Source organism: Pteropus medius, unplaced genomic scaffold, assembly GCF_902729225.1.
Source record: "Pteropus medius unplaced genomic scaffold, Ma_sr-lr_union100, whole genome shotgun sequence".
NCBI lineage: Eukaryota > Metazoa > Chordata > Mammalia > Chiroptera > Pteropodidae > Pteropus > Pteropus medius.
Window position 1 is genome coordinate 19,372,651 of NW_024350319.1, and position 144,179 is coordinate 19,516,829.

At 37.2% G+C, this 144,179-nt stretch overlaps 2 protein-coding genes and 1 pseudogene across 12 annotated transcripts; 1 reads left to right on the forward strand and 2 right to left on the reverse strand.

Annotated features, from left to right (window-relative positions):
- Nucleotides 1-10,897: 10,897 nt before the first annotated feature.
- Nucleotides 10,898-60,979, reverse strand: GBP5 (guanylate binding protein 5). Of its 11 annotated transcripts, none has more exons than XR_005647764.1 (13): nt 60,210-60,979; nt 37,187-37,395; nt 36,715-36,842; nt 35,432-35,541; nt 34,973-35,169; nt 34,363-34,605; nt 33,039-33,319; nt 32,052-32,264; nt 31,191-31,293; nt 30,738-30,919; nt 23,945-24,073; nt 21,569-21,733; nt 10,898-13,177 (listed from the first exon to the last, which is right to left on the reverse strand). XR_005647764.1 is itself a non-coding variant. In XM_039838755.1 (11 exons), exons 2-11 carry the CDS (start codon nt 37,374-37,376, stop codon nt 24,050-24,052), a joined length of 1,671 nt encoding a protein of 556 aa, XP_039694689.1. In that variant the 5' UTR covers nt 37,377-37,395; nt 60,210-60,979; the 3' UTR covers nt 23,607-24,049. The 11 variants fall into 11 exon arrangements, 7 of the variants coding, with proteins under 7 accessions (XP_039694689.1, XP_039694687.1, XP_039694688.1 ...); XR_005647766.1 differs by lacking the exon at nt 10,898-13,177 and adding an exon at nt 15,955-16,522; XR_005647765.1 differs by lacking the exon at nt 10,898-13,177 and adding an exon at nt 19,827-20,062.
- Nucleotides 60,980-71,149: 10,170 nt separating this feature from the next.
- LOC120583316 (guanylate-binding protein 6-like) lies at nt 71,150-86,331 on the reverse strand. Its single transcript, XM_039838776.1, has 11 exons — nt 85,986-86,331; nt 81,056-81,269; nt 80,127-80,254; nt 78,259-78,368; nt 77,866-78,062; nt 76,190-76,435; nt 75,292-75,572; nt 74,396-74,608; nt 73,289-73,391; nt 72,763-72,956; nt 71,150-71,814 (listed from the first exon to the last, which is right to left on the reverse strand). Exons 2-11 carry the CDS (start codon nt 81,252-81,254, stop codon nt 71,590-71,592), a joined length of 1,896 nt encoding a protein of 631 aa, XP_039694710.1. The 5' UTR covers nt 81,255-81,269; nt 85,986-86,331; the 3' UTR covers nt 71,150-71,589.
- Nucleotides 86,332-121,012: 34,681 nt separating this feature from the next.
- On the forward strand, nt 121,013-121,131 carry LOC120583535 (uncharacterized; annotated as a pseudogene).
- Nucleotides 121,132-144,179: the final 23,048 nt, after the last annotated feature.

Consider the following 144,179-nt stretch of genomic DNA (forward strand, 5'->3'; position numbering starts at 1 on the left):
TGCAAATGGTGGGATCTCCTTTTTTAAGGCTGAATAATATTTCAGAATATATAAATAAAATATATAAATTATATAAACTATTTAAATGTGTTTTTAATATTTTATATAAAATATATTTCCTTATGCTTTTTGCTAGGAATTTTACGGTTTCGGGTCTTACACTTAAGTCTTTAATTTATCTTGAGTTGACTTTTGTGAGTACTATAAGACAGCAGTTCCCAACCTTTTTGGCACCAGGGACCGCTTTCATGGAAGACAGTTTTTCCATAGACTGGGATAGGGAAGGGGATAGTTTCAGGATGATTTAAGAGCATTACATTTATTGTGCACTTTATTTCTATTATAATTACATTGTAACATATAATGAAATAATTATACAACTCACCATAATGCAAAATCGGATGCCACCAGATGCAGCTGTACAATTGAAGTACATCAACTCACTTGCCACTATAAAGCCTGCCACTAGATGCAGCTTAATTGTCTTTTGCCACTCACTGATAGAGTTTTGATATGAGTCTGTAAGCAATTGATTTATTATGGTCTCTGTGCAGTCACACCTGTCTGTTAATGTTAGTCTGTATTTGGAGCCACTCTCCAGTGCTAGCATCACCACCTCAGCTACACCTCAGATGGTCAGGCATTAGATTCACGTAAGGAGCGTGGCAACCTAAATCCCTGGCATACGTAGTTCGCAATAGAGTTCGCACTCCTGTGAGAATCTAATGCCTAGTGATCTGAGGTGATTATGAAGTGTCAATGTAGGTTCATCGATGGCGACAGTGCTTGTTCCCACTGGTGAGATTAGAAAACTTCATGTCATGTGGCCTTGGGAAGAGGACACAGAAGGATCTTGCCTCAGAATTAGAGAATAATTAACCCTAAACTGAGCACTATTCAGATCCTGCCTATAATTCTAAAAATCAACCCGAAAGGATCAAACTGTAAGTATTCTCAAGAATAGTTCATAAAAATGCAGCACCCAATAAGGTAAATTAAAAATGTAAGGATTTCAGTGACAGAAATAAACCTATGTTTACATGGTTAGTTAATTTATGACAAAGGAGGCAAGAATATACGATGAGGCAAAGACAGTCCTTCAATAAATGGTGTTAGGAATACTGGACAGATACATGCAAAAAATGAAACCAGACTACTTATACAAAAATAAACTCAAAATGAATTAAAGACAAATGAAACCATCAAACTCCTAGAAGAAAACAAAGATGTAAACTCTTGGACATTTCTCTTAGCAATAATTTTTTGGATATGTCTCCTAGGGCAAAGACAAGAAAAGCAAAAATAAACAAATAGTACTACATCAAACTAAAAAGCTTTTGCACAGTTAAGGAAAACATCAATAAAACAAAGGTAAACCTACTGAATGGTAGAAGATATTTGCAAATGATGCATTCAATAAACGGTTAATATCTAAAATATATAAAGAACTCATACAGCTCAACATCGAAAACACAAACAATCCAATTAAAAAATGGGCAGAAGACCTGAATAGACATTTCTTTTAGAGGACATACAGATGGCCAACACACACATGAAAAGATGTTCAACATCACTAATCATAAAGGAAATGCAAATCAGAACTATAATGAGATATCACTTCACACCTGTCAGAATGACTACTATCAAAAAGTCAATAAACAACAAGTGTTGGCAAGGATGTAGAGGATAGAAAACTCTCATACACAGTTGGAGGATTGTACAGTGATATAGCCACGATGACAAACAGTGTGAAGGTTTCTCAAAATTTAAAAATGGAACTACCATATGAGCCAGCAATTCCACTTCTCTGGGGGGACGTGGAGTCAGAACGAACCTCAAAGACTGGCCTCGAAACTATACCATCCTAAAATAGTCGTATGAGACTGTGGATCAATTTATACCCCAGGGACTATTTGAAAACAAAAGAGTAATCAACTGGACTCTAAGAATTGAGTGTGAAATCAACACAAGAAAACAACTTAGAAAGACAATCAAAGAGAGCCCTACTGAAACCAGTCATCCCTGGGTGACTGCGTGCATGCCTAAGACTGCACACTTTGAGGAGTGAGAAAGATTCTCTCACTGACCAAACGTTACTCAGGCTCTCCTGAGCTATCTTTTGATTAGGCATCCTAACCAATTTTATGTTATGTGAAATTTATCACAGTAATTTTTTAACCTCTTTGATTAATGTATTGAGAATGCACGAAAGAGGAGCAAACCCAATGACTTTCTGTAACAGAGTGAAATGCTCCCTCTCTGATTTCACTTTGTTCAAGCCTGTGTTGTTCCCATGACCTTCAGGACAATAGCTCTGCTTAGTCTGGCATAAGGACATGCTAACCATTAAAGTAATTCTGTTTGAGGCTTGAGTTTTACAAAAACAGCCTTTCTCATTTCCCTTTCCCTTGACATAAAAGATGCCTGAACTCTTAACTCCTTCAGGAGGAATTTGAGGAACTACTAGGGCTCCCATCTCCTTAGCTGGAGCCTTCTCAATCAATAAACATTTCCTTACTCCAAACTCCTTTTGAGTTTTGGCCTTTTGAAATGTCAGGTACATGGACTTTCTACCAGTAACATTTGACCTTGAGATCAGCTTTGGCAAAGGGCTACCGGTAATATTTGACCATGAGATCATCTTTGGCAAAGGACTACCTGAAGCTTTCTAAAATGTCCAGCCTGCTTGTAGAAAATTTAAAAGAACTGACTGCCTTGTGCTTTCTCCTAAAAACACAAAAAGAAAGTGCTGATACTCTCAAACATATCCCCTGCTCCCACTTGTTTCCTCTAAATTGCACACACTTCCAGTTATTATGTTTGAAAAGGGCTTTGTATATAAGTTTTCCAGCCAGGAAAACAATCTTTTACATCAAGGCTATTTGAATTTTTCCTTTTATTGTAATTCTGAGTGAAACTAAAAGCAATAAAGAGTTACTTTTATAATAGAATAATTTCCAGGAAATCTTTCTTTTCTGCTATAGAAAAATGACAATGTCTTTTAAAAAAATCTAAATCCATAGTAGACTGCATGAAAAACATTTGATAACTAAATAAACCACTTTTCCTGAAGGTGACTCCAGATCCGACATTCTTCCACTAATGCTAAAGCCATATCATGGACCAGAATAATTTCATGTCATGTGCGGCTGCTGCTTGGCTAGAATTTCACCTAAACTGTAGATCCCTCAAAATTGCCTAATTTAATTTAAACTACATTCCTCTGTCTCCTCGTGTCATATTTGGCACAGGATTTCCAAAGCCATGATGTCTGTGCATTATTTGCAACTCTAACAGTTTTCACATACTCCTTTTCACTTGTAGCAACTGAAATAATGTACAAAAAAGTCAAATAAAGTTGATTATTTTAATATCTGGCCCCCAAATTTTCGACAGTGAGAGAAATGTATATGTATATAAAAAGACTTTGAAATGCCTATTGGAGTACAGAGGTGACTCTCAGAATCTAAGTATTGTTGAAACCTAAGTCATAAAGAACAACTTAAATTTCTTTGTTAGAGAAATTTTGTTTGATTTTAAAAGCAAAGTAGTCAGTAGAAGAAAGAAAGCAGAATACTGGAGAAGAGACAAGAGAGCCAACAAGGTAGAAAAAGACTGGGCTGGGTCACTGTGGAGTTAATGGTTTGTGGTTCCCCTTAGAGTTATGCTGAAAAAAAAAAAAAAGCTTAAGAAGAAAGGTATCTTTCCCCACCTACATCTTCAGGAAAATCTACTATACTCACAAGTGTTTTTTGGGTAGTCTCCCGTTTGAGCATGTGGATTATGGGAGGCTTTATATCCAGCTTCCCATTGTATTACCATCCCCAAATTGAGAAGTCACCTTGCCATAACTTCACAAGTCATGCTGGAAGGAATCCATCAATGACACAGTGTGGTCTTAACTAGTCCTCAAACACCACTCAACTATAATAAGAAAATCATAGAAACTATTTCTTCATCTACTTTCCCTTGGGGGAGGACATACAATTCATATGTCATGTTTCAGTCAGAGCAATGTTTTTATTTGAATAGGTGGTCCTAGCAAAGTAAGTCCCGCAAGAACTAGCGCATGAAAGAGAGCTCCAAATGTAAATTACCAGGTAAAGGAATGGAAGGCCATGATAATATACATAGAAAACCCTAAAGACTCAACAAAAAAAACTATTAGAGCTAATAAATGAAATCAATAAATTTGCAGGACACAAAATCAGCATACAAAAATCAGTTGCATTTCTATACACTAAGAATGAATTATCAGAAAGAGAAATTAAGAAAATGATCCCATTTATAATAGTAACAAAAAGAATAAACTATTTAGGAATAAATTTAACCAAGAAAGTGAGACTTACACACGGAAAGCTATAAGATGTTGATAAAAGAAATTGAAGACACGAAGAAATGGAAAGATGTTCTATGTTCATGGATCGAAAGAATTAATATTGTTAAAATGCCCCTACTATCCAAAGGGATCTATAGATTCAGTGAATTCCTCTCAAAATTCCAATGCCATTTTTTACATAGAACAAACAATAGAACAAATCAATAGAACAAATCAATAGAACAAACAATCCAAAAATTTGTATTTAACCATAAAATACCACGAAGGTAAAAAGAATCTTGAGAAAGAAGAACAAAGCAGGATGTATCACTCTTCCTGATTTCAAAATATGCTACAAAGCTATGGTAATCAAAACAGTATGGTGCTGCCATAAAAATAGACATATAGTCCAACAGAGCAGAATAGAGAGCCAAGAAATAAACCCCTACATATATGGTCAACTGATCTTTGAAAGTGTGCTAAAAATAGACAATGGGGAAAGAATAGCCTTTTCAGCAAATGGTGCTGGGAAAACACGATATCCACAAGTAAAAGAATAAAATTGGACTTTTATCTTATGCCACACAAAAAAATCAACCAAAAATGGATTAAATACTTAAATGTATGACTTGAATACTAAAACTGCTGGGAGAAAACAGGGGAAAAACTTCTTGACGTTGGCCTTGGCAATGGTTTTTTGGATCTGATACCAAAAACACAGGCAACAAAAGCAAAGTAGACAATTAGAGTTAAATCAAAATAGAAAGCTTTTCATGCCAAAGGATGCAATCAGTAAAGGAAGACGCAACTAACCAGGTATTGAAACAGAATTTTGATCTGTGGTTGGGCATCTGTGGATGTGGAGGGCCGACTTAAGTTATACATGGATTTTCTACTGAGCTGGTGTTTCTAATCCCATGTTGTTCAAGGGTTAATTGTAATGTCATTTATTTCATGATTATGGGCAAGCATGATGACGAGGAAACGTCATATAACATTTTTCCAGGTCCAACTGCCTGGAATATCAGACTCATTCACAATGGACCTGGTTACTCATGTTCAGCCAGTATTATAAGCTCCCTGAGGGGGTAACCACGTATACAGGCTGGACTTCTTAGTGCCTAATCCAGGTTTTGGCACTTTTAGCAACTAATAAATACTAATAAAGTCAAATTTCCATTTTTTTGCACATATGATCCAGAACCAGCTACAACTTCTTTACATAGATTATCCTTTTTATCCTTATTACGAATACTTTTACCATAGTGTTACAGAGAGATTTAACAATTTATTTTTTCTATTTTTTATTTTTTAATTAGAGTTGACATTCAATATTATATTATATTAGTTTCAAGTATACAGCACAATGGTTACACATTTATATAATTTGTGAAGTGATCCCCTGATTAGTCTAGTACCCACCTGGCACTATACATGGTTATTAGAATATTATTGACTATATTTTCTATACTGTACTTCACATCCCTGTGACTATTTTGCAACTACCAATTTGTACTTCTTAATCTCTTCACTTTTTCATACAGCCCCCCCTTCCCATTTGGTATTCACCAGTTTGTTCTCTATATTGATGAGGCTGTTTTCAGTTTGTTTGTTTATTTTATTCTTCAGATTCCACATATAAGAAAAATAATATGGTATTTGTTTTTCTCTGACTTATTTTGCTTAGCGTAATCCCCTCTAGGTCCATCCATGTTGCTGCAAATGGTAAGATTTAATTTTTTTATGGCTGAGTAATATTCCATTGTACATATGTACCACAACTTCTTTATCCAATAATCTATTGATGGGCACTAAGGTTGCTTTCATAATGACTTGTTAAAATCAAAGAGCTACTAAGTAAGATTTAAACTGAAAAAGTCCTGCTCCAGAACCCATGCTATCGACCATTTCTCTTAATACTTCTGCGTTTGCTAAGTAAACAACAATAACAATGTTTCTTATTTATAGATTACTTTCTAGTTAAACTCTTTCCATGTCTAATTTAAGACTCATAATATTGCTTTATGACATAGAGTAATTATTATTTCCATTGTCCAAGGAGGAAAAAGAGAGAGAAGGTAAGAAATACATCCATGTAAAGCCATTGAGTTACACAAAGCTAGCAAATCATTAAGTGGTATTCAAACTTTAAAATCTGTTTGATTAAAACCACATATTTCTCTGTTCTTCACTGTCTCCAAAGGAAGAGAGAGAGAGAGAGACAGAGACAGAGAGACAGAGACAGAGAGACAGAGAGACAGAGAGAGCGAGCTACTTATATTAATTTTTTATCTTCTTTTCTAATATGTGTGTTTATCCCTCTACACTTTCCTATAAATATTGCTTTAATTGCATCCTGCACAGTTCAAATGTAATATTTTCATTTCATTTAGTTCAGAAACTTTTCTATTTCTATTGTAATTTCTTACTTGAACTATGGGTTACTTAGAAATATATTTCTTAACTTAGGGTAGGTTTTCTAATTATCTTGATTTCTAACATTATTTCATCTGGTCAGAGAACGTACTGTCTGACTTCCATATTTTGAATAAGACTTATATTACTTATTTTATTATGCAGTCAGAGGTTAAGAATACTCCTTGTGTGCTTTAAAGTATTAATACCTTGCACATGTTGGAAGTAGTGTTCTATGGATATTCATTAGTTCAGTTTTGTTAATCATGTTGTTCACAATTCTTTAAAACTTTTTTTGGTTTGCTTATTCTAGAAGTTACTGAGATAATTGTGGTCAAATCGCCAACTATGATTGTGGATTTCTCTTCTATTTTCTCAGCTTTTGTTTTATATATGCATTTAAATTTAACTCAAGTTTAAATGTTTTATGTATTTTAAGCAAATTGAAGCATTTATCATTATGAAATTACTATCTTTATCTCTAGTAATCCTTTTGGCCTTAAAGTTCATTTTATCTAATATTAATAAAGCAACTCCAGCTTTATTTTAGGTAGTATTTATATGATACATCTTTTTTTATTCTTTTATTTTTCTACACTGTAGAATTTGGTTTTATCTTTTTATCCAAAGAATATAGGTATTTTCTGGAGCATTTAGATCAGCACTGTCTAGTAGAAATATAATATAAGACACACATATAATTTTTAAATTTCAAGTAGTTATTTTAAGAGAATTAAAAAGACAGGTGAAACAGATTTAAATAATATAATTTATTTAACCCAATATGTTCCAGTATATTATTTCAACATCTAATCAATATAAACAGCTATTAATGAAATATCTTACACTTTTTTGTTTTACTAAGCCTGCAAAATCTGAAGCATATTCCACACTTACAGTACATCTCAATTTGACTATTCTCATTTCAAGTCTTCAACAGGCAAATATGGCTAGTGGCCGCCAGATCGGATAGTGCAGATTTAGAATATTTATGTTGGATCTAATTTTGTATTTAAATATATTATGTTCTTATGTGCTTTGTATTCGTTCTCCCTATTCTGATTCTTCTTTTCTCCTTTGATTTCTCTTTTAGACTTATGATTTTTAATCATTCTACCCACTTCATCCATTATCTGGAAGTTATTCACTATAATTCAATTAATCTAGTGGTTACTGGGGGAATTACATTGTTCATATTTTGGATTTATCAAAATTAATCTGTACATTTATCCTCCTCCGAGAGAATGCAGGGATCTTAGATACTTTGCTCCATTTAACTCTCTCTCAACTTATATATTCTTGTCGTTCTGCTCTTTAATTCTGTAGATATTTTAAACTCTGTGAACAATATTATTTTAAACATTGAATGTTCCTTTAGTTTTTTTTTTCAAATTTATGTTTTCACACATATTTATTCCTTTTTTCTTTTCATTGCATTCTGCATCTCAGAGTTTCCATCTGGGAAAATAGATACAAATAAACATCAATATGATATAAATAATAATAAAAATGATCTTTATCTTAAATGGAACCTAGTCTTTAGTTGAAGAGAGTTACAGATAAACTACTATATGGGAGGACTGAAATCAGTGGGAACAAAAACGGCAAGGGTAAACTAAACAAATTGTAATGCTAGAGCTATGTTGGATGCTCATTTAAAATATTATCCATTATTCCCAAATCTAGGAGCATGAGGGCCAATCAGGGATCATTTAAAACTGTTGTAGGAAGAAATGATAATCTTTTAAATAAATGGTCCTTGGTCAATCAGATATGCATAAGAAAAACAAGAAAATGACTCCTACTCTATACCATACACAAAAAGCAATTTCAGAAGGATTGTAGAATTAAATAGAAAAGGTAAAACAAATCACCTCTAGAAAATAATATGGAAGAATATTTTCAGGTGTTTGAAGACAGGGAAAGATTTTTTTAGGGCACAAAATATACTTAACACAATTGTAAAGATTAACAAATTTGACTATACTAAAATTAAAATATTTTGTTTTTCAAAAGATATCATTGAGGGAAAAAGCAAGCTACATGTGTGAACAGACACATATAAACAATAAATGATCCATATACAGAATATATAAATAACTTCTATAAAGACAGAGTGCTCAATAGAAGAATGAGTAAGGACTTAGGCACTTCAAAAAAAAAAAAAAAAAGTCCAAATAACCATAAACATTAGAAAAGGGTCTAATATAAATCATAAAAGAAATGCAAGTTAACATCACTATGATATTGTAGTACACACCTACCAAAATGGCTTAAATTAACAATACTGATAACTCCAAATGTTCATATTTTACCTATTCAGGATTGTGTGCATTTTTTGATATTTCATCTACTGTATATGTTTGATCAAAGCAATTTTTCTGTTTCTCTATTACATATATATTTAAATTTTAAAAAATCTTCTGGGAGAAGTCTTTACATTAATAAAAAGACCAGTTGAGGGCTATAATTATAAATATGTTCTCCCCAAAACAAAGAAAAAAAATGAACATGTCCTTTGCTGCTACTTCTTCAATGCCATGGTCATCTGATAATATTTTAATTTTTTTCTGAAATAGTTTAAAAACTTAAAGCCTAATCTAAAATTAAGATTCTTACCTACATTTTTAGGAAAATAGACTCAGATCCTAAAATAGCTAGTCAGTGTGTCAGTAGAATTTATGGTTATTTTAAACTCTAATCTGAAGGAAATTGGGCAAGAATGTACCAATTCTGCCTGTTTCTCTTCTTGCCTTCCCCAACTCAGTCTGTCTGATTAATATTTTATCAACAATAAATTCTAGAGTTCATCCCCATCTTTTTCATGAATGTCAAATTCTATCATCAGTTTCAGGACAAACTTTGAAACTTCATTTTCTATTAATATAAGTGAGACTGAAAGTGAAAGTAAAGCAAGGCTACTTTGAAATCAGATTAATACTGAGAAATCAGCCACTTCTTCTGACCAAAAAAGCCTATTGTTTATTTCAAGCAATCAAAAAATAATTCCAGAGATAATTGCATCTTCTTGTGAATTGTGTATAATGTAAGGGTAAATAAAGCTTTTTTCTCTTTATAAGCTGAAAAATACTCCTTTCTCTATCCCCATTTAGAGTATTTCTTTGGAAATGATGAGCCAATGTCTTTTCCCTAAACTGAATGAATATAAATAAAACTCTCCAGAAAGTAAATAAAACCATTACCAGCTTTACAATCCAGGGATACCTTCAAGTGTCTGGGCTCCATCCCTTTTGTAATATAAACACCCAGAAAGCTGGAACTCCGGGCTCCCTGACACCTTAAGAACTTAACCAATGTGCCTGTCTTAGCTGTAACTATTTCTTCTCAAGAAGACAAGAAAACTTTCACTATGCTTTCAGATAAGGACAATTAATTAAACAATATTTACCTCAATTTTTAACTGAGCATAGGGTGAACTTTATGAAGGAAGGTATGGAAAGTTTTGAATGTAACAGCAAATTGTGCTTTCCAGTCCTTTTATGAAAAAACAGAACATCAATGATCTAAGGGAACATATTACATACTGGCTATAAACAGTGCAAAAGAATTTTATCTACTTGGTTACATAAATAGTGCAAAATTTCATCCTGACTTTCTAATCACTTTTAGTCTACCTGTATGCATGTACTTGGTTCTGCTACTCAATAATAAAATAGTTTTCTTTCTTTTCTACATTGTTATAAAGAGAGTGTTTTTTGTTGGGAAAACTTTGAATTCACCAACAATATGAAACAATTGAATTTGCTGCCTTCTCTCCAAACTCCTTTCCAGATGAACTAAAGTTATTAACCATAGATAAATTTGGTTGAGAATGATTCAATTTATAGTATGTATAAAATTACTCTTTTTATAGAAAATTTATAAATCAAGAATTAGTATATAAAAGCCTAGAAACATATACTCCGAAATAAAAATTATTTTTCTCTAACTGATGAGATTAGAGATTATTTTTATTTTTATACTTTTCTGAGTATTGTGAATTTTTTCAATGACTATGAATTATTTTATAATCATAGAAAAACATACACAACAAGAAAGTAATTTTCCTTTTGAAAAAAATCGTTTATTCAAGAAATATTTCTAATGGTTATTTGTTAAACAAGTATTTAATAAGCAATGACTATATACAAAGTCTGTTATAATTATCGTTCAGCTATACATGGATGAATTATTCTGTTAAGGTGGGAAATATAGGAAGGCAATGTGGAAGTAGGGGTTGGACTGTTTCTTTGGACAGAAACCAGAGACATTTACTATAGTTGTAGCATCTAATGTGTTATCCTGGTGAACAAATAAGGAGATAAATTGTTATGTTTTTTCCAGCTGGTAATTTACATTATTTATTTCAGAATAAATAACGTGCTATCTGTGTTTCCAAGCTGCCTCCAGTTTAAACCCATAAGGTCATTAATGAGCATGTGAATTCTAATCTGGAATCATCCCCTTAACTTGGTGATTTAGTCTAGGAAGGATTCAAAGAGTTTGTTTATTGACATAAGGGTTTACAAAAATAATGAAGTTAGTGGCGTTTAAAGTATGTTATTGATCAGGAGACGTGAACAAGACCAGATTCTCATGTATAAACAGGACATAAAGCATGACAGTTCCCAGTAGCTCCCGCCAGCTATGCATGTTCTAGGGCTAGAACCTGTGGTTCTGCTTCTCGCCACTCCAGAGAGGAGCCTGTCTCTGCCACAAAATTTCACTGTGTCCACCTTGGAATGAATCTTCGCTTCACAGAGAGGGATCTCCTCAGGCTGCACAGATTGTTTAAATATTCTTACTTTCTTGTTCTATTAAATGTATGCCTATGGAGCAGAATTTAATCTGAGACAGAGAAGCCTGCAGGAGTCCACCTGATCTGTCTTTTCAGCTCCCCTGAGCTTCTTAGAGCTATCTCCTGTATTCTTGGAGAGGAGATCTCCTTTATTTTCCTTCACATTTCTAATAATTTTCTGCCCCAACCTCTACTCTATCACTGAAGTGTTGCCTTAAAAAATACTTTCTGCGAGACCTACTGAAGACCAGGTTAACAGGTGAGAAGACAGCATCAGTGAAGCAGGTATAGATAAAGTCTGAGAAAACAGAGAAAGAATTTTAGAACTGGCCATGCTGCGGACTTCTCAGTGTACCAAAATAATATGTGCAAGAGTGGTTGTGAACCAGCCTTCTGAAAAAATTGTTGAAAAGGTACTTGAAATAGATCTTTTATTCCTTCAATAATTCAACAATTATTTATTAATTTTCAATTATGTGAGAGGCCTTTCGTCTGGAGCCTGATCTTGGGGGTGCATATAGACTATTATGACAGATGACAATGTATGCCTACACTTAAAAGTGGGTGAAGATGAGGGAGCAGGAAAAAGTTCTCTATACCCATTAAATATCCCCAACACACATGGCCAGCAAACAGATTAAACACTCAACCAAGAATGTTGACATGAAATTATAGCTGTTTATAGATCAAGAAGGGATCAGACATGAGATAAGGAGAAAAAAAGCCTTCTCTGGAGAATAAAAATCTTCTCTGGAGAACCCTAATACAAATTTCTCCAGTCATCTTACTCCATCCAGCACAAAAGTTTTGCAAGTGAATATCAAATACCAATTGCCACTCAACTGTCACCACCATTAGCATGGATCTTAGTCAATGCTCAAACAAAAGTTGAACTCAAGTACTGAATGAGGTTACTCGGTTGATCCACTAACCCAGGCCATCCTCTGGTACCTGGAATCAGACTTAAGACATCTTCCAGGTACTCATCTTCAATGACGGTGTGTCTGTCCATCTATCTTCATCTCCAGGGTGAAATCCAGACAGTTCAAGCAAATTCTGGAAAGAAACTTAAAACTCGATGGAGTCTTCTACTTCATCAGGTGTTGAGGAGGATTTTTGCCCTGATTAGTTGAGTAACAAAGCTGGGAACTTAGCTAAGGAAGAAGTGCGCCCCAATTTCCAGATCTCACACACACAAATAAATTTATAAACATGAACTTTTGCCTTGTGTCCCTTTCTCAACTGTGACAACTGAGTCGTAGGAAAGAAAAAACAGTCTCAGTTGCAATAGCTGTAAACTCAATAAGGATTTATTAATTTGTGTCATGAACCCCGGTGTTAAGATGAAAATCTTGCCCTAAAGTACCCAAATGTTTGTACTCTCCAGAAACAATTTCAAGCAAGAGAATTAACTTCATCCACAACTTGGATTCACCGTTTGCAGGAATATGTCACAGAAGTTTTATTAAGATGATGAATTAAATGGCAAGGGCAAACAAGATTTGTTGACTCTCTGCCTTACCTTTTTCACACGTCCAGGTCCTTGGTGTCCAGAAGGACCTGTATGGTTTGGCTTGGAGGGGTGAGGAACACAACACATACAGATACCAAGGGGTTTCAGACCTTACTAGAACCCAGATGGAAACCTGTAAGGGAAAAGTAAATAACACACAGTGACAATGGATAGTCCAGACTGCCCAGAAGCTACACTGTTAAACTTGTAAGATTGTAGGGCCCAGTAGAGAGAAAAGTTGCTTCCATTTCAGCAAGGTCAGTCAAACCAACCCTTACACATATTAAGGACTTTCTCAAGAAACGCTTGTGTCTCCTGTTTACCTTATATCTTCATAAACTCAAATAGACCACATTATAGATAATGTAAACTCTGTTAACCTGTGTATTTTTATCTGACCCTCAAAAGAATATAAAAAGCATGCATTCATAAGTATAATTAGAGAGGGGACTGAGACACGAACCCTATGATTCTGGTTCATCTTCATGTAGCGCCTCCTTTTCTTTATTTGGGTCATTGTTAAGAGAAGGCCACCTAAACAGAGAAGACACTGCCATGGAAAGGACAGCACTGAGCTGTCAGTCTAGGCCAGTTCTGCTGAAACAGTCTTTTAGTAGGACACCAGTGAGGACTAAATCTTGAAATGTAGTTACGTAATCCATAACGTGAGTCTCTGAATGCCTGGTTAAGTAGATAGGATTTGTTAGATAACAAAATCAGTTAAGTTTTTGACAGGGACAGTAACAAAATAAAAAATAGAGTTAGAAAAATTAGTTTGGTATTGGAAAAGGAAATTAATTAGGAACTGAGAACCTTGAGTAGTTAGAAAGCTTCCGAAATTTTAGAGCTGGGATGGACTCTAGTGACCATTTAGTCCACTGGGAAATCATCTTGTTACTTGATGTCATCTTCAGTAGAAAATAAAAAGGATATTGTTGAAATTCCCTAATATTTATTTCTCATTTTCTGAATCCCTTGAATTAAACCTATGAAATAATTTGGGTCAGGCCAAAAGAATGTCCTTCCCTGAATGATGGGCAAGAATTCGCTTCAAAAAAAGATAATGACTAAATATTTTGCTTAGAAGCTAATTAATGGATTGGAAAGCAAAAGGGGAGAAAGAGGGGAAGAGGAAATACAGATGAAGAGAAACAGAGCTGGATGTGTAGGATCTTGAGCCTTTAATGGATTGCAGTTCAACACGTAGTGGTGCTGAGCCAGAGAAGAATTAATACATTTGAAAAAAAATGGCGGCATTTTCTAAATAGACAGAAGGTCCTAAAAAACTACAGGGAGATTCTCCTAAAAAAAAAAAAATCAATAAGAACCATAAGAAACAACCAAATTTTTTTAAAAAAAAACCACTCTACATCGGGAAGCAATAAAACATTCATTTTGTTTCTGCTACATCGACCCTGAACTATTCTGTTTGTTTTCATAAAGATAACATTGAAGAGAAAATTTAATGCTTGTTAGTAATTTGCACAGTCTTGAAAGTTGTACAAGACCTAGAAGCCACTTTTAGACTTTTTGTGGCTCTTGGGACATTTATCTGTGATGATTCAAATACTATATAATTAGCCAAGTCTTCAGGTATTGATTCTCAAAAAAAACCAAAAAACAAAAAATATATATGTATATGTATGTATATATATGTATATATATACATATATATACACACACATATTTATGTATATATATAAATATGTGTGTGTGTGTGTATATATATATATATATATATGCCTCAGTATCAGAACTAGTAAGTTAATGTAGTTTTATCCTAAATTTACTGTAACAATGGGGATAGGGGCTAGTTATTGACTAGTTATTTTTCTCACATTTTACATGGCTAATTACAAATGATGATTAAGCAAAATTTTAGATCTTGTAAACTCAGGGAAGAGGAAACAAAAGAGAAGTGCAATTTTTGTTTTAAAAAATAGGAAAAACAAACAGCAAATAAATATGTGAAAAATACTCTTGAACTCATTTATAGTGAAGCATATGATATACAACTATACAGTTAGCAGATTAGCAAAAGCGAAAATGTCTGACATTACTAAATGGTGGAAAGGATGTAGAAAAATCTCAATTGCTGTTAATAGTCATGTGAGTTTCACACAACATTTGAAAAGTTGTTTTTCAACTTTTATCTGAAAAGCTGAAGACGCACATGCCCTATGACCTTGCAATTCCATTTCTGGGTATAATACACAAGGAAAGTTTGAGTACAAGTATACCAGGATATAAGAACAAAAGCATTTATAATAGTTGAGTTCATCAAAAAGAAAACCTGGAAATACTATCAGCATTCATCAATAATAAATGGAGAAACAAATTGTGGTATCGTCACACAATGGCACACTATCAAGTAATAAAAATAAATTACATATATGTACAAGAAAGTGAATGATTGTTACAAATCCTTGATATGAAAAACAACACAAAAGAATGCATACAATAATTCCATTTATACAAACTTCAAAAGCAGGCCAAATCAAACTGTTCTTTAGGAATACATAGACTGTAAAATTATTTTTAAAAAGCAAAGAGGAAGAAGTGTTATGAAAATCAAAAGTACTGGTGAACACTGGTGGGGTGTGAGAGGTGTGATTTGGACTTTCGGGTATATATAATGTACTTCTTGAGCTGAGCAGTGATTACACAAATGATCACTTTACACTTATTCACTTTATTGTATATGTATGTTTCATACAGCTTTCCATGTGTGTTATAATTCACATATTAGAAAACACCAAATACATAAAGAGAAGAGAGTATAATTTATCAAACTTTTGTCATGAAATGGAGCAAAAAAATAGAATCTTAGCTCTCTTGAGATTTGAGAATAACATCTTCCTCCCTCCCTCTCTCCCTCCTTCCTTCCCTCCCTCCCTCTCTTCCTTCCTTCCTTCTTCCATTTTTTTTTTTAAAAAGGACAATAAACTAAAAATTTATGCTGCTGGGAATGACACTGTAGTTTGGGCAAAATGATGCAGGAAAAAGAAAGAGAATAATGGCCGAGCTGAGCTCCTGAGCAGGTGAGAGTGGATGGGATCCAGAGGACAAGTGTGTGTGTGTGTTTTGCTTTTAAGAAGAATAAACTTTTGTGGACAGATAAGGTTAAGGTTGTAAATTTAGTGGAGAGAATCAGAAATTTTCTTCAGTCAGAGGAGTTAGGCTCTTCCTTAAGACAACCGTGAAGGAGGTGTGAACAGCTTCTGTTATCACTGCTTCCTAGCAAATGGCTCCTGTCTCAAGACAACAGTTAACCATTTTTCTCTCCTGTAAGGCAGTTCATTAGGTAGGATTTTTCTGTTTGATACCGCTCTGCGATGGCCATTACAATCATCTTGAGACCTTTTCAAGAATCTGTAATGCTTTGGGATTCACCATCAGTTGCTCCTCCTGGTTTTTCACCATGCAAATGGCGACTGTCATGGGTCCGGATGCTGTGATATTCTGTAACCTGGAAGAGCTATTCAGTATAATAAAAGATCCCGGTCATCTCTAATTGTCATACAAATTACTCACATATCAGCTTTCTGCTTGTGGAATGTATATATATCAACTTCTTATATTCGTATATCTCAGGGAAATACATGTAGCCTAGTATACAGATACCTATGTCTATTATCTCACTGATCTTTAAGTGAACCCTATTTTAGGGTTATTTTAACCTTGCCCAGGAAATGAATAAACTGAATAGAATGAGAAAAGCAAAGCACTGGTGATGGGGTCCTGAGAAAACTAACATTTTGGGGGTAAGTAGAGGCAGAATGGGACATGAAGTTGATGAGAAGAGTGATCAGAAGAGTTTCTAAGATTTTCAGGACACTATGGTGTCTCATTAATTCTACAAATACTTGTTGAGTACCTACCACATGCTGCACTGTTTTAGGTGCTCAATATCCAGAAGTGAACAAAAAGGGTACAAATTCCTGTCTCAGGGAACTCTAATCTAGTAGGGCCTGGCAGGTAATTAATATAACCAATAAGTAAAGATTTATATGCATGTTAGATGATGGTAAATGATCTCAAGAAAAATAAGCAAGGAATGCACTATGCGGGGAATGAGATAGTGATTGTTGGGGGTTGAATTATATGTAGAGCATTCTGAGAAAGACAAAATGAAGGTGATCAGTGACCATGATAAGAACAGATTTAGTGAAACGGTCAAAACAGGAGGCGGACTGGATGGAGGAGTGACCATGAAAGAAGGGAGAAGAGAGAAAGAATGTGGCTCGTCTCAACATGCAAAAAAAGACCTTTAGAGTGCTTAAAAATGTTTGGGTCCAGGATTTAACTGGACAAAAGAAGACATTTCTTGTTTATAATGTTTGACGATTTTCCCATATCTGAAAGAATCCCACATCTGGGTGAGGCTCTACTTTCATTGTTTTCATCTCAATGAATGGAAAATTTCATAGCACTGAGTGATAGAGACCAAAGAGGCCGTGCCTTTATTCTCTCTAAGATGATGCCAAGCAACATCCATATGTCGCCACATTGCTGCCAGCCCTCTGCCTACGGTATGGTTACTGTGAATAGTCATTCAGGCAGTCCTGGACCCCAAGTGGTAAGAGCTCTCATATACGAGCGTGCCCCAAAGTTATTGTCCATAGAGTCATCTGGAGTGATGATTTAAAAGACCCCCAAACCCATATTTTTAATAAGTACTGCAGGTTGTTATCTGTGCATGAACCACACATTTGGAAACAGTGCTTGCGGGACAAAGCATATTTAGACCACATATTTTAAACAGTTGATTAACAACAGAGTAGGAAGAGTATATTTGGAATATTGGATGTGATTAAAACAAAAATAATCAATTGTCTACATTTTAGATTTAAATTGTCCCTAAGTTAAGATCATTTGTCTCTCTTTTTCCAATGCCTAGCAGGGTGCCTTTTCGGAACTTCTAAAGAGGAGTGAAGGAAGAGACTTCACACTGCACCTCTCAAGGGGGCTGGGTTTGGTCCCTCAGTCCAAAAAAACAAAAAGACTACCCACAGATGAGGGTAGGGTGCACACCTGCTTCTCCCGTGCAGCTCTTTGTGCAGCCCTGGGTGGGTGCCTGCGGAGCAACACCGCATCCCGGGAACACAGTGTGCGCACTGTCGCCTCACAACTGCCTAGGCTCCAAACCCAGACGCTGAGAGATACCCGGACGCAAAGTACCCCGCGGGCCACACACCATCTGGCCTCTCGCTGCCTTGGCCACCTGCCAGTATAGAGTCTGCCTCTGAGTACTGTTGTCGTTGTCGTTAGTTAAGGGACACATGCATGGAATACCATATTTAGGAGAGACTTTACGTGGGGAGGGAGCTGCAGTCAGGGGACAAGTTCTTAGCTGTCCCTACTTGTTTCTCCCACGCTCCTACATTTGGCTCCTCCTGATACAGACTATTCTCTTTAGAAGCTGAAAATCGAGTTGGAAATTATAGCCAGCAGTTATGGGTGGGATGAGGAGATCTGAAATCGAAATATCACTTTCTTTCTTCCTTTCTCTCTCTTTCTTTCTTTCTTTCTTTTTCTCTTTCTTTCTTTTTCTCTTTCTTTCTTTTTCTCTTTCTTTCTTTCTTTCTTTCTTTCTTTCTCTTTCTTTCTTTCTTTCTTTCTTTCTTTCTCTTTCTTTTCTTTTCTTTTTTTCTTTCTTTTCTGCTCTTTCTTTTCTTTCCTTTCTTTCTTTCTTTCTTTCTTTCTTTTCATGCTCTCTCTCATATATATATATATATATATCTTTGGCTTTGGCCTGGCTGTGTACATTATTTCCATTATTCTTCATTGCATTTCCTTCATTATTATTTGACTGGCTCTCTTCTCTTCTCTTTCTCTCTCTCTCTCTCATATAACAACAACAACAACAACAACAACAACAACAACAACCAACCAGCTGTTTATTTATTTTACCTTCCTTTCTTATTTTATTTATTTTCCTTCTTTATTTTCCTTTATTTCCTTCCTTCCTTCCTTCCATTTCTTCCTTCCTTCCTTCCCATTATTTCCTTCCTATTTTATTCTTCCTTTCTCTCTCTCCTCTCTCTCTCTCTCTCTCTCTCCTGCACCTCTCTCTCTCTCTCTACTATATTTCTTCTCTTCATATACTCCTCCTCTCTCTCTCTCTCTCTCTCTCTCTCTTCTTTTCTTTTCTCTGTTCTGTTCTGTTCTTTCGTGGCTTTAATGGTTGGGGTTTTCAACTGTTTTTACAGAGGTTGGAGAAATGAGCTGAGAGAAATGGGATGAGGTGGATGGCAAGGTTCGCGGTACCCAACCCCAGCTTTGAAAACCCAGGGCCATCCCTCTCACAGGTGGTTTGGGTTTCCTTGGCCCCACAAGGAATACAGAACAGCAGGCATGAATATTAGTAAAGTAACGGTAGACTGAAATATTTCAACAGCCTGTCAGAGGTGCTTTGCAAGGAAAGAAATTTGAGGTTTTTGTTTGTTTGAGTTGGTTTGTGGGTTTGGGGGGAATTTTTACTTACTCATTTCTTATTTTTTTCTTTCTTCTCTCCACATTTTTCTTAAAAAGTACTCTTGTAGTTAACATAAGTACTCTTTTCACAACAATATGAACACATATATGTATGTGCATATAAAAAACTCCTAAATTATAGTCCAGGGATCTCGCATCTTGTTTTAGAAATAGTGGGACTTTTTATACCCAGTGTACTCAGCTTTGGAGCCTAGTGAAAAATAGACCTGAAGAGTTTCATTAAAAAAAAAAAATTTATATTAGTTTTAAGTATACAGTACATGGGTTAGACATTGATATAGTTTATGAAGTGATCCCCCCAATTACTCTGGCACCCATCAGGCTCTACACAGAGCCGTTACAATACTATTAACTATATTCCCTATGCTGTCCTCTACATTCCTGTAACTATTTTGTACTACTAATTTGTACTTCTTCAGCCCTTCACCTTTGTTAAGGTACAGAACAAAGGACATGAGGGACTCTCCTTGGTAGGGTAGGCAGGCTGGGTGTTCCATGGTTCACGGTTGAATAGCAGTACCTGGAGAACAGAAATAACCCTTGCCTTCACCAGAAGCCTTGAACTGAGTTACAAGTAATAGCAGCCTATCGTTGAGATAGGAACAAAAGCTTAAAGAAGGACAGAACCCACGTGACCCAGTGTGCAGGGTCCACTAAAACTAGGAGTGTAACAGCAATATTTAGACTAACCGCTGGTGTTCTAGGTCTCACATAAAGAACAGCGTAAAGCTAAAACTGCACTGGAGAAGTTGGAAGCTGGTGGTGCCCTGAAGAGAGCTAAAGAAAAAACAAAACCCAAACCCAACTGAACTACAATTACATTGAATCAATGTTCACCTCAGACATCTTAACATAAGAGAGGTATGCTCATTTCCAAGCATAAACATTATTATCTCAATCTCAACTTTTTAAAGCAATGCCCAGCATTCAGTAGCAAAAATTATAAGACTCACAGAAAAATGAAGTTAAAACTATTCATTGTAAAGAGATAAAACAAGGAACAGAAATAGAGATAGACCAAGTGTTGGAACAATCAGACAGTATGTTCAATCACTATGATTATTATGTTAAGAGATATAGTGGCAAAGTGAACAACATACACAATCACGTGTGGATTTCCAGCAGAGAAATGGAAACTATTAATAGAGTCAATTAGAAATGCTATAAATAAAAAGCACAGTATCAGTGATGAAGATATCCTCTAAGGAGCTTAGGAGAAGACTGAACGAGTACACAGCAGTAGAAAAAAATCAGAGAATTTTAGACAGGTATTTAGAAATCGACCAAACTGAAACTCGAGATTCAAAGAGTGAAAGAAATAACTGAACATCCATAAACTCAGGACATCTTCCTTTAAAAGGTTTAGTATGTGGAATATCAAAAAAATAAAATGAAAAAAGACATGGAAAGGAAAGAGAACATGGCTGAGAACTTTCCAAAACTATTGAAAGAACAAACCACAGAACTGGAAGTTCAAAAAACCTCAAGCAGGACAAACACAAAGCACACCAAAGCATACTATAGTTAAAGTAATGAAATCTAAATATAAAGAAAGAAAATTGAAGGCTACTAGAGAAAAACAAACATTATATCTAAAGAAACAAAAGTAAGAATGTTAGTGACTTCTTTGTGGAAACTGCAAGTTAGAAAGTGGAAAAACATCTCTAAAGTGCTGGCTAAAAAATGTCAACCCGAAATGCTCTACCCAGCAAAAAAATTTCAAAATGAAGATAAAGACAGAGATTTTAAAATAAAGTTGGTAGAAATATTTTTTAATGCATTCAATGTAGTCCCAATAAAAATTTAAACCACTGTTGGGAGTATAAGCTGATTCTAAATTTTATATAGAAATGCAAAATATTCAAGTAAGGTCAAGAACCTTTAAAAAAATATTCTAGAAGGATTGGTTGTAGCAGCAACAAAAACTTATTAATATATTAGTAAGTAGTATGTTGTAATATTTGCACCTGGATAAACAAATAAGCCAAAAGAACAATGGAGAGAACCCCAAAACAGATATACTTACTATTTATTGACATTTAACTTATGACAGAGTTCTCCATTCATAAGAGTTGGGAAAAGACTATCTTCTATTAAACTGATGGGGAAATGAGTTCTCCTTCTCCAGAAAAATACTTTGTGCTTGTACTTCACACCATATAGGAAAATCAGTTCTCGGTGGATTAATGACCTAAACATGAAAGGTAAAATGATAAATATTTTTATATGAAAGAAAGAATTCTTACAGAACACACGCACACACACACACACCTGCACACACACTGCTCTTCATAAAGTGTTTAACTGCATTAAAATTAAAAACTTCTTTTCATAAAAACACCATAAAAGGAGTTAACAAAGCAAATCACAGAATGGGAAATGACATTTATAAACCATCTACCCAATAAAAAAGCCTATTAAGAAAAAAAATATATATATATGTATATATATCTTAGAGTTCAAGACACAGACAATAAATAAAAAGACATCAACAGGCCCTGAACAAAAAAAGGAGATAATAAACCTAACAAAGAAGCACATGAAAAGGTGTTCCACCTGATTCATATGAGAACAAGGCAAATTAATGTCTCAATGAGATACCATTACACAGCCACTATATTAACGAAAGTTAAAAGTTCTGATGTGCAGAACACTCATATTCTTGTTTAGTAGGCAAATTGCTGCAGAGACTTCGAAATTATGTTAAACCGGATCTAGAAAGACTGAAGATACATCCTCTATGACCTATAAATTCCACTTCTGGGTTTATTACTCAAGGGAATTGTATGCATATGTGTATAGGTATTTATGTACAGAAATAGCCTTAATAACATTTCATATAAGATAAACTGAAAATCCAAAGATATATATCAATAATAAAAGAAATAAATTGTTTTTATCATCATATTATATATACAGCTTACACCTACACACAAGAAATAAAATGAATTTTATAAATATCTTATTGAACAAATGAAGCAAGATATCAAAGAATATATATAATGTCTTTATCTTTGTGTAAAGTTTGAAAGCGGGTCAAACTAAATTATATTATTTAGGTCCTCGTATGTATATGATAAAATCCTAGAAAAGAATTGTGAAAATTATGATATTGATTGGCTCTAGCAATATTGTCAGAGGTTGTAATATGGACCATTAGGGATACTCAGAGTTAGGAATGCTCAATTTTTGTACCTTGTGGTTATTTAGGTATTTATTTTATAATGACAATTTTATGTTTATATTTTTCTTTTTGTATTTTACATCTTATGCACTCTTCTGTATGTATCATATTTCATAATTTTGACAAACAAGGAGAAGAGGATGTAATTATCAAAATATTACTTTGAAAAGAAGCAAAAGTTTGTATTCCAACTGATCTACATACGAGGTCAAGAGAGGTTTTCTTTTTCCCTGTCCCTTTCCCTTTTTTCTTCGTTTCTATTTTTCCTTAAATTGGAAATATTCAATGTTGAAGAGAGGATTTCTGCTTCTGGAAAGATGAAGTAGAAGCACTTTTCCCTATTCCTCCCACCAAGTACCACTAAAAGCCCTGAATATTGTATGTATAACAAACATTGGAAGACTTAAAGATGAAGAGAAGAAGGCAGAACGGACATGTCCCAGTTTTAATGCTGGAAAAGCTGACAATCGAGAAATATCAATAGGTTCTGAAATAAAAAGCCCAATAAAAGCGCATCTTCTCTAGCCAAAAGACCAGGAAAGAGGCAACCTAGCAAAACGAAGAAAGTTCTGGACAACAAAACCACTTCATTCCATCCAAACAGCACAGTAAAATCAGCACGCCAAACCCCAGCTTCCCACATAGCAAGGAATGGCCTAGACTTCTGTCCTCTCCATGTTGTAAAGAGGCTCTCCTACCCCCTGCCTGGATGGCATCAGAGAAGATTTACTAGGAAGCTAGACTCTTATTCCCATTGCATGATCATAAGGCACCCTTCTCTCTTCTCACTGGGGTGATGTCAGAGGAGGCCTAGTGGAGAAGAGGTAGGACTTTCAAGGGTAAGGAGCCAGCAAACACTGGGTGTCAGTGGAAGCCATGTGAAAAAAATAATAAGGGACTCCTGTCCTCCTCATCCTGCGCGGTATCAACAGCAACCCCGTGGGGAATGCAGACCACTAAAATGAAAATTTAGGAGGACTTCCAATTTGTAGGGTGGATACTTAAAAAACAAATATAACCTCCGGCTAAATACGGTATCACATATTTATAAATATGAAAAAGACAAAAGGATCTCTTATGTCATTCCCTAAGCAGTGCTGATGTTTGTTCTGTTCCTTGTAAGCATAGATTCAGCTGACTGTGCCTTTTCTTCTCTTCTACCAGTTGTTGAGTATATCCATTTAAAGCCACATCACTGATGATGACCACAGGCCCTACCTGCAGGTATTGCCCAGATTCTTGCTATTTCCTTAGCTTGCTCTGACCCATTCCTTCAGAACAGATTTACTGTCATGAAAGTGAGGCTAATTGGAAAGAGTATCTTCACTCTTGGTCCCAAGATCCAATCTGTGAAATATAAACAATAGTGAGATAATTCGATTTCTTCTGTTGTCTGTGACATCTGTTTCCAGATGGTGAAAATTGCATGTGAGTAGATTGTTGTAAAGTTGAAAGTGCCATTATACATTTCCAAAACTTTTCAGGACTAGTTCATTTTAGGTTAAGGAATTTTTAGATTTTGACTTTGGCATCATGTCCGTCAAAGACTGCTGTCAAAAGCAATTAGTTTGTATTTAGCCTATTTGTCATTATTATAGTTCTAAGGCCCTCAAAACCAGCATTTGTGTTGATAAAATGGAATTAACAAATATAGCATAATCTAAGGGAAAAACCTCATTGGGAAATATACAAGGCTCTGAAATCCCTGGTTCAAGTTCCCCCAAGTGTTCTCGACAAGATTCAAGGTCCTGACATCTTTGGAAAAGTCACGTAAAATTCAGAGCACAGCAGCCAGAGCCATTAGCAAGTTATGGTCCCTGCAGCAGGAGATATGACTAAAGCATCTGCAGAGCCACCGGGGTAATATATCCACATTTGCAAATCAAAATGGTAAGAAGATAACATCAAAATCAGAAGCTCCTATGAGAATCTAATGCCTAATGATCTGAGAGGGATCTGAGGCCATGATGTGTAATGGCCTGCTGAAATGTGAAAGGGTTAAAGAATAATTAAAACCTGAAACTGGAAAAAGGAAGTCTATACCTTAGGCCTAGTTTCTGGAACCCCTAACCACATTCTGTTAATCATGAAACTTGTAACAATGAGCTCATACGCTAACTGCCAATTTTAGCCTGTGTAACCCTGCTTGCTTGCGTGGCATGAAAAATAATCAATTGTATATAAGCTGAAAATTACTGTTTGGCCATCACCCATGGGAACACTGGCTATAGCCCATGGGAACATAGGCAATCACCCATAGGAACATAACATTCTAACAACAAGCTTTCTGCTTCTGTACTCCCCGCTTGCACACCTGACTAGTGGATTGACAGGTAGTGAATAGAAGAAAGATGGACCTTTGTGTTTAAGACAGAATGAGGAATGGGATTTGGGGCTTAAAAACCTTGTATCTTGGCAATTCGGGCCTGCTCCTTTGCAAGGACAGCGGCCGGCTAATAAACCGTCTCCTGGTTAAGAGGACTCAAGTTGGGTCTGGTTATTCTGGTCACAACAGATGCTAGTGCTGGGGAGCAGCTGCAAATACAGATGAAGCTTTGTTCACTAGCCCGCTGTTCACCTCTGGCCGTGCATCCCGGTTCCTAACAGGGATTGGGGACTCTTGGTCTAACTGCTGTCCATGCTCACTCTATAGGTCATCATCTTAATTAGATTTGTTTACCTTTCTAGTGTTTTTTTTTAATACTAATGCAAACAATAAAAAAGTGTTTATATACAGACATTTTTAGGCACAAATATAAAATATTTCTAACATAAAGGTAGAAAACCACTCACTGTATACACTGCAACTTGCTTTTTTTAATGTAGCAATAAATCCTGGAGCTCTTTCCACATTATACAGAAGAGCTTCCTTATTCTTTATTCAAATGTTTATTATTCGATGGTTTATCCAGTTACTTATAGACAGATCTGTTGGTTGTTTCTCATTTCAATTCTGAATATTGACTCCAGTGAATGACTTTGTATATATTTCACTTCATTTAAGTGTGGAATTATTGGTAGAATAGACATGCAGAAGAATCCGTAATGTGGGTAGAAATAATCAGATTCTCCACTTTCGATGTTGAAACACTTTAGATTTCCCTTAACAACACAAAACTGTGTTCATTCCCTAACTTTGCCAGTAGAATGTACTCTCAAACTTGTGAACTTTTGCCAAAGCTGAAAGACTAGAAATGATTTCTCAGTGTACTTTCAATTGCATTTTTCTTATGATTAAAGCAGAGTAACTTTTCATATGTTTAAACATTATTTTATTTCTTTTCTGTGACTTGCTTGTTTATATTCTTTGTCATCATCCCCTTAAGGTCTCCTTATATATTGGAGAGATTCCTATTTGTGACATTAGCTACAAGTATTTTTCTCAGTTTGGCGTTTTCAAAGAATTTTGGTCTTAGTATTTTTTTGGCCGAAAATAAAGAGTTTAAATTTTTTTTTTTTATGTAGTCACATTTAACATTATTTTTATTGATTTATGTCATCTGGTTTGAGTCACGTTTAGAAAGGCCCTCCTCTTTATCAGTTTATGAAGAACATACACTTGGTGCCCTCAAATGAATTTTAATAGTTTTTACATTTTGATTTTTTTAATCAATTTGAGTTTTTTCTACTGTATTACATGAAATCTGGGTTCATCTTGACTTTTTCCAAATGATCATTCATTTGTCTCAACCTAGAAGAAGTTTATTTTTAACCTATATAATTCTCTGCAATCTATTTCTTTGGACTTTCTATTCCATTGATGATCAATTTATTCAAGAATCAATACCGTACTTTCTTCACTTATTTTCTGGAATTTTTCTTTGTCTACTTTTTTGTGTGAATTCTTTTAGACTGTTTTTAAACTATGCTCTCTATTTTAATTGCTGTAGCCTTCAACCTTAAATTTTGGCATATTTTTCACTATGTCCGTTTTCCTAAGTACAACTAGAAAGAGAATATCACAAGATGATTATGAATGTGGGGGGGTCTAGTGTCAAAATATCTTCTATGGCATTGTCCTTAAACAATTTATTTAATTCCAAGTCTTAATTTTCTTAACTTCACAATGACGAGAACAACAATAACTTTAGTAATAATAATAATAAATTATATTAATAATATTGTTAATAATTCATAATTTTTATAAGCAGTGAATTTATTATTAAAGTCCTCATAACTGGCACATAATAGACCCTGAATAACTATTAGCTAGTATTAATAACTTGATAATGTTAATTAATATAGAAGTTATATTAGCTATCTATTGCCGCTATAACAAATTAGGACAAACAGTAGCTTAAAACAACTTAAAGTTATTTTACAGTTCTGAAAGTCAGAAATCTCACAGGATTAAAATCAAGGTGTTAGCAGGGCTGCCATCCTTGTGGAAGCTCTAGAGGAGGATCTGTTTCTTTGCCTTTTCATTGCATTTAAAACTTAATTAGTTGACCTCACAAAGGAACACTGTAAAGGTCAAGAACTGTAGTCTAGCTCCTGGTAGCTTCAAGAAACTGTCAATGTTCACCTTAAAGTTTTTTTTGCTTTTTTTTTTTGTCATTTTGTACCCAATGACCACCTCATATGAGATTCATATGAGATCAAAATATTTGGGGATGAGTGTGAGCCAGGAATGCTGGTAGGGAAGAATGTGAGCATTGGTTGAAAGATGCACCTCTGTCCATTCTAACAGGAAGGAGAAAGCCCCACTCCCCACCTTTTTTTTCCCTGAAAATAGAAGTATTGGACTAGAAATCAAATGCTTTGTAATAAAGTCCAAGCTTGGAAACTTAGATAAAGTGACTTAATTTTGCTTAGTTTCAAGGGTTTTTTTTTTTTAAAATCTCTGTAAAAGAGGTAGTAATTAATATTTAATTTGAAGATAGTGTTATTGTTTTCAACTATGACATTTCCTTGGATGTTAAAATGCATTTTATTTTATCTTTTATTATATGGCTTGCAAAGGCAATTATAGACTATTGTTAGGCAAATACTCAGCCATATGTGCTGTGGTATTTGGTACCTTCTGAAGTTCAGTCCAAATCTAGAAATAGAACTGAGTAGCACCAGGCCCTAACTGATATGGGAAGTTTGGCATAATTAAAGTCTATGAAGAACAGAAAAAAGGACATAAGTTAAAATGTATTTGCTTTTCTTCTGTAAATAAGTAAATCACATTTTGAGCAACTTGAAAAGTTTAAACTACTATAGTATAACCAAACTGAGAAATTCCTTATATAAATAAACAATTTAAGGGAAGAAAATAGAGCTTTGTGTAATGTTTCTATAATTTTCGAAACTTATTCTACTGGAGATAAAAAAAGAAATGAAACACAAATAAAAATATGTAATAAAATTTATTTTATTTTCAGGCTTAAAATAATTCATAATCTCCTTAGGGAAATTCAGAAGGCTTCCCTAAAGACTTTTAACTATTGGAGAAAATAAAGAGTTATTTTAAAATTTTTAATGGTTATTTATGGTTAAAAATATTTACAAACATATATTCACACAATTCATAGTTTTAAAGAAAAATTAATAGGCTTTCATAAATAATTGCAAAGAATTAAAATTGTTTAACTTTTTAGCACTATAAGTAAGCATAAAATTAAATGAGCCACATTAGATTTTCTGACACATTATCTAGTATTTCTTTTACTATTTATTTATAGACTCTAAAGAATTATAAAGATAAAACACACAGTTATTAAATTCCATATAAATTGCTTAATGATATTAAAATGTCTTATTTAAGTTATGCCCTTGGTAAGGGTAGCAAAAAAGAAAATGTTTTTTTATCCCTTCGGCCTAAGACACACTTTCCATGGTGGTAGTTCCTTCCATCTTCTGGAACACCTCTCTTTCATACATTATTATTCATTTCCAGTTTGGGATCTCTCTAAGCAAACTGTCTGCTGACCATGACCAGGAGTCACAGCCTCCACCCAGGTGGGAACCGTACATTGTCTCCTCTAAGAAGCTAGATTAGTCGTCTTTCCCATTGGTGAACCCCTCTGATGGCATCCAGCACATGACCACTTGTCAGGAGTGATGCCCACCTGAGTTCAAGACTTTGGTCTCACTTGACTTAGCCCATTGTGAATCACACCCCCTATGTCACTTCTAATCCCCTTCTGAGACAAATATGGAAAACTAGAGGGGTACAAGAGAAAGTTTCCCCTGAGAGAGCCAGCCCAATATCTGTACCAAATAAAAGCAGTGATCAAATGTCCCTTATTACACAACCCACAATCTTTTCAAGGAAGTAATCATCATTTAAACTATTAAAATGTACATTTTACCAATTATAAGCATCATAATTTTATAACAAAAGTTTGATATAATTATTATGCAGTTTATTCAAATGGTAATTGTCCTGAGTTCTCTAGTTTCTTGTTTCATTCTGTCTTCGGTGAAAGTGAACACAAAAAAGAAATTCTGGTGTTTAGCTTTAGAGTAAGATGCATATATTATCTGGTGGGTCTACCCACTGGAGCTGCTGAAGCTCATTCTGAAGCCTTCTTATTTCAGCCCGTATCCTCTTCTGCTGTGCAGCTTCTTCCTAAAGAGTGATAAATAGAACTATAGAGCTTAGCACAAAGTGATGTCCAGATCATTGAGAGGGGCGGGGATAAGCTGAAATCACTGACTTTCCTTACTTATTTTAAGCCATCAGTAACCAAAGACAGTTCCTGAATTGTCTTTTCTATTCACATCCATTTTACTTCTCATTCTTGGTTTCCTACTTGAGTGATTCTTTTCCTATATCTCTTTCTATAGGCATAGAAACATCACCATTTCTCAGTCCCTGAAATATTTGCATCTTAAGAATTACATTCTGAGTTTTCTTCCTCTTTCCTCTTCGAGTGATCTGAGTCACATCTTGACTTCAATTTTTCATTTATACGCAGAATAATGTCAGATCTAGTTCTACGAGGAGAGGTCAATAAGACAACTGATGTCTAGGTGACATCCAAAATCAGGCAAGGAGTCTGAGCCTTAGATCAGGGAATTTGTTTTAGGTCTCCACAGTTACGAGGCAGAAGTAGAAAGAGCAAGATCAAAAACCCCAGGCTGACCCTATTTCCCTTCAGTGTAGGGCTGTAATCCCAAAAATGTCTTGGAACATTGCCTGCAAAATTAGGACTTACAGGTAGGCTGGTCACCCTGGGGGAAGGGGAGGGTGCACTTTGTCTCATAAGGGTGCTCACATAAGAACTTAATACTAGGTTAGCAGAAATAAAAGCATTGCAAAGCCCACTCACTGCAAAGGCTATTTTGTTAACTTATTAGGTTGTGTGATATTGGCATATAGTTATCTCTTTGGAACCTAACTTTTAAAATTGGAAAAAGGGAGACATAATGGTTCTACCACACAGCGAACAGATCAGATGAGAGAATGATGTAAAGTACTTTATATAGTGCTTGGCAAATAGAAACTACTGCTTATTGAGTGATAATAAAGGACTGGGTGAGATGAACTCTGCAAGTTAAAGGCTTTCTGAACCAGTGACAATTAAGGCAAGGATAAGGAATAGTCACAGTAATATGAAATTAATGTAACAAGGTAATCTATGACTAAAGATAAAGACTGTTTATAGCAACTAACAAAATAATAAAAAAGACTAATTACTGTGGGTTAGAAATGTCCTTGGATTTTCTTTAACAAATTATAGTGCTAATTCTGCGCTAAGCACCTAAACACGAATATTCTAAACACATTCTAAACACAAATATTGCCTCATTTAATTATTAAAATAACCCCAAAATAGTATTATTACCATCTCCATTTTCCACAAGTGGAAACTAAGACACAAAGGGATGAGTTAACTTGCCTAAACCTTATATTTAGTAATATGTAGAGCTGTGATTCTTACCCAGGCTCTCTGACTCCAGAGTCCTAGCCCTGAGACAGAATATGCTGCCTCTCCCTATTTGTTATTGCTTCATGCTCTTATCAATACAGAGAGGGGAGGTGTGATTAAAATCCTGAGATGAAATAATAGATGAATACCTGGAGTCGACGTTCCAAGTCCCTTTGTTGCTGTGCCAAAAAGTTGGCTCTGTTAATCTCCATTTGTCTCACTTGTTCTTGATGGAGTCTCTCCCTCTGCTGCATCATTTGCTCGTTCTGCCTTTGAATCTCCTTCAACCTTTGTGCTTCAGCCTTTGCAGCCTCTGCTTTTATACGTGCTTCTGAGAAGAAAATGACAAACCTCTCTAGAATTAAAGTGCCCCTTCCTTCTGCCTCTTCCTCTTATTTGTTTTTGCTACTTCATCGAGAAAATTCCCTGTGGCCATTTTCCCCTTTCCGCTGACTGTACATGCCCTACTCAGTTAAAGCCTGAGGAGCTAGGAATCATCCTTGCCATTCTTGCTCCAGTCTAATGATCCCAGGTGAACCAAGCCAAATCAATTTAAAATGTGTAGAAATTTCTATCTTGTACCTATTCTATTTTCTTCTCACCTTCCATCTCCTTTTCCCTCGCTGTGAGAGCCAGGTCTGTCTGTAGAATGGTATTACTCACAGACTCCTTGGACTGTAAATATTTCTGCAGAGTTTCTTCAGCCTAGGAACCCCAAAAACATACAATTATAAGTGGGAAATGGTGATTAGGAATGTTGTAAACCTCTTTACTTCTTTTTCTTCCCAGCATCTTTTTCTCCCTGGAAGTGCTCAGCCAGCACTTAATGGAATGGTCAATCAAGCCTCTTCTGTAACAGGGGTGGGCACAGTCTCTGGGATGGCCAATCAGAGCACCCAAGGCCACTAGATACAAAGGATTTTGGTATAGGTGAGAAAATACTCAACTTGGGTGTTTTAAAGAATGATGCTGATGCTGGGGAAAACGTGTTCTCTCCCTTGAGATTGAGGACAAATGATCTAGTTAAGCTTGGGGGTGTCGGTGTCATCTTTGTTGCTATGTGGGGTGAGCTTGCCTGAGAATGAAGGCAATAGTGAGGAAAACGGAACAGAAAATTAAGTGGAGGCTGGAAAGAAAGAAGGGTGGAGGAAATTGATGACATTGTTTAAACTGAACTTAGCTGTAGTTGCAACTAAATTTAAATGTTTCATGTAAGCCAATGAATTATTGTTTGTCCTTAGTGTTAGTTTCTATTATTGGAATGCTGTCCTATGTAACCAAAAAAAGTCCCTTTGTTGCAATGAATATTGATGGTTGCAATAAAAGTTTGGTGATTATGGTGATAGTTCAATTTACTTTCACAGTTATCATTAGAGTATAAATACTTTCTTCCTATCTTTACTAGATTTTGAAAGAAGGCCTCCCAACAATTTCTTGCAATAAATACATAAAACTAGGGATACCTGTATTCCTTTCCTGGGCTCCTGATAGTACTTTGCCTTCAGCTCTTCTGTTTTTTGAATGAAGAGACGGTGCTCTCCTGGCTTTGAATAAATTCCCCTCTTGACATCTTCTTCTAGAGGACCAAAAATATTCTGAAGTAAAGCGGAGCAATAATCTGATGATATCTCCAAATTCTGTTTACAAAGATCATCCTGTTTTGCTTTTAGTAGGGTCTTCAAAGGAACCAAGAGCGATAGAAAAGGTGTTAGCAACACTCTAGTATTTCTAAAAATTATTCTCAAAAAGAATCTCTGTATTTTTTCTAGAAATTAGAAGACTACAAACAAGACTATATCCTCCCTACCAAACCTAGAAAAGTTCCAAGGATGATACACTGTAGAAAAGTAACTTTAGTTTTATATTTGAAATCTATCAAAATCTTTTTCTCTTGCTATTTCTGTTTTAGATGTGATCTTCAGACTACTGACCTCTGGTCTCATGCCCTAATTTAAAATGCAACCTTCTCTTTTATAACCATTCCTGGTTTCAGTATTATTCTGGATCTGGGGTTCCCAATAAGGAGATGAAATAGCATAATTGGCTAGAATGATATGAGTGTATGCTATTAAACCCAGAGACATAATCTTTTAGTAGATCTATTTGGCTATTCTGTATACTTGATTAATATAAAAGAAAAGTTAATAAATACTTTATGAATAAACTTTTTAAGGAATAAAATTTAATTTAAAAAATTAGTCCATGGGTGTAGCATGGTTGTGCATGTGTGAAAGTTTCAGAATCTATAGGACCCAGAGTAGTTACATGTTTTTTACTTGTTTGGTTGATTGTTTGTTTTCAGAATAACGGTGATATCTCAGTCACATAAGTGATAGTCATTATTGTCCAGTCTAGTAAGAATTGCTCCTCTTAAGTCCCCATTTTGCCTTTCTTTGCCTTTTAATGCCCATTAGCCTCATGAACTAGAGTAAAAACAAACAATTAATTACCTTCAATTCCTTCTGGAACCTTTGGTCCACATCCTTAAAAGAATTCTTTGTGAACACTTCAAAGGCCTCTATCTCACTGGCACTGTGCAGATCCAGAAGCTCCAGGAGGGTTTCTACAGGCAGCTGCACCTTCTGGCCCATCTGCTGGTCATAGTGGGCAATGGCTTTTTTGACTGCTGTTAAGTTCTTGGTCTGGGCCAAAGCCAAGACTGAATTCTCCATGCAGGGCAGATCTCCACTGCTGATGACATTGACATAAGTCAGCACCAGGCTCTCTAGATCTTCACAGGGGAAAAAGATGCTTATATTATTTGCAGAGAAAGAAGACATGCCCTAAACTGGGTAATTCTGAGAATGTTAATTTAACAATGCATTGCCTGAGCTTTTTCAGGATTCTGCATAGTGTTCAAGTAATCTAAATAAGTTTCTTCGGGAAATTGCATGACCAAGAAGCCAGATCTTTCTTTCTTTTGGGGCGAGGGGGAAGTGTTCATGAGGGAAAACTCAAGATCTATGTGATCATCCACATTTCATTTTTTTTCTATTAAGAAATGAGGAAATGGTTATATAAAGTTATGTATATTCATTTGATTAGAATGCTATAGGCCTTTTGCCTCTTTACTCTTTCCCTTCTTTCTCTCTTCCTCATGTTTCAATTCCCTTTAGAATTCCCCTTTCTCTTCCATTTCAGTATGCAAACCTGATATGAGTGTTAGTTGAAAAAACATAAAGTGAGAAACTTAGACCAGGTTGCTTAACTCTTTGTTGGAACTTTTCTATTTGTCTTCTTTGTCTTTTGCATACTTTTGTTTGTTCTCAGCTTCCCTCTAGAGTACGACAATAATTTATAGAGTTCTGAGACATAGTCTTTGGGAAAAACTGGACCAAGATATCTGCTTAGATTTCCTTTAGGGTTCTAGACAACTTGGGGCTCTACTTAATGTTTGTATCGAGTAAGTTCTATTTTTATGGAGAATGTATATGTCTTCCTCATCTTGTGCCTATCAAAGGCTGTGACACATAATAAATATCCACTATATTGGTGGGACAAATGTTGCCGACTCATGTGGGTTAGTCTAGTCTGACAGTGGACCACTCTAAGTTTAACTTGACTTTTTCTTCAGATTATATTTCTATTTTATCCTATGTTAGAAGCATTACTGAAAAATCACTAGAAATGTTTTTGGTACCCATTAGAAGTTAAAAAATGTGATTCATGTAATTTTCTATGCAGTTTCAACATTGACAGTGGATGAAAAACTTAAAACAGTGCCCCCATTCTTTACGTTGAATTGCAGGAAAATCCCTAAAAAAACATACTCACAAGGTCCATTGACCTCGATGCCTCCTGAAAGAGTTTTAGTCTTAGAATAGTGAAAGATGTAGTAACAGAAATCTGTTACTTGTCGCACAAAATCAGGATACAGTTCATCATTATTCAGTGTCTCAAGCTGGGTAAGCTTCTTCTGGTGAGTGGGTAAGTCAAAGACAAAGCATTTCTTTATTGGAAAGAATTTCTGAATGCAAAGACGAGGCAAGTTGAAGTTTTGAAGATTTTGATCAGTGTCTGGGGGAGGAAAAATAAGATTTATTTAGTATACAATTAGCATTCATTTTATTGTACTTCCCATGAATAAATTTGTCTTCCATCTGACGTTATTTATTTCAATACATCTCCACCAACTCTAAACAAAAAGTTAAAAGGTAACCAATTAGAGAAAGGAAAAAAGAAAACTAATTTGCTCCAAGAACAGGGAGTAATACAATTTAATATTGAATCTACCAGTTCACTTTAAATTAATAGTATTAATTATTTATTTGGTAGTTTAGCCATGTGAGTAAATATAGGAAACTAAAAATGTAATCACTTACGCACAAGAGATAATTTCTTGTGTTACTTTTCTCTTTCTTTCCAAAACTGGATCCTCTGTTACCTTGCTTCGGCCTCAGTGAGTTCTCCAGGTAGTCATCTGCTGTGATGAGCTGCCCATCTGCTTGTAAGGATAGGTAGAAATCTCTCAAAGTCCACACTAAGTCTGGATAGAAGCTCACAAAGTCAGCTGCATCTTCAACCTCATCAAGATCAGATGAAGATAATGTCCTGAGCAGATCTGACAGTTCTGTTACATAACTGAGATACAATTAAGGAAAATTGGTGGAAATAGAAATGCATATAAACCCGAAATGAATTTCATGCCTCCTGATACCTTTATGTTCTTTGAGTTGTAACCAATTCCTCATTTCATCCGTAAATATGAGGACTCTTTTTCCTGTACATTAAATGTTTATCATGTTTTTATTTTTGTGTTTGTTTCACAAGGACTCATAAACACAGCTAGGGAACAGAGGCGTTCTCTCTGGCTTTGGTGCCATCCTGGACCGTAAAAGGATACTACAACAGGTCAATAGCCCTCTGGTCAATTTTGTTGATGGTATTGTACACAAAGGTACTACTCAATAGTATTGCCAGTGCAAAGATCTGGGTATCGTTGTTCTTGTCACCCTAGAAGTCAAAACAAATTTAAGTCATGTCTCATGGCATTCCTAGATAAGCAATCATTAAAAATAAGCCCCTGACCCACAACGTTAAATGAGACAAACAAAACTGATTATGAGAAACATATAAATTTGAATAGTTTTGTCATTAGTGTTGATAATTTTATATGGAACCATATACTGTTAACTCATCAGTCCCTCTTACAACTAGTTAGGCATTTGCAAAGTTAGTGGGGTAACCAGAGTGCTGAAAACCAAAATTTTTAATTGTGTAAAACGAAGTTGGCCTATATACATAACACATATATCTATTTTATTGAATAGTTATTGTATACAGGGCAGTTTATATTACTGATCTTATCTAATACTCAAAACAACACTGTTGAGATAAATTTATAATTACCTCCGTGTTAGAAATGAGGAAGCTAAAAGCACAAATTGAGGTTGACTATTTGAATTTGTGGTAAATCAAAAGCAAAACAAAATCTGAAAAACAAGGGATGTTCAAGGGAAAGATCCAGCTGTGTACTAGAGTTAGTTCACACCAGCCCACAGGAGCTGATCGTGTACATCTATCCCAAACCCGGAGTTTAGTGACTTCACTTTGGGAGCTTGGAATCAGCTAAGACGGGAGCATTTAGAAAATTGGCAAGAGCTACAAATCAAGGCTTTTTCCCCCTAGTGGGCTGGTTGCTAAACACCAGCATAGAGGTTGTAAAAACTCATGTATCTATTATTTAAATGATAAGATTATCTATGATAGGACTAAAGGGGAAATAAAAGATTTGAAGAGACTTACTCTTGTTTTTCAAAATCAGAGAGCTACGAGTGCCAAAGCCCTGATTTGAACTAAAGTTCCTTTGCTTTGACTCATACCCCAGTGTTAACCATCATTCTCTGCAGGATCAGACTTGCAACAGTGATTTTATCTGCACAATCTTTCTACATTTCTGTTAACCACCTAGTTCCACATTAGTATAATCTCCCCATCATGATTTGGGCTTAGAAATATATGTATATTTTCACTTCAGGTTTCCAAACTTGGACTATTAAAAATAGAAAGGGGGGAAAATGATGTACTTTGGTCAAGTGGAAGTACAAAAAAAAGAAAAGAAAAATCCTCTGTGTAAAGAATGTTCAGAGATGGGAGGTTACTCAAAAAGAAATTCTTGTTCCTTACCTTCTCTACATCTCCGAGTCCCTCAGTGTCAAGCAGAACCAGGGTGTGGTCTGGCTTCTTGGGATGAGGCACACACCACATCCAGATTCCCTTGGTGTGAGATTGCACTGTGGATCCAACAGAGAAGCCTACAAGGGGTTGGGGAGAGGAGCAGTGGAGAGGATGTAATAGAGCAGGGGATTTGGAAACTGGAGACTTTCTTGGCAATTGAGCTACGATTTAAGGAAAGCAAGATGAGGAGATGGAAGAAAGTATAACCAGTATTGATCTAAATTACAAAAGAGAAATGGGAAAATAAGAATATCAAGTACCATAGGTTAGATGATATTTTTTCACAAGAATATTATGCTATTAACATTTTAATAGTTTATAATTACGTATACAGAAGTTATTTCAGTGATGCCTTAACCATCATGATTGTGAATGTGGTTGAACAGAAAGGACTCAGCAGAGTTTTGCTACTACCACTCACCCTTGTTCTTCCCAGCCAATTGGTTCATCAGGTAGGATTTGCCTGTGTGGCAGAGACCCACAATAGCCACCACGACAAGAGGCTGCATAATGGCAGACAGGATCTTCAGAGCTTCCGGATTAACCACCAGTTGCCCGTTAGTGTTCTCAATGAGACACACTGGGCCTGGCATCTGGGTCTCTGGCTCCATGTCCAGGGGGTGGTCTTGTCTGTAAGGGAGGAGATGGGATGAATTAGAATTTCCAGTCTTTAAGCAAAGAAAGTCATTTTGCTTCCTGAATCTATGGACACACTACTCCTCGGCATGGCCTAAGTTTCTGAAGAAGTTATTGGGGGGGCAGGGCGGAATGACAGCAAAGCAGGTCATAGTAAAATAAGTCTTAAGCCCTTCAGAAGTCTGCTATAAGCTACTACACTGGTTTTTTAAATATTTGATGGGCATATGGAAAATCATTTCTTGAGTTTAATCTACTGAGAGTTTAAATCTGACTCTTCTCTCTTGGTTTTTGGTTTGTTATGTTTCTTAGTTTTTATCGCTCTGAATTCCCAGATGGAATCTTTATGACTACTATTTGTTATATTACAGTTCTTGCTTTTTCCTAATACCAACTTGCTCTTATCTAATTTAGGACCATGTCCAGTCAAAATGTATTATACTAAATCCCGGCAGGTCATAATATAACATTATTGAATAATCATAGTTGTTTACTTTAAAATAATTTCTTATATAGCTATTGGTTGCCTTTTTAAAATCAAAACTTTAATGCATGATCATTTTATAAATGAGACAGTGAGTGAAAATACTTTCTTAAATAATATTTAACCATTTATTTTCTAACTTCTGGGTACCCATTTATGTACCTGAAAGAGTCTCTGATAAAACACTTTAAAGCTATCTGAGATTTAAGCAAATGTTTGCTTTTCTGTCTTGCCTTATCATAAAGAAGAATTTTCTTTCATTTTAGAAGTGATTATTTACTACAGAAACTAAAAATCCACCATCTGCTTGACTTTTTCTTTCACTGAAATCTTAAAGTGTAAAGGTCTGGATTTCCTTACTAGTTGTCTGCGAAAGCTGCTTTTTAAAAATTATAAAAACCCACTCTTTCCCCTTCCGCAGAGCCAGTGCCCTGGAGATCATCCAGGTGACAGATGAATAAAAACAGAAACTGCTTGGGAGCAGGTAATAGGATATCCATTGCAAATGGCATAGCACTAGGGCATGGGAATTGGAAAATGTCCAGTCCAAACTAGATCCAGAAAGAGTAGATTCCAAATGATTTTAGAGATTCAAATGTCAAGTTTTTTATTTATTTTTATTTTTTTATTCCAAGTCACTTCCAATGCAACACTGGCATCTTATATTTGTAGAGTTCTGATTATCCAATTTATATGTAGCAGAGGTCATACGTGTTTTTAGATTAGAAAGATACGTGGACCTTGTAGTGATGATCTACAACAATTAGCGAGAAAAACAGAAGATACACAATTTAAGTCTATTTACAGATATTGAGGGCTTGTAAGCCCTGGTGCTTTGGAATGTTGTGACCAGTGGGAAAGAGAACTAATTTATCTGCATTCTCAGATCTCCCAATGAATAACATGAGAGTTGTGTATCTATATTAATAAAAGCATTGTACATTTTGTCCCCAAATGTCATCTGGGCAACATCTTTAATGCTTTTAGGAGAGCCCAGTCTCCAGAATCTTGGCAGATTAAATGTGTTTTAGCCCCATACTTAACTGTTGCTTTGCTATTCATAACTCATCCTGCAATGTGTGCTCTGAGATGCATTCTCTCAAACACTGTTAGAGCCCCATACCTTTTGCAAATAAAAACAAAGCAAAAATACATCAAAACACAGACACACATAAATACACATTTTGGCTTTAAAATGAGGAACACCTGATTTCCAATCCTAGCCTTACAACTAGCTAGCTGTGTGACATTGGCATTTCACTCAACACTCTAAGCATGTTTTCAAATAATGGAAGAAAATAAATTAATGTTTATATCAGTAGAACTGCTAGCTTGAAAGATAGAGAAACTAGCTACAGTAATAGAAAAAAATATATAAAGAAGGAAAAAGCTAAGAAATATAAAAGGCTCAGAAATGCTAGTAATGGAGTTTCTAGAAGAAAATATCTCTATTTCTGCCATACAATTCCAGTTGGATGTTGTGTTATTTTTGTTATTGTTGTTTGCTTTTGCTTTGATTTATGTTGTTCTTGGTTTGAGTTTGGAGGAAGAGGAAAAGACTCTTATTAAGGAGAAAAAGGGGAATTGAAAAAGAAGGGAGTATATGAAGCTTGTGTTGTGATAAAACATTCAAAGGGAGAGAAAACTTTTAAGAGTAAACAAAATTTCCAGACAGTATTGAGGGATCAAGTTGGGTAATCATCGAATTAAGTGATAGTAATAGTAGAGGCAATAAGAGTTGTAGAAGCAGAATCTGACATAAAAGTCCTTTAAAAGTGGGTGCCAAGAAATCAAAAATCAAAAAATTCATGCTATTTCTAAAGGAAGAAATCCATCTTCAAAGGCCACAACTAAAAATATATAGCTGTTTTCATGAAAGCTCTTCATTATTCACTTTAGGTTTCAATTTTTTTTTTTTTTATCCTTAACAATGCAAACAAGCTATTTACACTGCAACTCATTCATTGTTCTTTCTCATGAAAATAATAGTTAATCGTTTTTTCAAATTGTCAGGCCTAAGTTAGAACTAACTTAATCAAGTTTTATCAAAGATAAAAGTAATTTAAGTGGCAATTATGATCCTCATAGATCATAAATTGGCAAAGGAAGAAAAACAGTATTAAGACATTTCAGACTCTCAGTCTCTACACATGCTTTAAAACATCCTGAAACTTACAAACTTTTCCCCACCCTGGCCTCATTTTTACCTTAACTACAAAATCAATTGCAGATAACTTTTTAGAACTGGTAAGAAAGCTGCTTCGATGAGTGTCATCAGAGTTCTAATTGTGTCCCTTAGTGTAGCTATATTGGTTTCTGATATACTTCTTGCCCATCTAATCCTGGGGATTTATTTTTTCTCTATCCCCTACCCCTACCTTCACCCCCACCCCACATACAGAAGGCAGAAAGATGGGAATATAAAATACAACCCAGAAGTTGAAAGAGTTTAGAAACTTTATTACTGAAAACTAAAACTGAAACGAAACTCACCAGCTAAGCGTTCTAAAAATAATTTTCTGAGTGTTGCCCGGTGGATGGGCTGGATATACTTGGTCTGATTTCTCAGAAACTACACATTGTTAGTAAAAGAGAACTTTGAGATAGTTTTTATTTTTTTCTATTTCAAACTGTCATCAGTAATTATGTCAGAAGCCATAATAACTCCACAGTTACAGTGAATATAACCCCGAAGCATGTCTGAATTATGTACTTTTGCCATTTTTGTTTGTCTTTAAGGAAGCAACCATCCATCTGTTTAGCATTAGAGCATTTGATATAAGTTTCTCGGGTAAAATTTGAATTTGACATACACAGAATACATTGCTGTATAACATCACTCAAAAAATTAACTTCCTAGATAGATAAAGCAAATGCTGAACAATTTTAAAGAACTTAAAGACAGTCTCTTCAATAAATGGTATTAAGAAAACTGGACACATACGTGCAAAAAAGTAAAACTAGACCACTTTCTTATACCATATACAAAAATAAATTCAAAATGGATCAAACACTTAAATGTATCACCTAAAACATAAAACGCCTAGGAGAAAATTCATAGGCAGTACACTCTTCGACATGGGTCTTAGCAATGTTTTTTTTGGATATGTCTCCTCAGGTAACGGCAACAAAAGCAAAAATAAACAAATGGAACTATATCAAACTAAAAAGCTTTTGCACAGTGAAGAAACCATCAAAAAAGTGAAAGGCAACCTATTGAATGAGAAAAGACATTTGCAATTTATATATCTAATTAGGGGTTAATATTCAAAATAAACAAAAAACTCATAGAACTCAACATCAAAACAAAAACCAAAAAAAAAAACATGATTAAAAATGAGCAGAAGATCTGAATAAACATTTCTCCAAAGAAGACATAGCGACAGCCAACAGACACATAAAAAGACACTCGGCATCATTAATCATCAGGAAAATACAAATCAAAACCACAATGAGACATCACCTCACACCTGCCAGAATGGCTATTCTAAAAAAGACAACGAATAACAAGTGTTGTAAGGATTTGGATAAAAGGAAACCTTTCTGCACTATTGGTGGGAATGTAAATTGGTTCAGCCACTATGGAAAACGGTATGAAGCTTTCTCAAAAAGTTTAAAATAGAACTACTATATGATTCAGTAATTCTACTTCTGGTTATATAACTGAAAAAAATAAAATTACTATCTCAAAAAGATACATGCACTACCATGTTCATTGCAGCATTATTTACAATATTTACATTATTTCCAAGATATGGAAGCAACCTAGGTGCGCATCAATAGATGAATGGATAAAGAAGATGTGGATATATATACACACACATTTTATATGTATATATATGTATATAATGAAATATTACTCAGCCAAAAAAGAATGAAATTTGACATTTGCGACAGCATAAATGGACCTAGAAGTGAAATAAGTGAAATAAACTGTGGAAAAAGACAAATACCATATGATTCCACTTACATACAGAATATAAAAAACAAAACAAATGAACAAACAAAACAAAACAAAATAGAAATAGACTTATAGATACAGAGAACAAACTGATGGTTGCCAGAGGGAAGGGGGCAGAGGCATGGGCAAAGAGATGAAGGGGAATAAAAGGTACAAACTTCCAGTTATAAAATGAGTCACAGAGATGTGCTGTATATAGCATGGGAAGTATAATTAATAATATTGTAATAACTTTATATGGAGACACATGAGTTGATTATTGTAAACAATGCTACAAAGGACATGCAGGTGCAAGTATCTTTTTGAGATAGTAATTTTGTTTTCTTTGGCTACATACCCAGAAGTAGAATTGCTGAATCTTATGGTAGTTCTATTTAAAATTTTTTGAGGAATCTCCATACTGTTTTCCATCATGGCTGCACCGATTTACATTCCCACCAATAGTGCAGAAGGGTTTCCTTTTATCTAAATCTTTAAGACAGTTGGTATTTTTTGTCTTTTTGACAATAGCCATTCTGGCAGGTGTGAGGTGATGTCTCATTGTGGTTTTGATTTGCATTTTCCTGATGATTCTTGATGTTGAACACCTTTTCATGTACCTGTTGGACCCTTTGTATGTCTTCCTTGGAAAAATGTTTGTTCACATCCTCTGCCAGTTTTTAAATCAGATATTTTTTCCTAAGATTTTTTGCCCATCACAACCTGAAAGGAAACAAGCCTTCCTCTCCCACGAAGATCATCCTCTACCTCAATGACTCCACTCTCCTCTTTCTTATTCTATTCTGCTTCTCTTTACCCACTACCTTGCTTTTTTTGGTGGAAACAAAATTAATCTAACAAAGTAATATAGAAGTCATTTTTTATTACTTAGGTTTCTGCTAGACTTATATCCTTGTATTAGCCTTCTGTCCTTCAATAGACAAACCAATTAATTTTTACAAACATGCACATTTCCCTCTATGAAAGAAAAACATCAAAACAGAGTCATTATTGTCAAGGGCACAATGTAAAAAGAGCCAGGAGACCTCTGGGAAGCTGAGCTAATATATCCCTTCTATGTGAAACTGAACTTTTGAACTGGGCTAAACCAGGCTATTGCATCCTGATACAGTTCTTGGAACTGGCTCTGCATCACTGAGATCTCTATTAAAAAATAAAATTTTCACTTAGCAATAGACATAATAGTCATGTACAGCATAATATAAATCTGCTTGTCTATACCAATCACAGTTCTTTTAAAAACTTGTAAAAACTGTCTTCATAAACTCTATTCCTTTCTTTCTCTCTTGGATTTCTACCTAAATCTTTGTTTCCTAGATTGTAATTCCTTAAAAATAAAAATAAAATAAAATAAGGTTTTGTTTCCCTTGCAGTTCTTGGTCAAAATTAGTTGACACTACTCTATCAAGAATTTTGGAGTAGGGTGTTAGAATAATAAGCATTTTGTTTTACCTTTTTATAATATATTATCCCAGTAGCTCTACCACTGCAAGAGAGAAGGAGGTTGTATTAAAAATGGTGAGAATTGTGAACTGTGCACAGACACCTTTGCTTTGGAAATTGTGGGAAAATGTACTATTGGAGGACAAAGGCATGCAGCTTAAATTGAATTATGTATTTTGAGGGCACCTGAAGGTAATATTCCCTTGAAGTTTGAATCAGGAAATCCTTTTGGTGGTGCCACTATGGCCTGAATCACAAACCATCTCTGAATATCAGATGGAAAAAAGAAAAAGAATAGTTGGGTATACCGAGATAGAGATTTTGCAGGTGTAGGCTAATCAGGCAAATAATGGGTCTTCCACCCCCTTCAAGTTCAGTATTTCCCAACATTAAACACTGTAGTGCTGTGTTTAATGTCCAAATGGTTTTTATTAAGCAAGGGTACCACCTAGTAGCTTATCCTTCCTAACGGCCTTTGCATAGTTGTTGGAACTGCTCATTTTACCACCTCATTTGCCTGAAGATGTAAAGTCCATCCAATGCCAGGCAATACGTCCATTGCTGGGCAGCTTGCACAGGGAATGCAGGACCTTGATCAAACTGGAATCTGCTGGATATTTAAACACATAGTAGAGGTGTTTTTTTTCTAAAAACAAAATAATGACCCCCATATCTACATAACACACTGGAATGGCAGTCCCATATCCAGCATATGTGTTCATTGAAGTAAAGCACCCACGGGATCTGTGATTGGGAACTAGGGTGGTCAACTTGCCAAATTTATAAGGGGCTTAGGCCTGGTTAATATGACTTAGTTTGCCACATTGTATGACCTGGGCTCACTGGCAGCAGTCAGAGAACTATGCTGCATCTTTGGCTTCTGATTCTTTTGGGGCGAGTACTTGCTATCTGGCCATTCCCGAATCTGAGGTGGGTTGCTGTGTCCAATTCTGTTGTAGACCCAAAGAGCGATCATGGCAATTTGCTGAGCACATGCTAGGTAGTTTATGAGTTCCATCTGTGCTCCCTTTTAAATGATCCTTTTCATGGCTATCAACATGAATGATGGATAGATCTCTTTTTCAGTCCTCAAGGTGCTGCATAGTCCCTGTCCACACACAGGGGAACCCCTAATGTTCCAATCATTAATCTGCCAGTTGCTGCCCCATATTTGCAATGGCCCATGGTCTGTAAATGTATAGCAGGGAATCGTTTTTGGAGTAACCTATACAGCCATCACTACTTTACGAAGTTCGGTCTATTGGGGAAAAGCATCCTTGTCTGGTCAGAGTCAAAAGATGGCCATCTATGGAGTTGATTGCTGTGGTTCAGGACTCCATCAGCTTTGAGTTTCATGGATACATCCATAAATCAAGCCATACCATCTGCTAGAATATCTTTGAACCCTAATTTGAGCTCTACTTAGCTAAGGGACGGGCAGAAGCATCCCCTATATGTTGTTCAGCCCCCTCTAGCAAAACAGCTATTTATTTTTCATTCCAGTTCTTATACTCTTCCACTATTTCTATTCTATTTTGTTATTTTTGATAACTTCTATCCTGTTATTAATATTTCTATATTATGAGCCTTTTTCATCATGTGTTGATTCTTTAAACATAGTTACCTTTTAGTTCTTTAAATATACTCATAATAACTGCCTTCATGTGTTTCTCTGCTCAGTTCAAAACCTGGTCCCTGCAAGAGATAGTTTCTATTAACTTCTTTTCTTGGGATTTGGTCAATTTTCTAGTTTCTTTGCATGCCTTATGATTTGTATAGAAAAACAGAACATTACAAATATACAATGCTATAACTTTGGATCCTGATGCCCCATTCCAGGGATCGTCATTGTTTTTGCAGTTTGTTTGTTTGTTTGTCTAATGACTTGCCTATACTAGTTCTCTACAGTCTGATGAACTTTCTATGTGTGTCTGCTGATGTCTCTTCTCAGTTATACTTTAGAATTTTTATTCTTTTAGTTTTTAAGATTGGCTTCCTAGAGGTCACTTAATCAGCCAAAGATAGGTAAAAGTTTATGCTTAAACACCCTGAGCCAGTAAACGTCCTTTGTCGATAAATCTGAGTGGGGTTTCAGAAGGCATTCAAATTCATGTGTTTTACAACTCTGGCAGGGATTTATTTCTATATAGACATTCAACCAAGAGAATATGTAGCTAAGAGTGAAAAAGTATTGGCATAAACAAATTCAAGGGCATGTTATTGAGTCACTCTGAACATCTGGGGCTCAATCTTCCTGGGAGTACTATGAGTGAAATTCAACTGGTGTCAAAGAATGCCTGATTACACCATAGATCTGAGTTTAATGAGAGTCATTCAGTATAACGGAGCTTGGTGATATGGAAGTTGGGCCACTTGCTAACAAACCTTTGTTTTGTCCTGTAGACCACCTGCTGCTGTACCCAAACAAACTGGAGATTTAAAAGGTCTGACAGTAGTCATCTCATGATGGAAAGCTCTGCTCCCATAGTGGCTTGATATACAGGAGTCAGGAGCTCAGTCTCTCCTCAGGCCCAACAGCAGCTCAAGAGTAGCTTTTCAAATAGCAAGTAACTTTCTGATGCATAAGCTTTGACCTTGTCCTGAAATACTAAGAGTTCTGCTAAAACTCATGTTAGGGTTGCCAGATACATTTCTTTCCTAAAGCTTCTTTCCTTCACTACCATCTCTCTTCTGCCTCAATCAAGGTAACCACTACCTTCTTTGGCACTTGATACAGCTGGTTTCAGAAAGTTGGATGATACTCGATACAACTGTAATATCTGATGTCTTTTACTCAACATTATGCTTGTGATATCAGCCTATATTTTGTATGTATCTGTAGATCTTTTGTCCTCTATTTTATATAGCATTCCATAGTAAGAATATTCTATAATTTATTTATCTAGTCATCTATTGACAGACATTTGAGTAGTTTCTAGTATTTTTTTAACTACTATGGAAAGGGCTGTTATGAACATCTTTTAGTTGACATATCTGCACATTTTTCTTATGTATACATCTAGGAATGAATTGCTATAAATGCATATGTTCAACATCATTAGATTTGACAGGCAATATTAGTTTTATAGTTTTACCAATTTATATTTGCACCGGAAGCGTAGAGCAGTCTAGGTGCTGCACAAGCTCATCAAACTTCCTTATAGTCTGCCTTTTTTTCGTTTGGCAGATGTGTTGTGGTAACACATTGTAGTTTTAATGACAAAAAATTAGGCATCTTTTTTTAGCTGTTTTTGGCTATTTGATATCCACTCTGTTGTATATATTGTGAAAATTAATGTAATTTGTGTATGTATCTGTTTACCTTTTTTCACTGGTTCATTCTTCTGTTTGGAGGTGTGTGCATGTGTGTGTGTGTGTATTCTTGACTAACAACTTAGAGTGAATATAACATTTATATTTCCCAATTGAAACACTTTAGGCAGTTTACAATTTTTCATTTTTTTCTGAGACTGTTTCTAGTTTTGGTAGCATATCATCTCTAGCTCATAATCCAGGGAACATCTTAGCTTCAAATTCATGCAAAGACCTACTGTGCAGGACACTCTGTCTTGATACATGAGATACAATAAAGAATAGAAATCAGCCCAGAATATCTGTATGGTACCTCCATTCCTTTTCCTGGGAATCCACTTTCAGAGTTCATTCTGCATACTAGGTCATGATAGACTTATTCACTCTACTAAAAATACCTATGGCACCAAAATTTTATTTCTCTAGCTCAAACATATCTCAAACTCTATTCCTTCCCCAAAGGGATAAATATCACATTTACTGTGATATTTGGGTGGTTTTCCAGGGCTCGCTGAGACCATGTTTGATCATTTTTTGATCCTTATAGCACAATTTTTACAGTCATGGTGATGGTGATCTCTGAGGTTTGAGATGTAATTGAATCAGAGATAGAGCTGGATATAGCTTCTCTTATAATTTCCACTCCCAAATGCAAGAAGATCCAAAAATAATTTATAAATGCAATAGATTTTCCTGAACACGTGGGCTGGAGGTATCTGTTTCCTTATATATCTTTGCTTATCAGTTTTGTGGAAACAACAAGCCTTCCACTCTTCTGAAGCCCATCCCCTTTCTACCATGTGAGTCCATCCTCTCTGTCTTCCACCTATTCTATTTTCTTTTCTCTATTCACTGCCTTGCTTTTAAGAGAAAATAAAATTGTCTAACAAAGCAAGTTAGCAGTCATTTTTCATTGTTTAGCTCTCTGCTGAGACTTACAACCTGGTGGTCTCCCCTTCTGCTTCAGTAGATAATTGTAAGTATTTTTATAAACTTAGACCCTTTCCTCTCTATTAATAACTTGGGGACCTGTTGTTAAAATAATAAACCTTCATTTTACCTTTTTAATAATATGGTATCTCAGTAGTTATTCTACTATAAGAGAGAAGGAAACTGTATATAAAATTTTGAGCATTGCAAATAGTGCATAGACAACCTTGCTTTGGAGACCCTGGGGAAAATTTACCATAGGTGGACAGAGGCATGGATATGAAATTGAATAGACATTTTGTGGGCTTTGGGACTTTGCTAAAGTTCTTAGCCAAGCGGTAGCTGCACATGCCATAAAATTTTTCCAGATTGTGAAACACAGGCAATCCCAGTGGAAAAAAAGAGGTGTCTAGTGAGAGTCTGCAAAGGTTATTCTCAAGGGACAGTGGTTTAGTTGTCCTTGAACAATTTTTATGCAATCTGCTATGAATTTAGAGCTCTAAAGAATCGGTTATTATTTTTCTATAACTGAAAAGCAACTGATTTCCAAGAATTGAGTTTATTACATAAATTGTTCTTTATTGTTTTCAAGTTCAATCTGAATTACACTTATGGAAAAATACCATATCCAGTGGACTTGAATGGCCAAGAGGTTGGTCTGGCTTCAAAAACCTTAGAGGAGATCATTTTAAAATACAACGACTAGTCAAATTCTTAGAAAAAGAAAGTAGAAAGTGGCTACCAGAGGTTGGAGAGAGGAAGAAATGGAGAATTGTTTAATGGGTGTAGAGTTTCAGTGTTGCAAGACAAAAAGTGTTCTGGAGATCTGTTATAAAACAATGTGAGTAATCGCAATGCAACTGAACTGTACAATTAAAGCTGGTTAAGATGATAAGAAAAAAACATAATGACTGGAAGTGTCATAATGACTGCAATTTACAGAGTAAGAGGAGAAACACGATATTTGGGAGTTACAGTAACTTCCTTTGTTGTTTGTCAAGAGCAAGATTATAGCACTTGCCATTTTAAATCTTTCTACAGTCTGGTCATTTTAAGAAGCTGAAAGTTGATCTATGGTCAGAGCTGATAATGTAGCCAGGAATCATCATTTTTGGCCACGTTTGATTCATTCTCCATGCTGTAATCACAGGATTTTTTAAAAGACAAGTCATGTCACTTTTCTGCACAATCTTAAAAGTTTCTTATAATAGTTAGAATAAAGTCCAGCCTCCATACATAGCCTGCAAGATCCTACACAGTTTGGCTCTTGCCTGCTCCTTTCTAACTCTGGGCTATCTCTGCTTCACCACGTGAACCCATCATTCAGGTACCAAACACAGCGATCTCTTCTCAAATAAGGAATTTGGCACAAAGACTTCTTCTGCCTAGAACCCACTTCTTTCCTTTCTTTCCTAATCATGATCTTGTTATAAATTCATCTTATTCTCATTTCCTCAAGAAAGGATCATTGACTGATTAATCTAAATTGGGTCTCCTTTCTACACTTACTCTTGGCACCTTGTACTATGCTTTTACAATAGTTACCAGAAGTTTAAATTATGCATTTGTTGGTATAACGATTTGGTTAATGTGTTATTTCTGAATGGAAAAATACATGAGCACAATGACCATAGCTGTTTTGCTAGCCACAGAATCCTTAGTGCCTTCCACACTGTCTGGGAGATGTTCAGTGGTCAATACGTATTTATTAAATGACTAAATGAATCATGTTTAGAAGTGCCTGCTTTGGCGTTAGGACTACATATGAGTTTGGTTCACAGAATCCTGGCTTTATGACTTCATAAGACAAACCACAAAAAACCCATCCCACAATGCTCATAAATGAATGTAAGCTTGTGTTACCAGTCTATTTATTGCTGACCTCTTGTTGTCTTTATCATTGTCATTGGCATCATCTTATCATATTATCTTTCACTTTGATAGATCATTAATACAAAGAAACTCCTATCTTTACTGCTCAAGAGGCAATAAATTTAGAGGCTTTACTTAGACTTTTAAGAAAATATTTCTAGTCAAAGTTTTGGATTTTATTCTGAATTTAGCTACTTCTTAATATCCTGTAAAAAACAGAAAGGAAAATCACAAGAAACTTCTAGATTTGGCAATATTTTGAATTGGATATTTTTAATTTAAAAATATCTCACCTCAAAATATTCAAAACATTTAATAACTGGATAAACATTTTTAGCTATAGTAAAGCAACCAAAAACAGGCCAGAGGATTTATGGCATGAACCAGTGGGTTGGATAATGTTACTTTTATATTCTCGACACTGAGTCAGGTAATTTAAACAGATTTTGAGGCAAAGAAGACATCTTCTTTAGTCATTGTTAACGGGCCCCTCCTTCCATACTTTTCTCAGCCTTTATGGCTGCTTAGACCTTGGAACACCTATTATGAGACTTGATCTGATTGAATAGAGATGGTTTTAATGATTCCAGCTCAGTCGTCCCCAGTGGTGGTGATTTTGCCCCAGTGGTGGTGATTTTGCCCCAATGGTGATTTTTGGCAATGTGTGAAGACATAAATATGTTGTCATAACTGGGTTGGTTAGTAAAACAGGTGCTATTAACATCAGGCGTTTAGAGGCCAGGACAGCTCCCACAGCAAAGAATTTCCCAGCGCCGAATGTCAAGCGTGCCAAGGTTGAGAAACTTTTGCGGAACAATGAAAGAGAAGGAACTCCTGCTGCGTGCAATGAGGATGACTGTCACAAAAGTAACACTGAGCACCGAAGTCAGGCAAAAAAGAGCACATGAAGTTACGTTATTTGAAGTTCAGAAGCAGACTAACCTTTGCTTGATGATAGGAGTCAGACTAGTGTTTTACCAGAATGAGGAAGAAGTCTGGAATTCCAGCTATTTCTATATTTTGATCTAGGTAGAATTTACATGGGTATAATATTGTAAAATTCAACTACCCGAGAAAGAAGTCTTATCGTGTATGTGTGTGAACACTTCGCTTTTTATTAATATAATAATTTATTTAGTGATCTCCGCAAACACAACTCTAGAAAGACCTGCTATTCTTTTTTTTTTTTTACCTTTTTTAAAATTTATTTTTCAATTACAGTTGACATACAATGTTATATTAGTTTCAGGTGTATAACATAATGATTATACATTTACATACCTTATGAAGTGATCACTTCGATAAGTCTACCCATCAGACACCATACTTAGTTATTACGATATTATTGACTCTATTCTCTATGCTGTATTTTACATCTCCATGAAAACCTGCTGTTTTATGCATTCTGGCTCTATAAGCATTGAAAACACACACTTATGTTCTGCAAAATGTAGACAAGTACCTAAGGTTCTGAATCTATATTCTGACTTCTTTTCCTGTTTTGTCTCATTTTCTCTAAAAATGAAGTTTTCAGTTTTTGTTGTTGTTTGGTTCTATGTAAATGTAATTTGGCAAGACAAATAATAAATGTTATTCCAGCAAGAATTAATTTATTCTTGCCCTATAAATTATTACAATATGTACTTTTACTTGGAGAAAGGAGTATAGTTTGTAAAAGTCGACAGAACACAGCCAAGGATTTAGTCTTCAAGGAATTCTAATGATTTCTGCTTCCTGAATTGAGTGATAATTAGAAGCAACACACAAGAGAAATTTTCAACTCCTTTTTGTTTTTGGAAAAAAAATACCATGGTTAATTCTCATCTACGGCCATACAAAGCAAAGAGTGTTAGCATTTCTATACATCCTTGCTCCTAAACTGTAAATGTATTAATACGGCTTAGATTTTTCTATAAAAGTCCCTGTGGTTCACAAAGTTTAGACATTTTTCCTGTATATTTTGTTTCCTAAGAACTTGAATCTGCACATTTCTCTACAGTAAAGAATTACAGGTAGGAGAGTTAATATACAATGTCTAGACCATATGTAAAAATGGAACCCTGACCTACAACCTACAGCAATCAGCCCAGAAATACAAACCACTACCTACAGGAACCAGTCTAGAGAGTCAAACTGTTATCTATGGCTGCCAGTCCAGTTAGCCAGACAACCACTTCTGACCAGAATTTGATCAATAACTCATAGCTTATTTTCCCCCTGCTTCCAACTTAGGACAAATCAGAGAAAGTCAAATATATTCTCTAACCAATCCCATAAGATGCCTGCTTCCTGTTAGCCTGCCTCCAGCTTCCCCATGCTAATAGCCTCCAGTCTGGGCATACCTAAAACTTCCCTTTTTTTTTCTATTTTAAAACTTTCTCTTTCCTCTGCTTGCCTTTGAGTTTTTGCCAAACACAAGTGATAAAGGCTGACTCTCTTGCTACAGTAAGCTCTGAGCAGCCTTTACTTATCTTCATTTAGATGGTCTTTGTTTATTTCTACATCAACTAACAGATTTTTGTATTGTTAGTAGTCAAGTCCTCTTGACAAAGATACCTAGATAAAGGTGTGAAAGCTGAAGTCACTTCACATTTATTGGTTCACATCAATCTTAAATATTCCAAACTAGACATCCATGTCTATTTTAGACACTACGCAATCGTGGTACATCTCTTTTAAATGATGAAGTCACTACTGACATTGATTATTAACAAAAAGGCATTGAAACACAATATCATCTCACCAGATGACAACGTAGAATTTTTCTTTCTAACTTCATCACAGATTGACAGAATTAAAGTAATGAAACAATTTTAATTTAGAATTTCACCACTATTACATTTTGATAAAATATGTTAATCAGTCAGTCATTTCTCTCAATGCCTTAAATCCTAAAATTCTGTAATTTTTAGGTAGTACTAATCATTCAATAATTTTTCATTGTGTTTTTTAGAGTGCTTATTACTATTTTAACTGACATATAGTCAAGTTTGCTTCTTGAACAATTGAATTATTGAATAATTTCTAAGAATTATAGCACAGTTTTAAAAAACTAGAATAAGTATATAGTTTATTTCTTAATGAACATGGTAATTAAAGTGAGTAGTTTGAAGCATAACTGAGAATGTTTAATTATTTCAAAGACTGTTGAATCTCAGAATATACACAGTTAATCAGAGTTGCTTGAAGCCCTCATCAAAACAGTACCTAAATCTATACACAAAAAACGATTACACATTCTTGCAATGTACTCATGTCAAGTCAATTAGTAGAGAGCAGATATGGAGAGGTGCCAAGAGCACAAACACTGAAAGAAAGTGTCTACATGAGGAATTAAGAAACCAATATTATTTTAAAACATCAGAAGTGCACAAGTACATTAGATATAAAAAGAATATCTGTAATAGGAAAAATCACCCAATAGAGAGTAACTCTTTATGTTCATAAATTGGCATAAAGATGTCTGTAGCAACTTTATTGATGTCTCCTCTTTTATTTCAGATATTGACCACCAGTGTTAAATGGAAGAAAACACACCTTAGTGGTAGGAGGGCATGGAAGACAGGGCATGTTTCTAAAACAAGAACTCTGAAACAAGAACCGAAAAAGAAGCTCAGATGTGAGACCTAGAGCACCTAGGGGATAGCAAAAATTATATCAGGACCAGTGGCACTGAAGATGTGGGTCCTGGAAAGCTGAGATGTCTCTGACATGGGGCAGGAAGGTTCTGAGAACAGTTATGTAGTCGAACTTTCCAGGGTGGACAGAGTAGCCCAAAGGAGAATGCTCTGTGGTAGGGAGTAGATGTTGGTCTTTCTAGAATTGATACAATGTTATAGAATCAGTAGGGTCACGCTGCCCAATTTCAGTATTCTAGGGGAAGGAGGTACATCTTGAAGTTGACGGACACGTTGAGACAAGAGCACAGTTTTATGTGTCACTGAAGCCAGAACCAGTCAAGAACACCCACACATCCCAGAGGTACTGGCACCCCCGCAACCATTACTTCAGTCAGACTCTGAGAGGGCTAAGTGTTATAAGAGACGCCTGCAGTCCTGGCAGGATGCCTGGTGCTTGGAGCAACAAGGACATCAAAAGCAGTTGTGGACTTGCACACAAGGACACATTGCAGGGAGGGCGCACACGCCCGACCGATTCCAAGACTTCTTGCTCTAGGGACTAGAAAAGGATGCTTTAGAGGATAAGAAAAAGATACTTGAGAAGAAATAACTGAGAACATGGTGGTGGCTTTGAGGCTGAATCTGGGAGTTAGCTGTAGCTTGCATTTACTAACCTGACAGTAACTATTAATAAATTACAAAGCCAGCATTGTAGGGAAACTTAATAAATAGCCATGGAGACAAGGGTGGGGAATGCTAGCATTGCCATTCCCCCTCTCCCTTATCCATGTAAATAACACATTTCCAGTCTCCGACTCTTCTTCCAAACTGTCTCCGCAACAGCCAAGGAGTTCTTCCTACAGGGACTTATCAGTTCTCCCTGCTTCCTCCAGAGCAGTGGTCTCCAATCTTTTGGCCCCAGAGACCAGTGCTCCAATGAGAATCTAATGCCTGATGATCTGAGGTGGAGCCAAGGTGGTGATGCTAGAGCTGGGAAGTGGCTGCAAACACAGATGAAGTTTAGCTAGCTCTCCTGCCGCTCGCCTCCTGCTGCGCAGCCCAGTTCCCAACAGGCCACAGACTGGTACCAGTCCACAGCCCAGAGGTTGGCTCGACTTAATCTGGGTATTTGCGGATTTCTTTGAACCCATGAATAAATTTATGTCCTCCCAGAACTGAGGCAATTATTTTGAAAGTAAATTAAATGAGGTGTTCTATAGCTCTTCCTTGATGGTGAAAAAGGAGCAGCAAGAGGGAGGCTACAGGCCTAAAGATGCTTTACATCAGGAATTGCCAAAATAAAACACATGAAATTCTTATTGCTCCAATAATTACAAAATTGCATGCAAGGGTGGTTGTGAAATTCCCATTAGTTCATATTTGTGGGGAAAGAATTTGTGGAAAACTTTTTATTTCTTTAATGAATTTAACAGTTAGCTATTTATAGTTCCTACTCTGCTTGACATTTATTCTAGGCACCTGAGCCCTAAGCTAGAAGGTATGAACCTGAACACCACTGCTGGCAAAGATGTATTGTGAGGAATGAACTTCGGCATACTCATCAGAGGATGAAATTTTATGGAATCATCTTACTCTCTTTTCTATAATTATTTATCCTATTCACGAGCTCTTCATTATTTCCTGTCAACCATTTTCATAGGCTGTATCATCTCCCGTTCAACTCAGAGAGCCGTCAATATGTCTGGCTAGCAGGTCTCTTAATATTTGTAGTATTTTCTAATCAAAGTACCTTTTGAATTATATGGAGGCTCATGCCTTGGGAGATAAGTGTGGGTTACTTGATGGGAAATGAGAGACTGGCCTTTGATCTTTCCATAAGATGAGCCACCTGAGCTGTGCCATGACCACCTAGTTGGTTGCGCTCCTCTGGGTGTCACCATTCGAGCCTGCATGACCTCTTATCTCAGTGGCTTTTTGTTGAGGACATCCAACAGGGGTTCTGATTTTGCTATCTTCTCGAGGAACAGAACTGAGCTCTCATTGTGATTTTCTTTTCTATGAGCTCTCTACTCATGCCATGCCCATTTTTATTGAGATGTGAGTATTTCTGCTATATGAATTAATTCTTCATCCGTGATACAAGTTAAGAATATCTTTTCAAATATTTTTGTTTTCTGAATTTCTTTATGGTATTTTTTATCTCAATTATTTTTTTATGTGTATATTTATGTAGTTTTGTCTGTGTTTTTAAGGCCTGGGTTTTTATTTCATTAGAATAAAATCTGAAATTCCAAGTTTATTTTTTAAAATTATGTGACATTTACTATTTCTGTGGTTTAGTTTTTATGTTCAAATCTAACATTAATCTGGAATTTGCTTGTGTAGGTAGAATAGATACCTACCAGTTATCTGATACTAGTTTTCGAACAGTTCATATTTCCCACTGATTTGAAATGATACCTTTAACACTGACTGTATTCCTATATGCATTTGATTCTATATTCTAGTGGGTCCTATTGCTTTGTTTCTAAATGTATGCTTCAGTTACATACTGTTCTAACTATTGTCTTGGATGTAAGGCTGTCAACCTGGATCTATAAAAAGAAGGTAGGCTAATAAAAGTTAAACTACTTAAGATTCTCATTCTTTTAAGATTGAGATGGTAAAATTGTATTTTCCTTTTAAAAGTGCCCTCTCTCATTAGATCATAAGAAGATACTTGAAGCAGAGAATATTTTCCGATTTGGGCTTGGAAAGTGAGAGGAAGGATGGTACAACCTTCCTAATATTCGCCCATCACTAGGGTATCAATAGGGTGCTATGTCAGGTAAGAGGACAATTTCTGTAAGATGCTCTAGCCAGTTACGCTACTAGGAGAGAACTTTTGGTTTAAATAACACTAATTCTCACCCATATGTTAGGAGAAAAATGAGAATTTCTAAGCTGATATAAGTCCTCCCGTGAGAGAAAAGAGAGAATGCTCCCTATGTTATGTCTTGATTCAGTCATTCTATCATCACTTGGAGAAATCTGCATTATTTCTATGTCTGTGCATATCTGCTGGTTTTATGTCAGCATGAGTCTATCTCAGGGTCTTGGGGTTGTCATAGGGTTCCTGATTATTAGCGGTGACCTTGGTAAAGCAATCCAGTTTCTGCTTACATTAGATACATTTGATTAGAATGTCTATTTGATATCCTGGAAACTTCATTTAATATGAGTTGTGTTAAATCATTCTAGAAATCTCCCAAGACAGCAGCAGAAACCAAGGAGATGTTATTTACAAACATGTAATCTCTGATGCTTTCACATTTTTGCATTTGCAGCTTTTCTGCCTGGGGCTCTTTGCCATAGGTAAGGTTTCAACCTGGCTAGCATATGCAAATACTACAAAATTTACATTACACTCCTTTTCCAGGTTTCCTAGAAAATCTACTACTCTCCCCTGCCATTGCTGGATGTGTAAAATTAGGTAATTTATTTATCCTGCATGTGCTTTACATTTCAGATCTCATAAAATATTTGGATGATTAAATTAGAAAACTTACAGGAAGTATTTAACAACATATTTGTCACATAGGCAATACTCGTTCAATGTAAGATACTTGTAATATTATTATTACTTCCATTACCATCATCTGTGCAGACCAGTTTTATAAGCCTCATCACTCTATATGCAATTGTCTATTTATGTGTTCATTTCCTGAGACGAAAAGATTTATAAACCATGGCCCCCGCTCTTTTTTTAAAATTAAGTTTATTGGGGTAACATTGGTTAATAAAATTATATGATTTTCAGGTGTACATTATAATTTGACATCTGTATATTCTATTGTGTGTTTACCACTCCAAATCCAGTTTCCTTCAGCTACCATATATTTGATCACCTTTACCCACTTCACTCTCTCCCTACCCCTGTATATTTGACCTGCTTTACACTGTCTACTTCCCCCCTCTCCTACCTCTGGTAACCACTAGTCTATAGTCCATGTCCATGAGTCTCTATTTGTTTGTCTTGTTCGTTTGTTGCTTTTAGGTTTATATCCCACATGTAAGTGATATCATGTGATTTTCAACTTTTTCTGTCTGGCTTATTTCACATAGCATGATTATCTCAAGGTCCATCCATGTTGTCACAAATAGCAGTATTTCATCTCTTCTTATGGCTGAGTAATAGTCCATTGTATATATGTACCACGGCTTCTTTAGCCAGCCATCTATCATAGGACACCAGTTGCTTCCATGTCCTTGCTACTGTGAATAATGCTGCTATGAACATCGGTGTGCAAATATCTTTTCAGATATGGGTTTTCAAGTAGAAGGATTGCTGGATCATATAGCTGAACATCTAAAACTCAACAAAAAACACCCAAACTGCACACCAGCACGTCTAAGCGTGGGATCTGCACATAAGTCTACCACAGGCCAGAACCCAGGGTGTCGGGTGGTGGACTGGGAGAAATAAAGAAGCTGCCTCTCGAAGGGGAGAAGGTGCAGCGACTTCCCTAAATAGTCCTGCTTGGAAGTGCTGTGAGTTCCACATAGCTGCGGCAGGGCCCAGTCATCAGGGCATAAAACAGAGAAGTGGGATGAGACTGCACAGAAACAACAGTTACTTTTACCTGACACGGTCGCAAAACTGAGGCTGAGCCACAGGCCCCAACTTCCAATCCAGAGGGCCCCACGCCCCATACTCTCTGAGACTGATCAGCCCCAAGGGAATCTAAGCAAACGCTGCCAAGACTGTAGCTCACACTGACAGGGACTGAAATTAAAAAGACATTATTTAGGCTTTATATAAAGCAGGGATCCGAGAGGCTTAGACGCCACCTACTAGAAACCAAAAAAAAGGCGCCTTTTTGCAGCAGGCTAAAGAGAGACCTTTATATAATAAATCTTCTTTCTGGAAAAACAGCAGAATACATTTTTATTAATGCCCAGGCAGAGAAATAGTCCATCAAACACCATGAACAACCAAGGTGACAAGGCATCACAGAAAGAAAGAAAGAGAAAAATTTCCATAAAATAAGCAACTTAAATGACAGAATTCAGGATGGTACTTCTGAAAAAACTCAGTGAGTCCTGAAACGAGTCATATCAACAATTTCAGGAATTGAAAAACACCTAGATGAGCAGAGCAAGGAGATTGAAACCCTCAAAAGAACGAATAGAACTACTAGAGATAAAAAAACAAAACAAAACAAAACAAAAAAAACACTGCAAGAGTTGAAAACTGAAATATCAAGCTTGGGAAATAGAGTTGACCAAATGGAGGAAAGGATCAGTGATACAAATAGATACAGAGAGTAAACTGTTGATTGCCAGATAGGAATAGGTGGGGGGATGGGTGAAAAGTGTGAAAGGGATTTAGATGTACAAACGTCCAAACTTCCAGTTATAAAAACAGTCACAGGAATGAAAAAGTACAGCATAAGAATATAGTCATTAATATTGTAATAACTATGCATGGTGTAAGATGGGTACTAGACTTGTGGTGATTACTTCATAAGGTATATAAATGGTCATTATATTGTGCAACCGACACTAATATAATATTGTATGTTATTACATACAAACTCTGCCCTTGGGTGGGCCTGCTTAACTCCCTAAGAGTCTGCCATGGGAGAAGAAAGAATTACTTATTTTCCAGAAAGTGCTGCTCCTTCCCAATTTTCTAACAAACCAAGAAAGAAGCCGTCTCACCTGAGCAGTGATTTACAGCCAGGGCCCAGAGATAGCATGTTTGTTTCTCAGCTACTAAGGGTGTAACTGAGGGTGGGAATGAGGCCACAATCTTTAGGCATCCCATTGTTTCTGAATCCCCTGCCCCTACCCCGCCCCTCCCTCTCCCCTCCCTCTCTCTCTCTCCTTCTGAACCAAGTCTGCTCTTGATTAAAAAATTTTTTTTAAGTGTAGGAGCTGAATCTAATTTAATGTTGAGCCAAGGCTGAGTACCAGTGATAAATCCATCCTAATGCACATCACAATGAGGAACACTGAACTCATGGATGAAGAAACTGCTCCACCATCCCCTTTAAAGAGCCAGGAGAAGACCCTACTCTCTCATGTCTTCATGTCTTGTCCACTCCACTTAATGGTGTCCTGGTTATGTGACATGCTGTGAGGCTGTCACCTCACAGCTACCACTGTTCCAATGGAGAAGCTGAGCGTTCCTTGAACTAAAGTCAGCAACTGAACCCTGCAGTCCAGACCATCAGGCTGCACGCTCTGGTACCTCTCCCTTCCTCAGAGACTATTTTGAATCAGAAATTGAGAGTTTTAAGATCAAGATTACATTGCATGCAAAAGAAAGTTGATGAATTAGCATTTCTGCCCCACAGCTTCTCAGGTCATTGTGTCCAAGAACAAGCTCCCAGTTGCTTCTCCCTTCTTGTTCCCTTTTCAGCTCCCACTTTTCTGTTGCTATTTTGTAGAAGTTAAAAACGAACAGGATTTTTTTTTTCCATTTCCAAAAGAAACTGAGCAAAAAACCGAACCTGAAAACAAAAGTAATTTATGTTATTTTGTGGGGCTTAGGCACCAGACGTTTGGAAACAGTGCTGGATAAAACAAACAAACGAACAAACAAACAAACAAAGAAAAAACAGGCTTATTTAGACCATACAGTTATTTTTAACGATTAATGAGAATGGAAACGAATTGTTTCGTATAAATATTATGGAATACTAAATATGGTTAATACAAGAAAGGATGTTTTAATATTTAAATTGAATGTTGAAGGCCACCTTTTCTTTCGGTTTCTCCAATGTCCAACTGAGAAATGTTTGAGGCAGGGAGGGAGGGAGTTGGAGGAAGAGACCCCACCCAGCGCCTCTGCGAGGGGTCCAGGTTTGGCCTCTCAGTCGGAGAATGGAATTCAGCCCCTTCAAACAGGTGACGTAGGATGCACTCCTTTTTCTCCCATGCAGGGATCTTTGTGCAGCACTGGGAGGGTGCCCGAGGAGGAGCAGCGCACCCCAGGGACACCTTGCGACCGCTGTCAACTTGCAGCTCCCTAGGATCCAAACGCTGAGCGGCCCGGAGCACACCGTCCTGGGGGCCGCACACCGTGGGACCGACCCCCGCCCCCCATGCCCCCATCTGCCAGCTGCGTCCCCGCTCGTACCAGTACCGAGCCTGAGCCTCCGGCGTGGCATGCTTAGGCATGTGTTGTCGTTAGTTTAAGGACACGTGAATGGAAAACAAAGTTTAGGGACGAACTTACGTGGTGCGGGTGCCGCAGCCAGGGGACAAAGTTCTCAGCTGTCCTCGCTCGTCCCTCGCGCTCCTCCTGCGTCTGGCTTCTCTGAGTACCCACTGCTCCTTTAAAAAGCTGAAAAATCTAGCCTGATGAGAGTGAAACTGGGGGTGGGAGAGAGGCCACGACCAAAGTGTTAGTGGGTCTGGTTGAAAAGAACCGAAATCGAAAGGTCAGGCACTTTTCTAGTTTAACCGTTAAGGGTTTTGATCTTTTTTAACGGAGATTGGAGGCCTGAGTGTGGTGGCGAAACGATGTGGAAGGTCGAGTTCCTCCACACCCGGCTTCGGAATCCAGGGCTGGCTCCTCCTCGGTTCTCTTGACTCAGTAAAGAACACAGAGCAGCCAGCTGAGCCGAACGTGGGCCAGTAACAGAAGCCTGACAGAGGTCAACAGCCTGTCTCCCAGGGGTACTTTAGGGAAGGCAATAGAGGCTTTTCGTTTCGTTTGGGTTTGTTTTAATTTTGGCCTAGGCTCTCTTCTCATTTCTCGCTCTCTTTAAGTCTTGTAATGAGCATCAGTCCGTTTTCATTAACAAAGTCTGTGTGTAAAACTCCTACTTTTCCAGTCAAGAGAGAATCACTGTTATTTTGTGGCATATGCTTCCACTCATTTTGAGTGGTGGGTCTACGGTTTTAAAAGTGCTGAGTTTATATATTTTGAGTGTTTGCTTTAAATAATAGAAAAATGCAAACTCAAAAGTGAATATTTATTCAAAATCAGCCAAGGAATCAAAACAGTTTAAGTTTAGAAAGCTGACAAACGCCACAAATACGTTCTTGGTTTTCTGTTTTTATTTTCTATTCAAGCCCTTCTCCTCATATTTGAATTTTAGTATGAACAATAATTCAGAAACAAAACATATGGAATTGTAAAGGATTCCACTGTATTAAACAACAAGAACAAAAATTGTGTAATCGAATTAGTCTTTTGCTTCATCTGTTGCCTTTTGGAAGACTATAAGTAGGAGCCATGATATTAGTACAATTTGAGCTTAGGTTCTTTACCTGTTTTTCTCTGCCTAGAATAGTCTGAGTTGGCTTCAATGACATTAAAAGTGTTCATTCTAATTTCACCAATATGTTTGGTTGAAGCTGACTCTGACAACATGGTAAAAACTAAGTACCAGGGCTAGGTGTTAAAGATTGATTTTTACGGCATTATCAAAAATAGATTACTAAAATGACAGACTTATTCCAAGAAAGCTGTTACACTAAATATAATATCGGAAAGTACACTGACAATTTAAAAATTGAAATCCCTTCCTTTCCTTTAATATTTGCGGTAAATCTACTAATCATGTTTTTATTGTAAAGTAGGGGTTTTAATATGACTTTATATCCCAGACTTTCTATTTTCAGAGTTAAAACGTATTCTTATTGTGTGATATTATTTGGTCGACTGTTATAAATTGTGTTTATTTGGTATTTTTTAAATTGGGCAATGCTATTGTTTTCCTGCATTACTTGGAGGTACATTTTACTGGTACATGTAATACAATTCCAGGCCCATTGCCTTTGCATATTTAGATGAACAAAGCAAGGTTCTCACATTTGGACAATCTATACCTTGAAGGGGACAAATATTCTAAAGTAAGGCAAGAAGTGATAGGTGTTAAATGATGTTACAAATAAAGTTTTTGTGTCTACAAAAGCAACAGTTAATTATATTAGGAAATTATATGAGATGGCTTTACAGAGAAGGTCCTATTTCTGTTGGATCTTATAGAATGACTTACTTTTGAAAAAAGAGTGATCATATGAAAGAGATTTTAAAGCAAAAGAAGAGAATGAGTGAATCTACAGAAGTAGGGGCTAGGTAATAGTACTAAGCCAGGTCCAATGTAGCCAGTGTAGCAAGATTCACCGAGAATAAATTTAGAAGATCGATTGGGACCTGGATCTTGGTCTATGTCCCATAGGCAGGCAGAGACTTTGAAGGTGACTAGTCATGCTCAGAGCCATGTTTGAATTTTTTCTCTGATGGCTGGGGGAGAGAGAGAATTAAACTGAAGATATTGTAGACAGAGATCATTTAGTAGCCTGGTACTACAGCTTCGAAGGCATATTAGTACATTACTCTAGGTTTTTTCATTCTGTTTTCTAAACCCACCAAGCATTGCGCACATCTGCAAGGCAAAGGCTGCCACATCTGATATCCAGACAGTGAGATGGGAAAGAAAGACTGGTGGAGAACAGGCTCAAAGTTCTCTGGCCTAGACCCACAGGTAACATCCATATAATCCTGCTCTTATTCCATGTGCACTTGGTCACAGCTAGATAGATGCAAGAGCAGCTAGAAAGATGTAATTTCTACCTGGTTGTCATGAGTTCATCTCATATAATAGAATCATACACTGAAAATTAGAGCTGAAATTTCTGTCATAGCTCTAAAAGCATATGCACCAATATAAAGACAGACTTTTAAAAAGACCCGAAATTCAACTTGGCAATTTCCAAGCGGAACATAAGCTGGGTTAGCGAGTGACCCTGTATTTACTGAGACACAGAGACTGATGCAGGGTGAAGTTTGGGCACTGACCCAAGCCCAAAGAAAGAGCCCTCCCTCATCAATTGGATCAAGGAAACCTGCCCTCCTCTTTTGTTTCCCTTTTTCTTTCTTGTTATTGTTTTTTCTTCTGTTCCATGAGAGCACAATATAAAACTGTGAGGCTAGAGATGAAGAATATAAGAATAGATAGTTATTTTAGCCTTTAAGTTAATATTTTATTAGTATTATTATTATAAAATTTAATGTTTATTTCATTTTTCATTTTAAATTTATTATTATTATTATTATTATTACCATATTTTAAAGTTTAATTCATTTTAAATTTATTATTATTCTTATTATTGAAGAAAAGTACCCTCAAGTCTTTCTCCCTGCTTCCACGGTGGGAAATTACTGAAAAAAAAAAAATTAAAAAATATCTTCTAGAAGTCTGAGTCGAAAAGTGTAATATTGGTAAAGAAAGAATTGTTAAAATGATTTTCTAAACTGATGGTGGTTAATCAGACTTGATTTAACAGAAATGAATTTTTTTCCCATTCTATTTCATGGTAACTACAGAAAAGATGACCTAGCATCTTGTTGTGGAAAGTGTGTTTATTTGGCACCAAATATAGTCAGCTTTGGGAAGTCATGGAAATTCTTAGACAGGAAGAGTCTCATTTGGACATGCTATACACAGAGCTTGGTGGAAGACCATAAAGCTGCAGATATACCAACTCTTCTAAGAGAAGCACAAACTTAAAGCACAAACTTAGATGCTCAGAATTCTGTTGAGTGCAATTCTCCAACTGAGAAAAATGTAGGTACAAAGGAATGATGGCCCCTAAGATACAAGATTCATAGACCTGGGGAATTCAGGAATGCGAGAGAACAGCCCGCTGTGACAAAACAGTGAAAACAAAGCAAAATTTAAAGCACCTTGGATGTTGCAAGGCATTGAAATAGACACAATCAAGGCTAGGCTTTCAGAGTTATACGAAATGTGAGCAACGGAACTTGGTTAGTGGGTTGGCCGTTGTAAATCTATCGCTTTGCTCACAAATTGGAGTAAGATTCCATCGCTAGAGGAAGAGAACGCCCTCGTTAGTTCTTCCTGCATCTGGAAAGCATAGCCTAATGAGAAACTGAGATTACAGAGAATTTAAATTGTAGGATGAACATCTGGGGGTAGACAGAGCCTCTGGTAAGACTCCCTAGACACTGGAATGCTAGGATTACAAGTGACTTTATGAAAGTCCGATTTCTCTTATGTCACTTTCTAAGAGGCTCTGGCAGGTCCATTGTGCCCCTTCTCCATTCATGTTCAACTCATGCTGCCTCCCTTCGCTTGTTCACTCCTACACGAGGTGAGACTTAGCCTTGTGCCATATCACTGATGGCAACCACAAGCAGTCCCTGGTCACTCTTCCCTCAGGGAAACCTTGAAAGAAACTCTTCTTACTCTCCTAGAGAACAATTCAGTAAATGTGTCCAATGTGAAAAAGCACCTCATCCTTGTCTCAGAGACATAATTTGGAAGACAACTTCCCAAGAGTCACCTGGTGTGTCCCCGTCCCCCCAATGCCTACTGTATCCGTTTCGGTGTGAAGACACATGCAAACGCACTGTTGTTGGGCCACACCTCAAGAAGTACCCCCTTTACACATTTTGCAACATTTGTCTGGGCTGGTCCGTTTAAGTTATAAGTAGATTATTTAGAAGAAATTTAAATTTTCGACTTGAGTTTCAGGTTTCATGGTTCCATAGTGCTCATTCTAAAGCTCTTCAGATCTTATTATAATGAGGAAAATGGTATTCCTGGCTTAATGCTTCCTTTCTACTGTTTCCTGGGTATCAGATTTTTCCCATAATCAAAGTTGAGAGACTTGAAATTTGAAGGGATGTGTGGAGATGTTGTCCTTTTGAGCTCCCTCTAAAGGTATTCTGACTGAGTACTATCTCAAAGTTTAATAGACATGTAATTGGAGTAACAAAAGTAGAAGAGGGGAAAGAAAAAGCAAAGGCATATAATTTTGCTAAAATGAACGAGAGACAAGAAACCACATATCCAGAAGTTTAAAGAGCCCCATGTGTAATAGATAACAGAAAAAAGTACACATAAGCACACCACGGCAAATTATGAAATCCACATATTAAGACAAAATCTTGAAGATGATCTACACAAGGCTTCTTCCTGCAAACTATACAAGTCACAACAAAGTGTAATAACATGTCTAACGTACTAAATGAAAAAGAATGTCAAACCAGAATTCTCTCTCCTGTAAAACTGTTTCTAAAAAGATGTAAAGTACTTTTTCAAAGTAAAGCTGATTGAATTTTTCATAACTAGACCTCTCTTAAAGATTGTTACAGGAGGTTGGTCTCACTACTGCACACACACACACACACACACACACACACACACAGAGAAATCTCTGAAGTAATAAAAGTCTCAGTAAATATAAATAAAATAGAATGCATAAATAAATCTATGTAAGGACTTAAAAATGAGACTATTTATTATCGAAGCCCTGAAAATAGTAAAAATGTAAGAAGGTATGAAGAATTTTATGTAATTTAAAAGTTGATAAAAATAAACAAATTATGAGAACTGTAAATTACTATCACTGACTCAGGGAAGAAATAACCCCCTGGAAACTCGTAATAACTATTATCAAAATGGAATCAATGAGAAGTCTTTCTATAAAGATGTCTGAAGACTTAGACATCCTATAGTGATTTCTATTTTTGCATAAAAATAATTTCAGTTTTATACAAAGTTTGAGCACAAAAAAATTGGTGACATTACCTAATTCATTACTTGATCACTAGAGATCCTTTATCCAAAATAGAACCACGAGATGCACAAAAACTAAAAAAGCTTATATCACTTGTGTATACAAAGGCAAATATTCTAAACCAAGTAGTAAACAAAATTCAGTCATAAGAAGATAAAGAAAATATCATGATCTAGTTCGATTTACCTTCAGAACGCTACTTTGATCAAACTTTTAAATAATCACTCACATTAAGCAATATGATTAAAGGGAAGTAAATTATACGATCATCTTAACAGATGCAAGATTAAAGTGAGATAAATCTTAACATCCAATTGTGGTATAAACTTCTATCAAACTGGAGATAAAAGGAAGCTTCTTTAATCTAATAGAAAAGATATCTACAATTATTGCAAATATATTTAAACGCTAAATTATACTTTTGTAACTAGAAAGAAGACAGGGGTGTCACTGTTTATTACTATTATTCTTCCTATTCTGGATGGTCTGTCCATTGCAGAGTGCACGTAATATGAAGAAAACATATAAAAATGGAAAAGAATGAAATAAAGTGTCTTTATTGGTAATTTAATATTGTGGTGGTGGTGGTGGTAGTGGTGATGGGAGTGTGTGTGTGTGTGTGTGTGTGTGTGTGTGTGTGTTTTCTGTAAGAGTTTTTCTCTCATCCAAGGTCATTGTGTTCTATACCTATGCTATCTTCTAGACTATTTAGAATTTCACCTTTAGACCTATAGTCCACTGAGAACTGTTTTCATTTGGGTCAAAAGTATATTTTTGGAGGTGGGTGCCAATTTACTCAATACAATTTAATCAAAAAGATGAGGTTGGGGGAGAACTATCAAACATATGGAAATAAGGCCATGACTTGGATTTTAAAAAGTAAACTTTATAGACCACACACAAACACACACACTCACACAAACACCCACCACCATCACCATCTGCACGAATTAAAAATTGGTTAAGTTGAACTAGTTCAAAACTAAATATGTCTTTCATGAAAAACACTGTTGAAAGTGTTAAAGAGTAGTCACAGAACTGATAACATTTGTAAATTATCTAACCAACAAAAAACTCATATCCAGAATACATATAAGAAAACTCTGACAAATCAAGACGAATAAGGGAGACAACTCAGGAGAAAAAAAGGTATTTACAGGGACTTCACAGGAAAAGAAAAGAGCAAACAAACATGTGAAAAGGCACGCCATCTCCTTTGTAGTGAAGAAATGCAAGTTAATGTCCCAATGAAATATCACCAGCACCTGGCAGATTTTAAAATTAAAAATTCTGACGTCGAGAACAATCATAATCTGCAGATTGATGTGTAACAGCGACTTCGAAATGCTGTTTAACCTTATCTAGAAAGACCGAAGATGCACATACCTTACGACTCAGGAATTCTACTTTTGGTACATTTCACAAAGAGTTCTGATGTATATGTGCACTAGTATATATGTTCAAAGAAGTTTGGTAACATTTTTCATAATAGATAAAAACCAAAAACCCAGATATGTCTCAATAGTAGAATAAACAGTGTTATATCTTCGTACAATGGAACATGTAAGCTTACGACTGCAAAAAAAAAAAAAAAATAGGGTGAGTCTTATCAATATCTACAAACAATAGAAGCAAGATAGAAAAAATACATGATATAATTTCATTTATGTAAAGTTTGAAAGCAGGCCAAACTAAATAATATTACTTGGGAATGTACTTATAATTCATAAAAAAAATTGTCAAAGTTGTTGTAATCATTGGTTCTAAAAGCTTTGTCAAGGCCATTATAAGTGTTAAGATGAGCCGGTGTACCCTGAGGAAAACTGCGGGAATCATCTACTTAAATTGAACTTGAGTTCCCTACGACGGGGCCATTTCATTCCTTGGTGCGTGTCCGGCAGAAATGTGGATACATGTGCATAAAACAGATAGAGAAAGATTATAGCACCGATGTGTATGATAGCTCCAGACTGAATTTAACCCAAATGTCCATCCACAGGGAAACGGCGAAAGTAACTCAGGTATATTGTACCGTGGACTATCTAATAGTAATGACAATAATCAAAGTACACTTAAACCCAACAAATGGATTAATCTCACAGTCATGATGGTGAGTAAAATAAACTGGACACAATAGAACGCATGCTGTTCGATTCCACTTCCATAAAGTTCGCAAACAAGCAAACTCATCTCAGCTGAGAAAAGGAAAGAGAGTGGCTTTCTTTGAACAGGATGGAGGGGTTATTAGGTAGAAGGGGCATGAAAAAATTTCTGGGATTTGAGAGTTTCTCCTTTTTTTTCACAAAGTAATAATTACAGAGACCGGTTCATTTTGTGTATTTAAAACCGATTGTACATTTTTCATGTGAGCACATTCTCGTTTCTATGTTATGCTTTAATTTAAAAGGTTAAAAATTATGGCAAAAGTTTTTATCCTAATAAAAAGACAGCTTAGGACATTTGATTGTAATGCTCTGCGTCAAAACAGATAAAAAATAAAAAACAGAAAAGAAAAACTGTTGCCTCTCTTATGTCACGTTAGCAACCGGAACATGGACACTTGTGGAAATTCGGGACAATGTGAATCCTGATTTAAAATTCAGTTCTTACTCAAGCTCTCAGAAATATAGACTCACCTGCAAAAATGACTAGTATGTTCGGAGGCTGTATGCAACTCTCATCTGAGAGATATTGGGAAAGAACTCACCAATTCTGCCTGTCTCTCCTCTTGCCTTCCCCCAACTTTCTATCTGGTTAATATTTCGTATATGATAAGGTCTAAAATTTATGCTTGTCTTATGCTGAATGTAAAATTCTGGTGTCAATTTCAGGACAAAATCTGATACTTTACTTTTTCTATTACTAAAAGCGAAAATGAAAGTAGAGCAGGCTACTTTGAAATTGGACGGATGCTAAGAAGTCAGCTGATTTTCTGCCGTCCAACAAAGTCTTTGTTTATTTCTGGAATCCAAAAGCTTTCCAGGGCAACCGAATGATTCTGTGAACTTTGCGAAATGAGATTCTCACCAATCTTCCCCACCCCTTTCCAGGTAAACCGAAGTTATTTACTGCATGCACAAATACCTGGAAACGTTAGTAATAATCATTTAATTCGAGGAATGTAGAGTAGGAGTCTGTTCACAAAAAAAATTATAAAGCCATAAGGTGCATAAGAACCCCTAGAAAAACACTTATGCTAAAATGAACAGTATCTCTAGGTCGCTAAAGGAATTAAAGGCATCTTTATCATTTGTGTGCTTCATGAATTTGTTTTCAAAGAATGTGTTTTATTTTTAAATCATGAACTACACAGATGATGATAAAATATTTTCCATTTGGAAACAAATCATTTATTTCAAGTAATTTTCTCACAAATTTCGATGTAATAAGTATTGCAAGTCAATCAGCCACTTATATGTTAGACAAGTTCTTATTCTGTACCTGGATGATGAGTTAGGTGTTCACTTTATAATTATAATATTATACTTATATTATTCAATCAATTATATTGAATGTTGTACATTTTAGAGTTCATGAACTTTCCTGTGTAGTATATCACAATTTAGCAACAAAAAGAAAAAGACAAGAAAAAACAAAAACAAAAACAGAGGGATAGGATGTAAGTTAGCAAAATATTAAAAATCTTGCCTTGACAAAGAGCAAAAAAGTTTTCATCTGAAACAGTGAAGGGCAAAAAAAAGTGGCACAATGTTTTTTAAGTGCTGAAAGGAACTTTCAACCCACTATTCTCTGTCAGTAAAAGTATTCATTGGGAATAAAAAGGAAATCAAGCATTCTAATATATAGGAAAACTCAGGAATTTGTTGCTAGCAAAACCATCATAAAAGAAATGCTAAAGAAAGTTATCAAAAAAGAAAGTAATAAATGAAGGAAATATCAAGAAGAAAAAATAAAACTAGTAAAATTTTTAAAATAACAGAAATAGACAAAATAAAATTTCAAGTAATTCACAGTGAGATAGGAAAAATAAAATGGAAAGAAAAATATTAACAGAAAACAATAAAGAAAATGACAGACTTTAACCCTAATAGATCAATCATTGCACTAAATATAAATTTTCTGAACACACCAATTAAAGACAGAGATGTACTGAGTGAATAGAAAAAGCATGACATGAAATATAATGTTTACCAGAAACTGACATTATACCTGTGTCAAACTTTTGTGTTTCCAGCAGATGCTCATTGGTAGATTCTGTGCCTCAACATACTCCAAGGAGATGCACAGAAAAGTATGTAATGATTCCTGTCCTCAGATGAGCTTTCATTTTATTTGATAACAAATAATAGATTCCAATTATTTGCACATGGGCAAAGACTGCATTTATTACCCGGATCCCTTGTGCCCCTATTTTAACATGGAGACTGTGATGACTTTCCTGTATCTGGTGTCACTGACAACTTGGATCCTGATTCCAAGAGTCCTCAAATTGTTTGGGCATTCCCATTTCCCCAGGCACTGACACCAAGTCAATGGGCAGAGGTCCCCTAAGAGGAGGACTGCGAAAACTATTATCATTATTTCTTGTCTCAGAAATAGATAAGGTCCTTTGTTTTGAGATCCTGTCCTCTCTGCCAGGAAATAGGTTCGGGGTCTCAGATTGGCTCAGATCAAGGTTAGAGATTGTGACATTTTATTGCATCACCTCTCAGCCTCCTGATAACATCTAGAGTCCATTTCATTGTTTTCTCCTCATCCCTTTTCATCTACAAAGTCCCTGTTGTAATCAGCATCTTCAGAATTCAGCCCAGCTGGCTGCCACTCCACCCATGTTATGAACTGACTGTTATGAACGGAATATTATCTTCTCTTAAAATTCATTTCATGAAACTCTAACTCCCAATGTCCCAACGTGATGGTATTTAGAATTTGGGAGGAAATTAGTAATGCGGGTGGGACTCTCATGAATCTGAGACCTCTCCTCGCCCTTTCCACCTTATGAGGCCACACCAAGAAAGCAGTCCTTTGCAAAGCAGGAAGAGGGCCCTTACCAAGAACCCACCAATGCTGGCACGCTAACCTTGGAATAACAGCCTCCAGACGTGGGAGAAAGAAAAGTTTATTGTCTAAGCCATTCAGTCTATGATAACTTGTTATAGCGGCTGAGCAGACTAGGACAAACCATGATGCTCATTACTATCACTGTATGTACTTGGCTTCTGACGTTTAAGTGCCAACACCTGGCCTCCATGTGTCAGGGTTTATCATCCACAACACCATCAGGGCATCCAGTCCTGCAATGGCACATGTCCCTTCTGCTCTTGCCTATTTAGCAGAGAAGCCACCATTGCACTTTTAAGGGCGATGAGATCCCTCTCACCAGTGCATATCCTTATTTTTGGTAATTTGTTTCTAATAACTTAAAAGTATAATTCAAAGATAGGAAGTAGAGGCTACACTAGCAGAGATTTCAGTGAGCAACAGGAAAGTTTACATCCTAGTTTTGAAGCAAATAGAAAGGTTTAAGAAGTCCAAACTGAAACCAAGATTAAGATACAAATTTTATGCTTTCTTTCTTGTACTCTAATCTTAGTCTTAGACCCCTCATTGTGCAGGCTGATGCCATTTCTAGAAGCAATGAGCAATTTCATCACCTAATGGCCATTTATACATTCTTTTGATTTGTAGTAGTAGTAGTACACTTTACATTCTTTGTTGTTCATTTATAAAACAGTAATACAACCTTTCCTTACAAGATTCATGAGCAAAAGTATATAATAAAAAGCATGTGACTCATTCAACGCAGACCCCACCCAGTCCCACCCAGTCCTCCTGAGAAAGAACCAATGTTTCTAAGTATTTAAGTGCGTGTGTGTGTTTCTGTGTGTGTATGACTTTAAACATATATATTTCCTAAAAGTAAACATGCTATATCAAAATGTATGTGCGTTTAGTTTATCTAATGTGGGACAGGTGATGATGATATCCTCTAGTAGCTACTTTTTATATTTAAAACTTGGCTGAATGAAATAAAAAAGAGACACATCAAAAATAAACCAGAGCATATATCACCATTTGTAATTTGATTAAAAAGAGAGCTATATGTTTTTAAATAGTGAGCCCATGCCTTTCACAACACTAATAACATTAGCAGGAGTAAACAATACTGAAATTATCTCACTGCCAATTGTCTCTAAGGTTCGTGTAATCCAGGAAGTATTATCATTTTTAGCAGTTTCAATCATATTTTTCAAATGATTTATCTCTGCTTTCAGCTCTTCAGCTTGCCTTTGAAATCCACTATTAAGCATATCTTCTTGGACCTTAAAGAAAGCAAGGGAAGTAAAATTTTTTAAATCTCCATTTTTTTTGACAATTAAATTTTGTTTTTAAGAACTTGGTGAAATAATCTTTTACTCCTAAATTTGTTCTCTCTTACATAATCAGGGAGAATTTTGCAACAAAGAATATTTCCTGTCCTGCACCTGGATTCTGAAAGAAAGTATAGTTTACAGCCTTACTAATATTCACACACCATTAGGGTTTATGCTGGGATGCTAAGCCGGACATTAGGGAAAACGTAATATGTCCCAGTCAAATAATACTTGAAGTGGCCTTGGTATGCAGGCACAAATTCACAGTCCCACTTGAATTAATATGGACAACAAAATGGTACAAGTAATGGGATCTCATATAATGTTCTAGAACCCTATTTGAAACAGATCCGGATGGACAATCGGAGATTTCTTCCTGTCATATAACAGGTAAACCAGCCACACCTGGGGATAAAAGGCAAGTTTAGAAGCTGTCGTTTCCCTGGCTTTTTAAGTCTGGATGTTTCTGACAGTTTTATGTCAGCATAGGTTTACTTCAGGGACTTTTGGTACCAGTAGGGTGCCTGATAATTGGCAGTGCTCTTGGTAAAGCAAACCACTTTCCAGTTGTAATTAATACATGTGTTCGGAATACCTGTTTAATCAGACCTTGCAAGGTCATTTTAAAATCCCCCCAAACAGCTCAAATCCTATCTCCAAGGTACCGTGCTGTTCCTATCCACTCCAGAATTTTCATGTAGAGTAGAACTCAAAGCCTTCTTTAAAAATAGGGGGAAGAGGAGAAGGATAAAGAGAATAAGTTGTGATTTATCAAAACCCTGAATCCTTTAACAAGCAGTAAATGGCAATGGTGCTGCCTTTCACGATCTTGAGTAACCTTCACCCATCCCACCTGAGGTACCTGGACAATGACCATTGAGCCACGGCCAGACGTACCTTCAGTTTATGGTCCAACATCATATTCCACTCTCTGATCAGGTTTTCTCTTTCCCTCTCCAGCTTCTCCTTCAGTTGGGCTATGTTTTCCTGGAGACTCCTCTCTAGCTCCTCCATCTTTTGCTGCTGCTCCTGCAGTCGCTGTCTCAGCAGCTCCTGTTCCTTCTCAGCTGCCTCCTTCCGGGCCCGCTCCTCTGTCCCAGGAAGGTTTTACCGAGGGAAGAAAATAAGTGAGGACTTACCTGTCCCCACTAAAGGAGAAGGAGACAGAACCAAATTGGAAGTGCGGGTGGGGAATCGCTGAATGCCCCTGGGCCACACCATCAAGAGCACGTTTCAGCGTGTGAAGGGAGGGCCCTGCCTGGCTGGTGGACAGCTACACCTCCCCTTGTTGTTTTCAGATTCAGCAGAATCTTTTCCACGGAAGAGGGGAAGTGCCTTGTTTCCGGGAGGTTTTGCTCTCACATCTGTCAAAGGGCACTGCGGGAACCCACCCGCCCATGGTGAACCCGGCCCTGCCCCACACCTGCCATGGCCTTCTCCCCAGCGCTGAGTGCTTTGTCTGACTGCAGGATGGATTTCTCTACTGCCAACTGCGACTGCAGGAAGCTCTGGAGGACCTCGTTCGCCTGAGGAACAAAGAAAGAGCGAAGAACTTCAATTTCCACTCGATAGAACACAACTGCACAAACAAGAATGCACACGGAATTTTTCCTTTGCGTTTAAAATTCTATAGCGGCTCCATGCAAAATGTCCAAGCTCCTCGGACTGACCAGAGTCCCTCCACGTCTTCTGCTTCCTGACTCCCTGCAGTCTCTCTCCCAGTGCTACTTCTTCACCCACTCTAGTGGGCTAGGTTCCAGCCACTCAGAACCATGTTCTGTCGTACAAACTCACAATCTCGGGTGCTTTTTAAATATTCGCCTTACTAGTGTGAAATGTCTTTAATTAGTGCTGCTCCTCTCTTCTGTCACTTGTTGGCTATGACTTTAGGCAGGCCACCTTAACTCATCTCTGCCTCTCAGTTCAGATGTGTAAAATGTTGACAGTAAGTGTAGATGTTTCTTAATACTATTTGAAGGATTAAATTAAAACGTCTGGGCAGAAAAAGCCTGACATTATGCCTACGACAATAACAGTTATGCCTATAACAAAAACGGTTCAATATATATTAGTTGCATTATCATCATTTTTATTTTTAAATTTTCTTACATGTTACCACCACCTCTGTAGCCCATTTCTCAGGTTCATAAATGTTGTAACTCTACATGCGGCTGTCTATGTAGTGGACTGCCTTTCTCACTCTTGATCAGCCTTGAGGGCAAAGACTCTGACTTTAACCTATGAATTGTCAACACTTGGCACATTGAATATCATGCTGTGGAACGAAGAAATGAATAACTTCGGAACTGCCCTTTGTGGATTTCAGAAATCCAACTCAGTTTTGATATTGGACACTTCTACTCTCCTCAGAAAGAAAGAGCAAACAGTAGGCCTTAAAAGCTAAATCTGTCATGATATCGCCACCCGCTCCTATTACCCGCAGCTGGTGCTTTGTTCTTAGATTTTCAGGAGAGTTCCCCGACCTTTTGATTTTATTCTGTAAAATCCCCCCATGATTTCTTATCCTCACCTTCACTCCTTTTCTGGGCACTTGCCTATAGTCCCGTTCGATCTTTTCCTTTGTTTCCAAGTAGAGCTTGTGACCTCCAGGAACAGAGAAAGTTCCTGCTGAAATACTTTCCATTAGGGTTGCTGAAAGCTGATCAAGTTCAGCTTGGCAGTATTTAACAGACGCCTCTTCATTCTGCAGCAAGAAATCCTCCTTCTTATTCTTTAGGATCTCCTGCAAGGGAAAAGTAGAGGGATGTCACCAGAAGAAAGGAACCGGGGAGATAAAATTCCAAAGTATCTGGTGGAAGGAAGTCTAAGTGTAGTCCTCATGAGAAAAGCATACTGTTGGAGAAATACGTGGAATAAAATAGGAATCGGAAGATTTGATTTACTCACAAACATGAAAACTTCCTGCCATGCAGGGTCTCAGGTTCTTTATCTGAAAAGGTGGAATTGCATTACTTAACCTCTATGGCTCCTTGCAGCTGCAGCATTCAGAGATTTTATCTTCAGTGACACAACAAGAAGTAATGGAAGTTGAAAAAAACACAGAATGGGGGATAGGTTAAAAAAAAAACCCCAAAAAACCTTGGGAATGGAAGAGTACTTTCAAAAAAATGACCTGCTCACAACTGACTTTGGGGTGTTATGGGCAGGCTTCAAACCACTAGAAGTATTCCCTTCAGGAGGATCTTTACACTGATTATTAGAGACCAGAGAGATTTCTGGATAAAGTGTCTGAGGTATGGGGAGGGAGAGAGAAGAAAACGTAGTCCTTTGAAACTCTCTCCTTCATGAGATCCAGACTACTTGATCACTGAGAGAAGGAGGAGACATGAGGCCAATAAGGCACTTCTAGGCTTCATTCTCCAAGGGGAAGGGTCACAGAGATAAAGCAATACTAAGACAAAGTACCACAAGCCGCTTCTGGAACGCCTGCTTTTCATCCTTGAAAGAGTTCTCCATGAAGATAGCAATGGCTTCCCTCTCACAGGCTGCGTGCAGGTCCAGCAGCTCCTGGAGCGTGTCCGTGGGGAACCTCACTCGCTGGACCATCTGCTCACTGTAGTGGTCGACTGCCTTTTGCACGGCCGCTGAGTTCTCAAGCTGGGCCAGAGTTGTCACCGCGTTCTCCAGACAAGGCACTGCTCCACTGTTGATGGTATCCACGTAAGTCACCACCAGGGTCCTCAGCCCTAATATGTCAGGAAATTTAGGGGATGAATATCAAGTCATCATTCAACAGAATTCAAGATTACTTTTAAGAATCTGTCTCTCTCTCTTTCTCTCTTTCTGTCTCTTCCCTTCCCTCCCCTCCACTCCCCTCCTCTCCTCTCCTCTCTTCTCTTCTCTTCTCTCCATACCAAAATTGTTTACATAGATACACAGATGAAGTCAAATGAGATTACATTTATTTGTAACTCTGAAGCTTCTATGGATTTTCAGGGATATATGGGTTAAAATTTATTATTGGACGGCTTTAAACTCCCCAAACGCCTTTTGAATTCTCCTTGCAAATCACACTGATTATAAAAGCCTTCTCTTGAGAAGATACAATATTCTGTTTTATACCGTTAGTGACTTATCAGTAGAGGATTTTTTCAGGTATATGGAACCTGCAGATATTACTGATAGAGTTTATAATTTTGGAGAATTATAAACCCCCAAAAGTATAATATGCAATTTTCTTCATTGACTATGAATATCTGTAGACCCACAATTCTATAGAGAATCAACAGAAATCCTGGAAAACACATTATATAATATATTCAACATATATTAGATCCCAAAGATGTGTGAAAATGAGACTCACGTTTCCCAGTGACCATGATTCCCTCTCTGAGGGTCTTGGTCCTCGCCTGAGTGTAGATGTAAGAACAGAAATTCCTCGATTGTTCCTGAAATTTAGGTTCCAGTTGGTTTTCTGCCACATTCTCAATAGTGGCTAGGAGGTTTTTGTCAGTAGTTGGCCGGTCAAAGACAAAACACTTCCGTTTTGGAAAGAAATGCCGGATGCACTCTCTGGGGAGATTGGATAGTTGGACTCTGGGATTCCTGCCTGAAGAATTGAAAATAACAACAACAACAACAACAAACAACAACAACAAACAACAACAACAACAACAACAACAGAGATTCAAGTAGCAGCAGTCTGAGGGCAAGGAACCTAAAGACTTTCGTGACAGGGATTTTTGTATCTTTGCCATCTTCTATGTTTATAATATGGTCCTTTAGCATAGACATCCAATGCTTCTTTAAACATCAGACTTACCAATAACACAATTCTGGGGAGAAATTTGGGTAGAGAGCTAATGCAGGTTAAAAAACAAACAAACAAAAAAACCTATTGCTGGTATTCTTAGACCTAAGCACAGTAGAATATAATCTGTAGTGTCTATAGGTGTACTGAATGAAAGATTAACAACAACAAAAAAGTCAGTGTAAATTTTTGTCTACTTGATCCCATGTAGAAATTGAGCTTTCGGGTCAAAAGGAAGAGTTACAAACAAAAGATAATGGAGCAATATTAGGAATCTTACACTGATTAATGAATTAAAACTATTTTGATGCAAAACATAACGTGTATAGTGTTTGCTTCTGTTTTTAGCAAAAACCTCTGGAGAGTATATGTGACTAAAATGTAATTTTAAGATGTCATCACTAATCTACAAACTCTTTAATATAAAGAACTATATTTGATTGGACAGTGTTGGTCTTCTGCCTAACCAATTTCTCATTAAGTGTTTTGAGACAGCATAGATAAAAACATGAAGATAAGAATGAACAAATCAGAACTGATATTCCTCTCAAGGTATCATCAAATACACACCCACATAAATAACTCATTAAAATAACTTACTAGTTTGAATTTATGGCATGGGTGAATGTGGAATTTTAACAAAAGCTATGATATAGAAAGTAAATGAATGTTCTGATAATTATCATAAATACCACAACAGCATGTATTGAAAAGACCATACTTCTTCAGGTTTTTGAGAACATAAAGTCACTTTTGTGCAGGATGTATCTATACAGTCAATAGAAAGTTATATCCTTATTTCAAAGGAATAATAGCTAATTGTGTGAAAGATCTTTTTTTTTCATTAGATAGGTTTCTTTTCATTTCACTTTCATGTGTAACAAATATCCGGTCAGTTGTTTCCCTCAAATCAAAAAAGCAGAAGCCAGAATAGGGAACACAAGGTCTGCTCTCTAGAACGGTTTGGCACTACTGTTTTCAGTATTAACAAGTGGGTGCTGAAGGACAACGTGGAAAGAACAAATTGGTTTTGAATAATTTTACTCTACTTGAAGCTCTACTTTTCCTGAGTGAATTGGAAATCTAGAGCTTTTCAACCCATCTCCCAGTTACCACTTCTACAGACTTCATCTGGTCTAAAATACAAACACAATCCCAGAGAAGATGAACAGTGTTTAGTACCTCCCACCCCTATTGAACCATCCACTGCCCAGGTCATGCTCAGATACCTGGAACCAGCTTCAAAGCATTCTCCAGGTACTCATCTTCCGTGATAGGGCGACCGTTTAACATCAGCGCCAGGGTGAAATCTCGTACAGTCCAGATAAAGTCTGGAAAGAAACTCACGAACTCCGTGGAATCTTGTACTCCATCCGGTGTAGGGGAGGACTTTGCCCTTATAAGTTCTGTCAGCTCTGTCACATAACTAGCACTTGGCTAAGGAAAAAGAACTTCCTATTCACAATCCCCACATTCCTCTAAAAAGATTATGATAAACTTCTCTTTTGCCCTGGGTCTTTCTGCTCCACCAAAAGCAACTAAGTGACAGGGAAGGAGAAACCAACTGGCTCTCCATCCCCATAGACTCAATGGCAGGTGGTGGTTTGGTCCCTGAAGGATACTGCAGCTGCTCCAGGGCCTGGTGGTTGATGGTGCTCATGCTATTGTAGACAAAGCTGCTACACAGAAGCACGGCCAGGGCAAAGATCCACGAGTCGTTCTTAGGGTCGCCCTGGAAAGCACATTTGAGTGAGACTTTTAGCAGTTTTCCTTGTAGAAATTCCTTTAGACACTAAGTCTATCAGTCTTTCATTTATTATTTCACAACTCACTCACCTTGCAAAGTATCGTTTGAAGACAGACATAAATACATGTATCAGTTTTAACAATTAAAAGATATTTCTTATGATCGTGATTTTTTTTATATATATATAAAAAATTATAATCTTCACAAGGCTTTCCTTTTATTCAATTTGAATGAATAAAATAACATATATAGAAAAATGTAGCACAGTACCTGTTGTGCAATTAGGTTCATTGAAGGGTGTTAACACATATTCATTCTACACATATTTGTTGGTCATAGGTCATATAAAATGTAATTACATAAAATATAATGTTGACTACATAACTGGGGATGTAGTCAACAAATTTTTATAGGAAGCTACTGAATGTTTTCTACTGTTCTTAAATTAAAAAGCAGTTTAAAATGACAAATATTACTCTCAAGCTGACTATTGTGAAGCTGTGCCAAATATCCATAACAATGAATGCAGCAAAGATGACGGCATCTCTAAGGAACTTACATATTAGTAATGTATATAAGCAGGAACTTATAGCGAGAATACTAAATTAAATTCAGAAGTCCATCGAGGAAGAACAGAGCTCTGAAAGCTGGAAAAGAATCCCTGACATGAAGCCTTCTTCAAAGTCTTGAGCTGAGTGTTAAAGCATTAGTAGAATGTGGACTTGAAAAAATAGAGGTCACCCTGCAGGTAGAAAGACCCACAGAAGCAAAAGTAGGCATGGCGGAACACTTTGCAATCAAAGAGGAGTTATTTGATATTGCCTGAGCAGAGGGTAGGTCAAGAAGTTAAGGCTGGATAGTGAGCCTACTGCAAACAGATGAAGGACCTTAAAGGCTGGGCTAACTTGTTTGTATAAATTACAGCAGTGTCTAAAAATCCAGAATTATTTCTCTTATAAACAATATCTAAAGCTGATTCCTAGAACAAATATAAAAAAAATTGGGAGTTTTGACTAGAAGACTCAATAAGAAAGTTTGGAGGGAAATGCCAATTCATTGATTTAACTTCCCAAATCTCAATTTTTAAAAAATAATGAATTAGGATATGAGGAAGTGGTACTCAGGACAAACAATACATTTTTTAGACAACAAGACTTCTCATTGTTGGATATACGGCTTTAAAAATAAATACAATTTGGGTAGAAAGAGAGAGCTATAGAAATGTAGGTACTCTTTACAAATAAGTCTCAAAGTAAGGCAGAAAAAAGAAATTCGTTTCACTCATTTGTAAAAATCGAAAATATCAAAACTCCATCTTCAAATGTTGTGGTAGGACAAACACATGCTTTTATAGAAACGACTCAATTCAAAGCTCTCGCAAAGCCCTCCGGAACGCTCCGTGGGTACTTGATGAGCTTCCCCACAGGATGCGGATTCTCTGAGGGCAGCACCTTCACTTTGGTCACTAATATCTACAGTGCTAACCCGGAGACCTAGGAATCACGTGCTCAGTGATCATTTATCACGCTGAATCAAATCATTCACTTAGTGCCAAGAAATAAAAGAAAAATTTACTCAATATACCATGACTCCTTACCTAGGAGTGAGATTCCAAAAAACAAAATTTGCCTCATATATACTTGGATCTCTAGGTTTCACAAATAGATCATGTAATTAAGATAAAGAGCATTGTGAAGAAAATATCTAGATTAAAAAAGATTTATCTGTGACCCTCTGCCTTACCTTTTCCACATCGCCCAGGCCTTCAGTGTCCAGAAGGACCAGGGTGTGGTTAGGCTTAGAGGGGTGAGGCACACACAACATCCAGATGCCCTTGGTTTCAGACTGCACTGTAGAGCCCAGAGGGAAACCTACAAAGGAAGGGGAGACACAACATAGAGTGATGGCAGATAATCTAAGCAGCCAAGGCACTACAAAGTCAGATGGTTGGAATATAAGTATGCAGCCATACAAGATAGTGCTTTCTCTTTTTTTGTAAGAATGTCTTTCTTTGTGTGTCATTTTTTGATGGATGAAAGGAAGTTAACTGTGAGCATGATACTGGCAAGTGCTCAAGATGGAGACAAGAGGCATGAATGAACCAGACATAAAGGAAGTCACCGATAACCATATTAAGAGTATTTTGAAAGAATGGTGAAGTTCAAAGCCAGATGGAAATGGAGAGAAGAGAGACATTTAAAGGAAAAAAGTAAAAAAAAAAAAAAAAAAAACCGAGATAATATTGTTTTCCAATCAAAGGGATAAAAAAAAATGAGAGTGACAATTAATAGTCACAGTGGGATATGAGCGCACAAAACATTTTTAAGATGAAGATACGTATTCAAATATCTTTATAAGTTGATTGGAATATTTCATAGAGAAAGCAAAATATGTTGTAAGAGAGAGAGGAGACACAATTGCTTTGTGCTTGCACAGGTAAAAGAAGGTTAAGAATCTGAGAATTAGTAGGAAAGATTTTCCTTAACAAGAGTAAAACGAGGAGTATGGTAACAGATTACAGTAACGTAGTAATTTAGTAGTGAGAATTAGAATGAGAAGTTTGGTTTATTGAGAGGAGAGTGGTTCTCCCTTCACATGACCAGGGAGGAAAACTAAGAAGCTGTGGTATAGCTAGAATCAAAGATTTGGTCCCTGCTGGAGACGACACTCACCGTGGTTCTGTCCTGCAAGACGGTTCATCAGGTAGGATTTGCCTGTACGATACAGTCCTACAATGGCCACGACCACCACTGGCTGAGAAATCTTATCAAGAATCTGTAGAGCTTGCTGGTTCACTGACAGCCGCTGATTGGTGTTTTCCACCAGACAAATGGGGGCCATCATGTTGGGTCCAAATGTCATGGTAAGCATCCAACCTAGAAGAACCTGCCCGTAGAAATAAGATTATAATGTTATCCACTGATTCAGAGTTTTCCAGAGCACCCATCATCTTAGGTCAGGGTGAGTTTTCTGCTTTGTTTCTGGGACAGCATGTATAGGCTAATTCCTGCGATGAAAAATTCATTTATTTTTGGTTCTGCTCTTACAATGAATCTCTACAAGAGCCAAAGTGCTCTCCACACTGTGAGGATCTCAGATTGGATGTTATTGCCGACACAGGGCAGCCATGTCTTATAATGCAGTAGAGTGGCTCTACCCAATGTGGGGGTCATCATCACTGAGAAGCGAAGCCATCCCCTCGCCCCATGTTCTGTCCCAAGGTCTAAGGCTTAACCAGCTCTTAAGGGATCGATGAGGCTGATGCTGAGGGAGGACCTGGGACTAGAAGGACCTTGAGAACACAAGCCATGATTTCATGTATTTCTTCTGTCTTATGGTCCTAGTTGTTGAGAACAGCAATAGAAGTAGTGACGAGTATGACGAGTATTCACCAAAATCTGAGTTTTTAAACAATTTCAGTTTGACATATGACAGATGAGTGAAATGTTATATCCCTTGGACCATTTATGATATGAGAAGGGCTGAGGGAGTTTTGGGTTCGAGAATGGAAACAGAATTTGATTTTTCTCCATTTCTTTTACAAGTCATCAAAATAAAATATAAGAATCATCCCTTATGAAGGAAAATTGAGTCGCCGGGAGATCAGTTTTGTTTTTTAAAATATAAATGTGCATCAAAATCAAGAAATGAACATATATTTTAAGGCAATAAAAAATGCAAATTAATAAAATTCAATGAAGAATGATAAAAAACCTCCCAATTTCTGAATCTTCCATATTAATGTTCAAGAATATCCATGTTGCCACTATTTGCAGGTGACATGCTATACATAGAAAACCCTAAAGATTTCACAAAAAACTATCAGCATTAATAAATGAATTCGATAAAGTAGTATGATACAAAATAATAGTCATAAATCGGTTGCATCTTTATACATCAATAATGAACTGTCAGAAAGAGAAATTAAGAAAACAATCTCATTTACAATTGCCTCAAAAAGAATAAAATAACTAGAAATAAATTTAACGAAAGAAGTAAAAAACCTGTACCTTGACAACCATGACATTGATGACAGGTTTGAAGATACAAATAAATGAAAGAATATACAGTACTCATGAACTGCAAGAATTAATATCATTAAAATGTCTATATGACCAAAGCAATATACAGATTCAATGCAATCCCTAACAAAATACCAATGACATTTATCACCAAACTAGAACAATTATTCCTAAAGTTTATATGGGACCTCATAAGACCCTGAGCAGCCAAAACAATCTTGAGAAAGAAGAACAAAGTTGGAGGGATCATGCTATTTAATTTTGAACTGTACTACAAGGCTTTAGTCATAAAAGTAGTACGGTACCAGCACAAAGACGAATACACAGATTGCTGTAACAAAATACAGAGCCCAGAAAGAAACCAAAACTTATATCATCAATTAATCTATGACAAAGGATGCAAGAATATACAATGAAGTAAAGAAAGCTTTTTCATTAAATGGTATTGGGAAAACTGGCCAGATAGATGCAAAAAATAAATAAAACTAGACCACTTTCTTACACCATATGTAAAAATGAACTCAAAATGGGCTAAAGACTTAAATGTAAGTTTTGAAACCATAAAACTTCGAGAAGAAAACATAGGCAATACACTCTCTGACATAGCTCTTAACAATATTTTTCTGGTATGTCACCTCGGGCAAGGGAAACAAGAAAAAATAAACAAATGGGACTACATTGAACTAAAAAGCTTTACACAGCAAAAAAACCATTAACGAAAGAAAAAGGAAATGTACTAAATGGGAGGAGATATTTGCAAATGATACATCTGATATGGGGTTAATATTCCAAAATATATAAAAAACTCATTCAACTCAATACAAAAAACAAAAAAACAAAACAAAAAAAAAACAAACCCCACAATCCAATTGAAAATGGGCAGAGGACCTGAACAGATTTTTCTCTAAAGAAGACATAGAAACAGCTAACAGACACATCTAAAGATGCTCAACATCACTAATCATTAGGGAAATGGGAATCAAAACCACAAGGAGATACCACCTCCCACTTGTCAGAAGGGCTATTATTAAAAACACAACAAAGAATAAGTGTTGGCAAGCATGTAGAGAAAAAGGAACCCCTGTGCTTTGTTGGTGTGATTGTAAACAAGCACAGCCACTACAGAAAACAGTATGGAGATTCCCCCCAAAATTAAAAATAGAACTACTGTATGATCCAGCAATCCTGCTTCTGGGTTTTGATCAGAAGAAGTTGAAAACACAGATTCAAAAAGATATAAGCACCCTTATGTTCACTGAAGAATATTTACAATAGCCAAGGTATATAAACAACTTAGATGTTCATCAGTAGAGGAAAGGATAAAGAAAATGTGGTAAATACATACAATGGAATATTACCATATTCCACAGTCATAAAAAGAGAATGAAATCTTACCATTTGTGACAACATAGATAGACCTAGAGGGTATTGTGCTCAGTAAACTAAGTCAAACAGAGAAAGACAAATACCATATGACATCACTTATATGTGGAATCTAAAAACCAAAATAAACGAACAAAAGAAAACAGAAACAAACTCATAGATACAGAGAGCAAACTGTTGATTGCCAGATGGGAGTAGGTGAGGGGATGGGTGAAAAGGGTGAAGGGGATTAAGAAGTACGAACGTCCAAACTTCCAGTTATAATAACAGTCACAGGTATGTAAAAGCACAACATAAGAATATAGTCATTAATATTGTAATAACTATGTATGGTGCCATATGGGAACTAGACCTGTGGTGATTACTCCATAAGGTATATAAATGTCTGATCATTATATTGTGCAACTGACATGAATATAATATTGTATGTTATTACATACAAACTCTGCCCTCGGGTGAGTCTGCGTAACTCCTGAAGAGTCTGCCATGGGGCTGCTTTAGGGAGAAGAAAGTATTACCTATTTTACGGGAAGTGCAGTGCTACTCTTTCCCAATTTTCGGAAATTACCAAGAAAGAAGCTGCCCCACCTGAGCAGTGATTTACAGTCAAGGCCCAGAGATAGCATGCTTGTTTCCCAACTTTTAAGGGTGAAACTGGGGGTGGGAGAGAGGCCACAATCTTCAGGCATCCCATTTGTTCCTGAATCCGCTCCCCCTACCCCCCTCCTCTTCACCCTGCCCCTTCTCCTTCTTCTCCTTTCCCCTGCTCCTCCCCTCCCATTCCCCTCTGCCTCCCTCTCTCCCTCTGTCTTAGCCAAGTCTGCTCTTGATTAAAAAATTTTTTTTAAGTGTAGGAGCTGAATCTAATTTAATGTTGAACCAGGGCTGAGTACCAGTGATAAATCCATCCTAATGCACATCACAATGAGGAACACTGAGCTCATGGATGAAGAAACTGCTCCACCACCCCCCTTAAAGAGCCAGGAGAAGACCCTACTCTCTCATGTCTTCACGCATGTGTCTTGTCCACTCCACTTGCTGGTATCCTGGTTATGTGACATGCTGTGAGGCTGTCACCTCACAGCTACCACTGCTCCAATGGAGAAGCTGAGCGTTCCTTGAACTAAAGTCAGCAACTGAACCCTGCAGTCCAGACCATCAGGCTGCACGCTCCGGTACCTCTCCCTTCCTCAGAGACTATTTTGAATCAGAAATTGAGAGTTTTAAGATCAAGATTACATTGCATGCAAAAGAAAGTTGATGAATTAGCATTTCTGCCCCACAGCTTCTCAGGTCATTGTGTCCAAGAACAAGCTCCCAGTTGCTTCTCCCTTCTTGTTCCCTTTTCAGCTCCCACTTTTCTGTTGCTATTTTGTAGAAGTTAAAAACGAACAGGATTTTTTTTTTCCATTTCCAAAAGAAACTGAGCAAAAAACCGAACCTGAAAACAAAAGTAATTTATGTTATTTTGTGGGGCTTAGGCACCACACGTTTGGAAACAGTGCTGGATAAAACAAACAAACGAACAAACAAACAAACAAAGAAAAAACAGGCTTATTTAGACCATACAGTTATTTTTAACGATTAATGAGAATGGAAACGAATTGTTTCGTATAAATATTATGGAATACTAAAGATGGTTAATACAAGAAAGGATGTTTTAATATTTAAATTGAATGTTGAAGGCCACCTTTTCTTTCGGTTTCTCCAATGTCCAACTGAGAAATGTTTGAGGCAGGGAGGGAGGGAGTTGGAGGAAGAGACCCCACCCAGCGCCTCTGCGAGGGGTCCAGGTTTGGCCTCTCAGTCGGAGAATGGAATTCAGCCCCTTCAAACAGGTGACGTAGGATGCACTCCTTTTTCTCCCATGCAGGGATCTTTGTGCAGCCCTGGGAGGGTGCCCGAGGAGGAGCAGAGCACCCCAGGGACACCTTACGCCCGCTGTCAACTTGCAGCTCCCTAGGATCCAAACGCTGAGCGGCCCGGAGCACACCGTCCTGGGGGCCGCACACCGTGGGACCGACCCCCGCCCCCCATCCCCCCATCTGCCAGCTGCGTCCCCGCTCGTGGCAGTACCGAGCATGAGCCTCCGGCGTGGGATGCTTAGGCATGTGCTGTCGTTCGGGGATGCTTGGGCATGTGTTGTCGTTAGTTTAAGGACACGTGAATGGAAAACAAAGTTTAGGGACGAACTTACGTGGTGCGGGTGCCGCAGCCAGGGGACAAAGTTCTCAGCTGTCCTCGCTCGTCCCTCGCGCTCCTCCTGCGTCTGGCTTCTCTGAGTACCCACTGCTCCTTTAAGAAGCTGAAAAATCTAGCCTGATGGGAGTGAAACTGGGGGTGGGAGAGAGGCCACGACCAAAGTGTTAGTGGGTCTGGTTGAAAAGAACCGAAATCGAAAGGTCAGGCACTTTTCTAGTTTAACCGTTAAGGGTTTTGATCTTTTTTAACGGAGATTGGAGGCCTGAGTGTGGTGGCGAAACGATGTGGAAGGTCGAGTTCCTCCACACCCGGCTTCGGAATCCAGGGCTGGTTCCTCCTCGGTTCTCTTGACTCAGTAAAGAACACAGAGCAGCCAGCTGAGCCGAACGTGGGCCAGTAACAGAAGCCTGACAGAGGTCAACAGCCTGTCTCCCAGGGGTACTTTAGGGAAGGCAATAGAGGCTTTTCGTTTCGTTTGGGTTTGTTTTAATTTTGGCCTAGGCTCTCTTCTCATTTCTCGCTCTCTTCTTTTTAAGTCTTGTAATGAGCATCAGTCCGTTTTCATTAACAAAGTCTGTGTGTAAAACTCCTACTTTTCCAGTCAAGAGAGAATCACTGTTATTTTGTGGCATATGCTTCCACTCATTTTGAGTGGTGGGTCTACGGTTTTAAAAGTGCTGAGTTTATATATTTTGAGTGTTTGCTTTAAATAATAGAAAAATGCAAACTCAAAAGTGAATATTTATTCAAAATCAGCCAAGGAATCAAAACAGTTTAGAAAGCTGACAAACGCCACAAATACGTTCTTGGTTTTCTGTTTTTATTTTCTATTCAAGCCCTTCTCCTCATATTTGAATTTTAGTATGAACAATAATTCAGAAACAAAACATATGGAATTGTAAAGGATTCCACTGTATTAAACAACAAGAACAAAAATTGTGTAATCGAATTAGTCTTTTGCTTCATCTGTTGCCTTTTGGATGACTATAAGTAGGAGCCATGATATTAGTACAATTTGAGCTTAGGTTCTTTACCTGTTTTTCTCTGCCTAGAATAGTCTGAGTTGGCTTCAATGACATTGAAAGTGTTCATTCTAATTTCACCAATATGTTTGGTTGAAGCTGACTCTGACAACATGGTAAAAACTAAGTACCAGGGCTAGGTGTTAAAGATTGATTTTTACGGCATTATCAAAAATAGATTACTAAAATGACAGACTTATTCCAAGACAGCTGTTACACTAAATATAATATCAGAAAGTACACTGACAATTTAAAAATTGAAATCCCTTCCTTTCCTTTAATATTTGCGGTAAATCTACTAATCATGTTTTATTGTAAAGTAGGGGTTTTAATATGACTTTATATCCCAGACTTTCTATTTTCAGAGTTAAAACGTATTCTTATTGTGCGATATTATTTGGTCGACTGTTATAAATTGTGTTTATTTGGTATTTTTTAAATTGGGCAATGCTATTGTTTTCCTGCATTACTTGGAGGTACATTTTACTGGTACATGTAATACAATTCCAGGCCCATTGCCTTTGCATATTTAGATGAACAAAGCAAGGTTCTCACATTTGGACAATCTATACCTTGAAGGGGACAAATATTCTAAAGTAAGGCAAGAAGTGATAGGTGTTAAATGATGTTACAAATAAAGTTTTTGTGTCTACAAAAGCAACAGTTAATTATATTAGGAAATTATATGAGATGGCTTTACAGAGAAGGTCCTATTTCTGTTGGATCTTATAGAATGACTTACTTTTGAAAAAAGAGTGATCATATGAAAGAGATTTTAAAGCAAAAGAAGAGAATGAGTGAATCTACAGAAGTAGGGGCTAGGTAATAGTACTAAGCCAGGTCCAATGTAGCCAGTGTAGCAAGATTCACCGAGAATAAATTTAGAAGATCGATTGGGACCTGGATCTTGGTCTATGTCCCATAGGCAGGCAGAGACTTTGAAGGTGACTAGTCATGCTCAGAGCCATGTTTGAATTTTTTCTCTGATGGCTGGGGGAGAGAGAGAATTAAACTGAAGATATTGTAGACAGAGATCATTTAGTAGCCTGGTACTACAGCTTCGAAGGCATATTAGTACATTACTCTAGGTTTTTTCATTCTGTTTTCTAAACCCACCAAGCATTGCGCACATCTGCAAGGCAAAGGCTGCCACATCTGATATCCAGACAGTGAGATGGGAAAGAAAGACTGGTGGAGAACAGGCTCAAAGTTCTCTGGCCTAGACCCACAGGTAACATCCATATAATCCTGCTCTTATTCCATGTGCACTTGGTCACAGCTAGATAGATGCAAGAGCAGCTAGAAAGATGTAATTTCTACCTGGTTGTCATGAGTTCATCTCATATAATAGAATCATACACTGAAAATTAGAGCTGAAACTTCTGTCATAGCTCTAAAAGCATATGCACCAATATAAAGACAGACTTTTAAAAAGACCCGAAATTCAACTTGGCAATTTCCAAGCGGAACATAAGCTGGGTTAGCGAGTGACCCTGTATTTACTGAGACACAGAGACTGATGCAGGGTGAAGTTTGGGCACTGACCCAAGCCCAAAGAAAGAGCCCTCCCTCATCAATTGGATCAAGGAAACCTGCCCTCCTCTTTTGTTTCCCTTTTTCTTTCTTGTTATTGTTTTTTCTTCTGTTCCATGAGAGCACAATATAAAACTGTGAGGCTAGAGATGAAGAATATAAGAATAGATAGTTATTTTAGCCTTTAAGTTAATATTTTATTAGTATTATTATTATAAAATTTAATGTTTATTTCATTTTTCATTTTAAATATTATTATTATTATTATTACCATATTTTAAAGTTTAATTCATTTTAAATTTATTATTATTCTTATTATTGAAGAAAAGTACCCTCAAGTCTTTCTCCCAGCTTCCACGGTGGGAAATTACTGAAAAAAAAAAAATTAAAAAATATCTTCTAGAAGTCTGAGTCGAAAAGTGTAATATTGGTAAAGAAAGAATTGTTAAAATGATTTTCTAAACTGATGGTGGTTAATCAGACTTGATTTAACAGAAATGAATTTTTTTCCCATTCTATTTCATGGTAACTACAGAAAAGATGACCTAGCATCTTGTTGTGGAAAGTGTGTTTATTTGGCACCAAATATAGTCAGCTTTGGGAACTAATGGAAATTCTTAGACAGGAAGAGTCTCATTTGGACATGCTATACACAGAGCTTGGTGGAAGACCATAAAGCTGCAGATATACCAACTCTTCTAAGAGAGGCACAAACTTAAAGCACAAACTTAGATGCTCAGAATTCTGTTGAGTGCAATTCTCCAACTGAGAAAAATGTAGGTACAAAGGAATGATGGCCCCTAAGATACAAGATTCATAGACCTGGGGAATTCAGGAATGCGAGAGAACAGCCCGCTGTGACAAAACAGTGAAAACAAAGCAAAATTTAAAGCACCTTGGATGTTGCAAGGCATTGAAATAGACACAATCAAGGCTAGGCTTTCAGAGTTATACGAAATGTGAGCAACGGAACTTGGTTAGTGGGTTGGCCGTTGTAAATCTATCGCTTTGCTCACAAATTGGAGTAAGATTCCATCGCTAGAGGAAGAGAACGCCCTCGTTAGTTCTTCCTGCATCTGGAAAGCATAGCCTATTGAGAAACTGAGATTACAGAGAATTTAAATTGTAGGATGAACATCTGGGGGTAGACAGAGCCTCTGGTAAGACTCCCTAGACACTGGAATGCTAGGATTACAAGTGGCTTTATGAAAGTCCGATTTCTCTTATGTCACTTTCTAAGAGGCTCTGGCAGGTCCATTGTGCCCCTTCTCCATTCATGTTCAACTCATGCTGCCTCCCTTCGCTTGTTCACTCCTACACGAGGTGAGACTTAGCCTTGTGCCATATCACTGATGGCAACCACAAGCAGTCCCTGGTCACTCTTCCCTCAGGGAAACCTTGAAAGAAACTCTTCTTACTCTCCTAGAGAACAATTCAGTAAATGTGTCCAATGTGAAAAAGCACCTCATCCTTGTCTCAGAGACATAATTTGGAAGACAACTTCCCAAGAGTCACCTGGTGTGTCCCCGTCCCCCCAATGCCTACTGTATCCATTTCGGTGTGAAGACACATGCAAACGCACTGTTGTTGGGCCACACCTCAAGAAGTACCCCCTTTACACATTTTGCAACTTTTGTCTGGGCTGGTCCGTTTAAGTTATAAGTAGATTATTTAGAAGAAATTTAAATTTTCGACTTGAGTTTCAGGTTTCATGGTTCCATAGTGCTCATTCTAAAGCTCTTCAGATCTTATTATAATGAGGAAAATGGTATTCCTGGCTTAATGCTTCCTTTCTACTGTTTCCAGGGTATCAGATTTTTCCCATAATCAAAGTTGAGAGACTTGAAATTTGAAGGGATGTGTGGAGATGTTGTCCTTTTGAGCTCCCTCTAAAGGTATTCTGACTGAGTACTATCTCAAAGTTTAATAGACATGTAATTGGAGTAACAAAAGTAGAAGAGGGAAAGAAAAAGCAAAGGCATATAATTTTGCTAAAATGAACGAGAGACAAGAAACCACATATCCAGAAGTTTAAAGAGCCCCATGTGTAATAGATAACAGAAAAAAGTACACATAAGCACACCACGGCAAATTATGAAATCCACATATTAAGACAAAATCTTGAAGATGATCTACACAAGGCTTCTTCCTGCAAACTATACAAGTCACAACAAAGTGTAATAACATGTCTAACGTACTAAATGAAAAAGAATGTCAAACCAGAATTCTCTCTCCTGTAAAACTGTTTCTAAAAAGATGTAAAGTACTTTTTCAAAGTAAAGCTGATTGAATTTTTCATAACTAGACCTCTCTTAAAGATTGTTACAGGAGGTTGGTCTCACTACTGCACACACACACACACACACACACACACACACACAGAGAAATCTCTGAAGTAATAAAAGTCTCAGTAAATATAAATAAAATAGAATGCATAAATAAATCTATGTAAGGACTTAAAAATGAGACTATTTATTATCGAAGCCCTGAAAATAGTAAAAATGTAAGAAGGTATGAAGAATTTTATGTAATTTAAAAGTTGATAAAAATAAACAAATTATGAGAACTGTAAATTACTATCACTGACTCAGGGAAGAAATAACCCCCTGGAAACTCGTAATAACTATTATCAAAATGGAATCAATGAGAAGTCTTTCTATAAAGATGTCTGAAGACTTAGACATCCTATAGTGATTTCTATTTTTGCATAAAAATAATTTCAGTTTTATACAAAGTTTGAGCACAAAAAAATTGGTGACATTACCTAATTCATTACTTGATCACTAGAGATCCTTTATCCAAAATAGAACCACGAGATGCACAAAAACTAAAAAAGCTTATATCACTTGTGTATACAAAGGCAAATATTCTAAACCAAGTAGTAAACAAAATTCAGTCATAAGAAGATAAAGAAAATATCATGATCTAGTTCGATTTACCTTCAGAACGCTACTTTGATCAAACTTTTAAATAATCACTCACATTAAGCAATATGATTAAAGGGAAGTAAATTATACGATCATCTTAACAGATGCAAGATTAAAGTGAGATAAATCTTAACATCCAATTGTGGTATAAACTTCTATCAAACTGGAGATAAAAGGAAGCTTCTTTAATCTAATAGAAAAGATACCTACAATTATTGCAAATATATTTAAACGCTAAATTATACTTTTGTAACTAGAAAGAAGACAGGGGTGTCACTGTTTATTACTATTATTCTTCCTATTCTGGATGGTCTGTCCATTGCAGAGTGCACGTAATATGAAGAAAACATATAAAAATGGAAAAGAATGAAATAAAGTGTCTTTATTGGTAATTTAATATTGTGGTGGTGGTGGTGGTAGTGGTGATGGGAGTGTGTGTGTGTGTGTGTGTGTGTGTGTGTGTGTGTGTGCAGAGTTTTTCTTTCATCCAAGGTCATTGTGTTCTATACCTATGCTATCTTCTAGAATATTTAGAATTTCACCTTTAGACCTATAGTCCACTGAGAACTGTTTTCATTTGGGTCAAAAGTATATTTTTGGAGGTGGGTGCCAATTTACTCAAATACAATTTAATCAAAAAGATGAGGTTGAGGGAGAACCAGCAAACATATGGAAATAAGGCCATGACTTGGATTTAAAAAGTAAACCTTATAGACCAAACACAAACACACACACTCACACAAACACCCACCACCATCACCATCTGCACGAATTAAAAATTGGTTAAGTTGAACTAGTTCAAAACTAAATATGTCTTTCATGAAAAACACTGTTGAAAGTGTTAAAGAGTAGTCACAGAACTGATAACATTTGTAAATTATCTAACCAACAAAAAACTCATATCCAGAATACATATAAGAAAACTCTGACAAATCAAGACGAATAAGGGAGACAACTCAGGAGAAAAAAAGGTATTTACAGGGATTTCACAGGAAAAGAAAAGAGCAAACAAACATGTGAAAAGGCACGCCATCTCCTTTGTAGTGAAGAAATGCAAGTTAATGTCCCAATGAAATATCACCAGCACCTGGCAGATTTTAAAATTAAAAATTCTGACGTCGAGAACAATCATAATCTGCAGATTGATGTGTAACAGCGACTTCGAAATGCTGTTTAACCTTATCTAGAAAGACCGAAGATGCACATACCTTACGACTCAGGAATTCTACTTTTGGTACATTTCACAAAGAGTTCTGATGTATATGTGCACTAGTATATATGTTCAAAGAAGTTTGGTAACATTTTTCATAATAGATAAAAACCAAAAACCCAGATATGTCTCAATAGTAGAATAAACAGTGTTATATCTTCGTACAATGGAACATGTAAGCTTACGACTGCAAAAAAAAAAAAAAAATAGGGTGAGTCTTATCAATATCTACAAACAATAGAAGCAAGATAGAAAAAATACATGATATAATTTCATTTATGTAAAGTTTGAAAGCAGGCCAAACTAAATAATATTACTTGGGAATGTACTTATAAGTCATAAAAAAAAATTGTCAAAGTTGTTGTAATCATTGGTTCTAAAAGCTTTGTCAAGGCCATTATAAGTGTTAAGATGAGCCAGTGTACCCTGAGGAAAACTGCGGGAATCATCTACTTAAATTGAACTTGAGTTCCCTATGACGGGGCCATTTCATTCCTTGGTGCGTGTCCGGCAGAAATGTGGATACATGTGCATAAAACAGATAGAGAAAGATTATAGCACCGATGTGTATGATAGCTCCAGACTGAATTTAACCCAAATGTCCATCCACAGGGAAACGGCGAAAGTAACTCAGGTATATTGTACCGTGGAATATCTAATAGTAATGACAATAATCAAAGTACACTTAAACCCAACAAATGGATTAATCTCACAGTCATGATGGTGAGTAAAATAAACTGGACACAATAGAACGCATGCTGTTCGATTCCACTTCCATAAAGTTCGCAAACAAGCAAACTCATCTCAGCTGAGAAAAGGAAAGAGAGTGGCTTTCTTTGAACAGGATGGAGGGGTTATTGGGCAGAAGGGGCATGAAAAAATTTCTGGGATTTGAGAGTTCCTCCTTTTTTTTTCACACAGTAATAATTATTTTGTCTATTTTGACCGGTTCATTTTGTGTATTTAAAACCGATTGTACATTTTTCATGTGAGCACATTCTCGTTTCTATGTTATGCTTTGATTTAAAAGGTTAAAAATTATGGCAAAAGTTTTTATCCTAATAAAAAGACAGCTTAGGACATTTGATTGTAATGCTCTGCGTCAAAACAGATAAAAAATAAAAAACAGAAAAGAAAAACTGTTGCCTCTCTTATGTCACGTTAGCAACCAAAATATGGACACTTGTGGAAATTCGGGACAATTTGAATCCTGATTTAAAATTCAGTTCTTACTCAAGCTCTCTAGAAATATAGACTCACCTGCAAAAATGACTAGTATGTTCGGAGGCTGTATGCAACTCTCATCTGAGAGATATTGGGAAAGAACTCACCAATTCTGCCTGTCTCTCCTCTTGCCTTCCCCCAACTTTCTATCTGGTTAATATTTCGTATATGATAAGGTCTAAAATTTATGCTTGTCTTATGCTGAATGTAAAATTCTGGTGTCAATTTCAGGACAAAATCCGATACTTTACTTTTTCTATTACTAAAAGCGAAAATGAAAGTAGAGCAGGCTACTTTGAAATTGGACGGATGCTAAGAAGTCAGCTGATTTTCTGCCGTCCAACAAAGTCTTTGTTTATTTCTGGAATCCAAAAGCTTTCCAGGGCAACCGAATGATTCTGTGAACTTTGCGAAATGAGATTCTCACCAATCTTCCCCACCCCTTTCCAGGTAAACCGAAGTTATTTACTGCATCCACAAATGCCTGGAAACGTTTGTAATAATCATTTAATTTGTGGAATATAGAGTAGGAGTCTGTTCTCAAAAAAATTATAAAGCCATAAGGCGCCTAAGAACCCCTAGAAAAACACTTATGCTAAAATGAGCAGTATGTCTAGGTCACTGAAGGAATTAAAATAAAGATATTTTTATCATTTTGTGTGCTTCATGAATTTATTTTCAATGAACGTGATTTATATTTTAACCATAGAAGTACACATATGTTGATAAAATATTTTCCATTTGGAAACAAAATCATTTATTTCAAGTAATTTTCTCACTAATTTCTATGTCATAAGTATTGCAAGTAATCAGTTAAACCAGTATAGAATAAGCCCCCACTCCACCCAAAACTCTGGCACACATTGAGGCCTAGCCGAGTATATGTACGTGATTTATATTAAGGTAGGTCAGATAGGAAAGGATTGTGCTGGCCCCCATTATTTGGACAGAAGTTGGGCATTTGCTGGAGTTGCAGAGACCAAAAATGGTGTTTTATCCTGGTGAGCAAATTAGGAGGCAAAGCTTTATGACGATAGTAGGTTGGAACTGAGACAAATTATTATGTTACCCATGTGAAAATCCAAATACACAGTTTTTGCATCTTTTTTTTTTTGACTTTGCAATGTATCTTGGAGTTTTTTCATATTAGTAAAAATAGGGTTTCCTTCTTTATTTTAGTGACCTTAGAGTATTCCTTTATTTTTACATCCCATGATTTATATTACTAGGACCTGACAGATGGACTTCAGAGTTGTTTCAAACTTTTGCAATTACAACAATGCTGCAACTTAAATCCTAGTACATATGTCATTTTCCACTAGGTCACAAATATCTATAAGATAGATTCCTATGTGTGTACACTCTGGGCCAGAGGTGTTTGTGCATTTAAAATTATGCTATATAATTGTACCAATTTGCACTGTCACTAGCAAATGCGAGGGATTGCCCATTTCTCCAAACCCTTGCCCCAAACCCAGTGTCCCAGCAAATGTGTTATTTTTTGCTACTTTTAGAAGTGAAACAGGTAACTCGTAGTTTTAATTTGCAGGTTTCCTTATTACCAGCAAACATAAACATCTTTATTTTCTTTTACTTTTTTTTTTTTTTTTGCCCATTTTTTCACGGGTTCATTGCTCTTTTTCTCACTGATATATAAAGGGCTCCGTAGAGCATGAAGGAATTTTCTTCTGCCATGATATAAATAGCAAATGTTTTCTTTACCTGTCATTTGTCTCATTGCTTTGCTTAGATATAATTTTAATAAATAATTTTATTATTTTATGTAGGTGAATTTATTAATTTTTTATTTTATGTGTTTCATGTCACTTAAAAGGGGCTACTTTACTACAATACTATTTTTTAAAGCACAGATATATTATGTAAGTTTTTAGTTCAATGTTTCTCATTCCACTTGATCCATCTGTAATTTATTTTGGTAAAAGGTGTAAGAGAATCTCCAACTTGATATTTTTTCATATGGCTACCTGTAGTCCAAAGATTATTTACTGAATATTCTATAATTCTTCATTAACGCAAAACACCAAGTCCATCTTATACTGAATTTCCATATAAAGATGAGTCCTCTTCTAAACTGCCAAGTCTGTTTTTTTGCTGTATTTTATTTCAGTGTCAGCGCCACTGTGCTAATTGTTGGAATGTTTTATCATATGAATACAGTGCATTCCCCCACATTTATCATCTTAGTTTCGAAATTGCATTGGACATTTTTCCTTTTTAGTTTTTACATATCTACTTTGAAATAAGTATTTCTTCTTCCAAAAAAACTTTGGCCCTATTTACTTAGTCATATTAAATGTATCTATTCACTCATAAAGATTGACATTTTTATTTCTATTTGTTTTTACAAAATTTGCTTCTTTCAGTAACACTTTAACATATCTTTACATGAATTTTACCTATTTCTTGATGATTTTATTCTAAAACATTTTATTTGTTTTGATGATGTTGCAAATTTGGCCTTCCTTCCATTATATTTTCTACTTGTTTCCCATTTTTTTACATTAATTATTTTAATCAACATGCAATTTATTTTCTGTATTATAGATCCTGATATGGTTTTTTGTTTGTTTGTTTGTTTGCTTTTAAAAACCCCAATTATCAAGAGTTGGGATTTTGTATTTAATGTCAGTAGCTAAATATTTTCCCAGCACCTTAGAGTAATGGGGTCGTCCCATTACTCCCTTGATGGGGTCGTCCAATGATCCGAAACTTCCTAAGATTCCCCATCATTTTCTCACTGGAGGTGGGAAGAGGTTGTTATGGGTGAGGAGTGTAAACTAACCCTATAATGTGTCCAATGGTGCTCTTTGAGAGGTAATGTAGGTTTGATGCTAATTAATTCTCAATTCCAATTGAGTTTAGATAGCCACCTACATCAAAAAATAATGGAAAGCTGTCCCTATATTAAGCTCCATGTTGGGTCAAAGAAAGAATCTTCTGTGCTTTGTAGAGTCACACAGGCCAATCTAGAAACAAATGCAGCAAAATTTAGAACATTTGACATTGGGTATTTCATATCAGGTCAAATCTGATACTTTCAAAATTGGTGGATCTATTTCAGACATCTCTGATAGTTGTAGCAAGAATCCTATTAAATGCTTATTTAATATTTGTCGATCTCAGAGGAGTAAGGCTCTCTTCATTTGGGGCACGATGAGACCATCCTAATCGCTGCCACTCCTTCTTTTTCCCAAACGATGTTTTTGCCATGTTTCAGTTAGGGTCATTCTAGAAAATCCCATTTTGAGGGCCTACTGGACTCAAGAGTCCTCAAGACCACCCTTTCACTGTTCACAGTTCAGTGATTCACTAGGACACTCAGAACTCAGAAAAGCTTTATGCATGAAGTTACAGTTCATTACAGTGAAAGGCTACAAATTAAAGCCAGCAAAAGCAAAAGGCACATAGGCTGGAGTTGAGGAGGGACCAGGCACAAACTTTCAGTTGTCTTCTCCCAGGAGAATTGTACAGACAGCATTTAATTCTTCCAGAAACGATGTGTGATCACATGTATGGGATACTGCCAATCAGAGCAGCTTGCCCCAGCTTTGATATCTGTTATTGTATTGGAGGCAATCATGTAGGCACGGAGAACTCACGTGGCAGATCATAGTTACTTAGACTCCAATCCCTTTGGAGGTTAAACTGATACAGAGTATCAAGGCCTTCACCATAAATCACATTGTCAGTATAAACTTTCCAGTATGGCCATAGGCCTCCATGTATATAAAACATTCTTATTAGGAAGGATGTTCCAAAGGCTTAGAGATTTTCTTTCAAGAGCCAGTCAGGGACCAGACCTTTCCTTGGAATGTGACAGAACTCCAAACCTACTGAGTTAACCTTCATTGGAAAGGCTGTAAGAACGAAGAAGGTGATGTCTTGAAATCATAAAACAAAGGATTTGGTCATCTTACTGGAAGGTATGTCAATATTTTCTTCTTGACTCTTTAAAATATAAATATTCTTTTTCCGAAATCTTGGCAATAGTAAAATATGCTGTGTGATATGTTTTTTAATTAGGTCGTTTTATTTCATTGTGATTTTTTTTTTTGCCTGGCAACTTTCAATCTGATTAGCTATTTTTCTCAATATAGAGTGAAAGGAGCATTTGATAATGAAGCTAAGTATCTGAGCCTTGAGAAATAATAGCACTGATTGTGACCTGAACATTTTTTTCATGGTACAAATTGGTCTGAGATCATTTGGTCCAACTTAGAGGCTAAATTTCCTTATTGAGCTTAAACTTTAGTTGCTGGAAGTTTTCAGATAATAGTAATAACCCATGAAAATGAATTACCAATCACTTCTCAACAATCAACAATCACCATCGGTATGGGCTTCAATCCACCTCAAATAAAAATTGACATCAAGTGCTGAATCCCTCCTACTGAAACTTCCACCACCCAGGCCATGATCTGATACCTGGAATTAGTTTCAAGGCGTCCTCCAAGAACTCATCTTTGGTGATGAGGTGTTCCTCTACCTTCAGGTTTATTATGAAATCCCACAGTCCAAATGAAGCCTATAAAGAAACTCACAAACTCAGTGGGGTGCTCAATTTATTATATGGGGCTTGGTATTCTCAGCAGCATAACATGTTCATCCGTGATGGGAGTTGGGGCAATGGCTATTTCCCGGGATTCCCATACCTTTATGGCGTTGGGTGTCTGAGCAGGGGTCTTCAGTCTAGCATATGAGACAAGGGGTCCTACTGGTTGATCATTCAAATGTATTACAGGCTGGGACAGTAGTTTAGTCGACCCAGCCAAGCTGGTTTTACTCAATATATTAATCTGCTGCTTCAATGTTCCAGTTTTTCTTTTTATTGATCCTGCCACTTTGGGGTTATAGGAGAGATGGAATCTCTGTTCAAGGTCATGTTCTTTTGCCCAGTCTTGCATGTTATGACCCTTGATCACTATCTATTTGATGAGTGTATTTACACATGGTACTCCGCTTCTTTAATTCCCTAATGGTGGCAGCCTGGTTTGCACAGTGACAAAGTAAAGCTCGGGTTAAACCAGAAAATGTGTCCACACAAACCAAGGCATATTTAGAACTCTCACTCACAAGGAGGTGGCCAACTAAGCAATTTGCCAATTCCCTACCGGTTGGGAACTCTGATGGATGGCCCAAGACTCCTTTAGTAGTTGCTTTGGACACTGTTTAGAACAAACAGGACATGCTGTTACTGCATTAAACAAATCATTGTATTTTAAGGGCATTCTAGCATCCATGGCAACACATCATCCCATCAGGGCACTGTAGCGGACACTCTTTATATGGACCTAACCTAATGATTCTACTAAAGGGTCAGTTGCTAAGGCTTGTACAGAACTAAGGCATCAGCTTTCTGACACACAGTCAGGGTATGTCAGAGCCTCATAATCTGAGACGTGGAAAACTGAAGATTACCTCAGTCTCTTCTTGCAAGTGAACCTAAATGTCCCTCCACTCATTGTGACCCCACAAGGGCCCACTCATGAATCACCTACCCCTCAGCTTCCCATTGTCTAAACCATAGAATTAATCTCTGTAGGATGGCGCAACTGTCAGCGTAAAGGGTTAATGGCCAGGGGTCATAAGTGACCACCAGCTAAAATGCTGTAAGTTCAGCCCACTAGTTGCTGTGGTTCATCTCTTCCCGAGAGGATCCACCTGGAGGAGCACTGTGTACACTGCTGTGTACACTGCTGTTGCTCTATGGGAGCATATTGGGTTTCTTCCCCCTTCCGGAGCTGGCTCCAGAATCTCAGGGGTACCTTCCTTTTCTGTTGTCTCTGCCAAAGTGCCTGACACATACTTTCCAGAGTCTCACACATCTAACTCAGATGGTAGGTCTGCTTGGGAGATACCCAGAGCTTTAATCTGCGTTATTAGTATTTTTGCCTTCTCAAAGGTAGCTTGCTGCTCTCCAGTGCCATATTTATCCTTTCTTTACTAGGTGGCCTAAGAGATAAAAGCACTGTGCTAGGTGGGAAATAAAAGTCCTTCAAAACCACCAAATCCCTACAAAGGTTAGCATCTCTTTCACATTCTTAGGGGTTGGATAAGCTTGCATTTTATCAAACACAACTTATGGGATAACACGCATCTCATCGAACCAAACAACTCCTAAAACCTCACGGCAGTGCCTTGGCCTTGAATTTTCTGCGAATTCATCACCCATCTTTTCCCTTGCAGATGTTCCAGCAAAGCCCACAGTCTCCAGCCGCAGCGGCTAGTCTTCACATGTGAGTGTTATATCATCAATGTTAAAGGGCCCGTTTCACTGATGTAAAGAAAGCCATCAAAGACAGGTCTCCAGCTATCATCCCATGACACTCAGTAGGGCTGTGCAGGTAGCTTGGGGAAACTCTTGAAAGATTTATTATAGTCTTTCTCGCATGAAGGCAAATTGATCTTAGTAATTAGAAACCCGTACTTGTCAGTCTCTTCCATCAATCTCTTGGAAGACAGTGCATATTTACAGGCAAAAGCATCAGAGTAAAACAATATCTGTAAATGGCAAAAGACTTAAAAATAGTCATGGTTAAAAATCTGGTGGGAGTTTACACACACACACACACACACACACACACACAAAATTACGCAGTTGCTTAGTTATCCATGTCAATCTTAGCTTGACCACACATAAAATTTCTTTCTCAATATTCCTTTTCCACTAACCTTCTGCAACTTCGCAAACCTTTCTTGACTCCCACAAATCTGCAACTTTCGTAAATCTTTTAGCTTTTGTCCTGTATTTTCTTTTCTTATTTTGAAACATTTATTTTACTTTAGTACAAGATTACTTTCTTTTCTTCCTTTACCGAAAACAAAACAAAACAAACAAAAGCATCCTTCAAAACAAAACAAAGTATTGTTTAGATCTTTCTTTACCCAAAAAAACCCCATTCTATTTTCCTTTCCTTGAACTAAAATGCATCTCCTTTTTTTCATACCTTTCTTAAAGGAAAACATATATGCTACTTTCCACAAACAATCATTTTCTTTCATCCTTATTAATTTCCAATAGTTTAGTAAAAAACAAAAAAGGGGGAGAGAGAGAGAGAAAGAAGAGAGAAAGAAAAGAAAAAAAAAACCCTTAGCTTTTTTATAAATCAACTTTAGCAAGAAAACTTCTATAGTAGTCTGTATTCTAAAAGCCTCTTTTTTCCCCCTTCAGTTTCTATAGAGACTATTTTGCTTAGTTCTTGGGGTGTTAACGTTTAAAAGACATGATAAGATTTACAACCTCAAGAAACAGAAAGAATGCAAGTTTTCTCCTAGGAGAAATGTATTTAAAATTTTCCTTTGCATTAGGGGTCCAGGGGCATGAGGCACTTGATCAGTTTCACTGTCAATCACTCTAGCATTCTTCCCTTTGCTCTCCTCACTTTCCCAGGGATACCACCTCTTGGTGTCCTAATCAGACTTTGTCACCAGCCCTCATACCTTAATCCAAGGCGGTTTGTGCCCTTCTAGCTTTGCAAAACTGCATGTGAAGGTGCTTTCTCACCTTGTCTGCCAGCCCCCAAAACAAAACAGATGAACAAAACGAAACAGAAACAGGCTTAAACATATACAGAATAAGCTGATGTTTGCCGAAGGAGGTGGGGTGGCTGGATGGGAATAAAAAATTTTTCTTAGAAGGTGAGTGATAACTGTAAATGTGTGTAAAATATTTAATGCAGTGCTTAGAACAGAGTAGGTGCACAATAAGTGGCCCCAAAGTAAACAACAGCATGTCCTTCTCCAATCTTAGTTGTTTTTCCAACTTTCTACACTGAGTTTCAACCTCTAGTTGGCATAGGTGCCCAGCAGAACTGCCCACATAGAAGCCAGCCCACTGAAGCAATCATTTGTTTTACTTCTTCGCCACAGTGTTTTATGCACAGTCCCTCAAACAAGAACATTAAAGCAGCCAGCAGGAGCTTCCTAGGTGTAATTTGAAAGCAGCCCCTGTACACAAGAAGTGCAGGGAGAGAACAGAGAGAAAAGCAGACCACTCCAGATGGGAAGATGGCTGGTTTAATAGACAAGAGAAGTGATTGAAGAGGCTTATTTTCAGTGTTGCAATACAAGTAGATTTCCGCACTCACCTACCAAAAGAGGTTTTAACTGGAATCAGACACGCACGCAAGAGGCCTTAACAGGGTTCATTCATGCCAGGTACCCAGTCCAGATAATCTCTTCAACCACAGCACTATCTCAAGACTGTGTGCCTGGGCAGATTCAAGCAGAGGGCACATTCCAAGTACAGGAAAGGGAGTGGGGAGCCTCTGGTGGCCTGGGTACAGCTTGCAGGTCAAACCCGCATCACTTCTTCTTGACAGCCTTCTACAGCAATATTGTAGCTACTTCAGAGCCTGGTGGTTGAAGGTGCTCATATGTAGCCCTTCCAGAGTCCCATGTGCCCTTCCATCCTTGTTGAGGAAGAAGCCAAAATGGCATCCTTCACCTGGTAGAAAGAGGTCAGTTTGGGAAACTTCAGACACCTGTTGTCCTGTATCTGACTCTATCACTTATTAGCTGTGTGATCACCTGTATGAGATTCAGTTTTCTGAATTTTGAATGAGTATACAGGAACCATCACGACAAGCCCAGGTAGAAAAGTGAGGGAGAGGGAGGTGTCTGCTCCAGTCCAGAAGTCTGATAGCAAATTGAAAAAGCAGGAAGGAACAGAGGCCTCAGGAAGGAGCTCCTGGGCCTCTTGGATGAGAGGGGACCAGGTAGAATTGTGGCTTTGGAAGTCACTGTGTCCATACTCTGATTCTGTCACTTATTAGCCATGTGATCACCTCTGTGAGACTTAGTTTAATGAAGTTTGAGTGAGTATCCACGGACGCCCACGACCATCCCAGGCAGAAAAGTGACTGGGGAGAGGTGTCTGCTCTAGTCCAGAAGTTCCTTTTCAAATTGAGAAAGCAAGAAGGAGCAGAGTCCTAGGGAAGGAGCCCTGGGGCCTCTTGGATGAGCTGGGACTCTGTTTAATTGTGACGCGGGGACCCTTTGTATCCACCCTCCGGGAAGGTGGATGTGCTTGGAACAGCCTGCCTTCCCTAAAGACCTGGGGGCAACACAGCCTTTTCTTCTAAAAAACCTCCATATATATATGTGCATATATAGTCATATATAAGCACATATATATATGGGAGCTCTGGCATTACACACTCAGTTCACGTCCATTGTGAGACAAAATTGCAAACTTCTGAGAAATTTCTCTCTTGCGGCAAATGCACAGGCTTCCCAGCCCCTGGGGCTTTGTAGGGAATGTTCAATCTTCTGCGCGTCGTTGGCTATAGACGTTTGACAAGCACTCAGGGTCCCGTGGAGCTCCTTGGGGTGGCTCCAAGTCCCTAGCGTCTTTCCTCAGCCCTGGAGGAGGACGGGGCAGCGTGAAGCATCAGAATCCGCTGTCCCCACCGTCCTGGCTTTTTTCTGGGAGTCAGGGTGCAGAGTATTTCAAGACCATTGGATGGAAAGGGAGCAGGGGTGTGGGGCGGGGGTAGAGGACACTGGTTAAGAGCACCTGCTCTGGTCATAAATTGCCCCGTTTTCAAACCCAGCTCCTCCCCCCCACCACATGTGCCCAATTGCCTCATTCTCACAGGCCGTGGGAGGAGGAGCCGTGTTTGAACACGCAGCAATTTATACCCTACCTCTTAGTACCTCAGCTTCTCAGGTACCTGTGGATGGTACTAACGATATTCACCTCCGAGGGTTTCGGTGTAGATACAAAGTCATTTCATGTAAGTGTCAGCCCTTATTTTTTCCGGGTCCTTAGGTTCAGAAGTTGCAGTGGGATTTAGGGGGCAGGGACAGAGAGAGGGGGCCTGACCCCTTTCATGCCTCCCCCAGCTGCAGCAGTTCACCCCCTTGGAACGCGACAGCCCTCAGAGATGCCTGGCCAATGCTGGGGGCTGGGGACCAGTCAAAGGTGAGCCCGGGACTCCACATCCCTCCCTCGCCTGCCCCGTAGTCCGCCGGGGTGGTCCGAGGGCAGCAAATAGGTCCCTGAGCTGCGCGCAGCTTCAGGCCCCTCACGGCCCTCCACGCCCATGCCCGCTGTCACAGAATACAGCGCTGGCCACCAGGCGCCGTCGTGGCCGAAACAGACACAGCCGTCTGCAGGCCTTTGCAGGAATACATGAGCCGACTGGACACGCGGTCGTGACCTTGGAGAGGGAGCATTGTCCCTCTGTGCCCTCCCTGCCTTCAGATGAGGCTGGGGGCGAGGTTGGTGCTCCTGGAGTCTCAGGCCTGTGAGGCCCCAGCCCCTCCTGCTCCCCCAGGCATCGCATGCTGGGAGGGGCTGTGTGTTTTGTAAATAAACATATTTGCCCTTGGGGTCCCTCAGCTTCTGACTGCAGAGCAGGGGCGGAGCGGGGAGATGTGATAACTGAGAAGGAGGGGCTGGCGTTGGCACCCGTGTGCATTTCTGGGCATGTCTGTGATTGGGGGACAGGTTGGGGTTCAGGCTTAAGGAAAACTCCAATACTCTAAAGCAGCGTGACGGGGGAACTGTGGGGTGGTAGTGAGCAGCCTGTGGGGTCGGCGTAGAGATTCTGCACAGGAAGTCTCTGGCGGTATGGTGGACAGGGCTTTCTCACAGCATGGTCCGCTGCCTGGGGGGGGCCCTGAGACTGCTGTCGGTGACATCTGGGCTGGCCGGGTGCCGACTCCTGCATTGAGACCTGAGACCTCTGGATTCTCCTTTTATTAGGCCTCTTTAAATCTCTCAGCAATATTCTGTATTTTCCAGTGTATAGTCCTAGCATATGTTTGTTAAGTTTATCACCAGATATGTTTAAAGTAAATTTCTTTGAGAATAAACATGCATGCATAAGTGTACACCTCATAAATGTATAACTGTGAATTTTCAGAACTGAACCCATCACTGTTGCCAGCATCCAAATACAAAACTCAGATCATGACAGATCCCCCAAGTTATTCCTCATGCTCCCATTCTAGCTTTACCAACTTCCACCTCTGCCAATCAAAGATAACTGCTTTAGCACTTTAAGTGGAATCGTGAATTCTATGTATACAGTGTATTTTCTCAATATTATACTTTTGAGATTAGTCCATACTTATGTATATAGCTGTAAATCATTTATTCTTATTGCTATATAATATTTTATTCTATGAAAACAACATTATTTATCCATACAAGTGTTGATGGACATTTGAGCATTGTCTAGTTTTTAGACAGTTATGAAATTCTTTTAAGTTCTTCTTGCGCATATACATAGAAAAGATTGCTGTAAAGATATATGTTCAGCATTAACAGATACTGTCAGTTTCATAATAGTATTAATTTACCTTTTCTCTAGCAGTGTGGAGCATTCCAGGTGCTCTACAACCTCATCAAACTTTGATATTATCCACCTGTTTTTCATTTGGTGCATGTGTAGTGGTAACACATTGTGATTTTAATGACTCAGTTAACTAAGCATCTTTTTGTATGTTTATTGGCCATTCGATATCCTCTTTTATTATTTCATTATAAAAATGATGTCAAGTAATATGCAGCATTTATTTTTTTTACTTTTTCTAACATTTCTTTTTTTACATAATCTTTTCTTTTGAGATCTGTATATGGATGTGTGTGTTCTTGAATAGCTATGTTTATGGATATGGATATAGACATAACATTTGGATTTGCCCACTGAAACACATTTCAACTGCTTTCATGTTTTCAATATTTCTAGGACGATCCCCAGTTTTTAGCAGCACAGAATCTGTAGCTCAGACTCCAGTTCTTATCTCAGATCCAAACTCATGTTGGAAACCCCATCTCGAACACGTGAGACATGGTTAAGAACTTAAAACAGTCCAACAATATGTGGCCGGACCTCCATTCCCTTCCTCAGGAATCCACTCTGAGAGCTCTGTTTTGTTTGTTCACAATGGACTTTCTCACTCTGCTTAGGTCATTGATTGAAGGAAAATCCCATTTCTCTAGTTCAAACATACTATCTCAAATTACATGGCCTCCCATAAGGGAAAGCACATCAAAGAGTAATTCCCATTATTTCTTGTGACATTTGAGTGGTTTCAAGGGCTAGCTGAGACCACGTTGTGTCATTGTGTCATGTTGTGTCATCTATTCCTTGCAGCATGACTTTTGCAGTCATGGTAAAGATGAACTCACCTTCTAGATGGTTATCCAATCAGAGATAGAGTTGCATATAGCACTCCCTATAACCCTACTGGCATATGCAAAACTATCCAGAAAGTTTACGTGAGTGCAATAGATTTTACTGAAAATGGGGTAGGACATCTTTTTTCTTAAGATTTCTTTGCCCATCACAGCTTTGAAGGGAACCATGAGCTTTTCACTCCACGAAGCCCAGCCATTTCTACCTTGCCGACTCCACTCTCCTTTTCCTATTCTATTCTGTCCTTTACTATCTTGTTTTTAGGAGCAATTAAACTTCCTCTAACAAAGCAATTGAGCATCATTTTTTATTGCTTAGGTTTCTTCTGACACATCCTCGTAGTCTTTCCCTCTGCTCCAAGAGGCATATTAATGTTTTTTACAAATATGCACATTTCCCTATCAAGAATTGAAGGTCAGATATTAAAGTAATAAATCTTTTTTATATTTTTACAATATGTAATCCCAATATCTATTCTGCTATTAAGAAAAAAAAAGGAGGCCATGTGTGAAAAATTCTGAGTTCACAAGGTGCCCAGACACCTTTGCTTGGGCAACTCTCTCTGGCAAAATGTAGAAAGACAGAGGCGTGCAGCTTAAATTAAATTCCTTATTTTGAATTATACTACTCTGGAGTTTTAGCAAAGTTCCTAGGCAAGCAGCCAGTTGCACATTCCATAAATTTTTCTAGCCCCTGAAGTGCAAGTGGCCCCAGTGGAAGAACGTGGTGTTTAAAGAGAATGCACGAACATGTTAGGGACAGTGGTTCAACTGTCTGAACACTTTTTACACATTCTGCTATGGATTTAGATTTTCAAAACCAGGCTCCTGTACTGCTCCTACAGAAAAGCAACTGATTTCCCAGAAATGAGGCCTGTGATCAAAGTAGCTCTTTGCTGCTTTCAGTTTCGATCTGAATTTGTGTTTCCAGGAAATGCCATTCAAGTGGCCTTGACTCATCTAAGGGATTGTTTTCTTAGCTGGCAAATCTTCATACTAGATCATTTTAAAACTTAATTACTGTTCACCTTAAACTTACTGAATGTTATATATATGTCAATTATATTTCACTTAAGCTGTAAAATAAAAAGTAATGACTGGAAGTGCATGTAGTTTGGAGGGAGCAAGGGGGAAAGCATTACATTTAAGAGTTCTAGCACCTCTCATTGTTTTACAAGAGCATGTATATCACATTTACCGTTTTAAATCTTTTACAAACAGACCGGTAATTTTAAGAAGCCACTGGTTGGCCTATTTTTAGGGCTGATGGCATGGCCAGGAGTAATCAGTATGAGCAGTCCTAATTCATGTTCATGCAGTAGTCGTAGTGAATTTTTTAAAACAAAAATCAAGTCATGTCACTTTTTTCTACACAAAAGTCTTAAAAGTTTGCATTTCTCATACCATGGCTGCAAGATCTCACATAATCTGGCTCCTGCAGCCCCTTCTCCTCATCATGTCATCTCAGCTTCAACACATGGACCTTCATTCAGATACCAAACACACCCAACTTTTCTCCAGTCAGGAATCTTGCACACAAACTCCTCACTGCATGGAACTCACTTCTCTCATTTCTTACCCAATTGTGCTCATACTAAAAATATATCTTAAATCTCATTTCATCAGGGAAAAATTGCTGACTAGTCTGAATTCTGTCTCTTTTCTACACTTACTCATAGCATCCTGTACTATTCCTTTACAATGCTTACCAGAAATTCAATATTACATTTGTTTGTATAACTTGTTTTAATGTCTTATTTCTGAAGTTAAAAAAAGCATGGGCACAGAGCCCATAGCTGTATGCTAACCGCAAAATCCTCAGTGCCTTCCTAATGCTTCTCCAGTACCCATCCCATGGTCAAAGGTCAATATGTACTTACTGAATAATAAAATGCAGTAACATTGATGTTAATCAGGAATGTAGGGTTTTGTTCTCTGCATTGTAATCTTTAAAAAAATATGGAAAATCCATTGACAATACACAGAACATGAATTGATGAAGATGTGCTCTTGTTAGTATTCTATTTGTTGCTGCTGTCATCACCATCCCCATCTGCTTGAGGTTTGCCGTTTATGGTTCTGTGACTCAAAAGATCCACTGTCTCTAAGAGATCAATGTATTATACAAAACCAAGGAATTTTATGAATTTTGCTTATATTTGTTTTGTAGTGATACTGAGAGTTTGGGATTTTATTCTGAGCTCAATTATTTTCTCTTTTTTTATTAAGTTTATTAGGGTAACATTGGATAATACAATCATATAATTTTCAGGTGTACATTATCATTTGACATCTGTATATTCTATTGTGTGTTTATCACCCAAAGTCCAGTTTCTTTCAGCTACCATATACTTGATCCCCTTTACCCACTTCGATCTTCCTCTAATCCCTATATTTGACCCCCTTTACCCTGTCAATTTTCCCCTTTCCCCTCCACTACACTACTAACCACTAGTCTATAGTCCTCTGGTAACCACTAGTCCATTGTCCATGCTCATGAGTCTCTGTCCTGCTCATTTATTGCTTTTAGGTTTATATCCCACATATATGTGATACATGTGATTTTCAGCTTTTTCTGTCTGGCTTATTTTGCTTAGCACGATTATCTCCAGGTCCATCCATGTTGTCACAAATGGCAGTATTTCATCTCTTCTTATGGCTGAGTAATATTCCATTGTATATATGTACCACAGCTTCTTTAGCCAATCATCTATCATAGGGCACTTCGGTTGCTTCCATGTCCTGGCCACTATGAATTATGCTGCTGTGAACATCGGTGTGCAAATATCTTTTTGGATATGGGTTTTCAAGTCTTTGGGGTGAATACCCAGTAGAGAGATTGCTGGATCATACGGTAGATCAATTCTTAGTTTTTTGAGGAACCTCTATACTGTTTTCCATAGTGGCTGTACCAATTCGCAGTCCCACCAGCAGTGTATGAGGGTTTCTTTTTCTCTGCATCCTCTCCAACATTTGTTATTACTTATCCTGTTGATTATAGCTATTCTAACAGGTGTGAGATAGTATCTCATTGTGGTTTTGATTTGCATTTCCCTAATAGCTAGCGATGTTGAGCATCTTTTCATATATTCGTTAGCCATTTGTATGTCCTCTGGGGAGAAGTGTCTGTTCAGGTTCTCTGCCCATTTTTTGATTGGATCATTTGTTTTTTTTGTTGTTATCGACTCATATGAGTTCTTTGTATGTGTTAGATATTAGGCCCTTACTGGAGGCGTTGATTGAAAATATATTTTCCCATTCAGATGGCTCTCTTTACTTTGTTGATGATTTCTTTTGCTGAGCAGAAGCTTTTTAGTTCAATGTAGTCCCATTCATTTATTCTTGCTTTTACTTCCCTTGCCTTTGAGGTCAAATTCACAAAATTCTCTTTAAGTCCAAGGTCCTTGAGTTTAGTTCCTATGTTTTCTTCTATGCATTTTATTGTTTCAGGTCTTATATTTAGGTCCTTAGTCCATTTTGAGTTAATTTTGGTGTGGTAATAGACAACACTCTAATTTCATTCTTTTGCAGGTGGCTTTCCAGTTTTCCCGGTATCATTTATTTTATTTTATTTTATTTTATTCAACTAATGTTTATTGAGGAGTTATTACAGACTTGGAGCACACTGAGCTAAGGCCTGAGAGTAAGAAAAGGCACATCAAGCAAAATTCCTGCTTTTGAAAATAGCAACTAATATTCTATTTCTTCAACAATTTATTTAATTATATCTTATATATACAAGGCATTACTCCCTATATGACTACTTTGTCAGACTTCACAAAATTTTACTTATTACGCTCGGAAACATGGCAGAATGAGAGATGTCCCCAGATCTCTCCCCTTGAAACAACAATAAGCTGAACATCTAAAACGCAACAAAAAAACACCCAAACTGCACACCAGCATGTCTGAGTGTGGAATCTGCACATTCAAGCTACCACAGGTCAGAACCCTGGGTGTTGGGCAGTGGACTGGGAGTAATAAACAGGCTGCCTTTTGCAGCCACTGGAGCTCCATGTAGGAGGAGCGGGAGGGGTGAAGGCACAGTGACATTCCTGAACAACCCTGCCTGGAAGTGCCAGGGCTTGTACAAAGCCGACTGGAGCGCCCAGTCTCAGGGCAGAAAACAGAGAAGAAGGGCGGGACCACAGAAAAACAACAGCTGATTTTTACCCGCCTCGGTTGCAAAACCAAGGCTAGCTGCAGCCCTCAACCTCCAAACCAGAAGGTCCCTCCCAGCATACCCTTTGAGACTGATCACCAAGAACCCCCAGGGGAATCTGAGCAATCACTACTCGAAACTGCTAGGGATCCTAGAGGCTTAGACGCCACCTACTGAAAACCAAAAGAAGAGCGCCTTCTTTGCAGCAGACTAAAAAGAAACCTTGAATAAATCTTCTTTCTGGAAAAACAACAGAATACACTTCTATTAATGCCCGGGTGAAGAAATAGTCCATTAAACACCATGAACAATCAAGGTGACAAGGCATCTCAGAAAGAATGAGAAAAATCTCCAGAAAATAAGCTTACAGACATACAAATATGCAACTTAAATGACAGAGACTTCAGAATGGCACTTCTGAAAAAACTCAGTGAGATCCAAAACAACACAAATCAACAATTTCAGCAATTGAAAAAACAACCAGATGATCAGAGCAAGGAGATTGAACCCTCAAAAAGAACAGAATAGATACTCTGGAGATGAAGAACACACCGCAAGAGTTGGAAAATGAAATAGCAAGCTTGGGAAATAGAGTTGACCAAATGGAGGAAAGGATCAGTGATGTCGAAAACAGAAATGTAGAAATAAATCAGAAGGAAGAAGAGAGAAACCGAAGAATGAAAAATAATGAAAGAGAAATTCAAGAACTATCTGATACCATCAGGAGAGAAAACATAAGAATAATGGGCATTATCAAAGGCGAGGAAAAGGAGCAGGGACTAGAAAGCATTCTCAGACAAATAGTGGATGAGAATTTCCCAAATCTAAGGAATGTGCTGGAGCTTGGAATTCAAGAAGTCAACAGAACACACAATTATCTCAACCCAAAAAGGCCTTCACCAAGACATACTGTATTAAAGTTATCAAAAATCAACAACAAAGATAGAATTCTCGGGGCAGCCAAGGAGAAGAAAACAATAACACATAAAGGAAAACCCATTAGATTATCATTGGACTTCTCAGCACAGACCTTACAAGCCAGAAAGGAATGGAACCAAATATTTAAACTATTAAGTGAAAGGAACTACCAGCCTAGAATAATATATCCAGCTAAACTCTCCTTTTGATATGAAGGAGAAATCAAGACCTTTCCAGACATACAAAAATTGAGGGAATTCTCTACTACGAGGCCTACACTACAGGAAATACTGAAAGGGGTCAGTTCACCTAAAACAAAACAACAACAACAACAAAAATACGTAATTAAGAGTAAATGACTTTCAGGCAAATAGAAGCAGAGGAGTGCAATCCTTATTAAGAGCAGGGCATTATAGCTTAAATAATAAGTGAATTATTATAACAAGATAGTAATGAACGTTCAGCATACAGAGAAACAAATTGAGACAACAATGCCTGAAAAGGAGAGAATTCAAAGATCCAAATTTGCGAAGGGGAATGGAGATAAATCACGTGCAGAAGATGACTGTATATGTATAGCTATCCTTTATATATTTGTAATGGTAACCACACACCAAAGATTCAGAACTGAAATATATAACATGAAACAAGAAGAACCAGAGGCAAAACCCACAAAAGCCAACCAAAATAAAGAAAATAGAAACACGTGGACAAAGAAGCAATGAAAACACTGAGCTACCAGAAAGCAAAAGATAAAATGGCTATAAGAAGACCTCATATTTCAATAATCACTCTAAATGTAAATGGATTGAACTCACCAATAAAAAGGCACAGAGTTGCAGAATGGATCAAAAAACAAAACCCAACCATATGCTACCTCCAGGAGATACATCTCAGCTCCAAAGATAAATATACATTCAAAGTAAAAGGGTGGAAAATGATATTTCAAGCAAATGGCATTCAGAGAAAAGCGGGAGTAGCGGTACTAATATCAGATGAAATAGACATTTCAAAATAAAAAAGGTAAAGAAAGATAATGAGGGACACTTCAGAATGATAAAGGGAATCATGCACCAAGAAGACATAACACTTATTAATATTTATGCTCCCAATCAGGGAGCCCTGAAATATGTAAAGCAATTACTAACAGAACTAAAGAGAGAAACAGACCAAAACACTATCGTAGTAGGGGACCTAAATACTGCACTGTCGCATATGGACAGATCATTCAAACAGAAAATCAATAAGAAAATAACATCCTTAAATGACACATTAGTCCAACTGGACATAATTGCATTTACAGAGCCTTCTATCTCAAAATAGTCGCTTATACATTCTTCTCTAGTGCACGTGGAACATTCTCAAGAATCGACCACATACTGGGACACAGAGATAGCCTCAACAAATATAAGAGGATTGAAATCATACCAACCATATTCTCTGATCATAATGCTTTGAAACTAGAGATCAACTGCAAAAAGAAAGCAGGAAGATCCACAAATACATGGAGATTAAACAACATGCTACTGAAGAATAAATGGGTCAGGGAAGAAATAAAAAGGGAGATCGAGAGATACATAGAAACGAATGATAATGATAGTACAACATATCGAAACTTTTGGAACACGGCAAAAGCAGTCATAAGAGGAAAGTTCATATCATTACAGGCCTCTCTTCAAAAATAAGAACAAGCCCCAAATAAACAACCTAATGCTTCATCTTAGAAAACTAGAAAAGGAAGAACAAATGAAGCTTAATGTCAGCAGAAGGAAAGAAATAATCAAAATTAGAGCAAATATAAATGAAATTGAAAACAAAAAAATGATAGAAAAAATAAATGCAGCGAAAAGCTGATTCTTCAAGGTTAATAAAACTGACAAACCCTTGGCTAGACTCACTAAAGAAGAAAGAGAAAGGACACAAATAAACAAAATCAGGGATGAAAGAGGAGAAATTATGACTGATATTGCAGAAATACAAAGGACCATACAAGAATACCATGAAAAAGTATATAACACCAAATTTAATAACCTAGAAGAAATGGACCAGTGCTTATCAAAATACAACCTTTCTAGACTGAATCAAGAACTGGAAAATCTAAATAGACCGATCAGCAGTCTGGAAATTGAAACAATCATCAAAAACCTACCCAAAAGTAAAAGTTCAGGACCAGATAGCTTTACCAGTGAATTCTACCAAACATTCAAAGATGATTTAAATGCTATTCTCCTCAAACTCTTCCAAAAAATCAAAGAGGAGGCAAGACTTCCCAACTCGTTTTATGAGGCCAATATTATTCCGATACCAAAACCTGATAAAGATAACACAAAAAAAGAAAACTACAGACCAATATCTCTCATGAACACAAATGCAAAAATCCTAAATAAGATACTAGAGAACCGAATACAGCAACATATTAAAAAGATTATACTCCACGATCAAGTGGCCTTCATCCCAGAGGCACAGGGATGGTTCGACATACACAAATCGATTAATGTGATACACCACATAAACAAATTAAAAAATAAGAATCATATGATCATATCAATAGATGCAGAAAAAGCCTTCAATAAGATACTGCATCTATTTATGATCAAAACACTTCACAAAATTGGTATAGAAGGAAAGTACCTTAACATAATAAAGGCCAACTATGACAAACCCTTAGCCAACATTATACTTAATGATGAAAAACTAAAAACCTTTCCTCTAAGATCAGGACAAGGCAAGGCTGTCCACTATCATCGCTGTTATTCAGTATAACATCGGAGGTCCTAGTGAGTGCAATCAGACAAGAGAAAGATATAAAAGGAATCCAAATAGGAAACGAAGTCAAAATGTCACTATTTGCGGATAACATGATTCTCTCTATAGAAAACCCTAAAGACTGCAGAAGAACACTACAAGAAACAACAAGCAAATACAGTAAAGTATCTGGATACAAAATCAATGTTCAAAAATCCATAGTGTTCCTTTGCTTTAATACTGAAGCATCAGAAAAAGAAGTTGAAAAAATAATTCCTTTCGCAATTGCAACAACAAAAATAAAATACCTAGGAATAAATTTAAACGAAACACGTAAAGGACCTGTATTATGAAAACTACAAGACCTTATTAAAAGAAACCAAAGAAGATACTAAGAAATGGAAAGATATTTTTGAATTGGAAGAATCTAAATAGTTAAAATGACCGTATTACCTAAAGCATTATACAGATTTAATGCAATCCCCATCAAAATCCCATTGGCATTTTTTAAAGAAGTAGAACCAAAAATGATCAGATTTGTATGGAAACACAAAAGACCCTGAATTGCTTAGCCATCCTGAGAAAAAAAGAACAAGACTGGAGGCATCACTCTGTCCGACTTCAAATTATACTACAAAGAGACAGTAATCAAAATGGCATGATTTTGGCAGGAAAATAGACACACGGACCAGTGGAACAGAATCGAGAGTCCAGAAGTAAAGCCATATTATTGGGGGCTGCGGCTTAGCCTCGATTTTGCAACCGGGGCCGGTAAAAATCAACTGCTGTTTCTCTGCGGTCTCGTCCCACTTCTCTTTTACCCTGATGACTGGGCCCTTCCGCCAGCACAGGCTGCTCACAGCAGTCCCAGGCAGGGCTGTTCAGGAAGTTCCCGTACCTTCACCCCTTCACCTTCTCCTGCAGGGAGCTCCAGCGGTTGTGAGAGGCAGCTTCTTTATTTCTCCCAGGCCACCACCTGACACCTGGGGTTCTGACCTGTGGTAGCTCTTATGCGCAGATCCCACCAGCTCAGACATGCTGGTGTGCAGTTTGGTTGTTTTTTGTTGCATTTTAGATGTTCAGCTTATTGTTTCAAGGGGAGAGATCTGAGGACGTCTCTCACTCCACATGTTTCCATCCTCAATTATTTTCTTAAAATCAATCTGAGTAAAAAAATAAAAGAATAATTATTGAAAAAATTAATATAATAAGTTCTATTTCCTTACCAATCCTTACCAATTGATAAAGAAAAAAAATTGAGAGACCCGAGGAAGTACAGCATGAATCAGTGGGTTGGATCTTGTTACTTTTATTTTCTCCACTGATAGGCAATTTAAACATATTTTAAGACAAAGAAGATGTCTTCCTTAGACATTGATAAGTGGCTCCTTGTTCTCTGCTTTTATTCTAGGTCTTTTGGTTATTTAGACCCTGAAACACCTATCATGAGATTGGGATGTGACTGAATAGATTTGGTTTTAATTTTTTCAGCTCTGTATCACCTAAAGGTGGTGATTTTGTCCCCAGGTGACATTTGCCAAAGTTTGGAGACACATTTGGTTGTAACAACTAGGTTGGTTAGCCCTCTTCTCTGGAGAATTTCCCTTGACTGAACGGGAGCTGCTCTTCCTAAGACTATGGCCCCCCGACAATGCCCAACATGTGGTACAGATTCCAGTCCCTTTGCTTCAAGAAGGGATCAACTCTGCTGTTGTTTGTGCTACAGAGATCCCATGGGACCAGCCTGAAGCCAGTTTCCACCTAGACAGCAGCTTCTTCAATTTTTATTTTCTTACCCTTTCCTGCTTCCCACAGGCCCCTTCTACTGAAAGCACTCTCTCAATAAATCACATGAATCAATCTCTGAAATTTTGCTTCTTGGGAATCTGATCTATGATCTTACTATGCCTGCTTTGTGGTTTAGTATATGTAAACTTCATGTGGAGGTGCCAAGTGTGCTTTAAAAAGATAAGTATTCTACTATTGTTGGGTGTAGGGTTCTATCTGAATGCTTTAGGCAAATTTTCTCCATCACGTTTTTAAAATATATTCTAACTTTACTGACATTTTTGGTGTGTTTTTTTTTTCTGACTTACTGAGATGTGTTAAAATTATTTTTACATTTTTCTAGAATGGTAATTTAAAAATTTCTCTGTTCTTTAATTGTTTACATTATAAATGACAATATTTAGACTTAAACCATGCAACTCAAAATTACCTTTCAAAAAATTTCAAAGACTTTAGAACACTTGATCTATATCCCCCACTCTTCTCGAATTATTTCATGTTAATTCTATCTTCTCTTTTTAAATCCCAGAGTACATTATTATAATTGTTTCATGCTCTCGATATTTACTGATTGTTTCACATATCTACTCCTGTGTTGTATCTTCATTTGCTTTGTATTTTAGACTTTCTAGTTGGGATCTTCTTACTTCTGCTTAAAGTAAAATATTTAGAAGCTTTTTAGAGTCAATCTGCTTGTGGTAGACTCTCCTCCAAAATTAAAATTTGCATACATTTTTAGAAATGTTTTTTCTGCATGCATCTAGTTTGACAATTATTTCTTCACCTGCACTTTCTCTTAACTACCATTGATTCTACCTAGAAGTCAGCTTTCACTACGCCTTGCTTTGAAGGAAGTATACTCTTGCTCTGTAGACGTTTTTAAGACACTCTCATTTGGACGCCGTAGTTTTGCTCTGATTACCCAGAAGTGGATTGACATTTTTTTTGTTGTTGTTTAACTTTCATTAAAGCTTGCTTCTGCACATGGATAATTTTTAAAGTTCCAGAAAATTTCCTGACATTGTATCTTCAGATATTGCCTCTATCCCGTTTCTCTTTCCTCAGCTACTACTTCTGATTACATATTGGTTAGACTGCCTTGCTCTATCCTCTCTATTACTAACCTTTTACCTTAATTGCTTTTTCTGATTTGTAGTCCAGCTCAATCTCTCCTCGGTTGGGTCTAATCTACTTCTAAACCCATGCTTTGAGTTTTTCATTTAATTATTTGAATTTTTAAAAATGTATTTATTTAAATTAGTTTCAAGTATACAATACATTGGTTAGACATCTACATAGTTCATAGAACGATCCCTCCCTCCCTTGGTCTTCCACGTAGCCATCATATCAATGCTAACTTCATTCCCTGTGCGGTGCTCCCCATCTCCCTCATTATTTGAATTTTTGTTCTTAAAAGATTAATAGGCTTGTTTTCAAATACATTATGTAATCTTGTAATTTATTATTTCCTGCAGATAATTCCAGGTTTGTCTTTTATTTCTTTAAACATAGAGAAATTAAGTATTTTTAATACGCTTTTAATAATTCTGTGTCTAAAGACTTGGAAGATCGTCACCTGCTCTCTTTGGTTTTTGCTTCTGCCTATTCATGGTACATCTCTGTATTGTGTATTTAGTTATGTTAACTGTGAGCTACCTTTTATCATTTTAGAGGAACCCTGGAACAAAAAGTTTTCGAGATCACTAATTCAGACCCTGAGATCCCTCTTGTTCCTCTAAAACCCAATCCCCTGCACCTCTTCCTGCAGTGCCTCCATACTCCCCTCTCCATTCTCCCTTTTCCTTCCCCTCTCAGAATGCTCTCGTGCTCTTCAGTTTCCCTTGATGACTAAATTTGTTGGATCTTCCCTTTCTGGAAATGATGCTCCAGTCACTCCCACCACCTAATCCCAACCAAGACTAAACTGAAGAAGTAACATGTAAACTTTGGTCTTGGTTCAAATCCATAGGTAAAGATTTACCCGGTTCTCAAAAAGAAAGAAAGCAATTTATTGAACATTTCAGGATGTCTCGAATGATTGGTCTCTGAGATTCCCTAACTTATATAACTTATCCACTTATTTGTGGGATTGGAAGATGGCTCTTTTTGGTTTAAGAAAGCTAAATAATCTACTGACTTGAAAACCTTAAGGGATCTCAAATCACTGCTGAGTCCAGTCAGAGTGCAAGAGTTACAGAAAAACTTTTAGAAGGCACTTCAGAGTTTACCTCATTAAAACTGATCAATCATGTATTCAAAATTGTAAACAACTAAAAGATGAAACTGTGGCAAATTATTGCCATAGATTAGAAACTATTTAGAAAGAGCACTCAAGGCTTGAATTTAATTCCCAAATAGCCTTTGCTCTACCCACAAGCTTTTTGAGTGGTCTAAGTCTTGAGCTTAGTGACACTACAAACGAATGTCTGCTGGTAAAATGCTGAGATGTCTGAACTTCAGACATTAGCCCAGCACTATTAGGGTAGCATTTCTAATAAAACAGAAATTGTACAACCCAAGCTCATGGCTTGACAATTAAAACAAATAGAAATGCTTAAATAAAGACAGGACCCAAAATATAGGCCCCCATTGACCCAGATACTTGCTGCTATTGTAAAGAAAAAGGGCATCAAGTTTGGGAATGTCCAGCCCTCAAAAGGAGGGGAAAAAACCCAAATACCCTCTTCATAGGAGATATATTAGCTCTTCTCTGAGGAAGCAGGTGTTTCATGTTCTTAATTCCCACTAAATTCAAAAGGCAATGTTATGCGTATTAGTTGAAGGACATCCTACCACATTTCTCATCAATATTGATGTGATGCATTCTACCCTTAACATAGCTTCATTTTTCACCTTGTTCCTCAGACTCACCCAAAATTGTCAGTGGTAGGTTTTGATAATTTGCTTCATCATTTGCCTTTCAGTCCTCCAATATCTCTATAGAATTCCTTAAAGCTCAACACAATTTCATTTTTAGCCCAACTACCCCAGTAACCTCATAAATTAGGGTACTAAAATTTGCCAAGCTCCTGAAGGACTCCTTCCACAAGTCCTCTTATTCATTTCCCTTACACCTATGTTTTCTAATGGCTTTCTCTGATTTCCCTAAGTTCACTGTCCTCTTCAACCTAGCATCCATCTTACTGAAAACTGAAGCCAATTAGTGGACAGGATTCCTTTTCTTTGTGAGCAAGAAATTTAGCTGCTATCAAGCATTAATGGGGTGTGGAAGCCATAATAGAACATCATAATAGGTAGAGGTAGACCCCTCCATTCTCCTCCCTAAATTCTTCAATATAATTTAAAATCAGAGAAACTTGAGTGAGTCTGCTCAGTATTTCAAGGATTACTAGGTAAGGCACTCCCGTTTCCCACTTCTAGCCCATGCAACACTTTCGTTCTGGCAGTTAAAAACTCAAATGGAAAGAGGTACCGGCTAGTCCAAGACCTGGGGTTATTAATATGTCTCCCTTCAAAATTACCATGTACTCCATCCCTCGATCCACCTTTGCCAGATTTTTCCCTTCCCACTTCAGTCCCCTAACTCTGTATAGTCACTTGCCTTTAGGCCCTGTCCCCTCATTTGAAGGCTCTTGAGGAACTCAGAATCTCTCAAAACAACTACCTGAGGCTAAAAAGATTAATTGGAAAAGGCATGGATATTTTCTCCACTCAGATGAGTTTTTAAAACACCCAAAGAGCCACTCAGTGTCTCCTTAGCCCCTCTCTCCATATTTAGTTCACAGCCTTCATAAAATGACATATTAGAGCAAAAGTAAATCTTACAAGTCTTCTTCAACAACTTTTACTGTATTTCACAAATTTCGATAAGTTGTGTTTTTGTTTCCATTTTGTTTAAAATATTTTTTAGTTTCTCTTGTTTGATCTGTGTGTATGTAAAAATGTATTGTTTAATATCAAGGTATTTTAGAATTTTTCAGCTATCATCCTGTTATTGGTTTCTAGTTTAGTTCCATTGTGATCTGAGATTCATTTTAAGATCTCTATTTTTTTTTTTACATTTGTTAGAGTGTGCTTTATGTCCCAAAATGTGATCTCTCTTGGTGAATGTTACACGTGAGCTTAAGAAGAATGTGTTCTGCTATTTTTGGTGAGGTATTCTACAAATGTTGATTACATCTTATTGGTTCAAAATACAAAAATGGATCAATGTAATATACGACATTAACAGAAAAAAGGAGAAAAAGCAAACATGGTTATCCAATTGAAGCACAAAAAGGCTTTAAAAAAAATAACACTTTTAAAATAAAAAGCAGTCAACAAACAAGAAATAAAAGAAAATTTCCTCAACATAATAAAGACCATGCATGAAAAATTCACAACTATATCAAATTCGGTGATGAAAGATTGAAACTTTTCCCCTAAAATAAGGAACAAGGCAACAAATTCCACTTTTGTCACCTCTACTTAACATCATATTGGAAGTTCTTGCCAGTGTAAAAAGGCAAGAAAAACAGATAAAAGTATTCAGAATTCAAAAGAAATAAAATTCTCTCTGTTAACAGATGGCATGATTTTATATGTAGATATCCCTAAGATTCCACACACAAAAAAATCCTATTAGAATAAAGAAAATCAGCAAAATGGCAAGATAAAATATCAACACCCAAAAGTCAGCTGCATTTTTACATAATAACATGGTAATCTAAAAAGGAAATTAAGCAAAATAATCTCATTTACAATAGGATGGAAAAGAATTAAATACTTAAAAATAAAATTAACCAAGAAGGTGAAAGCCTTGCACACTGAAAACCTCAAACATTGCTGAAAGAAATTAAAGAAGACACAAATAAATGAAAAGACATTTGTGTTCATAATAAGAAGTTTTAATATTGTTACAATGTCAACACTACCCAAAGTAATTCACAGATTCAGTGCAATCCCTATCAAAATACCAACAATGTGTTTTGGAGGAATAGAAAAACTCATCCTGAAGTTCACATGGAATTTCATGGGATCCCAACAAGACCAAAACAAACAAACAAACAAACAAAACAAAACAACAACAAAAAACCTTAAAAAAGTGGAACAAATTTGGAAATATCACACTTTCTGATTGCAAAACTTATTATTAAGCTACAGTGTGGTACTAGCATAAAGATAGATATATTGATCAATAGAATAGAATAAAATAGAGTTTAGAAATAAACATTTTCATATATGGTCAAATGATTTCTGATAAGAATGACAAGACCATTTAATGGGGGAAAACACAGTCTTCTCAATAAATGGTGCTGGGAAAATCTGATATTCACATGTCAAAGAATGAAGTTGGACCCTTCTACCATATTTAAAAATTAACTGTCTATGGCCATGCTACCCTGAACAAGCCCAATCCCATCTGATCTTGGAAGTTAAGTAGGGTCAGGCCTGGTTAGTACTTGGATGGGAGACCACCTAGGAAGACCAAGTGCTGTAGGTATAAAAAATAAAAAAAATAAGGGATTGTAAGCTGACAAGGTCCTTGCAATCTGTGAGGTCAACCAAGGATTGCCTCACCTAAAAAAAATAAATAAACTAAAAATTGATTAAAGACTTAAACATAAAAGACAAAACTATAAAAACTCTTAAAAGAAAATATAGAGAGAAAGCTTCATTCTATTGGATTTGGCAATGATTTCTTGGATATAAAATCAAAAGTGTGAGCAACAAACAAAAAAATAGGTAATTGGACTTTATCAAAATTAAAAACTTTTGTGCATCAAAAGACATCATCAACAGAGTAAAAAGACAACTCACAGAATGGGAGAAAATATTTGTAAATCAAAAATTTGATAAGATATTAAGATTAAGATTATATTTAAAAACTACAACTCAACATCAACAACTAAAAAACCAACTTAAAAGTGTGCAAGGACTTGCATAGACTTTCTCCAAATATGTATACAAATCTCTAATAAATACAAGAAAAGATGCTTAACATCATTAATCATTAGGGGAATGTATATCAAAACCATAATGGGATAACTTTTATCCCATTAAGATGGCTACTATTAAAAAAAAAATAGCAAGTTTTGGTGAGGAGGTGGAGAAATTGAAAATCTTGTACACTGCTGTTGGGAATATAAAGTGGCACAGCTACTGTGGAAAATAATATGGCAGTTCCTCAGAAAATTAAATATAACATTACCATTGAATCCAGCAATTCTAATTCTAGTTATATATCAACAAAGTTGAAAGCAGGAACTCAAACATATATTTGTTCAGCAGTGTTCATATCCGCATTATTCATAATAGCCAAAAAGTAGAAACTACCCAATTGTCTATCAACAGATGAATGAAAATTTGTTCAACATTTTTAATCATTAACCGTAAATGCAGTATATATGTGCCATGGAATAATATTCAGCCTCAAAAAGGAAGGAAATTCTGACACATCCTACATAAATAAACATAAGTAAACCTGAGAACATTATACTAAGTAAAATAAACAAATCAATGACAAAGAAATATTGTATAGTGCCATTTATGTTATCCAGAGTAGTTAAATTCATAGAAACATAAAATTAACAAGTGATTACCAGGGACTTGGTAATCTAGGGAAAAATAGGGACTTATTGTTTAATAGCTACAAAGTTTCAGTTTGGGATGATTAAAAAGTTTGGAGATGGATGGTGATAATGGTTGCATAGCAGTGTGAATATATTTAATTTCACTAAATTGTATGCTTTAAAATAGCCAAAATGGTAAATTTTATGTTGTGTATATTTCACCACGATAAAAACTTTTAAGTATTATAATGGAAGGAAAACAGTACTTGATAGTCTCTGCATTTTATATATAATAAATACTTAGTAGGAACAAAGAGAGACTGGAGCCTCTCCTTAATCAAAATATATCAGGGAAGGGATTCATTAACTCATGTTTTCCAGGGACTTTTTCTGGACCAATCAATTGGGCAAAGAGTGGGCACCATATTCAGTCCAGAATGGGACAAGTGGGCTCAGAAAAGATGGTTAGGAGATAGGATCCTATTGGCTGAAGTAAGGATTCCATTCCAATAGCTGTTGAGTAGGGAAGACACACTTCCAAAAAAAAAGCTACTTAGAAAGAAAATTTCAGAGTTGATATGTCAGTCATGGTACAGTCACGGAAACAGAAACCACTTCAGTTTGTTGAAACATAATCCATGTGTTCAGTTGATAGAGGAACTGAGACCAAAAAGAGGTTCATGAAATTAAGGGCTAAGTCACTGCGTGAAAGGTTAAGTCGCTGCATGAAGAAGCAACAACCTAAGGCTGGAACAATAAATGACAAGTGATGATACAAAAGTGCAGGGGTCTGGGCTTCATAGCAGAAAGTGATATTACACAGGGCCTATCTTTTGGGAGATCAAGCAATGGAGGTGTTGAACCTGTTCCCAGATACAACGTGAGGTGTATGAGAAGGGGGAATCCCAAATTGCCCTTTCCTCTCCACTGGCAATTTTCACCCAGTGCCTCCTATATTTGCTGAACCCAGCAGGAAGCCAGCTGGACAGAGAGGTGGGATATGGTGCTGCAGATACCATTTCCACTGCAATGGGGAGCAGCAGGAAAAGGAACAGAATAGATCTCAGAGCAAACCAGGTGAAGACCAGCAATGATGTCCACGTCAGATATTGGTATGATGGAAACAGAGAAAAGCGTCTGTGAGACAAAGGACTGAGAAAAATCTCATGAGCTTATTTTTAACAAGTTTATTTACTTCTGATAATCACTCAGACCTAAGATGAAAAAATCACTTTGATTATCTATGTAAGGTCAGAAACCTTTGCACTAGCTTCACTCTGGGACTCTGGGGTTCAGAGTTATAAACCCCAAGCCCTGCTATGTGAGAGAGCTTGCACATTGTATTTGCATCCCCCGATCCTGTTGAAAGCCTAGTGTCAGTCTATTAATATAATCCTTCTACCAAGGAATTTGTCTCTGTTTAGTCCCATCGCTCCCTAGACACACATTCTCTGCAAAAGTCCTTACTTTTTTGACTGAGTAATAGGAAAAATATTACCACCCTTCTAAATAATAAACAAATGTTACACTTATTCATTCATCAAAACATCCATCTATTTATTTATTCTTTTCATCACCATAAACCCTGGGACTTATTATGCTTTAATTTTAGCATGCTTGGTTCTTATGACTCAATAATGAATGCTTCCTCAAGAAATAAGTAGTTACATTTCCAGGCAATTAGAATTAAATTGGAACTAAACTTAAAGAAGGACTACTAGTTTCTACTGTGAGTCTTAATCACTATGCACAATGGAAACACATAGTCACAGTATTTATTACTTCCTGAAATAATGCTATTTATTTTTATTTATTTTGTAAGGCACCTGTAGATTATAAACTGCACGAAGACATGATCTTTGTCTTTCTCTCTTCACAGAATCCAGGGCAAAAATAAGAATTTAGCAAACGATGCAAATAATTGAAACTAAGTATACTTTATTAAGTATGACAATAGATATGTGAATAAATTGTTAACTATTTTTGAGAGCCTTTCATTTCCTATTAAGTGATCAATACATGTTGACTTTTTTAAAAAGTGAAAAGAAACGAAAATAGTATTTCTAAGAGATATATACATTCCCATGTTCATCACAGCCTTATTCACAAAAGCCAAGATATTAAAACAACCTAAATGCCCATGAGTGAATGAATGAATGAATTAATTAAAAAAACACAATTGAATATTATTTAGCCATAAGATAGCACGTGGCTGGACCCTGAGCACATATGCTAAGTGAGATAAGTCAAACAGAGAAAACAAGTACTGTATGATATCAGTTACATGTAGAATCTAAAGTAGTCAAGCCTTTTTCTTTTTGTTCTTCAATCTAGAGTGTCTCTCAAGGATTAGAACATCTGATTTCAGCTCTCAATGGGAAGAGATATTTTTATAGAATAGTTTGCTTTCCATTAAACCCTATTATTTATTGGTCATATATTTATTACTAAATGATTTTTTTTTTTAAGTTATTCTTTCTTCCGAACACTTGAAGCCATGGTTGGATGGAGCATTTTAAAATTTCCCATGCAGATATGTTAACATCCTCACAGAGGCACAGAGACTGTGACATATGAGGTCACAGAGAAGAGACTTCACCAGAAAAGTTTCTGTTGTTTTGCTAGCTTTTAAATCACCTTAGAGACCTTAATCTGGTACCAAAAATCCAAACTATCTGTTGCCTCAAATCTTTGGAGTGTTCATGGACTTCTGGCAATTAAAAACAATCATGCATGTATCAACCTTTTGTTTTTCCAGAAGATACTTTTAGTACATCTGTGTCTAAACGTACGTTAAGGAGTTGCATAGAAACATATGTAGTGGTTCCAGTCCTCAGACGAGCTTTACTTTTATTTGAAAACAAATGCAAGACCCCAAGTTTTTGCACCTGGGCGAGATCTGCATTTATTATCTGGATTCCTCGTGCCCCTACTTTAACAGGGAAACTCTGATGTCTTTCCAGTGTCTGCTGTCACTGCCAACTTGGATCCTGATTCCACTAGTCATCAAATAGTTTGGGCATTCTCATTTCCCCAAGACATTGATACCAAGTCAATGAGCAGAGGTCCCGTAAGAGGAGGACTGGAAGATCCTTGTCCCAAGGTTTCAGTGTCCTTTGTCTTGGGATCCTGTCCTCTCCTCCAGGAAATAGGTTCGGGGTCTCAGATCGGCTCAGATCAAGGTTAGGGATTGTGACATTTTATTGCATCACTCCTCAGCCTCCTGATAACATCTAGATTCCATTTTGCTGTTTTCTCCTCATCCCTTTTCATTCTACAAAGTCTCTGTTGTAGTCACCATCTTCAGAATTCTTTCTGATCAGGCCCAGCTGGCTGACTCCAACCATGTTATGAATTGAATGTTATGTTCCCTTAAAATTCATTTCATGAAACCCTAACCCCTAATATCTCAATGTGATAATATTTAGAATTGGGGCTTTGGGAGGTAATTAGTAATGAGGGTGGGGCACTCATGAATCTGATTAGTACCCTTATAACAAAGAGTCATGAGACTTCCCCTCACCCTTTCCACCTGGTGAGGCCACAGCAAGAAAGTAGCCCTCTGTAAAGCAGGAAGAGGTCCTTTACCAAGAACTTACCAATGCTGGCATACTGACCTCGGAATAACAGCCTCCAGATATGGGAGAAACAAAGTTTATTGTTGAAGCCACCTAATCTATGGTAACTTGTTACAGTGGCTGAGCAGACTAGGACAAACCATGATGCTCATTACTATCACTGTATGTATTTGGCTTCTGATGTTTAAGTGCCAACACCTGGCCTCCATGTGTCAGGGTTTATCATCCACAACACTATCAGGGCATCCAGTTCTGCAATGGCACATGTCCCTTCTGTTCTTGCCTATAGCAGAGGCCACCATTGCACTTTTAAGGGTATATTCTTAATGTTTAGTAAATTGCTTCTAATACCTTAAAAGTATAATTCAAAGATAAGAAGTAGAGGCTACTCTTCTAAGATTTCAAAGGGCAATGTGAAAGTTTACATCTTAATTTTAAGCCAATATAAGAGATTAAGAACCAAGGCCAAAATGAAAAAAAAGACCAGGGCGCAAATCTTATGCTTTCTCATTCTCTAATCTCAGACCCCCCATTGTGCAGGCTGATGCCATTTCTAGAAGCAGTGAGCAATTTCAACCCCAATAGTCAATTTCACATTCCTTTATATTTTATTTTTTGTTATTTATTTATGAAATAGTAATACAAGTTTTATTTATAAGATGCAGATGATAGAGTATATAATAAAAAGCATGTTTCTCTTTCACTCTGAAGCCACTCAGTTTCCTCAGAAGTAACCAAAGATACTAGCTTCTACTGAATCATTCTAGAGTTAATCTATGTGTACATATGTATGTTTGTATACAATATTTGTAAAAATAGAGCTCTACTCTCGATTAGTTACCGGCTCCATAGCATTCCAGTATATATACATACTAAATTTATATTACCAATTTATATAGATGAATATTTAAGCAGTTTCTAATCTTTTGTCATTTAAAGCAATGCTTCAATGGATTTCTTGCATATATTTATACACATATATATGTGTATATATATTATTTTGCACATGTATATTTCCCAAAAATGAGCATGCTATATCAAAATGTATGTGCACTTATCATATCTAATGTGGGCCAGGCATTGATATCCTCTATCAGGTACTTTTTATGTTTAGAATTTGGCTGAATGAAAGCAAAAAGCATACAACAAAATAGGACAGAACATGTATCCACATTCTATAATTTATTTAAAAGGAGACCTATTTCTTAAATAGTGAACTTATGCCTGTTATAACATTATCAAGAAGTTTAGCAGGAGCACATAATATTGAAGTGACCTCATGGCTAATTTTGTCTATGGTTCGTGCAATCCAGGGAGTATCATCATTTTTAGTAGTTTCAATCATATTTCTCAACAGATTTATCTTGGCATTCATCTCTTTAGCTTTCTCTGTAAATCTTTCATTAAGCAGATCTTTTCGGACCTAATAAAAGAGAGAGGAGAGAAATTAAACTTTTAAAATAATCAATTTTCTAAGAATTATATTTTGTATTTAAGAACTTGGACAAACTATTTTTGTTTTACTGCTAAAATTGTTCTCTGTTACTCAATCAAAAAGAATTTTGGGAAAAGGATTATGTCCTGGCTAGAACCTGAACATTGAGAGAAAGCATAGTTTACAGACTTACTAATATTCACATACCATTAGAGATTTGCTAGGATACTAAGCCTGACATTAGGCCAAATGCAATGTGTTCCAGCCAAATAACACCAGTTGAGAGGTAGCCTTTGTATGTTGGCTCTAATTCTCAGTCTCACTTGGGATAATAATACAATCAACCAAACTGTAGAAATATGCAAACTTACAAGCTGTTCTAATATCTGTTATAAACATGTCCACATAGACAATCAGAGAGCTCCCCCCTATGCCATATGATAACTTGGGTAGACTAGCCACACTTGGGGACAAAAAGCAAGTTTAGAAGCTGTCACTGCCCTGTGTTTTGAAGTCTGAACATTTCCGATGGTTTATTGTTAGCATAGATCTATCTCCGGGTCTTTGGATCATAGCAGGATTACTAATAATTGGCAGTGCTCTTGGTAAAGCAAACCAGTTGCTGCCCATATAAAATACACAATATTGGAATATCTCTTTAATCAGGTCTTGTGAGATCAATTTAAAATCCCTCAAACAGCAGCTCAAACCATATTTAGAATCTACAAGTACTTGAAAAGACTGTGCTTGTCCTCCAGAGTCTACATATAGAGCAGAATTCAAAAGCTTAGAAGAAGACAATGAACAACAAGGTGGTAGAGAGGGGGAGGGGAAGGGGGAAGGAGGATGAGGAGGACGAGGAAGAGTTAAAGGATTCAGGGTTTTGATAAATCACAAGCAGTAAATGGCAATGGTGCTGCCTTTCACGATCTTGAGTAACCTTCACCCATCCCACCTGAGGTACCTGGACAATGACCATTGAGCCACGGCCAGATGTACCTTCAGTTTATGGTCCAACATCATATTCTGCTCTCTCATCAGGTTTTCTCTTTCCCTCTCCAGCTTCTCTCTCAGTTGAGCTATGTTTTCCTGGAGCCTCCTCTTTTGCGCCTTCATCTCTTGCTGCTGCTCCTGCAGTCGCTGTCTCAGCAGCTCCTGTTCCTTCTCAGCTGCCTCCTTCCGGGCCCGCTCCACTGTCCCAGGAAGGTTTTACAGAGGGAAGAAAATGAAGTGAGAACTTTTACCTGACTCCCCTGAATGAGGAGACAGAACCAAATTGGAAGTGCGGGTGGGGAATCGCTGAATGCCCCTGGGCCACACCATCAAGAGCACGTTTCAGCGTGTGAAGGGAGGGCCCTGCCTGGCTGGTGGACAACTACAACTCCCCTTGCTGTTTTCAGATTCAGCAGAATCTTTTCCATGGAAGAGGGGAAGTGCCTTGTTTCGGGGAGGTTTTGCTCTCACATCTGTCAAAGGGCACTGCGGGAACCCAACTGCCCATGGTGAACCCGGCCCTGCCCCACACCTGCCATGGCCTTCTCCCCAGCGCTGAGTGCTTTGTCTGACTGCAGGATGGATTTCTCTATTGCCAACTGCGACTGCAGGAAGCTCTGGAGGACCACGTTTGCCTGAGGAACAAAGAAAGAGCAAAGAACTTCAATTTCCACTGGGTAGAACACAACTGCACAAACAAGAATGCCCACGGAATTTTTCCTTTGTGTTTAAAATCCTATAGCGGCTCCATGCAAAATGTCCAAGCTCCTCGGACTGACCAGAGTCCCTCCACGTCTTCTGCTTCCTGACTCCCTGCAGTCAAAGGCCTGAAGCAACCAAGCAAACTTCCAACCTGGAAAAAGGCAAATTCAAAATGGTAAGAAATTCTGTGGTATTTATTCTTGTCCTATCCTCACACACTCCCCATTATGTTACAGTCTTTGTCTATAGGAGGTGGCAACCCAGCTACCAATTTCCTCCTTTGATCCAGAGAGAAGAGCACAGACTTTATTTTCAATGCTCTAATCTGTTTGGGAGCAACCTCTTCAGGCCCACCTGACATGGTTTTCAAATGGGCAGGGGAGGAGGAGGTAGTGGCAAAACTTGCATCTCAGGTAGAAAGAAACAGTGGGCTTTGCTCAGGAAAACTGCAGATAGACTGACCTATCTGCAAAAGATGACAAGTGAAAACATAAAATAGACCATCTAAGGCAACAGCTCAGTTCTCAATTCCCTCCTTGAAATCGAATAGAGCAGGGAAGAATTTACTTACAATGTTCTAACCTGGCAGAGGCTGCCTAAGAGACTTATCTCTCTTTTGCCTAAGATGGACTTCAGAGAGAAATAGTGGGCATTGCTTGAAAAAGTTACAGGGAGACTGACCTGATTACCTGCAACAAGACATGGGTGTATGATATTGTGATTTATAATAAAAAAAAATATGTATTTGGTCTTCCTTCTTGTTGCTGGCACATAGCTCCTAACACCCTTGTAATTTTCTAAGTGATGATAGCGATGGGAGTATATTTTGTTATAATATTTGGTCTTTTTGATCTCAGATCCTGAAATGGCTCCAGGGAGATATAGGTGGAAGGAGACTCTTGTTATTTATGACAAACCCCTTTCAACCACACCTAGTTTATGTGAAGGAGGGACTTTGGATAATCACAGATAATGATAGTTACTAGATAATCCCAGAATGGAGGCTGTTTTCTAGGGGAACCAACCACATGATTAGAGTTGAACTTTCAGCCTTACTTTCCTCCTCAACCTCTGGGGAAGGAAGAGGGGCCTGGAGGTTGAGTTAATCACCAATGACAAATGATTTAGTCAATTACATCTAATGAAGCCTCCACGAGAAACCCCAACTGAAGGTGTTCAGAGAGCTTCTGGGTTGGTAAACAATGGAGGTGCTCAGATGATGGCATTCCCAGAGAGATCATGGAAGTTCCATACCCCTTCCCTTACACCTTGCCTGATGCATCCTTTCTATTTTGCTGTTGCTGAATTTTATCCTTTTTAAAAAATAAAAAATAAAATAAACCAGTAATCTAGTAAGTAAACTTTTTTTGACTTCTGTCATCCATTATATTAAATTATTAAACTTGCCTGATCCCATCCAATCTCAGAAATTAAGCAGGGTCGGGCCTGGTTAGTACTTGGATGGGAGACCACCTAGGAAGACCACGTGCTGCAGGCGTAAAAAATAACAGATTTCTAAGTAGACTCTCTGGAGACTTTTGTTAGTGAAGAGCTCTTAACATTTTTAATATGTTCCCTAATATATATTTAATTAAACAAGTATCTTTTATAATAAAATCATTAGAAAATACAGATAAGATAAAAATGAATAACCATTAATTGCTTTATCCAGAGATGCTCGCTATTGATATTTGGCTCAGCATTTATTCTTATACTTCCCCAGCACATAGACCCTCTTCTAACACAGGTAACTCCCTTCCTATAGAAATTTACTAATGGGCCCAGTTCCAAAGGAATTCATTCAGTCAGATAAGAAAGTGACTGGGTGTGCATGTTTGTTTGTGGGGAAAGAAAGGAGCAAATTTATAATAGGAAAATGAGAGGTTCAGTAACGAGATGCCTGAGGAAGCTGGTCTGTGTGAGGATGAAGGGAATTCTCCTTCCTCTTCTTCTTCTCCATGTACCTCATCATCCTCCTTACCTATGGACACTTTTTCATAAGAGGCCAGATAGTAAATATTTTAGAATTTGCAGGCCATAAGTTCTCTGTCACAACCATTCAGAGATAGCATCATAGACAATAATAGGTAAACAAATGGAGTGGCTGTGTTCCAATAAAACTTTATTTACAAAAGTAGGCAATGGGGTAAATTTGGCCTATGGGCCATAGTTTGGTCACCCCTAATTTAGGTCGATGTGCTACATGCTGGGGGTTATCATGCAGTGATCACCCCAGGTATCATGGGCTTACAGGTCAGCAGTCCGATTCCAGAATCTCAATCTGTGTCTGCTTCGACATTTGGGTCAAACAGTATACAAAAATTCTTAATGTTTTAGAGCAGAGATATGAAAAAAAAATGTATTTACTCCATCTGTCTGAGCATCATCCAAGTGAGTTCCTGTCTGAGCATCATCCAAGTGAGTTCCAAGTGAGGCATCCACATGTCTGCACAACTAATTATCTAACTCCCAGCTCCTAGCACTGCCAGTAGCTCTTAAGCCAAAGAGAAACAAGTGGTGATAGAATATTGTCAGTGGTAATGAGAAAGAGGCTGATTTGGGGGAGGAAGGGGGAGACACCTTCCCAGGTCTGCAGGCCTTTGCGAGTGAGCGTGGAAGCTTAACATTTGGGTACGTGTCAAAGTGACTTCAGCTAGCCTGAGTGGGCTGGGCATTGGTGAAGGTTGTACAGACTTTTCAGGGGCATTTTCTAGATATGGCCTGTCCATTTGAAGCACACAATAAGATCAACACAGTCCCATAGATGCAGCACAAGACCATATCTAAGATATAAAGACTTGCAGGCACTGCCATCATGTGGCAACTCAAAATCGTAATTTATCCAGTAATATGTGAATGAGCAAATTTTCCTATGAAAAGTGCTTTACTAATATCAATAGAGAATTTATAGAAATTTGATTATAATAGAATACAAATCCACATGTACAAATATACTATATGCTTGTAATGATAATTTTGCCTCTATATGTTTCCTAGTATAAATACTGGCTTCAACTGTTAAATTCTTTATAGGTTAACTGAAATTATGAGAGAAGTAGTAAGGTCTTAGCTCTTATGGAGAGAATGTGTCTTCACTGGGGTTCTGACTCCCAGAAAAAGAGATTTAGATGCATATGATTTACTTGGCAAGTGATGACAGGAAACCAGAAGAAGGGAAAAGAGGAAAAGGGAGTGTAAGAGAGGAAAAGAAAAAGTCAAAAAGGTGAATCATCGAGCAGGTTACCATCGTTGGAAACGGGAGATCAATCCCAGTGTGGATATTCTGAAGAACTAGGAAGAATGCATTTCAGGCTTATCCCTTTGAAGGGTACTGTGGGATTTATCCCACAACCTATGTTTCCCATTGACGGAGAGTTGCCATAGGGATCTTTTACTCCAAGATTGCAGGCTCTTCTTATGCAAAATGGGATGCCTTTCACAGCTTAAGGAAAAGCCTGAGAGAGACTAGGAGAAAAACACTTGAGATAGGACATAGCATTATGCTAATGGGTGCTCTGACTGCCCTGCTACAATGGGTTTCAGAGTAGAAGCAAGAGACAGAATGAGAAGAGAGTAAGTACCGGAAATAGCTGAAGCCTGGGTATTGGGAAACTTATCATATTTAAAATTCTGGATTAAGAAAAAGTTTTATCTCTTTAAAAGCAATAAAAAAAAAAAGGCAAACTAGTAATGAATGACATTACTGGGCCGTATTCCAAGGGAAAGTGAGAACATAATGATTTAGGTAGAGCATTAAAGCTAATTTTTTTAAGTCACATTTTTCAAGTAAGGGAATGTACCATTAGTTTTGAGATGAGGATCCAGAGTTTAAAAGCCAGATCTTGCTCAAAGTAAAGAGTCTATGGGGATGTAATACACAGTATGGTGACTATAGCTAATAGTATTAATTCTATTGTATATATGAAAGTTGTTAAGAGACTAGATCTTAAAAGTTCTCATCACGAGAAAAAAAATTATAACTATGTGAGGGGGTGGATGTTAATTAAACTGTTGTGGTGATCATTTCATAACATATACGGATATCAAATCATTATATTGCACACCTGAAGCTAATATAATATAACTATATCGCAATTTAAATAATTAGCACAAAAAGCCATTCATCAAATTAACAAAATAATATGATTCTGGATCAAAAATTGCTAGTCTATATAGCTAGCAATAAGAAAAAATAAAAGGTACAGAGCTTGGTTTCAATAACATCATATCAAACAATCGTGAGTAAAGTCAGTGTGAATGGGATGGAGAATTCTACACTCTTTTCTCCCAAGAGAACTAAGGATTAATGAGATAACACCACAGATTCATTTAATTCCAAAGAAATGGTGATGAAACTTCAATTAAAAAATAAAAGTGTCTTTATAAGCAGAGTCAGGCCTGGTTAGTACTTGGATGGGAGACCATCTAGGAAGACCGGGTGCTATAGGCATAAAAAAAAAAAGTGTCTTTATTAACGAAGAAATACGTTTTGTTGAACATTAAAAATTCTAAGCTTATAATTCCCCATACTAGAGCCCTAGCAAAGTAGTCTTTTTGATATTTTAGGGGCTTATACTTCTGTTTCAAGAACTTATCACACACACAAAAAAACAACAACTAATTACAACTAATTGAGGTAAATAAGTAATTGTCCTATTTTTTTTAAGCTTTGCAGAGAATAGATACTGTTTCATCCTTCTGAACATTATCCATCATCTCACAACTCTTAGTAGAATCCCAGCCTCATTTAATAATAAAACTACAATGTTATATATAGGAAATATAACAGTATAATATATATTAATCATCTACCATATTCCAGGCACTGTGCTAAACACACTCAATGTTAGCATATTTAGCACATTCACTACCACACCTCCACTGATTCTCAGTGTGATTGTGCTATTTATCAATTCATGGCCTTCCAACTCTAAATCGACCCTTCGTTCCTTGTTCCTAATAAATAATAGAGATGAACCTTTTAAATATTTTTCTTTGGCAAAGTGTCCAAAGGTTAAGCTTTGTCAGTAGAGAATGTTGGGAGCCATAAAGATAAGAGTCTAGTAAGACACCTCCTTTAGATGTTAAAAGACTAAATCAGTCATTCTTAACATTTGCTGTATATAAACACCAACTGGAGTGATCTTAAAAAATGCTCATACTTGAATTATGAATCCATCACAGAAACTCTGGCCTAACAGGTCTGGATGTAGATCTGAGCATGAGTGTTTTTTAAAGATGCCTCATCAGGCGATTCTAATTGCGGTCAAGGATGCAAACCACTGGAGTAAACCATCAAAGAAAGTGTGAACTAGAAGTAAACCTGCCATCCCTCACTTCCAATGAATTATGCCCAAGGTTGGTTTGGTGCAATTTGGAAAAAAGAAAAAGTAAAAGGGAAGAAAAGATCCCTGGGGAGCTATAATGACAAACTAACTATCACATATATTTGCAGCCTGGGGTTTGTTCTAAAATACAGGTTTTATTATTATTCAAAGATGATAAAGCCAAGAGATCAGAAGACTATTGCCACTGAAAAGATTGTTTGTTACTCCCAGTTTCCCAGAAGAGGAGGCATGCCACTCCACGCAGGCCACACAGGGAAGCGTGAGGATCAGTCAGGAGACGGGGGAGCAAGAGATTCGGTTGTTATTTCTATAAGAACGGACAGGTGAGGCATGGTAAGCATGGTTAGGATTGGCTAGTTTGAATAATTTCAGCAGGCTCTGGGGCATAGAGGATGTCTTCAGTTGTCTGATATCTGACCCTCAGGTGATTGATTAGAGCAGCTGGATAGTGGCTCAGAGTGTGAGAGCTGCTAGAGGAGGTGGTTTGGGTGTGGACTATGGATTGGTTGGTTTCTATATGAAAAGCACAGTTTAGGGGAATTAATATAGAAACAGAAACTACAATTTACATACCTGTGCTATGATTCACAAAATAGATAAATTGTACCAAACCATAACATGCAAGACAAACTATCTAAGGTCAAACTCTTTTGATGCCAGCTCATTTCCGTCCATAGTTTTTGGAAGAGAAGATAGTCCTACTGATCTAACGGTGATTCATCAGGGGCCCATATGTTCTACAGATAAAATGACAAACTATATCAGGAACTTATCTACTTTACAAATTCAAAGTAACCCCTGCTGAGACGATCTTACATGTAACTCCAACACACTCCAACCCTCCCTAATGCCCCATTTTTGGGATGCCCCATGATTTTCTATTGTGTGTATTTTCCCTTGCTGCCATAAGCTAAATAAATCTAATTTTTTCATGTTTTCTTTTTTTTTTAAGTTGGTGAGAGTTTAAAGTAAAAGTATAAAATAAAGGAAGTTAAAAAAATCTTTATAAATTTGAATTAAAAAATTAAAAATTATATATATGTATATAATGGTTTAGCCCACTAAAAAGTCCTTGAAGCAATAGCACTCTCATAATAATGACGAAATCTGGCACCCAGATATTTGTTTTAAAATAATTTTTGCTCACTTTAAGAAAAAAAAAGAGCACAATGCTCCTTGTGAAATTACAGATTTCAAGTGTAGGGGGAAAAACACGAAGTGTGGCTACTTCTATGCCAGAAAGCAAGAACACACAAAAGTTGATGGGGTCGTATCAAAAAGAATAGAGAAGCTAACTTAACCGGACATCCGGTGGACAAATCTGGGACCACTTTAACATTGAAAACAATTATGACTATAAGTGATTATAATCATATAATCTAAGTAAATATCTATATCTCACTTAGGAAACATGAGGGAAAGAAAAAACAAGGTAAATTACACCATGAGGAAATGAGCAGACAGATCATTTGGGGTATTTTGTATGAAAACGAATCCAGTTCCTTCAAAAAGTCATTAAAATAAATAACAAACTAAAAACATGGGATGACTCTTCTAGACTGAGTCTAAACAGATATAAAAATAAATATAAGCCATGAAACTTGGTTTGATTCTGGTTCAAAAATATAAATAAATAAAACAGCTATGAAAGTATTTTTACAGACAATTGGGGAAATTTGAGTATAGGCAACTAGAGAATAATAATTAGAGAATTATTCTTTATTATTAACTTTCCTTGGTGTGCTAATAGCATCGTGCTCATTTAATAGATCATTCTTCTTCTTAGGAGATGCATGCTGAAGTGTTTAGGGGTGAAGTATCGTAAAGTCTACAACGTATTTGTAAATGATTCATCAAAAAAGTATTGCAAAAAGAGAGCGAGAGAAAATAAACGTGGCAAAATATTAACAAATTTTTAATTTTCATGAAAGGTATGTGGTCGAGTATTCACTACACTATTCTTTCTACTTTTCTGTATGTTTAAAACGCTTCAATTTCTGGGAAGCGCGGCCAGAAAGGGGGCCGCGCCTTCGCCTGTCACGCACCACACATTCTCCGGGAACTTGGTGCTAAACCATTCGAAGATGACCTGCTTCTGGGGTGGGGTTGTGGTCATAGCAGAGTAGCTCTCTCGCTGCAATCTATTGAAAGTCAGCTCTCGACACAAGGGTTTGTCAAAAAAAAAAAAAAGTAGAAAAAGAAAAAAGGTAGGAGAAAAAGTAAAATGCTTCAATTTAATTTTCAGAAGAAGAAAAGAACTGTCCAAGTGCACAAAAACTTATTCTAGTGCTGTAAAAAAGTCATTCTCCTCAGGAAACAGCTTCATACATTTTAATAAGGAAATGCTTTTGCTTTCTTCCTCCACTCCAAGCCTTGGGACTGAGACAGGAAAATAGGAGAAACTACTTTTACGCTATCAGCAACAGGAAACTAGCTGAGTCAATTAAATTAAATCAAAGTCTAGTGTAGCTGTGACTGTAAGTCATTGTCCTGGCTCCCGCCAGAAAGAGAAGCAACCTACAAGGAGCCCTGGGATCCAGGTGGTCACCCCACTATTCTCTTAACCATTTTACCAGCTTCATTAGCTTTGAGGAGCATTCCTGCTAATCAGCAGATATCCACAAGAGGGCAGCAAAGGGTTGTGTGTGGGGTTTTGTTTTTTCAGGGTTGCCGCGCCCTTTATAGAACTTGAGAGAGAGGCGGAGGACAGAGGACCGAAAAAGGGAGGAGAGGGAGAGGGAGATTTTTAAATAAATTTTATAAAGAAGCAAGTTTGTAATAAAAACTTTTTGTAAAGTTTGTAAAAGTTTATAGGAAGAGATTTAGGGCAAATAAGCCAAAGAGAGTAGAGAGAAGAAGTAAGCAAATGGAATCCACCAGACCTGCTATTAGTAAAGAAAACAAACAAACAAAAAAAATGAGACAAAGTCAAGAATAAGAAGAAATCAACTTTTTGAGAGATGGCAGGAAATATTAGTCAGCAAACCAAATATTCCAGGATATTGTGTTCAGGGGTAGTTTTATATTCACTTAGGGACAATTGAAAATAAAGTGGCATCTGAGGGGTCTCATAAGTCTATAACTATCTCTCCTTTCAAGTACCCAAAGTTTTATTTCTTTATGTTATTAAGATTATTTGGTATCAGACCTCCTATAAATACATATATACTTGAAAAAAAAATACATTTTAAATCTTTAATTTATGAGTTTCTTTTTCTCTCTCTATAGTTTCTCCTTTCTCTCCCTCTTTCAAACAAGTAGCTGGCTCTGTGTTTTGTTGTTTTTAGAGAGATCCATAGCACAACCAAAAGCAACAATTTCTAGGTTTTATTTCACAAAGCCCAAACTCATAAGAGAATTTAGATTTGTAGAGGAGAGATAAAGAGATAGGGAAATTAAATTACAAGAAGAGTGTCTTGGAGAAGCAAGCAGGACAGAGGGGCTTTCCCCAACCCAGAGAAAGGACTTCTCCTTGGAGGAGAGTGAGGGGTAGAGTTAAGAGTCCTTGAAGCCTGGGGGACAGGGAGGAGCCAAGGCCCCCAAAAGCAATGATTGTTCTACTTTAGACAAATGAGACCAAGGCCAAAGTTGCCAAAGGCCTGGTTGAGCCCAGAAAGGCCCACTTAGGTCCATGTCAGGCCAAGGACAACTGTTCCTGGCCAACAAGTGCAAAGGCATGGATGTGTCCTTACAGCGTCCAAGTGGGGCTCCTCCACAATTCCCCCAGTAGTAACGACCACACTCATCCCACAACTGCAGAGTGGTCATGCTCAGAGACCATTGCCAGCTGTAGGCTGGGGCGAACACAGGAGTGAAGGAGGTAGAGAATAATAGCCTTCCCCAATCATGTCTGATTCTGCTTTTGTCGCCAGAGGTTTTCATCCAGATATGAGCCACGTAGGCCCTTTGCTTTCCACTTCAAACTCCTTTCACCCATTTCTCTGATCACAGGAGCGGAGGTGGTAGGAAAGAAGACAGGCGCACCCGAGACAAGTGCTTCCTGTCAATGTCCAATGGGAAAAGGAGTGAAGTATTATGGTGAAAGTAAATTTGGTATGTCGTCTATTTTTTTTTATTCCCATACTGTTCTTATTGCTTAATGACAATGAAGTATGGAAATCTGCCTGCATCTTATTGAAAGTCTTATTAAAAACAAGACCATTTGCTACTGCTTTCTGGACTGCCATAAGCCCAAAAAGTCTAGCAGGCCTCAAAGTCTAAATATCCACTGGCATAGACCCATCTCTTCTGATCTCTTAAGCATTCTAATCCCTTTTTCTTTAAAGTACCTCCTCTTCTCTCCGCCCTCAGGCCACAGACTCACACGGCCCCATTTCCACTCTCCACGCTGTCCTTAATCATGACATACCTCTGGATCCAATGCTAGATGATACCTTGCCTGATCAACTAATCTATGGCTTTATGTTTTTCACTCTCTGGTTTTTAAGCAAGAAAGTGACTGGCTATAAATTAGAATCCCCCCTCTTTTTTTCCTCTCAATGAATTTACGTCTACACATTCTTCCACACTGAGGGGCCTCATAGCATAGCCAGATTATGAAGTCGCTCCCTGGCATTATCCCATCTGATGTTATCTCATCATTTAACAAACATTAATTAAGCATATATTATGTGTTAGGCACTGTGATGCATGTTAGGGAGTCAATACAAGTAAGCCATCGTCTCTATCGTTAAGGTATTCCAGGTAACCAGGAAGCAACAAAGTAGAAGTTATTCAGCTCCACAGTTAACTTTCTGAAATTTTAACCATAAGCAAGCAATGCATGTCCAAAAAATCTGGTGCAAATCATTTTTCTCTTGATCCGTGGTTGAAGAATGCATTCTTGTCAGTCAAGGCATTTTTGAAATGGTCAACTGTGTCCCCAACACACACGCATTCGTACAGCCTCGCTGATCATTTTGCCCCGCTTAATCCACGGGCAGCCTCAACAGCAAGGTTTTGGAAAACACACGTCAGGATTTGGGAAATCCTGAGCTGAACTCAGTATGACCCCTTGCTTCTTTTTTCCCATTGGCTCTTTCTAACCCCAACGAGGCTTTGGAAAGTTCAGTTCACATTTGGCAGAAACTAGGTGCTGATTAATTGTTGACCTAAGCTTTTTCACAAAGGTTATAAGTTGAATCATTCTGAGTAAAATTCAACCAAAACAATCACCAGATTCCTTACAGTTGAACTGCTATAGTAGTCAAAGAGTAGTTCTTCTGAACTTACTGATTTAGCTGGAAGGAGCCTCTTCTGTGACTGGTTACTTTTCAGAAAGGCTGACTAAAACCATATTTTCCTTTTCCTTTTATAGGCAGTTGTAATTACCTAGGACAAATCCAAGGACATGACCCTTGGAATTCCCATGTCTTAGAAGGGCTTAGGGCCAGCAAGGCCAGAATGTGCTCGGATGTTTCATGCAGCCTTCCTGGACCTCTACTTTGTGCTCAGACACCTCCTCACTCTCTTGCAGAAGGCCCGGAAGAGAGGAGAGTGGAGCAGGGTGACAGCCTTCACCCGCTTCACTGAGTCTCACAGCAAAGCTAGCTTATTGGGGTAGAAGAAACAGGACAGCAATTATACTGAGTTTTGTAGTCACTAGAGGCGGCTTGGTAAGAGTACCTTTAAAAACTGATGGCAAGTAGAGCCGGCCAAATGCTTTTGTTTCTGCTGGCATCCTTTCCTTAGTTCTAAAGCTGAGAGTGTGCATAAATGGAATGTGAATTACAATTTTAGGGGCTTTAGAAGAGATCACTGCCCACCTCACCTATTCATATCTTTAGTTTTAGACTGAGATTTCTGCTCTAATGCAGATATTGTTGGGAGAGCAAGCCATTACGCCTTATGGATCATTTACTCCTTGATCTGAATGAGTTTTCGATTCTTCCTGCCCTTGTCAGGAAAGAATAACCTTAGGAGTGGGAGAGTGAGCACCTAAATGGGAAATGGACACAGATATATACAAAAAAAAAAGAGTGCTGAAGGAAGATGGGGCTACTGCAAAATTTTATGCCAGGCCAACTCTATTTAGAATAGAACAGAATACCTTCTGGCTGGCACTTTTCCATGGTAGCATTACTTTTCAGAATATTAGTTCCTGGAGATAGAGACCTGCTTTGTGAGGTAACTAGAAAACTTGTGTACGATGGTAATACTTAAAGAACTATGCCTCTCGAGTGAAATAAATGTTTAGAGAACTGTAGATACACAACCCAAAAAACATACATTTAATCTCTTACTCCAGAATTAAGGCTTTGGACTAAAAACGCATCAGAAAGAACCTGGTAGCCCACAGGGCTCACATTGTGTAGAAAGGTCCAGTAACCATGAAATCTCTGAAGCTGGGAGACTCTGCAGCTGTGTAAGTACATGAAAGGACTTCATCAAGTGCTATTCTAATGCTATAATTTTATGATTATAGAAACAGTTTTGTAATACTGCACCTTTTGCTGTAATTGCAGGTTAGGCAAAAAGCCTCGGTTCATATTTCAAAGATAATTCCCAGTCCGCATGCATACATGCTCTAGTTATCCCTAAATAATTTATAGTAAATGCTGGAAATAGCTCTCTAGCATATATAGACATTGCTCTTCATATCTCATTTAGGGCCAAGAACCAAAGACTACGTGTGTCGTTTTCATTAAATTTCCATTGAAATTGCAACAGAAATTTTAGGAGACCTCAGTAAATTTAGGTTATAGAAGAATAAAAGTTCATGAGTACCAAAAATTGTTCTTTAAATATAGAAAAGAGGAGGACTCTGTCTATTTGAAATTAAGGCATACTTCGTACTCGTGGTAATTTTTAAACATACATAGTACACATATAGGAACAAATAGATCAATGGAATTAAATACTGAGTTCAAAAATAGGTCCATGTGCATATGGAAATTTGCCATATGATAGACACAGGATTATAGGTATGTGGGGGAAAGGATGTGTTGCATGTCAGATGGCTTTAAGAAAACTGATCATTAAATGGGAAATAATTAAGTTGGATTTTTACCTCAGACCATACACAAAGGTGAGCTTAGAAGGATTACGGAACTAAAACTATAAAAGAATATATAAAGCTAATAGAAAAAAATACAGAAGAGCATCTTTGTTATCTTGGGGTGGAAAGTAAATTTTTAATAAGACCCCCCAAATCATACACCATAAGGAAGGAAATTGTTGAGTTCCTTTTCATCACAGAACCCACCCCCCAAACTTAAAGTACAGGTAATTGGGCAAAGATAGATACAGCATCTATAATTGATATGATATCTATATCTGAATAGATCTAGAAAATATATCATAAATAAAGTTAAGAAAAGGATGAAGACTTGGACAAGGAATTTGAAATGCCTAACCCCAACAAAGAAGTAGCTTCTAGAACATTCAAGGGACACCAATAAATTAACAAATAACAACAAAAAGTTAGTTAAGCCAAAAAAAAAAAAGAACAAAAAAGTATATACATATAAACTATATATATATATATATACATATATATATATACAATTTGTATCCATAGAATGAAGAAACCTGAAAAACAGCAAATATATAAGCTATACTTAACTCCATTAGTGCTCAAAGAAATTAAAAAATAAATGATAGCACTTTGTTCCCATCAGATGGCAAAAATCAGAGTCAGAAAATACCAAGCGTTGACAAAAAGAGTAGTGAACAGGACTATATGTTTTGCTGGTGGAAGAAAAAGTGCTGTAGCCTGTTTAGAAAGTGATCTGTCAATACTTATCCCATGTCCCTTCTTCCAACTATTCTGTGTATATCCCAGAAAAACTCTTGCACCGGTCTATGAAGGTGCATGTAAAGGGATATTCACCTCCAACAGGAGGTAAATGTCCATCACCACAGAGTGTTTAGCACGTGCTGGGATGGACAAATCTTGAACAATGCAACCATGAGTGAAAATAACGGAAGAAATAGACTCACTCTAGAATACAATCCATAACATTTAACTAAAAACGTATACATGTATTACACAATAGCGTGTATCTTTAAAGAATATTTAGGAATCCAAAGACACATAGCAAGCATATTTAGAGAGAAGACAGTGAGGAAATGAGAATGAGAACCAGAGGAAAAAAGATGAGTATTAAAATTTAACTGTATTCAAATTAAACAAAAAGGATACCTTGCATAAACTAATAGTGAGGAGTATAATGAACTTAAATGCATGCAAGGTCTAACTAAAAAAATAAAAATAAAAGCAGGGAAACTTGCCTGATCTCTAAACCTGATCTCTAAATGATCTCAGGTCCTAATCTCTAAAACTTCAGAATCTTTCCTTAATATGCAAAAGGAACTGAGCAAATGGGACCCAATCAAGAACCTTGAGATGGGAAGATTATTCAGGTGGGTGCAATGTAATCACAAGGCTACTTAAAAAAAGGACATTAGACGAGTCAGAGAGCGGAGCGAGAGATTGATAACAGAAGTGAGATAGGAGTGAGGCCAGGAAGAGGCCGTGAGGCAGAGAATGCGGGCAGCCTCTAGAAGATGAAAAGGGCAAGGAAGTGGATTCTTCTGTGAACCTCCAGGAGCAAACATCTTGATTTTAGCCGTATAAGATCCATTCTTGACTTCTGACCTCCAGAACTATAAGAAAATGAATTAGTGCTGTTTCAAGCCATTAAGTTTGTGGTAATTTGTTATAGCAGCCATCGGTAACTAATACAATTAGAAATATTTCAGACCCACTTCAAGATCTTTAGAGCTGTCAGAGAGGTAGTAAATGTTTCTAACAAGTAATCGGCACCAAATGTGGGACTGAAATCTGTGTCTCTTGATGCCTTAGTGCTGGGCTATTTCCACTACATCTTTCAGTCGACACGTGCAGGTCCCTGGAGTAATAGCAACGGGAAATTTGAAATCAAATAAAATGTAGACAAGAGAGCACAGGTTTAAACACCAGGCACAGACCATAGCATAGAAAGAGAGACTCTTCTGTGCTTAACATCCCGAACCTGGCTATTTGTGAAATAAAATTACTGCTCTAATAATGCTATCTACACATACTAAGGGGTTCTTAACAAAAATCACTTCACGCGGTGAGGACACATACAAATAATGCTATTACAGAGGTCACTGTAATATTGTTGTTGTTGTTTTTAACAAACAAACAAAAAAAGAACTACGGGAGTTGAAATCAGATTTTGGTTCAACTTCCATCTCTGCCATTAGCTCTGTCACCTGGGTAAGTCAGTTTGCCTCTCTGGGTCTCAGACTTCTCACCCACGTAATGACCTGCATAGTCCATTGCAGCTCTTACATGCTAGACTAAGTCATTTAGTGCTCTCTAAGGGGACAGGGCTGTCCTAACACTGCACCAGGCTTGGGAGTCTGAGGGCATTCTGAGAGCCTGGCTCTATGCTCGTGATCACCTCTCTGTCATGTCAGTCAAAGCTCACAGTTCCACAGGTCAAGTTATGATCCATATTTTACAGCAAAAGAGACAGAGACCCGGAGTTCAAATGACACACCCAAGTTCATTCCGCACACATCAGTTAGAACCAGTCCTATCTGACTCGAAATGTGGTTTACGACCCTGTGCCATCTCCCCTCACCTCCCCGAAAGTTAAATAATGTAACTAACACACATACTTTCAGGTTATAGATACCCATTAGTTCATTCAATCCTATCAGCAACCCTCCAACAAAACCAAGGCAGTTGAGGAAACTGGCTCAGATATATGTTAGAAAATTGTCCAAGGTCACAGAGCTAGGAAATGGCAGAGGTGGTAAAACTTAAATTTGAGTTTCTCTGACACTTTGCCCTTTTCCCTATGCCCAGGTACCCTACTCTGCCACCACTAAAGCGACCTTGAGTAAGTCACTTAATGTCTCCAAACTTCAATTCCTTCTGTTATGAGGTCTTTATAATACCTGCTCCAAAGCCATCCTAAAGATTAGAT

Excerpts from the sequence above, each read along its gene's own strand:
- LOC120583316 (XM_039838776.1), bottom strand. The coding sequence starts at position 81,254 with ATGCTTACCATGACATTTGGACCCAACATGATGGCCCCCATTTGTCTG. Across the intron at positions 78,369-80,126 it reads GCCTGGGCGATGTGGAAAAG|GGCGACCCTAAGAACGACTC; the intron begins GTAAGGCAGAGG and ends TGTGCTTTCCAG. Across the intron at positions 74,609-75,291 it reads CGTTCCAGAAGCGGCTTGTG|GAGATCCTAAAGAATAAGAA; the intron begins GTACTTTGTCTT and ends TTTCCCTTGCAG.
- GBP5 (XM_039838753.1), bottom strand. The coding sequence starts at position 37,376 with ATGGAGCCAGAGACCCAGATGCCAGGCCCAGTGTGTCTCATTGAGAAC. Across the intron at positions 35,542-36,714 it reads GACTCGGAGATGTAGAGAAG|GGTGACAAGAACAACGATAC; the intron begins GTAAGGAACAAG and ends TTTGACTTCTAG. Across the intron at positions 32,265-33,038 it reads GGTTCCAGAAGGAATTGAAG|ACCCTACTAAAAGCAAAACA; the intron begins GTAATTAATTGT and ends GTTCCTTTGAAG.